This window comes from Mya arenaria, chromosome 3, assembly GCF_026914265.1.
Source record: "Mya arenaria isolate MELC-2E11 chromosome 3, ASM2691426v1".
Taxonomy (NCBI): Eukaryota; Metazoa; Mollusca; class Bivalvia; order Myida; family Myidae; genus Mya; species Mya arenaria.
The window spans coordinates 40,476,104-40,579,996 of NC_069124.1; the positions used below are offsets into that span (position 1 = coordinate 40,476,104).

The 103,893-nt window shown below is 35.8% G+C and overlaps 9 protein-coding genes and 1 long non-coding RNA gene across 23 annotated transcripts; 4 read left to right on the forward strand and 6 right to left on the reverse strand.

Annotated features, from left to right (window-relative positions):
- Window positions 1-977: 977 nt before the first annotated feature.
- On the reverse strand, window positions 978-17,403 carry LOC128228273 (ubinuclein-2-like). 2 transcript variants are annotated; one of them, XM_052939473.1, is made up of 16 exons: window positions 17,150-17,403; window positions 15,351-15,467; window positions 13,967-14,077; window positions 12,455-12,598; window positions 11,876-11,920; window positions 11,360-11,484; window positions 10,703-10,994; window positions 10,167-10,228; window positions 9,723-9,892; window positions 9,315-9,384; window positions 8,713-8,859; window positions 7,696-7,887; window positions 5,279-6,828; window positions 4,616-4,657; window positions 3,426-3,503; window positions 978-2,002 (listed from the first exon to the last, which is right to left on the reverse strand). In XM_052939473.1, exons 1-16 carry the CDS (start codon window positions 17,312-17,314, stop codon window positions 1,989-1,991), a joined length of 3,324 nt encoding a protein of 1,107 aa, XP_052795433.1. In that variant the 5' UTR covers window positions 17,315-17,403; the 3' UTR covers window positions 978-1,988. The 2 variants fall into 2 exon arrangements, with proteins under 2 accessions (XP_052795433.1, XP_052795434.1); XM_052939474.1 differs by lacking the exon at window positions 3,426-3,503.
- A 2,483-nt stretch (window positions 17,404-19,886) lies between these two features.
- Window positions 19,887-39,359, reverse strand: LOC128228467 (coiled-coil domain-containing protein 22 homolog). The gene is made up of 16 exons (XM_052939787.1): window positions 39,306-39,359; window positions 37,067-37,238; window positions 36,582-36,714; window positions 35,662-35,792; window positions 35,207-35,291; window positions 34,260-34,429; window positions 32,038-32,244; window positions 31,637-31,696; window positions 28,794-29,033; window positions 28,198-28,314; window positions 26,296-26,397; window positions 25,850-25,957; window positions 25,333-25,428; window positions 25,003-25,062; window positions 24,579-24,653; window positions 19,887-21,199 (listed from the first exon to the last, which is right to left on the reverse strand). Exons 1-16 carry the CDS (start codon window positions 39,353-39,355, stop codon window positions 21,083-21,085), a joined length of 1,923 nt encoding a protein of 640 aa, XP_052795747.1. The 5' UTR covers window positions 39,356-39,359; the 3' UTR covers window positions 19,887-21,082.
- A 1,296-nt stretch (window positions 39,360-40,655) lies between these two features.
- On the forward strand, window positions 40,656-44,734 carry LOC128228717 (serine/threonine-protein phosphatase 6 regulatory ankyrin repeat subunit A-like). 2 transcript variants are annotated; one of them, XM_052940189.1, is made up of 3 exons: window positions 40,656-40,712; window positions 41,120-41,193; window positions 41,505-44,734. In XM_052940189.1, exon 3 carries the CDS (start codon window positions 41,517-41,519, stop codon window positions 42,795-42,797), a length of 1,281 nt encoding a protein of 426 aa, XP_052796149.1. In that variant the 5' UTR covers window positions 40,656-40,712; window positions 41,120-41,193; window positions 41,505-41,516; the 3' UTR covers window positions 42,798-44,734. The 2 variants fall into 2 exon arrangements, with proteins under 2 accessions (XP_052796149.1, XP_052796148.1); XM_052940188.1 differs by lacking the exon at window positions 40,656-40,712 and adding an exon at window positions 40,825-40,942.
- Window positions 44,735-44,858: 124 nt separating this feature from the next.
- On the forward strand, window positions 44,859-48,067 carry LOC128228719 (uncharacterized). Its single transcript, XM_052940190.1, has 5 exons — window positions 44,859-45,261; window positions 45,716-45,801; window positions 46,708-46,915; window positions 47,192-47,392; window positions 47,666-48,067. Exons 1-5 carry the CDS (start codon window positions 44,908-44,910, stop codon window positions 48,026-48,028), a joined length of 1,212 nt encoding a protein of 403 aa, XP_052796150.1. The 5' UTR covers window positions 44,859-44,907; the 3' UTR covers window positions 48,029-48,067.
- A 40-nt stretch (window positions 48,068-48,107) lies between these two features.
- On the reverse strand, window positions 48,108-66,279 carry LOC128226637 (uncharacterized). 3 transcript variants are annotated; one of them, XM_052936598.1, is made up of 10 exons: window positions 65,950-66,279; window positions 61,502-61,627; window positions 58,629-58,830; window positions 58,432-58,520; window positions 57,151-57,279; window positions 52,326-52,470; window positions 50,329-50,488; window positions 49,957-50,110; window positions 49,403-49,543; window positions 48,108-48,810 (listed from the first exon to the last, which is right to left on the reverse strand). In XM_052936598.1, exons 1-10 carry the CDS (start codon window positions 66,026-66,028, stop codon window positions 48,587-48,589), a joined length of 1,449 nt encoding a protein of 482 aa, XP_052792558.1. In that variant the 5' UTR covers window positions 66,029-66,279; the 3' UTR covers window positions 48,108-48,586. The 3 variants fall into 3 exon arrangements, with proteins under 3 accessions (XP_052792558.1, XP_052792560.1, XP_052792559.1); XM_052936600.1 differs by having other exon boundaries at window positions 65,937-66,279; XM_052936599.1 differs by lacking the exon at window positions 65,950-66,279 and having other exon boundaries at window positions 61,502-61,643.
- Window positions 63,467-65,739, reverse strand: LOC128226638 (uncharacterized). Its single transcript, XR_008259710.1, has 4 exons — window positions 65,491-65,739; window positions 65,044-65,103; window positions 64,627-64,694; window positions 63,467-64,299 (listed from the first exon to the last, which is right to left on the reverse strand). It is a non-coding gene; the product is annotated as an uncharacterized LOC128226638 (long non-coding RNA).
- A 497-nt stretch (window positions 66,280-66,776) lies between the features above and the next one.
- On the reverse strand, window positions 66,777-87,563 carry LOC128227415 (uncharacterized). 6 transcript variants are annotated; one of them, XM_052937926.1, is made up of 7 exons: window positions 87,506-87,563; window positions 71,989-72,176; window positions 71,053-71,117; window positions 70,136-70,307; window positions 68,339-68,476; window positions 67,766-67,837; window positions 66,777-67,635 (listed from the first exon to the last, which is right to left on the reverse strand). In XM_052937926.1, exons 2-7 carry the CDS (start codon window positions 72,142-72,144, stop codon window positions 67,018-67,020), a joined length of 1,221 nt encoding a protein of 406 aa, XP_052793886.1. In that variant the 5' UTR covers window positions 72,145-72,176; window positions 87,506-87,563; the 3' UTR covers window positions 66,777-67,017. The 6 variants fall into 6 exon arrangements, with proteins under 6 accessions (XP_052793886.1, XP_052793884.1, XP_052793885.1 ...); XM_052937924.1 differs by lacking the exon at window positions 87,506-87,563 and adding an exon at window positions 76,354-76,568; XM_052937925.1 differs by lacking the exon at window positions 87,506-87,563 and adding an exon at window positions 76,175-76,307.
- Window positions 76,610-82,175, forward strand: LOC128227413 (heat shock 70 kDa protein 12A-like). The gene is made up of 7 exons (XM_052937919.1): window positions 76,610-76,726; window positions 77,269-77,483; window positions 77,860-78,027; window positions 78,178-78,396; window positions 78,763-78,922; window positions 80,664-80,836; window positions 81,087-82,175. The coding sequence occupies exons 2-7, from the start codon at window positions 77,304-77,306 to the stop codon at window positions 81,969-81,971; spliced, it is 1,785 nt and encodes a 594-aa protein (XP_052793879.1). The 5' UTR covers window positions 76,610-76,726; window positions 77,269-77,303; the 3' UTR covers window positions 81,972-82,175.
- LOC128227414 (uncharacterized) lies at window positions 82,242-99,044 on the reverse strand. Of its 4 annotated transcripts, none has more exons than XM_052937922.1 (7): window positions 98,415-99,044; window positions 84,658-84,742; window positions 83,961-84,493; window positions 83,745-83,824; window positions 83,340-83,541; window positions 82,934-83,116; window positions 82,242-82,656 (listed from the first exon to the last, which is right to left on the reverse strand). In XM_052937922.1, exons 2-7 carry the CDS (start codon window positions 84,695-84,697, stop codon window positions 82,318-82,320), a joined length of 1,377 nt encoding a protein of 458 aa, XP_052793882.1. In that variant the 5' UTR covers window positions 84,698-84,742; window positions 98,415-99,044; the 3' UTR covers window positions 82,242-82,317. The 4 variants fall into 4 exon arrangements, with proteins under 4 accessions (XP_052793882.1, XP_052793881.1, XP_052793880.1 ...); XM_052937921.1 differs by lacking the exon at window positions 98,415-99,044 and adding an exon at window positions 86,941-87,036 and having other exon boundaries at window positions 84,658-84,764; XM_052937920.1 differs by lacking the exon at window positions 98,415-99,044 and adding an exon at window positions 85,353-85,488 and having other exon boundaries at window positions 84,658-84,764.
- Window positions 90,457-98,031, forward strand: LOC128227416 (integrase/recombinase xerD homolog). 2 transcript variants are annotated; one of them, XM_052937930.1, is made up of 2 exons: window positions 90,457-93,065; window positions 95,223-98,031. In XM_052937930.1, the coding sequence occupies exons 1-2, from the start codon at window positions 92,945-92,947 to the stop codon at window positions 96,218-96,220; spliced, it is 1,119 nt and encodes a 372-aa protein (XP_052793890.1). In that variant the 5' UTR covers window positions 90,457-92,944; the 3' UTR covers window positions 96,221-98,031. The 2 variants fall into 2 exon arrangements, with proteins under 2 accessions (XP_052793890.1, XP_052793891.1); XM_052937931.1 differs by having other exon boundaries at window positions 90,457-98,031.
- Window positions 99,045-103,893: the final 4,849 nt, after the last annotated feature.

Below are 103,893 nucleotides of genomic sequence, written 5' to 3' on the forward strand. Positions count from 1 at the left end.
CTGACCACTCAGCAAGACCCACTTAACCAGAGTCTGATATGCTGACCACTCAGCAGGACCCTCTGAACCAGTCCAACGTGCTGCAATGGAAGTCGCCAATTGTTTTACATGTTAACAGACATCACAATTTTGTTCCCCGTGTGCAGAAAACTGTCGGAACAATATTGTTTAAAAAATTAATAGCTTAGAAGAGCTTGCTCGCTTCTTTAGCCCCACATTTTATGTGTTGTAATCGAAAGAAAAATCGTAAGTTACATCTCGTAAATGACTGCAGGCATCTCACTTGAAGGTAAAGTTCAATGTCACCCAAGAGGCCATACTCCTCCCCAAGTTTGAATGTCAATACTCAATACAAAATATATGTACATAAAATTTAGCCATTCCCAGTACAAACCATCTCTATTTCAAGGAATTTGACCCACAAACAAGCTAATTCTCTGATAGTTCCATTTTATATGACGTTAAACTTTAATGCCGATAACCCTATATATACTTTCTCGTCAATTATAAGTATTTCAAGCAATTGATCAAAAAATACATGATACATAAAGGAATGACATTCCTAGCTTCCATTGTAATTGTAATACAGCCATTACACGTTTTCCAGTATTACGCTAGTGTAATAGGATTTGAACTGATGTCACTTTTCCCTGCTAATTTAGTGTCAAACTATAAATAAAATCATGTTAGCAGCGAATGTGATATAAATAATTTTACATTTGTTGCCATTTGATACTTAAATCATTTGTTATGGAAAACTAATAAAGCTAGTTTGATGAATGTTTGTATTAAATTGCAACTCATGCAAGATACTATACATGGGTAAAATAAATGATATATTGCTTTTATAATTTTGATGTATTCCTGTTCTGCGAATAAAACCCTTTTTAATGCTGTTCAAATAACAAAGGGTCACCAGTCATGAAAATGTACATATTTGTGTATCCAATACCTTATATCGACAAACACAAACAACATTAAACTTTTAGTGTTTATTCAACTAGATATGTACATGATTTGATTAACATCCAAATTATAAAATGGAATACTTCAAAACATGAACATGCATAACTCTGTAATTATGAAATAACTTAGCACAGTAAAAATATTTAGATTTATAATTTGCAAAAAGCACATTCTGCATTCATAACTTACAGCATCTCTTACAAATGTGGCATTCACTTCAGTGAAATTATTTCACAAATTTGCATTGTAATATATTGCTACTTGTATATTACGGAAACAAGCCTTGTTCTGTGATCTAACAACAATGGAATTGGAAATGACAAACTGAGTATCAAAAACTTATAGTCGAAACTTCTTTAACAGATAGCCACTGGAGATAATTCAATTATGATCAATCCCGTCTTAAATGTAGAATCGTGCAAAAATATGTTTTACTAATAGATTTACATTTACAAATTTAAACCTTGCATTATAAAACGACAGCTCCACAGAGAGAACGCAAATACTCCTCTCGTTACTTTCATTTCAAACAAGGGGCATTATTCCAAAATTATTAAGCTACTATTATTATTGTTGTGTGTATTGACATAAGCAACATGTGTACCAAGTTTCATATGAATATCTTGGAACAGTTTTCGAGTTATGACCAAGGTTCAAGTTTTAGCATGCCTGTGCTGAAGACACAAAGACTATCACGATAGCCCAAATCAGTCGAGCTTAAAATGCATAGTAAGGACCTTGCAAAATATTAACAGTCTACAGATATGAAAGCAAATCCTCAAACTGACAACTATAGCAATATACATGTAGAGTAATAATCAACTGTATATACCCGATGAGATTTAAACATGGAGTTTTCCTTTAACCTGTTATGAAACGTGCTATTATTATAGTTTGTGCCTAGACATTTGACAACGATATAGTGGTTAATGTAATCTAGATGTTCTTGATGGACTATGTGGCTAGGTGTTTCTGGCAATCTGCAGTTCACTGCTAATGATGCCATCCTTGTTTTTATCTAGTCATTTCGGTCCTTCTGAAAAACAAAGGTTTTTTTTTCATGAATATCATTGATAATAAACTAGTATTTTAATAAACTAGTATGTTTATCATGTGTATGGCTGTTAAAAATACAAGAACCGCAACAAAAGAAATAGGTCTTATAGTAAATTTGATGTTTTCGAGAAGTGACATCATTGTTTTCTGTTTCTTTAATACAATTGCGGTGCCGATGATGTGACATGTTTTTAAGGTATATTACTGTAGTTTACCCTTCTTTTTACCATTTAACATATATAAGGTGATTCCAGAACATAATTTTAACATATATAATTTGAGACCCATTTCTTCTTGCTGCATTTCATATACTGAAAAGCTAATGTAAATTCTCTGCGTCGAAAGGTTCATTGCATAACTTTGCCTATCCCCACAAGCACTAGCAAAGCATACCTGCAAATATCAACAAGATAATTAATATACATGTACTCCCTAAAATAAATGAAGTCAATATTCCTAACATTTACACAGAGTTCTCATTAAGAACTGGCTGCCGGCCAAAATTGACGATTTAAATGGCAATTGGGCCGGTTCAAATTCGGAAAAATAAGGAAAATTTTAAGCAGAATAAGTAGTAGCTATTCAGTTCCTTTAAGATGGTTCAACCAAAACTTATTGAGAACTCTTTACACCATGATCATGTTTTAATTTTAGCAAAGATCAATATACCATGTATTCATAGATCATATGTTCATATATCATGTGAGTGCAACACAAAAGTCATAAAAGTGTATATAACTATGTTAGTTGACACTTTAAAAATATATTGGAAGAAAACTAAACCAGTCATCGAAATCAGACTTTTGGATAAACAAGCCTGAATTCTTATACTATTGCTTGGCATCAAATTTTTTAACAAGCCCTGCTATATAAAGTTCAGAATTTGAGCAAGCCCATGAGACATTTTAACAGTGCAGGGCTTGTGGGCTTGTGTTAATTTTGACCACTGCTATACCAAACACAACATGCACTAAAATGCTACCAATAAATCAAACCATGAGGGGGTAGAATTTGCATGCAAAGTACTCAGTCTTTCTAAAATACATATTTCTTTAAAATAGTATTTATAATATCACATGATTAACTGATAAGGCTGTGACCAAAAAAATCATCAGTAGACATAATTTCCCATTTGTAACAAAGATTTACCAAGACAAAATGTGTTGAACACAAGACGTCACTACATGAAGTAGAATTTCTGGTTTTATTGTATTTTTTGCAACAAATGGCTTGTATCGATAAATTGTACTGTTTAGATTGTATTCTGAAGTTAAATTTCTTAAAACCCCATTCTACATCTACAAAACATCACCCCAAACAGATGAAAACATACAGAATGGGGAGACAAACCACATGCTCGGAAAAAAGAGTGAAAACTGATACCACGACAACATGCTGATTACCTTGGTAGCCATGGTAACCAAAGTGGGTCAAGTTTTTGTACTGTTGTTGCGTTTCAGGAGATAACTGAGAGTGTATCCCTGCAAGTGGCATTGACAACATGGACTACGATGTACATGTACATATATATACATACAAACAAGGACAAGCAGAAATGGGTCTTATCTTTATGTTTCAAAATCATAGTTGACAGTTTAGGTCAGAAATGGTGAGCTTTTTGGTTGTAATTATTATATATATATAATATTCAAAATTGTATAAAAAAAAATATATCGTCATCTCTGATTGTAATCAACAATGTTCGAAATATGGTGTTTTGGACATCCTGTGAAATATATTTTGCAGGTTTATTTTTTTCAATTTATCTTGAAAGTACTGATGACTTTTGAAACACATCACACCATTGATGACATCATTCTATTTTAAGTCACATGAAACTATGACATCATATTTGCTGCTTACCGGTATGTCATATTTACAGTAAGATCCAATTCTGCTTGTCACAGGTCATACATGTATGTACAATGAGCATTATTTTGAGATTAAAATAAAGCAAAACTCTGAAGAAATCTTTTGGGCATTTTAAACTTATATACCTTTTGATGCCTCAATTAATAGTTTGTTTGGCGTTTCCTGAAATACGGTACCCATAACAAAATTATCCTGTTTTGTTTTGTTTTATGGAAAAATACTAACCTACCAACCGACACCTTAAACTGTTGGTATGAAAGCTCAAATAACAAACTGTTCATTAATTTTTGCCTGAGCAAAAATATTTTTGGACAGAAATGGTGATCAAGCTGGACTTTGACTGTGGAAAAGATAATTGTCCCCAAAACTTCTTTTTTAAGATTTTGAATTGAACATCTTCTCAAGCCTTGTGTCAAACTTGATCATGTCACTGGGAAAGCATTTTTTTCATAGAAGTATACATCTAGAAGGAAAATCAGCATTTCAAGCTACAGTTTGTACTCCAGTTTCAACAAAATAATTAAGAGCATGAAAATACATCAAGTCGCTACTGAAGTGATGCAATATTGGAGGCTTGAACAACATCTGAACAAGATTAACCAACAGCAGAAAAGAAGGCACAAGTCATTCTTGAAGAATCATTACGATGCTCTGATAATTAAAGAAACAGAATGAGGTCTGATTTAAGTGTAACCATTTTAAGTTGAAAACATTTATATACCTGTTGGACTTTTTCCAAACATTGTTAATCTGTGCTGCTGTGCTGAAAAAGAAATGGAAGTTCAAGGTTAGAGATTAGGAAAAAAAATAGTGTTTCATTGAGCATTAAATTAGTGTAGCAGATTAATTCGAGTAGCATATTTAGTTAAAATTCACTAGTTCATATTAAGTCAAATGTTTCCCTACCCCCATCTTTAAGTGTGGGTAGTTGTTGTAGGTAGGCTTTTTTTAAACTTTAAAATTCTTTTATTTCGTAAAAAGAAAAGGACCCACACAGCGGCAAAAGTAAAATTGTGGTGGCAGAGTTCTGAAACACCAAACTATTTATTAATTGTGGAGCTTTATATACAATTTAAACAAGAGCAACGCAAGCAGATGCAAAGCCCATCTGTCGTTGAATTTTCAATTCAAGAGGAATACTCTGACCATTATTAAAGCTTATGAGACTTGTTACACATACAAGAGCATTCAATGCTTAAATCTATAGTGTCTTATATGAATATCTTACTTTTGTTTTTGAGTTATGGCCAGGTTAAAGCTTTTGTATGCATTTTTTTTCAGACAAGAGGCACAACTTGACAATTGTTATAGTCCACGTTAAGTTCCTTGCTATGCAGGTGTTTATTGTTTTGCCCCATCTTCTGTAAGTCATGGTAATAATTACCTTGATATGCAGCCTGCTGTTGTTCACTGGAGAGTTTCATGGCAGGATAGGCTTGCATCCCTGAGACTGCCTGGATATATGCTTGCTTTGCCTGATGGCCCATTGAGTTGGCAAAGGTAGCTTGCGCCATTTGCCCTGACGATGAACCTGAATTCCATTGCTTCGGAGAAATCTGGCTCTGTGGACTGACCACCGGTTTTGGCAGTGTGGATCCTTGCAGTCGCTGAGGGGAAGTTAAGTGGGTACTGGGGAAAGACTGAGGTTTCGATTGGTTGGATGTCATTTGGCCAAAAAGGCTCTTGAGCAAGCTGGTTGCTGAACTATTTGCTCCACCGTCGGTAACGACCGGTTTGGCATGTGCGGCTCCCTGAATATGTCCATGGCTTTGAAGATGGGGCATCTGCTGTGGTTTTGCTGAGTGGTTAACCTGAGAAATTGGCTGAACCGTCCTCACTTGCTGAGCCTGTGGGGACGTTTTCCTGAGAGGATCAGTCGGGGATAACATTTTACCCTGTCGTTCATTCATCGACATGTTACCACTGTCAGAAAGCTGCTGACGAATTAATTGCTCGGAGTATTTTGAAAATTGACTGGCAAGTTGCTTGGGAGTAGTTTTTGAAGCCCCTTGGCTTGAAGGAATGTTTTTAGACATTGCCAGGCTCATTGGACTTTGAGAAGGCGATTTATTGTTTTGCAAGCTGCTATGGCTGACATTTCCTGATGGCCGACTAACAGTTATAACATTTTTAGCTGCCTGTTGCTGCTTTTGCTGCTGCTGCTGCAACTGTTTAGTTTTCTCAATCATTTGCCGCTGTTCCGCTGTTAGCTTCAGAATCTGTTTTTGTCGCTCAATTTCTAACTGTGTCTGGTAATACTGGTGGTCAGTTTTTGTGGACAAGTTTATCACATCACTATTTGAATTACTTCCAGAGTTATTTGAGGATTTTAACAATGCTATCGGAGCATTGGCAAAGTTTGCAAATTGAGCAAGGTAGCTATTAGCAGCTTGAGAAGTTGAGATCGAGTTTGAGTTCTGTCTCTGAACAATTGGTTTCTGTGGGGAAGTTTTATTCACTTCACTAGCCATGGAGGACCTAAGTATATCTGAAGCTTTATGGTCCCACGTTTTATTATCACTGGATTTCTGTGAACTACCAGTAAGCTTTGGGTTTATAATTTTAATCATTTCAACATGAGGTCCTTGACCGATCGATTTGGAATTTGACTTATCTGTCATGGACATGCTATTTGAAGCACCACCACTATTCGACGTTCCTTGTGCATAATCCAATAAGGTAGGAACAGCCTTTTTCGGAGGTAACATTGGAGTGTTCGGTGTATGAACCACCTGCTTTACATTGGCAGCCCCTACTGCAGACTTCAGACTGCCTGACCCAGGGGTGATCTTAGTAACAGTAACACTGGGAGCTTTGATTGACCCCCCGTCACTCGACATGGACATGTTACAGCCGGGGCTGGGAGTATTCCCGCCCATGGACGGGGATGTGAATGTCTTCTTGCCTAGCACTGTCAACTTCTTTGTCTTTTGTCTGAAAGCAGTATATATACACATGTGAAGTGACTGTTACTATATTAAAATTGATTTAAAACAATCTTAGTGAATTGTTTTTAAAAAATTTCCACCTCCTTTGCCTTCTAAATTGGGACATCTAGTAAATGGTGTAATAGTGCATATAATTATATAGTACTAATATATTAATGTTTTGCCTCTCCTCATACATAAAGCAAACTTTTACACCGTGTAAAAGCTAGTTCTGTGAACATATCAATCATGTTTTTTATCAAAAGGGTATCTTGCATACTGGAAAAAGATTATTCTTTTAAAAATTGGCCTCTTTTTGCCTTGATAAACAGACTTTGAATAATCACTGTCTGTATTTACTACACATTTAAAGCAGTCCCTGATAAATCCAATATACCTATTTTACAATATCCTGATCCACATTGTCCCAATATTTACCATGTAATCATTTAAGTGATCAATGTTTACAAAGCTGTTCATGATATTTTAATACTAACATTTACCTTTAACAATCCCGCTATGAACTCAGACAAGAACTTATACAAAATCTTAGATTCAAAGATTTTTCCAAGGCAGTCGTTTTGCTATACTAAATAGGGTAATGGGACCAAAGAAAAATGTTCCAAAAAAAATCAGATATTTTTTCTTCCGTAAAAGAAAATGTTGACACAAAATTTGGATTTTATTTTACACTATTAAGGATATGAAGTGTGGCAAAAGAACTAGTAGATATACAGCCTTATTTTCACATCCAAAAATAAAATGGAGACAAAGTCATATGAAAGATTTTCTCCTTTTTTTTCAATTTTACCATCCCACTTATATCAGTTTTTGTAGAAAAACCATTTCCAGTAGACTATTAAAGAATACACACGGATTTGTCCAGATACTGTGTGCGGACTTGCTCTCCTTGAAGAGAACCCTAGTCTGCATCCATCCCTTCAACCAGATGGGTCGAACTTCTGTTTCCAGGAAAGCCTTGCAAAACTCCTCTGCCGACTGGGACTTGGGCTTGCATATGGAGTATGCATTCATCTTCACACGGACCACATCACAGAGGGCAGACCTGAACGTAACAGAACATTTTATGCCTATGACTGTGGGATAAAGCAGTGTTCAACATGGAGTTAAATACCAAACATTAAACATTTATTACCTACCAGTAGACAAAATCTTTTTGTCATTCTAAAAGAACAAAATTTTGCAGTGTGATTTCTGGAGATCTAGAGTACAGATCTAACTTTTCATCCAAGACATCTAGATTTTGGACCCAAATACTAAAGTAACTCTTTATTCAAAAGCTCATCAACCTATTGTGTGTTCTTTTTAGTGTAAAACCAAGGTTTTGGAAAAAATAAATTATGTTTATCAGTCAAATGTTTTCAAAATTGGCAGAAATGTGTTCAACCTGACCTCGCTTCATATGGTAAACAGTTTTAGATTAAACGCCAAAGTTTTAAAACTTAAAACAAAAGTCTACTTGTAATTCCAATGTTGTGGAGCAAACGCCAAATATTTTTTCTACAAAAAGACCAAATATTAAATCTTACCATAAGTTTTAACACTTCTATTTAAAATAAATTCTTAAATATTGAGCTAGCATGGAAATAATCCCATCAAAATCAACTCAAACAATTGAATTTCAAATTTTATATGAAAATTTCGTAAAGTGGCAGTTGCCAGAGCCCAAAATACATATTGTTTCTGAATTTTAGAAACATCATGTTTCAACAGTATGTAAAACACAATTGACTCGTACAAAATAAAACTTCAAAATTTCCATTTTCATCACATGACACACGTTTGTTTACAAGTTACATTGTATTTGTTAGGGTAAAAATTAAACAAAAAGCAAAATACAGTTGATCCAGACATAATTTTCAAGGTATACCTGGTTTCACTGTCCCAGGTGAAGTGTTTGCGAGGCCCAGGCACGCGTTTCTTGCTGCTCTCTGATTGGCTGGTTTTCTCTTCATCGTCCTCTGTCCCCCCCTCCTCCGTCTCCTCTTTACCGGACTCTCTCATACTCTCCTCTTGCCTGTGATACAGGGAGATAAGTTTACATTGAGAGCAATTACAACATGTAAGGAATCGTATTTGTTGGCACAATGTTGTGCAAGAGTGTGGTCTGGTATTGTGGTTGTTGCCGTAGTAACCCACTTGTCCGGCTTTGTGACATCCAACAAGACACTCACATGCCCAGACCGAGAATTGAACTAAGGTCATGTGAGAAGCGAGTGCGCTTGTAAACCACTACACTTACAGGAAAGAGAATAAGTGTGAATATCTTGCATATGAACATATAATCTCCAAAGGGATAGGAATATATTTTGCAATTCTAGTATAAAATGCAAATTGTTGATGTTTTTTCCTGATAGAAAAAACTATAACTGATGAGTAAAAATACAATATGTTAATAAGACAATCTTAGAAATGACAAGAGAATTGTAAAAATGTATGATTGAAACTCTCATTCAATTTAACCTAAACTACCTTTCAATGGCCACTTTCTTGCATTCTTCCTCATATTTTTCGAGCAATCCTGGCATAATTCTGTTCACGGCTGAAAATAAAGTCATATATTTTTGCAATCAAACATGTTATTTTTTTATTTCACTTTCAAATGAAGATGCTAGCATAATAACAATTTCATATTCCTCAACAAGTATTAAAAAAACATGACGACAATTGCCATTATTTGACTAAAAACAGGATCATATTTCTTCAGTAAATGGTCAACTTATTTTAGCACCTGGTTGTATAATACAATAGCTTACTTTAAACACCCATAAGAATCAACTTTCTACTTGTGACAAGGACAATGAAATCATGTTACCATTGGCCTCATGTTATTACAAAGCAGTTTTAAGATTTCATATTTTTTACGGTCTCTTCCCTCACCTTGTTTGAGTCTCTCCATGGGTGCTTTAATCTTGTCCTCTAACTCCTTAGCCCGAAGTGAGCGGGCACGTTTCAGCAGGGTATCCTTGCTACATGGCAGGTATGCCGCCAGGTGACCAAACATGGCTGACCGTTGACTCGTTGACATCTGCTTCGACATTATTTCCACTCTGAAATAGTGATTTGGTGTCTTTAAGTGCATACATATTTAGCCTTATATTCAGCCAGTGGGATTAACAGACAGTTTAGACTTTTGGACTGAAACTTTTCTTGATATGTGTGATAAAGAAGTTTTATATTATTATATTTATTCAATTCACAGAACTGTATTGCAGAGTACACATTGACAAAATGAGACATGCAAGAAACAAGTGAAAAACATAAAGGACTTATTTATGGAAAATAATAATTTCATGGAATAAATTAATAAAAAGATTTACATACTCGAGCAACAGTTTGTTGACACCAGCTGTAAAGAACTTCACTTTTCCAGCATCTTTGGAGAGCTGAAAATATTGTTTTAATGTCTTAAAGTCTGAACATTATTGCAAAGGTTACATTTTGTTTGAAAGAAGCATGATAATTGCTGAAATAAGGGAGTGATGTGGGGGAAAAACCCCAGGGCCATGAAAACATAGCGAGGTGGATGGACACTAATTGCCATGTTATTCCCTCCAGGATACAAGATCATTTTGAAACCCCTGATGAAATGGTACCGGTACTTCTCTCTCAAAATTTAAATTTTACACTCCAAGCAGCTTAAATTGTTTGGCCACATAAAACATTAATAACAATCAAGCCAAAACTGTAAATGGTAAGAGGATGTAAACTTGTAGACAGTTGCTATATTTCACTTTCTGGCGGTATTAAAATTATTTAAGAATAACATGTATGTCCAATACCATTAAAATTTGCACTAATTTGCTTTAAACCCATTAATTCATATTCTTTGAATGATTATCATGAGAGTATCCACTCACAATCTTCAATTCATTGAGTTTGGCCTCCATGCCACTGGGCAGGTTATCTGGAAGGTTTGGAATGCTCTCCGGATCAACAACTTTCTTCGGCTCCTCTACATCCTGGCTATTTGAGTCGTCCTGTGTTGCCATGGCAACCACAGATTCTATCACCATGGAGATGTTAGACTTCAGGTGACTTTGACCTTCACCGTTCTCAGATGGGTTTGAGAAGCCATTCTCTACTGGCCTTTCGCCATTCATGTTAGGAGACGTTGATTTTATCAGGGCACTGACTGCAGACTGCTTCCCACTAGACAAAGGTATAATAGTTTGTAATTCAAGTTTCTGTTTTCTTTTAATTTTAAGCACTCAAAAATAATTATCTCATTCCTTATTTTTTCTCATTTTTCTCTTCTGTAGATAATTGTACTGATGTTTGTTCCAATTACAATAATGAGAACATGTCTTTATCTTTTTTATTTCTTTTGCCAAACCTACTGGGACAGAGCAAAAAAAGAATGGTTTTTGGACCATAACATCACATTCAGGAGCTAAGGGGAAATAGGCTTTTTAGCGTCACAAAAGACATGCTCTCTACCTTTTCTATCTAGTCTTAACCATCAAAATCAACCATTAAAATCAGATTAACTATAAACAGCAAAAATTATATCTTACTTTTTGTTTTCTTTGAGGAGTTTTGGTTTCTTGAAGGGTTTCTCCCCAGGTGGCACAATCAGCTTCTTTTTCTTCTTCTTCTTCACATCCCCATCCACTGTCAGCGTGTCCTTTATCTTCTTCTTCTGTATGTACAGTTTGTGTTTAAGATATCAACTATTTTACATGTACATATACTTAAAAAACCCAAACAGCTTAAGTCTGTGTGAAATGCCAAAGGCCCAAAACAGAAGGTGTTAATGTATCTTTAGGACCATGAATTGCCAGTGCTTTGAGCCTCAGTTACTTGTACTATTTTGGCACTATACAAAATGAAATTGATTCAGATTAGACTTTCCTTTGGACCAACAAATTTGATTATCCCATACGGTCCTCAGCTTTAAGTTTTATTTTGTGCAGACAGCAGACAATCAGCAAATATCGATAATTCACAGTGCCAGGTTAAAACATATAAATGGCTTTAAAACATATAAATGGCTTTATTTGTCCTTATGCTATTATTTTTTCAACATGTACCTTAATTTTCTGTTCCCCATCAGAGTCCTCATCAGACGATATCCTCTGAAATAATATGCATACATATTGAGAATTATACAATTTATATACATACACATGTACACATGTACATGTATTTGTAAATAAACAGCCATAGTTTTCGCACGCACACACCCACACATTCAGTCAATAAGAGCTTCCTAGGAAAGTCAAACTTAGGTATGGGGATTTTTACATTTAAGGAAGTCCTTGTTGCATTGTTGTTTACCCCTTGTAATACAATCAGTATGAAATGATATTCTTGTTGTCTGTTAAAGACAATTAATAAATAAACAAGACAAGAGCACTGCTCGACAGTTGTATTTTCCCAGACACACAAAGGGCATAACTTGACAATATTTAAATCTAAAGATATGAGCCTTACCAAGTTTTATTTGAAAATGTTGGAACCAAATTTAGTATGGCGAAGACTCAAGAGTTAACATACCATAGACGCCCACAACAATACATCAGCTTAACATCTTTAAACAAAATACCAGTTTATAAAACCTGATTTAAGTTTTAAAACTCTTATCCAAAGAAAAAGTACAAACAACCAACCCTTTTCTTGTTTTTCTTGACTGGTTGTGGAGACAGGAATTCATCCTCAGAATTGTCAGACATCTCTTTGAGGTCTAGTTTGCCCGAGTTTATGTAGAACCCACCAAGTTTCGTGGTCATAGTCTCTGGCAGCAACTCATCATACTGAAAATATAATAATGTATAATTTCTAATCTTAATCACAAGTATGAATTTAAAAAGAATTTTCAGATGTTCCATCTTCGTTTACCTTCATCAAGATTTTATTTATCATTTATTGGTGTACAATGTTAGTCAATTAGCAATATGGCTCTGTAACTCATTCAAGTATGTATGAACCCTGAAGCAGAGGCTATATTTGTGATAACCACACATGTATGTTGATGTACTGGGTCATTAATTTATAGTTCATATCACATCAAACAGGCAAATCAGGGACAACTATTTTGTATACTTTTAAAAAAATTATATTGGTGTATCTTACAGGGTCAATTCACCTATTGGACTGTGACATCATACTAGATGATCTTATCCAAGGTTCAGTGTTAAACAGTAAGTCGGTTATACTTCATGTACAGGAAATAAAATAGATTCCTTCCATCACTATGCTCCCTTGAAAAACATGATCTATTTGTAATAAATGAACATCTTAAACATATAGGTTCATTTAATATTCAATATTGATTTGCAGCTATATTGCTATAAGTGATCACCATCATACATGTGCAACATAAATCCATCGCTTAGATTCATCATTTCAAGTTACCTTTAAATAAAACCTGTATTTCTATCCATAAAGAACATTCATCAACAACTGGCCTCAAAACCAAATAGAAAGGACTCGAGTCAAATCGCAATCTCAGTCTCAACTCATTTTATAACATTACAGCATTAATTGATTCAAAATTATGTCGATAAAAACATTTGGTAAATAGTTCACAAAAAATTAACTTAGGCCTAAAAAAAAAATTGTTTGGTTAGGGTTACATCCTTTTCAAAAATAGGTAGGGTAGGTAGGCTTTTTATTAATTTTTTTTATTAGTCTTTATATAAGAATGTCATTTTCATCATTGGAGAATGGTGTTAAAGTTATCTTCTATATAAGCAATTAAGGTTTTAAACTACATATTGAAAAGCAAAAAAATAAGTAAAATTTTTTTTTTTTTTTTTTCATTTTTTTTTTCAAACTGACTATAAAAATGTTAGGGTCGGCGCCTATTCCGTAGGTAGGGTCGGGTTACCCAAACCAAATGTATTTTTTTTTAGGCCTTAAAGCAAAATCTATATTTGGGTCCAATTGATTATTTTTGAGTTTCACAGTACATTTTTTGTGACGTAGAAATATTTCTTTTTAGAATATTGAGAATTGATGTTAATGAACAAGAGAATGTGCTTTTAAAGATAGTAAAGCATTAGTAATTTTGAATAATGTTACACTGTGGAAAATTAGTTATACCAGAGTATTTTGTTGATAATGGGGCCAGGTGAAAATAATTGTTCCAGACCATGTACAGTTTCTCTGTTCAAACTTACAGCCTCTGAATTGTCAATGAAAGTGTCTGACTCATCATATCCGTCCCCCAGGTAGGCAAGGTAGTCATGGTCTCGCCATTTCTTCTTCTTTTTCTTTTTACCGTCTTGTTTCTGAAAATAAAATAATCCTTGAAGGTCATTGAGAACTAATTCAAATATTCATTTTTCAAATTTTATGTGTTGTAATACATGTACATACAGTTGAAAGTAATGCGCAAGTGGTTTTAACATTAACCATAAGAAAATTATCAACATTATTTAAGTGTTGTTAACTTTAACAATTTGTGGTGTCAACATTAACCATTGGAAAAAACTATAAACATCATATATTTAAAGTGGTGTTAACTTAACATTAACCATTAGTGGTGTCAACATTAACCATTCAAGAACTTATTTTACTCTTTATTGACGCTTCAGCCTTAAGGATTATAAAATCAATAAAGAGTTAAATAACAGTCTTCGTCGTAACTGGGTTGCCCAAAGCCCCGGACAAGTAAATACTGTTTCAGGCAAGTCAAAATTCCAAGGTGGTTGCCCGAACAGGCAAATGCATTTTTCCGAAATTTAGATCCCTCTGTTTTCATAACTTCTTCATCAACAATTCACAAATCCTGACTGAACGTTATTATTATATTGAAATATTGGCTCTTGTATATTTACGCATGAATTGGTTATTTTGGGCAAGTGAGATTGTGTTTGGGCAAGTGGTTTTAATTAATCACTTGCCCGAATGGACAAGTGCTGAAAAAAATTAAGGCACAGACTGAAATAAAGGATTTGAACAGTTATAATCAGTGCAGGGTAATTACAGTGACATTGGAGAACATTCAACATTATATCAATAACAATGGAATTGAGATTGTAATCATATTCCATCATTATGATCTAAAAACAAAGTTTCATTTCATTGCCACTCAAAAGTCTTTGTATTTAAATATGACTTCCAATTTCTGTATAAACATCACTTAAGCTACAGAAACTATTATTTTTTAAACGTCATAACATCACAAACATTCAACATCGTAATTTATAATTTTATTCATTGAAAGAGCAGCAAATGGTTTAACTGTAAGTTTTTTTTCTTCTAAATATGAAATAAATTTTAAACCATTATAAATATATGACACCTAAGCAGAGCAAATGTATCACCGTTGGACGGGGCTGGGGGACACTGACATAAGAGTTAAAGACTTCCACTGGTACCAGTGCCTATTGGTTAACTCACCACCTCAGCCAAAATGCTCATGGTGAGATACAATTGACCACATTAACAAATTTGCTTAACAAAAAGTCAATGGTATTTTGATTTTTAGCAGAAACTCGTGCAACAGACCACAAAATAGACTGCTAAATGTGAATATGACAAATGCTAACAAGAATTTACATTGTACTTATCCTCAAAAGATTTTGCAATTGCTTGCATCTTTTCTTCATCATCATCTCCAAATGGGTCATCTGGATTGTTGTTGATGCTTTTATTGACAATGCTTTTATTGGCATCCTGTAAAATAAATGTTTCTGTTGAAAAGATTGCTTAAATAATCAAAGTAAGTTTATAACCCTAAAAACATTTTATTTACCAATTTCAGATCCACTCACTTGTTAAAGAGGCAATATTTGTTTCGGTTATCAATATATTGCCTTTTTACACAATGGGCATCACATTAAACTGAATATTTATAAATCAACCCTTAGTTTAACATTCTTGTATCGAGTAAAAAATCATGTAATATAGAACCCAAATTTACGAACATTAAAACTTGTTAAATTGTCATGGTTGCTGATTAAAACAAATGACATGCTATCATTGAAATAAATAAACGTTTTATTGTTTTAACAGTAGATAATTTAAACCAAGGAGTAAGAAAACAGCAGACATGAAAGACGCCGTTAACTCCCCCGCTGCTGTCAGTCACACATAGCGCGAGCGATACACAACGATCCAATACACAATACAAGCAGATACTCCGCGCTCTAGTTTAAGCCAGCCTAGCTAAATATAGCCGCGACCTAGTAAACCGTAATACACTACAAAACCTCAATTCCCAATTAATAATCGATAGTAATCAATTACTGCACTTCCAATCAACCGCGACGACGTGAGTAGGGGACTTCAAAGACCCACCGCCAATCAGCGCACCGTCATCAATAGCACGCTTCCAAAAATAGCACTTTACTTACTATCAACTTCACCAATACACTCGCGCGTGCGCATTGACCGTAACAATTGCAGACGACAAACTTCTGTTTCCAATAAAGTACTTATTAACAAATAAAATCAGTTTCTAAGACAAAACCAGCTAACATCTACTATACTTTTAATATGAAATAATCAGTGTTCCAAAAACAGCCTAATCGACAAGTAAAATTTTCAGTGAATATCCCTTCATTCTGTTACCCTTCATTGTAACATTCTGAATGTTATATCGCGCCGGTTTGATAATATTAAGTCTACCAAGCAATACTCTAGACCGGCCAAACTAAATAGTTCCCTGTGTAATATCTTGAGCAATCAAACCAGATCATCCTCAAAATGTCAATCACACAAAAACATAGGGGCCTAAAAAGGTTTCAACTAGAACCAACTTAACATTTTCAGTTTTCACATTGTTTGCAAGACGCGTGGAAATAGCTTAAGCACTGACAGTCTAAACTATTCGCAACCCTACTTCGGTACCCCAACACCGATATGCATATCTGTTCTACATATACATGACTGTGTAGTTACTTGAGTTATGTCGACAATCATATGAAATGTGCAAATATCCAAGTATAACCTTCTATTTTGGCCGAAATAGCAACGATCCCGAATGACTATCCATGCATGCGCACAGCATCAGTCCCGGTTGCTTTGGAAACGGTGACTGCACACGGGATCAAGGGGAGGGTTGATGGTAATGCCTGGGTCAAGTTTCTTGGACAATCGAGCCAAATACTCACAAATAATCAAAATGGCGGTAGTCCTTTTCTTCTCTTGTTAGTTCAGGGGACGGAGAGCCGAAAATGGCGAAACTTGAACATGAATGTTTACTGTGAAAACTACGAAGTTTTGAAACGTCATTATAGGAATTCCCCATTGAACTTGGTGTTTACGAAATTGTTTTAAATGAAAGTTGATGCCGTTTGAAAGTAATATGAAAGAACAATGACATGTCAATCTGCACGATCAAAATGGTGACTTACCGACGACGGTTTCACTAACTCCGAATAGAAAAACTCCGGACAAGTAGTATCCGTGGAATCACTCAAGTCCAGTACTAAACGGAATGTTTTCGGGGTCGGGGCCTTCTTTTGTTCGGTCCCCACGGGTCCAACAGTTGTAAAGTCGAGTCGTTTAGGTCCCTCCATATTCCTTGGTGTGGCAATTCCATTTATTCAGAAGATAATCACTAATCTGAATGTTTTTCATATGAATCGTGTTGTAAAACTACCGCCATACTGAGGCTGTGACGTCATATGCCGATCGACCTTTAACATCGCCGAGTCCATTATTTGGAGGTATTGTTGACATTTATATAAAAGATACAATTCGAAAATTATGCTTATTTATTATCAATTAACAAAATATCACACATAAATATATGTAAACGTATCTTTTTTTTAATCATTTTGAATGCAGTGGTCTGCAATGAGCTTAAATTAAAAACTGTTATTGATTACTGTCCACGAAATCAAAATGAACCCGACGAAATTCCCACACTTTGGGAAAACCCATGATCGTGACTGGAGTACATGCAGCGATAGATGGATTGCGCGAATATTTGAAATACTGTGATGTGTTTTCTATAATATTTTAGTTGTTAAAATATTTTTTGAGACTTTTGTTATTTACTGATGCACATGGTAATATCTGTTTTTAACTTTTAACAGTGAATTTGTTTTAATGTGTACCATGGAACAAAATAGTGACCGTGCAAATACTACTCGAAAAAAACCCGTATCATATCTTTTAAGATGTTAATTTCGAGCTTATTTTGGACATAATTATTCTGGTAAATAAATACAGAATACCGATTTATTTATGCTAATGCATGACCATCAGGTTCTTAGCTGATGATCGGTAAACGCAGTTCTGGATTATACTATTGGTACGGAACGCCAAATATGCAAAAACTCAAACGTATGAAGAGTTTTTATAATTATAAACCTCTTCAATTCAATTCAATTCAATAAAAGAGAGCTTCGATCGAATAAATGATAGCATCAATAAAATTAGAGATCTCACCAAATCATTAGGAGAGCTCTGCAATTCAATTGAAATAAAGAGCTAGATTCAATTGAGTAATCTTGAGCTAGATTTATCTCCTAATAGAATCAAGACGTCCCTTATTAAATGTGAGCCATTTCCAAATCATAATTATGTAGTGTGCTTAGATTTCAACTTAATGCTCTTAACAATATAATTAAAGAGCTAATTAATATAATAAGAGCTATCTGAAAAGCAATCATGGTTGTGTACAGATTTGTTAGAAATGGAGCTAGCTACAAATTATTTGTTGCCTTACTGTACAGCTTTCTTCATATTATTTGAAGAGCTCTCTAATTGAATAAGTGAGAGCAACAATTTAAAGCTGCGCCCTCACAGATATACCGTTTCTACAACTTTTTTTTATTTTTTGTCATGGAATGGCTATTTATACTTTGCGGAACGAGACAAAAGATCAGATCGCAGGTTTTCATATTTCCGTTCGAAAATTAGGCTTAAACCGTTACTAACGGTTTAAGAAAAATGCATAAAACATCAATTGTTTAACTTAAATACAAAAATCTGCGATCTATTTTTTTGTCAGCAGTCTTATATTACTAGTTTCCATGCATTTTCGCAAAAATTGGCTGGTTCCAAGACAAAAAATAAAGAAGTTGTCAAAACGTTCAATTTGTGAGAGTGCAGCTTTTAGCGGTACTAACATTAATTATATAATGATAGCAACAAATATTTAGAGACCTATTGAAATAAATCAATGAGGTCTTTAAAGAATTGTAGAGTTGGCGTTCCATATGTTTGACCATTTGTTTTTTTGCCAACTGGGATTGGTTTGTGTGTGTGGGTTTTTGGGGTAGGACACTCAATTGTTAACACCGGAGACGCATGTTCAATACCCCTTGCTGTGACAATAAAAATACTTACTGTAAAATAAACTTACACAAGCACTGATAGCAGCTTGTTTGTTCCCCGGTGTTTGCACGATGACGAAAGGGCACAAAGCTCTCTTGGAAGTGTTTCGACTGTATTATGATCAAGAGTCAGAAGCTGATGGAGCCAGACAACTGAGACTGTCAGGGTGGTTCTACATGGTGCTTCTTTACCACAATTTATAAAGGGCACTGTATAACCAGTGTGGTCTTCACTGCAATATAAAAAAATTTGCGACAAAAGTCATAGAAAGAGGCAGGTGGGTGGAAGCTTGATCCTGCAGTGGAAAAAGAACACTGACGCAATATATACATCCATCTACGCTAGCTTTTGTGATGTGCAACTGACTCCTTATATGATAAAGGTACTTGGCAGTTAAACAGAATGATCCTGGTTTGAGAATTCATTTATATGATCTCTAAAATGTGTGCTGTAAACTCTATACTAGAATTACCGACATCCAACATTTTCTTTTAACTCATACATCCCAAAAAAGAGCTAAATGGGGTTGTATACTAATTGATAACACAATAAACATTATAGGCATCAGTGTAACTGTACAATGTTCGATATAAGCACAAGCCTGCACGACTTGCACTGGTAAAATGATTTACAGGCTTGCTCAAATTTGAAATTTTATATATCAGGGCTTGTTGATTTTTGTATGCCAAACACTAGTGTAAGAATTCAGGCTTATTAATTTAAGTCTAATTTCAATGACTGACAGACAATGTCTGTGTGGTGAAGGGAATATCTTTGAGGTTAAAATACAGAGCAAACTGCAAAAATATTTTAAAATTTATTAGATATCTAATGAATACATGAGTATGAAAATAATTTATCTTTACTATTGCATTAGTAAATACTAAACAGTATTTCAACAAACATACATTAAGCCATGCAAATTGACAGACAACCTAACACAAGTATACATGCATGTATAAATATAAAGTAAAGTGAAAGTACCTCAGTCTCCTTGAAATCTTTTTGAACAATATGGGCTGGATAATTTAATCAAAGCAAGACATAAGGGAACATTTAATTTCAACTTGTGTATAAAATCAAACATAACAATTGTGTCTATTAGTAACATTCACCCACAAACAAAGTACTCAAATATACTAATTAGTATGTCTTGAAACTTTGGAACACAATGGGCAAATTGCTGGAAATTTGTAAAAGTTAACAACATGATTAACATGATCGTTGTTAACGTTTAAACGTGAAATATATGTTGAAGGGCTCATATATTTAAATAAAGCAAGTACAGTTGATACAGTTGTCTTAAATCTTGTGATAAAACCTGCCGTTTATTTGGCCCAATTATGTATTTGTATAAATTTATCTGTTTTATTCTCGGTGCTTCAAAATTCATAATAGGACCAAAATAATTAAACCTCATCATTATTTCACCATTTATCACCACAGATTGATAATAACGTTATCATTGTTATCATAAGTATGTCTCTTAATACAGAATTATACAAAAAGTATATATAATTATTAATGTTGTATCAATCATAGGATATTCGCTTCGAGCTACTGGATTAGCATCATTCCTGTGCAGCCATGATCACTGCAAGCACATACGCCATAGGAATATTTAAAAAATAATTTCCTGAATTATCTTTATTCAACCCAGGGAGGCAGTGGGCCGTTGAAGATCGTAACAATTTGTTCACAGTAAAAATAGCATGAGTATGTTTTAACTGTCTTTAACAATGTAATAAGAAAAGATTACAACCTTTTTGTTTAAAAACAACAAAACAATATACAAGTAGAAAAGAGGGTTTGTGAAATGGCACATTTTAGTTTTAATATATCTCCCATTCTTTTAACAGTCTTCATTATATCAAACTCCTGTGGAACTACCCATGTTACTTCTTTGATTATGTATAGTAATTGATTCATAAAATAATTGAATTTGAAATTTCTTTTGTGACATTCATTTCATTGACAAAGAATCTAAATCAGAGCTAATGTTAAGACTTGGCTTTCTTCTTTTTCAACAGTGTGTCGTTTTCTTTCTTCATCTGCTGGTAGTCGGCCGTGATCTTCTCCAGATTTGCCAGCACCTTCTTACTCCCCTCGGTCTCAATCTGGAAAGCATGAGGGAACATCTGATAACATGACTGTATACATTTGGATTATCAGTGATTTGTATTAGAATTTTTCCATTGCCTGTGCTTTCTAAATTGGGATGTTTTTTCCAATTATGATCAAATGACAAATCATGCCAAAAAAATAAAATAATAGCCACTAAACATGTATTGACTAGTCTTGTGACAATCTTGTATGCTTTTTAAAAATAAAGTATGTTGTTTAAATAAAGTACGTCATTTTTAATTGCTTAACGAAAATAGTGCCTAACATATTGGGGAAAATTTATGATTTTTGGTGATTTTTAAAACAGGGGAAAGGCAATTTTATCAAGAAAATCAGTGGTAATACTGATTCCAGGACAAAAAAGAGATAATAAGTTTGAGCCCTTCAAGGAAAATATTCTCAAGTCATATCAAAATGGACTTCAGTTTTGAAGATTTTCCTCACCTTCAAGCTAACACACATTACTTCTAAATATGTTAAATTGATACCATTTGAATAATTAAGATCATGTGAGCATCTTAGGAGTATTGTGGCAAGACATGACCCTAAACCATTCTGATATACCGGTAACTAGAAATATACTAGTCACCTGATTACCTCTGACAAACATTTATGCACATGGCCTTTGATTCAATACATGCTATTGTTACTACAGGTAATTATCTAAAGCGTCGTATCAATTTCTAGTTGCCAGAGGTACTTAAGTTGTTGCCATTTTCAAAGACTTTAATTTAACCATTGTTGAAACAAACCATTGTGTTATCTAAAACACTGAATTAATGCTAGAGGGAAAATATACAATTTGGCCACTATATATATCTTCAAAAGAATAAAAACATTTGTATTTCTATGAAGTTTTTGACAATGCCTGCAGAAAAATATAAAAAACACACACTTTGTTTACTTGACTGTATTACAATCATGAGTTGGCAGCTGATGGAATTATGACACAACTTCTGCACTGAACAACTCGGAGCATGTTGTTTACCACTGAATCTCTGCTTCAAAACAAACACCACATAAAAGATTTGACATTTTCTTGTTATGCACTTGATTTGTCCTCCATTTTATCACTAAATCTGTTAAATATTTGTCATTAGTACCAAACTGAACTATTTTACATGCATTTTTTAAAGTTCGATACATCCATGCTACAGTCCTTCTGATCATGAAATTGATCATAATCATTTAATGTTTAACATGTCTTATGCTGATATTTATCTATTGTTATAAACAATGTGAGGCAAATTCCTCCAAGCACCTACTTGTATAATCTATTTATCTGGCTTAAAGTAATACAATACTTTCAAATTTAAAAAAATAATAAATGGGTACATATAGATGTAAACATCACTTTTGGTTGCCCTTTTCAGTATTTTCCAATTTCATTTTTGTATCTGTTCTTTATACCACCAAAGAAAAGGTCAACATCCAGATTGAAGTGCTATCCCAACATTGCAAAGATCAACATCCAGATTGATGTGCTATCCCAACATTGCAAAGATCAACATCCAGATTGATGTGCTATCCCATCATTGCAAAGATCAACATCCAGATTGATGTGCTATCCCAACATTGCAAAGATCAACATTCAGATTGATGTGCTATCCCATCATTTCAAAGGTCAACATCCAGACTGATGTGCTATCCCAGCATTGCAAAGATCAACATCCAGATTGATGTGCTATCCCAGCATTTCAAAGGTCAACATCCAAACTGATGTGCTATCCCAGCATTTCAAAGGTCAACATCCAGACTGATGTGCTATCCCAGCATTTCAAAGGTCAACATCCAGATTGATGTGCTATCCCATCATTTCAAAGGTCAACATCCAGATTGATGTGCTATCCCATCATTTCAAAGGTCAACATCCAGACTGATGTGCTATCCCATCATTGCAAAGATCAACATCCAGATTGATGTGCTATCCCATCATTTCAAAGGTCAACATCCAAACTGATGTGCTATCCCATCATTTCAAAGGTCAACATCCAGACTGATGTGCTATCCCAGCATTTCAAAGGTCAACATCCAGACTGATGTGCTATCCCAGCATTTCAAAGGTCAACATCCAAACTGATGTGCTATCCCATCATTTCAAAGGTCAACATCCAAACTGATGTGCTATCCCATCATTTCAAAGGTCAACATCCAAACTGATGTGCTATCCCATCATTTCAAAGGTCAACATCCAGACTAATGTGCTATCCCATCATTTCAAAGGTCAACATCCAGATTGATGTGCTATCCCATCATTTCAAAGGTCAACATCCAAACTGATGTGCTATCCCAGCATTTCAAAGGTCAACATCCAGACTGATGTGCTATCCAACCATTGCAAAGGTCAACATAAAAAAATGATGTGCTTTCCCAGCATTTCAAAGGTCAACATCCAACATCCAGACTGATGTGCTATCCAACCATTGCAAAGGTCAACATAAAAAAATGATGTGCTTTCCCAACATTTCAAAGGTCAACATCCAGATTGATGTGCTATCCCATCATTGCAAAGATCAACATCCAAACTGATGTGCTATCCCAGCATTTCAAAGGTCAACATCCAAACTGATGTGCTATCCCAGCATTTCAAAGGTCAACATCCAAACTGATGTGCTATCCCAGCATTTCAAAGGTCAACATCCAACATCCAGACTGATGTGCTATCCAACCATTGCAAAGGTCAACATAAAAAAATGATGTGCTTTCCCAACATTTCAAAGGTCAACATCCAGACTGATGTGCTATCCAACCATTGCAAAGGTCAACATAAAAAAATGATGTGCTTTCCCAACATTTCAAAGGTCAACATCCAGACTGATGTGCTATCCCATCATTTCAAAGGTCAACATAAAAAAATGATGTGCTTTCCCAACATTTCAAAGGTCAACATCCAGACTGATGTGCTATCCAACCATTGCAAAGGTCAACATAAAAAAATGATGTGCTTTCCCAACATTTCAAAGGTCAACATCCAGATTGATTTGCTTGTCAGAAAGGTATACTTTTCCCAGAGTTCTAGGGTATCATTTTTTATAAAAGGATGAAACTTGGGCAGAATGAAGGATATGTTACAGCTGACCATGAGAATGGACTCCATATATTTCAAGGTCATACATGTTTTTCTTAAATGCTATGTCTCATGACTCTGACTTGCACAACTCAGAGCGATTGCTAGTTATAAGGGCCTCTTAATTCCACAGGCTCTTTAAAGTATGCAGCTAGTCTAAAGATCGAATCTGAGACCCCCTGCTGGTAACTCATGTGATTTACCAACTCGGCTTACCGGCTCAGATAACTATCTCACCTGTGAAAGTCACAACTATGACCTGACCATTACAACTTCCGATGCTCAAGCATTCATTAGTCACCCACCTGGTCCTCGAGCTCCCTGATTTCCCGCATGATGACCCCAGTCTCTTCCACCGTCTTGATCAGCAGCTCACAGTTCTGGTGCATATCAAAATATGATTATAATTGAATTTCTTCACCCTATGTATATGGGAAAATAGAGCCTGATTATTACCAGTCAATAGTTTCCTAATGACTACCTCAAACTCTCCTTGTGCCTACCTCAAACTCCCCTCATGACTACCTCAAACTCTATGTTACACATATACATTTAACTGTTTACAATGTTGCAGCTGCAATAATTCATTATATTTGTGAATACAGAATATTAATCAACAGTAAAAAAATAATTTGCCACTGAAATCATGATTACCTATCCAATGCCTCCACCATCCTCCCCCAATATCGTGTTCATACTCAAACTTTCCTTTTAAAACATAGACATTACCTCATGCAAAGCAGCCAAGCACCTGTAGGACTTTTTGACCGACTCATCCTTCTTGGCATCCTGAAAAAGTTATCAGCTACAGAACAGTTCCAAACAAGCATGTATTCTTCATGTATTCAAGCTACAATGGGTAAATGAAAAACAACAGATTTAATGTACATGTACAAAAAATATCCAAGCCAAAAAAAAATTGCTGAAAGTATCATAAGAAGTGCTAAATAAATAGATTATGTTTGTTAAGTAAAAACATATATCCATCCTTTCACAAGGTTAAAATTACACAGAAAATCCTCTATAGCAGAAAATAAGGTGGTCGGAAAAAAATGCTACCCTGAAAATCAGCTCATCAGTGACAGTGAACTGGCGGTCCAGTTTCCCAGATAGCTGGTTGATCTCCTTCTGTACTGACCGGGTGTCCACTAGCACCTGAAAGAATCAATGTACACATACAAATAAATATGAAATTAACTACTTAAAATTAAGACATACCTTCAAGATGAGCCAACACTCCTCTGATCTGCTTAACTTGATTGGGTTTTACAAATGCAGAGAGAAAATATTTCAAGTTCATTTTATCATAAATGACTTCACCATCAAGAAATATTGTCATTTTGAATTTTTGATATACAACGGTGTATTAACTTTTGAGGTGATCATAAGCTGTTAATCATCAAATTAGTAAGTATGATTAAACTCGAATTTCAGATTCATGGTCATTCAATTTATTACCACTCCTGTATTAAGTTAACATATATTATTTTCATACATGAATTATCTTGTGAATTTTAGCAAGATTAAGTTTTTCAGCAAACTTTATAAACAAACATTAAGTAATAAGATTGCCCACCTTATCAATCTCCATCTTTTGTTTTTTGATATTGGCCACAATTTCCATGATCCGCTTGGTGTACGCTGATCTATTCACATCTTTGGTCATTCTCTCAAACTCAGAACCCTTAAATAAAAGTACAAAATCATAGAAAGAATTCTCAATTTTTACGTCTTGCAGGAATGTAACAACTCTACAAATACAGCCTTTATTAACAGCTACATTGTATTCCAAGTACAACCGGTCTCCAAAAGTTGTTAAAAGATTAAATGAAATGCCTTTCAAGGTGTTTTTTTTTCCATTTTTATTCATAAACTATTTTATTTAATGTAATAATAAGTTTTATTATAATTTATGGTTATTTGAGATTCAAATTAAATTCAAGTACACCTTTCTACACAATAGTTCAGACAAGTTGGTATTCAGGGTCATTTGTTATGAGCCCATTTTTGCAGGCTGTTTACCAGTTGTTTAGTGAGCTCATCCTTTCCTCGAGCCTCCTCCTGCACAAGCTTTAGTTTCCGCCTGAACTCCTTAATTTCTTCTAATTTACGCTGGGCTTCAGACTGAAAATAGACAAGAGATGTTTGTCAAACATTATGTCCCCCTGAGTGCCATGTTGTCAGGATTATATGGACAATTGAATGAAATATGCATGGACCGAAATGACAGCTGATTTGTCACTGACATTGGATGCCGTTGAGGCAGTTTTAAGATTAGGACCATTCAAAGTGTGAGGATAGAGTGTGTTATGACCTTGACTTTTGACTCTATGACCTCAAAATCCATAGGAATCATCAGCTGGTCACCAAAAACCTAAATGTCTAGTTTGAGGGCCATGGGTGCAGGCATTGACAAGTTATCACACAGACAAGCTTTTTTCATTCAAGGTCATTGCGACTATGACCTTTGACCCCTAAAATTATAATGGGTCATCTACAGGTCAGATGCAACTCCAAGTCAAGTTTGAGGGCCATGGGAACAGGCATTGTCAAGTTATCATCAATCAAAACATTTTTGCATTCAAGGTCACTGTAAACTTGACCTTTGACCCAATGACTCCTTAAGTCAATACGGGTCACCTACTGGTCAGGCCCAATTTCCATGTCAAGTTTGATGATCATAGGTTCAGGCTTTGTTGAGATATCACTGGGAGAAGATTTGTTGACTTATTTGCGTTAAATGTTACTGTGACCTTGACCCAATGACCCCTAGGTCAAGAGGAGTCATCTTCTGCTCAGGCCCAACCTTCATGTCATGTTTGATGACCATAGGTCCAGGAATTGTCGAGATTGCTTTGACGGTCACTGTGACCTTAACCTTTGACCCCTAAAATCAATAGGGGTCATCTACTGGTCAGGCCCAACCTTCATGTCCAGTTTGAGGGCCATGGGTGCAGGCATATTTGAGTTATCACAAGGACAACCTTTTATCATTCAAGGTCACTGTGACCTTGACCTTTGGCCCAATGACCCCTAAAATCAATAGGGGCCATCTACTGGTCAGGCCCAACCTCCAAGTCAAGTTTGAGGGCCATGGGTGCAGGCATTGTCAAATTATCACACAGACAACCTTTTACCAAGCTTTATAATTCTTTTACCATTCAAGGTCACTGTGACCTTGACCTTTGACCCGATGAGCCCTAAAATCAATAGGGGTCATCTACTGGTCATCTACCGATGGACGGACGGACGGACGGACCGACCGACCTACTGACTGACATGTGCAAAGCAATATACCCCTCTTCTTTGAAGGGGGGCATAAAAATAAAAACATCTTTGAAACATTACTGTGCTGATATATATTAAACAACAGTACAAGGCATACATCTAATGAGCATTCGAGATGGACAAATACCACAAATTAAAAGATATAAACAATTTTGTCTGCCTTGCAATATTTGGAAGGAGGATTTCATCTGAAGGGATTTTGACCTATCCTCAATAAGTTAAGTCAATGAGATGTTAATGTACAATCTTGGTGAAGGCAAAAATAATACCAGACAACCCTGCTTTGAAATTCATTATCTATGGTAAAACTTTATTCAAGAATTCAATTCAATCAACATAATTATACACATGTTGGATGTTTCAATTTCTACAGTGCAAACAATGCATGTTCATGTCATTTACCTACCTATGTATAATATTCAGTCAATCAATATTACACTAAATTAGATGACGAGCACCCTTGACAATAACGTTCCTTGTTAAACAGAACAATAGATTGAATCCACTTTCATATATGCAATTATTTGTCAAGGGTAATTATGCAACTAGTAATTTTCCCCAATTAATTCAATATTAGGGTTATGAACATTGATATAAGGGAGCTTAGGTGTCATGTCAGTCCTCAACACATATTACCTCTGTTTTGGAGGCCATATCTTTGAGGTTTCTGTAATCCTCTATCAGCGGACCTCTGTGTTTCTCCCACTGGCTGGCAAGAGTTACTAACCGCTGAGCACTGGAATCTACTACAGTCTGAAAGGAAGTAATTAAAAGGTAACAATCCATAAACTGATATTATTACACTGACAATTTGTCTTTCATTATGATATTGAATTGAAATGAGCTTACAATGCATGTGTGATATTAAATGAAAATCTGAACATCAAATAATGTTCATAAATCTCTCCCATACTTCAATTCCATAATGATGTTCAGATTTTTGTGTGATTTCAGAATTTAAGATTTAGAACGACTACCGAAACTTTTATTCTTTAGTAAAATTTAATTTGAATTGCCGAAACGCTTGTAAAGTTGTTTTGTATGTCTGTTGTAACAAATGTTACCATGACAATCAAATGTGATTGCGTGTTAAGTAAAACTTAATATGTTTCTGATACTTGTTAAGTTTGTTGACTACAAACAGTCAATATTACAGTAAAACAAATTCATAGTATCGTCTAAAATAAGTATCGTAGACAAACAATAATTCCAAACTATCTTGCCACACTAACCTGTAATTTAGCTATATTGTTCTCTGCATCTGGCAGCAGGTCCAGGGTGCGTTTCTTCACTTTGTAACCCTCCTCCTTATCCGTGTTGGAGCGTGCCTGGTTCGCAATCTCCTCATCCATCTGTTGCTTGCTTGCGGCAAATTTACGCACCTCAAGCTCGAGTTTCTCAAGCCCTGCAGACAGGGAGTTCAATTCTTCTCGTAGTCTTCCCACTTCATCTTCACGTTCTTGTTGTTTCTCCTAAGAGATATACAAACAGACTCATATACATGTATGTGTATTTGTTAAATTTGCTTTATACAAGTATAAATTACTTAAAATTTGTGTGATATAATGTGAACACAGTTTACTTGAGTGAATGAAAAAGCAATTCTTGGAAAACAAACAAGACCTTTACAAGACCAGCTCTAATAAGGTATAGTGTACGCATACAAAAGACAAAACATGTATAGTTGCTATTGTAACATCTTTTTGGCATGATTCTGTATTTTCAAGTGAGAAATGTTTCACAATTAAAAACCCACAGGCAGTAAGGAATCCAAAATAATCACTGTCTACAGATAATTCTGAAAGTAAAATTAGCCAAAAGAAGACAAACATGCCTACCAATTAGTTAAAGCATATATTTTTTATTGAGTTCAGTGAAGAATATAGATAAATGCACAGTTTACAAGACAAATATATAGAATTTTCAGAACTGTTCTGAACAGAAGCATTTGAAATGCCTATATTAATTCCTTTCCATGTTGGAGTTTACTTATTTTGGATTGTAAAAATTATCCAGTTGTAATGCGTATATAGGGTGACCAGAATCAATTCCAAACTAGAACTGTAAGCCAAAGGCTAACGAATACCCCCCAACCCTTCCCTGTCTAGGTTGTTTGCCCTGGCCTTAGTTATGGTATCATTAGAAAGCACAAGGCAATACATTTATTTAGATAAAAAGGCTTACCACAGCAAGATTTGTCCACTATTTGTTGAATAGGGACAAGAAAAACAATGCAGTATTCAGATTATATCTAAGGGAGATAACAAACCTGTTTCTCTCATTTTCACCATAAAGGGGTCATGACTCCTGGCAGGATATTCCAAAATGAAGGTGGACAGGTGAATTTGGCAGTCTGCCAACCCAATTTCTGTTTACCCACCCCCACCCCCCCCACACATGAGTACCAAGGAAATAATACAGGTGTAAAAAATCACATATACAAAGGTTCACATAATGGTCATGGATATCCATGGATATCTGAAAGATTGTTGTTTCTCTCATTTTCACCATAAAGGGGTCATGACTCCTGGCAGGATATTCCAAAATGAAGGTGGACGGGTGAATTTGGCAGTCTGCCAACCCAATTTCTGTTTACCCACCCCCACCCCCCCACACATGAGTACCAAGGAAATAATACAGGTGTAAAAAATCACATATACAAAGGTTCACATAATGGTCATGGATATCTGAAAGTTTGAGAAAAATATATTGAAAAATGACAAAGGAGTAGGCCACCAAAGCGAATATTACCCCACTCCCACCCACCTCAGGGGAGATAACAAACCTGTTTCTCTCATTTTCACAATAAAGGGGTCATGATGAAAAATGACAAAGGAGTAGGCCACCAAAGCGAATATTACCCCACTCCAACCCACCTCAGGGGAGATAACAAACCTGTTTCTCTCATTTTCACCATAAAGGGGTCATGACTCCTGACAGGATATTCCAAAATGAAGGTGGACGGGTGAATTTGACAGTCTGCCAACCCAATTTCTGTTTACCCACCCCCACCACCTCCCCCCTACACATGAGTACCAAGGAAATAATACAGGTGCACAAAATCACATATACAAAGGTTCACATCATGGTCATGGATAGCTGAAAGTTTGAGAAAAATATATTGAAAAATGACAAAGGAGTAGGCCACCAAAGCGAATATTGTAACAAATTTAAGGCCTGTATGCACCTAACTTCAGGACTTTTGATGGTCTTTTTAAGGACAAAATCAATTAAAGGTCTTTTTAAGGCCATGCAAACATTCTGATTAATACAGGTGCACCAAATCACATATTCAACAGTTCATATCATGGTCATTGACATCTGAAAGTTTGAAAAAGATTTATAGAAAAAATGAGAAAAAATGACCAAGGATTAGGCTAGACAAAGCTGTATAATTTTTGCCTATTTTAACTTATTCAGGGGCCATAATTGGAGACATGATCATGTGATTCCAACCACAATCACAGGGGCAAATGTTCTCACCATGGCTAAAAGTTTGAAAAAGATTCATTCAAAAATGACGAAGGAGTAGGACGAACAATAATTTTACCCAATTTAACTCATTAAGGGGCCACAACTCCACTCAGGATCATGTGACTCCCACCAAATTCATGGAGGCAAAGGTTTACATCATGGCCATTAATATTTGAAAGTTTGAAAAAGATTTGCTCAATAGCTTCAAAGAAGAATCCTGGACAAAGCTAATTTTGCCCAATTTAACTCATTAAGGGGCCACAACTCCACTCAGGATCATGCGACTCTGACCAAATCCACGGAGGCACAGGTTTACATCATGGTCATTAATATTTGAAAGTTTGAAAAAGATTTGTTCAATAACGACAAAGATGAATCCCGGACAAAAAAAAACGGACGGACAGACGGACAACCCGATTCCAGTATACCCCCCCCAAACTTTGTTTTGGGGGGTATAATTACAAAGGCATTCTATCTGATATTTCTCAAATATATGTTTTTATCCTCCATAAACTTACTCATAATTGTTCCATTGGTCAGAAACCACATTTTCATGTCTTATCAATGGTAGAGAGCTATTGATAGTCCAGAGATTACTAACCTCCTCAGTTTTGCCAGCTGGAGCCTGGACCTGCACTTCCGACATGGCCTTGTCATCATCCTGTTAGGGGAAAACCCAAACTAATTGTTCAAATTTTCATGCATGATGATATGCATTGTACATGGTTTTGACAAGGCAAGACTCTAAATATTTCAAGCCCTGATTATTTTTCTTAATTCAGTTTTACAATTTAAACACTTGGCAGTTCAATGAAGATTAGTAAAACCATGACAATCATAAAAGAGGTAAAACACCAATTATCATTTTAAAATGGTGAAATTGTTGATTGAAATACTAAATGGTGAATAAATGTATGTATAATTGCCTCTTGTCCATTCTATCAATAAATAATCCACAAGGAAAAGTTTTACTTAATGAATATTAACAATATTAGTTCTCACCTTTGCAAACAAAAGTTTTTCAGTGTGTGTAAACCGCGAGCCCTTTGTTTTTGCCTGTGACGATCCCCGGCCGCTGATGGAGGCTATGACCTGCTGAAGATCGTTGGACAATCCACTCTCTGCCCCAGCACCACTCCGCTGTCGGTCCTGTCGTAACTGGTCCGTGATCTTCTTGTGTATCCTCTGGCGCTTTCTTTCTCTGTATTCCTGTAATACAGCATTGCCATGTTTAGAGAAATTGAATATTATAAATATTAACAAGAGTCGTCGTAAGACAGCGCGCTCGACTATGCCGCTTTGACTTTGAATACAATAACGATGTAATAATACCAAGTTTGGTCTCTTTATGTCAAACCTAACTAAAATTATTCGATATATAAGGTGACTTTGATGCTGCCCTCCCACCAGCCTGCCCAAACAATGACACAAGTCATTCAAATAACTTTATTTCCCATTATGAAAATGTGGTTTTTTATTAAACAAATATGCCTTTCAAAGGAAATTAAAAAAATAACTAAAATAATAATAATAATTCAAGGGCCATAATTTGTATTTAGGCTTAAAACGGAGTTATGTTTCTCGTTGTAAGATGGTCAATAATTTTGAATTTTATTAAGTGTATTTAATGAAAGATATAGAAGTTTTTTTTATTAAAATCCCAACTTGCCCTTAACTTTACTTGCCTAAAACTTTAACCTAAGTCAATCAGGGGCCATAACTTGTATTAAGGATATGGAGTTATGTAACCTCATTGGGTGATGGTCCTGAACAATTGTGTTAAGTATTAAGTCAATTAAATGAAGGGTATAGAAGTTATTAAACAATATCTCAACCTGCCCTAATACTTAAACCTAAGTTCCATAGTCAATCAGGGGCCATAATTTGTATAAAATATAATATGGAGTTATCTAACCTCATTATGTGATGGCTCTGAACATCTGTGTGAAGTATCAAGTCAATTGAACAAAGGAAATAGAAGTTATTAATAAATATTCCAACTTGCCCTAAAACTTTAGCCTAAGTTTCATAGTCAATCAGGGGCCATAATCTGTGTAAAGAATAATATGGAGTTATCTAACCTCATCATGTGATGGCCCTGAACAACTGTGTGCAGTATTAAGTCAATTAAATGTAGGGTATTGGACTTATAAGTGAAAATCCCAACTTGCCCTAAAACTTTAACCGGACGCCGACGCTGACGCCGACGCTGACGCCGACGCTGGGGCGAGTAGTATAGCCCAACTATTCTTCGAATAGTCGAGCTAAAAACTAGACTTATGTGAATAGGATATGTCACATGTAAGGTGAGCACACATTTTTCTAGTAAAGGTCACAATGTGCATACATGTACCACGTTTGAGGACTTTACACCAAGTTGTTCAATAGTTATTGACTGGAAATGGAAGCGCCAATAATTTTCTTGTAAAGATCATTATGACTTTGGCCATTGACCTATTGGCCTTAAAATCAGAAGGGGCCGTTTGACCATAACAAATGTGTACACATATACCCAAAACCAATCGAAAAGTTACTAATCAGAAATGAAATTGTGGTGTAGATGATATTGTGGATCCCGTCACCTGACAAAAGAAATTGTGTTGGCTATGCTTTGCAGGCAAGGCAAAAAGCTATAATAAAAAACATGTATTAAACAAAAATAAGAAATTTATACATTATATAAGGCTCTAGATTATTGTTTTAAAGATGCATTCTTACTCCCAAATAAGATTTACCACAATTAATGATATCGTTATAATTCCAAAAAGGATGAATAAATGTCGAAAACAATGGTTCATATGAAGGATACCGAGAAATTAGCATAAAACACGGTATTTCTACCTTGTGAGACTAAAGTAGATCACAGTTAATCTTATAGCATTCACCAATCATTTAATATTTTTTGCACTTTCTGCTATTAAATACATGTTTACAATCTTGTTATCAGTATTAAATTAGTATTTTCAATAAATGCATTATTTAGCAATTAGTTAAAGGTTTATAAGTCAAAATTGATGTCCGTTATTGATGTGTTTATGTACTGATTTTGAATAAGAGTGTCACTTCAAACAATGTTCAAACTAACAGCAATTACTTTTTACGCATGTTTTTAAAAGAAATGTAAATGCAATACTGATTTAAAACAAAACTTATGTCAAGAAAATGTTGAAAAATAAGTATTATGTATTGTATTGAGTCATTGTTGACTGTCACATCATACAAACCTGTTGTGTAAGACGCGAAGCGAGGCCAGCGCTGTTCCACTCTGCCTCCCACTCATGCTGGGCAGTGACATCCATTGTGTTAGCTTCCAGCACAGATGGCACGGTATCACCATGGTGCAGAGGTTGGCACGTAATAAATGGAAGACTGTTTTGTTGGTAAGACTTAATGGCTGAAACAAAATAACTTTATAAATTGATACTTTTATGGTGATTTTGTAAAATTTAACTTAGGCCTAAAGAAAATTGTTTGTTTAGGGTAACATCCCCAAGATCATTAGGTAGGGTAGGTAGGGATTTTTTAAAATTTTACTTTGTCAAGATTATTTTTTTGCAAATAGCACCATTTCTTGCAAATGTCACTTATATCTTGCTGTTGTTATGGAAGTTTATGTTTAAATAAAATTGTGATTATGGCGGGAGTATGTTTTTTTTTTTTATAAATATCATCCCAATACTAACATATGAAGCAAACACAAATATTCATCTTGTTTTTAAGTGGAACATAGGGCACAACTCAACTATGATGACCAGAGTTACTGGCCTTGCAAGGATTGTGTGTATTGACCCCTGCGACATACATACGAAGATTCATCTCCAACAGTTTTTGAGTTATGGCCAAAGGCAAAAGTTTTTACACACTAGCAAAGCCATCCACAAGGACACCAAGGCTTTGAAAGACGAACAATCTAACAAAAGCATCACAATTATGTCGACACTTGTCAAATGTCATAAATCAACATCAATTTCAAGTGATGAAACTTGCGACATGCACACACATTGTTATTGTGGACATTTTGAATGTCTTTCAAGTTATCCCAATCATTTTTGATAGTTACCATACTTTTTTGATCTTCAAAAAAACAAATGAGCTTAAACTATTCTATGACTCCTAAATTCCTGATGCATATTTTCCCACATACTACACATTTATTAATAATACCACTAACCTTTTGGTATTTTCTTGGTCAGGTCTGCTGATCCTTCTGGGACATCTATATAAACTGCATGATAATGATGCATGCAACATGTGCCCTGCAAAATTTAAAATATTTCATTTAAAGGATAAAAACTGCCTATTGAAATGTCAAAGGTACTGCCAGTTGTTTTTACCATACAACAAACCTTGAATGAAACTACAGTTTTAATCATCACCTTTTGTAAGCATGACTTGTTAACTAATTGAATAACACTCAAGGACTTTTTCAATATATATATTTTCCAATCTGGATTCATGTTCATGCACATCACATGTTTTACATTAAAGACAAAGTAAAATGAAACCCCTCCCCGTCCAATACAGAGACTCTTGAAATGAACATTTGATTTTATCTAAATCGTAAACTTAGATAGAAGTACATTTTAAATGCATGGGAACAAGTTTTTTCAAACTGGTTGCACCAACCTCTCGCTGCCACATGGGAGGTTTTCCCCGCCAGGTGACGCCGCGCTGCTTTAAGTATGGAGGCACCCATGGGGAAGACAGCTGTCGAGCCAACATCCCTGATATACTTCTTTGGAGTAACACACCAGACCCTGTAATAAAGTCATTCTGCCTGATCATGTTACACTTGTGACTGAATGCTGATGTTGAACAAACATGCAACATTGCAGAAATGTATATTTCTGTTGTTATTGTTTCTAACAATTATATGGCATTCTGAGAACTATTTGGTAAAATATGTAAACGACTAAAAGATAGTCTGAGGCCATTAAAAAACTGCAAAAAAGTATTGAAACATATTTATAAATTATTTTTTTTGTATACTTTCATGCCCTTGAATAAATCAGATTGGTTTAAAGTGAGGTCTACAAAAGGCATGTACGGCACACTCAGGAAAATAATCTTTATTTACATACGCAATAAATCATCAAAAAGGTATTGTTTCACAACACTAACATTTTATAAATATTTTGTTCATATTGCTTCATCTGTACTGTGTGAAACAGTATCTCTTTACCTTATGGGCACATATGCATTGTAATTTTTGACTAAATTTCACAAACATTTATATAATTAAAAAATTATAGACTGGTGTTGAGGTACGATATATAATACTATTGTTTTGCTGACCTCTGAATTTAATATTGACCAAGAACAATGTATCTGGTCAATATCCCATTCAAAACTATATACACTTCAATACCAGTTTATAATTGTATATTGTTAAATTAACAGAAGTAAATACATGTGTGTTTTTGCAAACTAAAAGATAGTACACTTACAATTAGCATGAAACAATAAGGCTGTTTCAAGTTGCAAAAAAGTTGTTAAAAACATGTCTAGATCATATATATATATATATATAGGTTACAATTCAATACCTAACGTCTCTTCAGTTGCTTCCACTGCTTCTTTGGGCAGTTTGTCCACAAGAAACATGAAGATTTTCCGAATGTCTGCTTCGTTGGAGTACAAAAATGTCTGGTAACCAAGGTCCCCTCGATAACCAAGATCCTCAAAGAATACAATATTCATATTGGAATAAAAAATCTTATAAAAAGTATCTTGTTCCCAACTTAACACATAAGAAACATACAACGATACAATTTCTGGTGTCTCAATACATCAGATTAGATAATAACTTTAACAATTGTCATCTATGTAAATCTTATTTAATGAGATCATTAGAAAGCCTATGCCTTATAAAGGTAGTAAGTTTTTACCACAAAACAAACATAAATATTGCAATTATATGCATAGCCTTGTGATAAAATACTTCAGTTGGAATATGACTGGATATAAATGTGTAAGTATAAGGTAATTTTATTTGACTTTCAGAATCTACATGTATCAATAGAATCATTACCTGGAGATGCGAGGCAAGAGTAGTGCCCATTCTGAACTTGGCAGACATGGCTTGTGGAAGGTAGTTTGGAAGATCCACATCTTGGAGAATAGTTTTCAGACATCGCACAGCACATGCCACAATCACTTCTGTTGAAAATTGTTTTAAGCTTTGAACATCATCTTCAATCTCACTGAAATGTTGCAAAAATAAATATTAATAAGCATAACTTTTACTGCAATAGAGCTGTTACTTTATTTTTCAATGAAAGAATGTTCTTACTTGACCTACATTCAAATGGATGTCATCTTTACTTGAAAAAGTATTTGTTAGTTATAAATTTTGAATGCACTCCAGCTCAGAAGGTACAAAATAGTACAGCAGGGTTTCCGCCAGGCCTTTATGGCTTGTCGGCCCCGACGTGCCTTCCGCTGGCAAGGCTAATTACCGACACGCGTTAATATGCTGACATGCTTTAATCCGGGCAGCGACAATCCTTGTCAAAACAATCATCAGTTTTGACAATACACAGTTTTTTCTGCGATTGCAATGGTTGCAACGGTTGACTGACAGCCAGAAGGCGTGTCGGGACTATTACGGCATTTGTATCAGCCATTCAGGATCGACGACAGCACGAAGGCGTGTCGGTGAGGATCGACGGTTCAATTAACCAAACTCCTCCTATTCTTTATCAAAATGAGAATGTGTGAAAAACACCACTGTCGTAATTGCGACCTTGATCCCTATAATCACCTATGAATGCAAAGTAAACAATAAGTGTTAATTGATTTAGGTAACATAAATTATGTGTCGTTTTATTTTGTTTATTGATCCGGAGTCCGTTCGTTAATTGTCCTTTTGTTTACCAATTAATAAATTGTAATTGAGAACCGTGTTAAGATATCTGTGTTAACAAGGGTTATATATATGCTATGTCATCGTATGTAATTGAGTCGCGTTCCCGTCTTTAGTTTTGTGTAAAGTTCTATTTTGTGTTGCTTATTATTAAACTTTGATTATTTTATCGTTCTTTTTATTTATTTGAAAAAAGATAAATAAATCTGAAAATACTCATTACATTCCCTTTTAGCTATTATTAAGCCGACCCGGCTTGAAAATTATTAGCTGTTGCAGCTTTAAATACACCCACGAGCAGTCGCTTTTTTCCGGGCTCTTTTGTGTTCCAGCATGCAGACAGCGTCATTTACACATTTTGCTGTGACGTCAACGGTGTCAATATAAATAATACCCGCACTAAATAAAACATGAGTCGATCATATACGGTTTGCGATCAATACCGCCGATATTGTATTGTCGGAATACTTGAGAGATACCAATAATAAATGAAGAGAACCAATTAAACCTTTTCGCAAATATTTTTAATGTAAATTGGACTTGAGTTGGTAGTTCTAAATCATAGGAACATAACTGTAAACATGTTTATAATGCAGGAAATTGCACCATTTTGATTACGAAAAAAAAAAAAAATCGACGGCGGGAGGGGACACCCCTCCAAAACCCTCCCTTCCTGACATGCCTTATGAATTTCCTGGTGGAAACACTGTATAGATTTTATAATGCTCTATCAAGGGCGATTGGGATTAGCACATTGGTAACATATCTCAACTGATTTCTAACCATCTAAAGTTTGATTTGTATTTAGTGAACGACAACACTAAATGGAGTCAATTGATTTGACAGTATTGTTAAACTAATCCAAATTGTGCAAACTGGCAAATGACCTTGTGGTAGCCAATCTAAACATCCTCATATTATAGTAAAGGAAACTTGTTTAGAATTGTCCTTATGTAATTAATAATTTGAACAATTGTTGTATTGATAATAGGTAATATTAAATGAAAAAAGATCTCTGTGGTAGCCCCCCCCCCCCCTCGCCCCACAGGAAAACTTTCCTTTATTTCAATAGGTACAATTAGCATAATAATTATGTCACACAAAATTCTGATTCAAACATGAGACATCATTGGTATGCGCAAATTAAGTAAAATAGACCTGGGACATTTTGACTATAAATGGAACTTAAATCTAGGCAGGTGAACTGGCACCGGTTCTGTGTTTACTCGTGATGAGTACCAATAATCAGTAATTGTATTTCCTTACTGATAGTGACACACCCTCTTTGAATTTAGCAGATTTTCAGATTAATATCTAAATGCACTTTGCACAAAAACTCATAATCATTATTTATCAAATATTTAACATGTAAATACATATCAAATGATGAATGTCAACGCATTACCAGCCAATTGAGCGGAGAGAATGCAAAATGATATTGTCTACCTCCTCCATTTTGATATCATGTGACTGGATCAATCTGAAAATCACTGCCTAACTAATGAAGGTTACACTTAACTAATTTTAGTAGACAAAGCTCATATCATGTATCCCGCGTTTGTTCAATAACTCATGATTTTAGAAGTGGAGAGAGAAAAGGAAATTATTATTATTTGTTTGCTCGATTCGGGCAGAAAGAAAAGGACTGAAGGATACAAAAGGGTTGAGGAAGTTGCAGAAAATACTTTTTTTAATCTGTAAACATCAAAAGCTTGATTCGCATGACGCGTGATTATTTTTAATACTTGATTGTCCGCTGACCAATTTGTCCCAGACGACCGTGAGGTACAAAATTTAGAATCCTGCTTTATTTTTCCAGTGAAACTATTCATATTACTGTATACTGTGTGACTCATCAATTAATTTATGTCATTAGCTTTTTTGAGGACAAACATGTCTTACTCTCTTTTTAAAAATGCATTACTTGATTCGAAACATATTTGGGTTTTAAAGTCACTGTTTTTTTTTTTTATAAATATTCATCGGAACTAGCATGTCCTTGTCTATTTAGAGTATAAAGTAGATCTGGTATGATGGATTAAGGCACATATATAGATGCAAACCTAAACAGAAACTTGATAACCTCTAAACGCTGGAATGTCTTTTACATCACAAAGAAACTGGCATGATCATAATGTGTTGAGATTGGAAATAGCCTTATCCCATCGTACCATGGGCAGCTATCATTCAGGTGTGCTCTGATGTACTCGTGCATTTCATTCGGTCCTTCAAAACTTAAGAAAATGCAAAAACATATTTCCTTTGAGGCACATGCAATTTATATATATGACTGAACTGAACATTATGAACAAGTAATTTAATAGATCTGGATGAACATTTAGAATATGAGTAAAATTATTCGGAATTATTCGTGAAGTCGCATGAGCTCTGTAGTCTACTTCTTACATACTGACGACTGATCATTACGTGCAATCCCCCTCAAAATGTTTATTTCGCTGAGGTATTGAAATGACGCGTATAAAATCATTGATGCAGCATTCATATTATTCATTATTCGGCAATGGTCATTCTCGTTAACCAGAGCTATATGATGCTATGCGTTAGATTTTTAATTATTATCAAACCCCTGATGAATGAGAATGGCAATGGAAGAAATAAACAAATTGTATTTACACACTAATTTATGACACATTGTATTAATTTAACGTATTTTGGCTTTTTTGCTCATGAAATGAAAACAAGATTACGCCATTTGCCTTGCCTCATTTCTATTGGCTGTTTCTAGTAATTGGGGCACGTGCTTTGTGCATGTAAACAGAGTGATGAGCTGACAGAATTTTGGAGAATGCGGGTATGTATGTTTCAGTAATATCGATTGCATTAGCGTATTTGGTGTACTATATCACTATTGTATAGGTTATAAACATATTCCAGTTCGCATTAAGTTTATAAACGGTTATAAGTCATTTTAAATTTATTCTAAAACTAGGTCAAAAATGCGTGAGGTAAACATTGTATGCTGTTCGAGTGCTGTACATAATGCTATGTGTATAAAATCTGGTTTATCTGCTGTGTGCACAGGTAATAAGGTCATTGTCGCAGGTTTTAATTCAGTCAATAGCATGTTAATGAAGGTATTATTAGCATTTTACGGCTTGTTTATAAACTCTGTGCAAAACAGCTGATTTCGGTCATGTTTGCCAACATGATCCATGTTTAATGCACAATCATTTAAATGATTGCTTATTTTACTTTCAGGAGGAAATAGAAGACACCAAGGATCGACTAGATCCTGACATGTGGAGTTTAATAGAAATTATTTGAAATAGCAGGTATTTTATAATTTTTAAATATGTTTTTTTTTTACATTAAAGTAATTACTCAATTTTAACAATGTAATTATTCTTAAGCTAATGACAAAATGTAATGTTTTTGAGGCTTCTTTGTTAACAAGAGTAAGCAACAAATTTATTTTTAGAATGGTCATTATACTCATAGTCTAGAGCAAATGTTAATTAACAATTTTGCATGTTTATTTGTTAATTAATTATAAATAAGTAGCTGCATGTCCATATAAATGTAAACTGTGATCCACTTTTTATGAACTATGTAGCATGATATTAATAATTGTATTTTTTTTTAGAAGCTGTCCGGAATGGCAAGTCCATTGATTGATTCGCTGGTAGTGGCTGATGCTATTGCTGCGAATTCTGTCGAGGACACGCGTATGCTACTTGAGTCACAATTCGACTTCAACAAACCTATTCCACAGCCATATTCAGTCGAAGGGCAGACCATTTACCCAATCAGTCTTGCTTGTGCCAACGGCTGCGTAGATGTACTAAAATTTCTGCTAGACAACAATGTTGACGCAAACATCCCGGGCAATGATGGAAAACTGCCTATTCACTACACATGTGATGCAGAAGGTAGAGCTGACGAGAAAAAGGTGGAATGTGTTGTAGCATTAAATGCTTTGATACAAGCCAACTGTGACATAAATGTCGTAGACAACATGGGACGAACGCCATTATTCTTAGCCTGTGAGGCAGACAATGTGGAAGCTGTGAAATTGCTGATTGACAATCACTGCGATGTCAACAAGCAAACAGTGTGCGGGGATTCAGCTTTAAAAGTGTCATGTAGAAATGCCAAGTATTGGTCTTATTGGCATGGAAGGGATTCTACATGTAGTTCTACAGGCAGAAAAAAGAACCCATATAACTTTCCACCCATTCAGATAACAATGATGTTGCTCGAGGCAAATGCAAATACTGAAGCTACTTTATTACCGACGGCTGTTCAGCTTGGTAATTCTAAAATTGTGGAGGAACTTCTAGACCTTGGAATGGACATAAACATGTTGGATGATAATATGTGCACGCCTATTGGTATTGCCTGTTCTTCTACGCATGTCAGCCCAAATCTTGTAAAGCTATTACTCGATAGAGGTGCTGATGTTAACAAGGGTGGTGGCTGGAAAAAGCAAAAGCCCCTGATATTCGCATATGTTCATAACTCTGTTGAGAAAATCAAACTCCTTATTTCGTACGGGGCAAAACTTTCTTCTGGAGAGATGACAGAGATGGTTTCATTAACGCTTTCAAAGTCGATCCTAGAGAATCCTGAAGTTATCGGGCCAAACAGCAAAGAACTACTTTCTTGGAGGTTGTTAATGGCCCAGGGCTTCACGCCAGTCGTTAATGGTACCGATCTAAGTAACAAGTTTAGTCAGCTTAGCATTTGTAGCAGTCACGATAAGATATCACCATGGTTAAAAAACCTTCTGTATCCTGTTCGATCTTTGAAGGAACTGTGTAGGATCAGTATTCGTAACAGCACACAGATCCCTGTGGATTTGAACCTAGATTACCTCCCGTTGCCAGAGAGTGTCAAAGACTTTTTGAAGGTCAATGAAATTGGCCTTACTGATTGATATATATATATTGATATATATATATTTAATATGAGAAACAAACCCGCCTTTGGAATATACATGGAAATGATTTTGCTATGTATATCAGTCTGTGTGAAATGGTTTATAAAGCACACCTAATCTAATAATGAAATTAATAGGCCTGAAGGAAAACTAAAGACCCGATACAGTATTGTATTTTACTAAGCAAAAAAGTTCAAGGACATCTGTATTTCATGCAAACTGATGTTATTTTATTTCCACAGGTCGTTTGTTTTCCATTTTGTATATATATTGTTTTTGACATTGGACTTGTGCATTTAAAATGCATTGAAAGAAGTAGTATTTGCGGACAAGTCAAATTGAAAAACAGCATTGCAATTGTTTATGTTTAATTTTTATATCTTGTATGATTGTTGTAACTTTTATACTTTTAAAGTGTATAACTGCTGTGAAACCAAAATAGCATAATCCATGCTCATTAACTGTCCTGAGAAAGAAAACAACATATTTCTGAGGTATTTTTTGAAAATATGTTTAAACATTGATACCTTTAAAATCGATAAAAAATATTCCAATATAACAGTAATTTGTGAATTATTCTGAACAGAGTGCACATAAAACACTTGCATGAAATTTAAAAAATCTGTTCTTCTATTTTGCAAAATTTCTCTTTAGTCATGATTGATGGAAGTTGGTACTAGCTTGCTATTGGCTGTGATGCTAATTTTACTAGTCATGATATATGTAGATGTAAATATTATTTGCAGTATGTGCACTATTCGAGTCATTTATTTTGCATTTCAAATTATGTAATTTTGTTGAGAATGGTATTGATTTGATCAACCAAAAATGCATTATATTTGTTTCATGCCAAAGCCACCATACAATATTTCTATTTACTCCTGTATGGTTAGTATATCTATGGATTATTCGGTTAGATATTAAGCAGTTTATATGCAAATACTTTTCTATGAACATATGATATATTTGACTTTAGCTGTGGTCAAAACTAGCACGGGCCCACAAACACTGTGTATTACATAGCAGGATTAATTAAGAATTCCAGCTTGTGACTCCAAATGTCTAATTTTGATGACTGCTTTAGGCCTTTTCTTTAGTAGGACAAGCCGACCAGATTTGTTGCTAGTTTTGGAAGAAAGAAGTTTCCAACTTAAAATAATCTGTTCATTTTTAAACAGCTGCAAAGCAGTCTGATGCAGGCAGTATTTTTCATTTTATTGTCTGCATTGGCTATGTGCTATCAGGCCTTTTTTCAATAAGCTTAAATATATATAAAAAAATGACTTGATCAAATCAAAAGTGTGCTGGTACAAATTTTAAGGTTTTGATCCCCTTTGTAGAAAAAAACAACAAAAACACAGATTAATTGGTGCAGATACCGGTGAAGTCAAATCCTTGTATTTTATTCGAATACACAAGTGCCATATTACATGCATTGGAATATTTTTCTTGATGATCAAGTTTGTAGTGTGCCAAAAACTGCATGATGCAGATCAAATGAACCGCTACCGTTATGTACTGAAATTCAACAAACTGATTGAATAAGCATCGCATGCTAACTTTGCAAAAACAAATGTTTTCATAGAAATCAATACTTTACAAGTAATTTAAGTTGAAAGTAGTGCCTAAACAGCTGTATAAATCCCTTTATTATCCAATATAAGTCTGGAAATCAAGCTTTGAAGAAATTTTGTTGATTTAAAAAAAAAAATAAGGTTAACTTAAAAGTATACGTGGAAGAAGTTAAATACCTAACCCTATGTTGATACTGTAGATATAATTTGTATTGTGTGCATGCTAAATACAGATAGGGCTAAAACAGGTATTAATTTGCAATTTGATACATAATTGTCCTTGTTTTAAATCATTGAAAATGATTTCCTTTTTGTTAATTGAAATTATTGACGCTTATGTCTATAAACCATAGAATTCTTCTTTTGTTTTATTGTTCTTTATTTGTTCAATTCTATTCATTTCTGTTTATTTTTTTGAAATTTACAATTATTTCTCTTTGAATAAAATAACTTATGGAGGATACTGTTATAATGCGAATTAAGGATTTAACCAGTTGACTATATTTTTGTTATAATATACATACTTGTTAGAAATGTCATTCTTATCAGAAACGATTGATTTAAGTAGTCTGACAACCGAGTCGGACAAAGAATTTGATGAAGATTACATTGGTGGAATAGCAGACGAAAATTGGACAAAAACTCAGTTAAAAGTCATTGACAGACACAAAAGTAAAGGGGCCTTGGCTGAAGCCCATCTTGGACCAGTGAGCGAAAGAAGTGTTGACAAATTTAAGAGAAACATTGGGAAGCTGAAAGCCCTGAAAAATTATGCTCCTGTTTTTGGAAATTTTATGCAGAAGTATGCTGCAGTTAACATTGGTTCTGAGACAATAGCAAAGGCCTGGATGAGAGTTACGGAAACGGAAGGGAAAAATGGTTTTTATGTAAGTACCGATAGGCGGTAGGTCTGATGAAACATGACAAAAAAGATATGATTTTATTGTGTCTCCTGCCAAACATGGTTGACCTGGATCACATTGGAAGGCATAGTTGTATGGTCCATTATAATTACACTTTAATTTCCAATCATGAACTTTTTAATGAATTGTTGTAGATCTTCTAACTTTGTATTCATATACGTCATGATCTGTAGATGACCCTTATTGATTTTGGGGTCAGTAGGTTAAATGTCAAGGTCATGGTGACCTTAACTAAAAGAAGTCTTAATTAGAAAAATGGTATGTGAATAATAACTTGTGCGATACTCGTGGAAGAGTTGTCAAACTTTGTATGCAAGCTCGTCATGCCAACTATATGACAATTATTGATATCAGGGTCAGTATTAAAGTAAAAGGGTACTTTCATAAATTATTTACAAATGTACCACAATATTTACAGCTATCTTCATCGATTGTCACTTGGGAGAAGAGACTGAGGGCCAAGCTAAAAAAGTCCCAGCTTATACGGGAGGAGTATAAACAGAGGTGATTTTTTGTGCAAGTATTATTAAGCTCATCAAATATCATATATTATGCATTGCAGAAACCATACACCATTGTTATAAAGCGTAGATCTTATTTTTAGAGTTCACCATGACTTGTTTTTAAAGCTGCACTCTCAGCTTTACCATTTTTACATTTTTATTTTTTGTCTTGGAAAGAGCAAATTTTTGCAGAAATATCTGCAAACCAATAATATAAAACTGGTGAGAAAAAAATCAGATCAAAGATTTTCATATGTCCATTCGAAAATTAATGTTTTATGGCTTATACCATTACTAACGGTTTAAGAGAATTGCATTAAACATCAATTTTTGAACTTAAATATGAAAATCTGCGATCTATTTTTTGTCAGCAGTTTTATATAAGTGGTTTCCATTTATTTTTGTAAAAATTAACTCGTTTGAAGACAAAAAAAAAGAAAAGTTTTCATAATGTTTAATCTTTGAGAGTGTAGCTTTAAGCCCCCGAAGGTTGTATATTAGGTGGTCCGTCAGTCCATCCATCCAGCTCAATTTCTTGTGTCTGGACTGTGACTTTCTCTTGTACGGACAGATTTATGAGTAACTTGCCACAGTCATGTGTTCAACACACCAAGATGACACGTTATCTGTAAGACCCGTGTCCCTAACTCTAAGGTCGAGGTCACACTTAGTGTATGTTTACTATAGAATGCTGCATATAAGGACAAAGAGTATAGGTGGTTTTGTGTGGACTGCAACTTTCTTGGACAGATTTTAAAACAACTTTCCATAAGTGTTCACTGACAATACTGACATTTTACAAAAATCACACTTGAGTACCACTTCGGGGGCATTTGTCACCTACAGTGACAGCTCTTGTTCTGTCTCAAAATTTGACAATATTCTTCAATAACCCCCAACCCTGCAGGGAGTATGCTGTGCTCGCCCAGGGCTTGTGTCTTCTAGACGACCACATGTCATCCATCACTGGACAGAGTCGGTCTTTCCAACTTGCCGAACGTGTGGACAGAATTTTCCAGAGGGAATGGCAACAGTTTTTCGCTGCGGCACGTCAAAAACTGCCCAGTCAGATCTCAAACAGGGAGATTGTGATATGTCTTAGAGATATCTTGAAGGTAACTTTCTTGTCTTTCATGTATAACAAAACACAAGAGTTTTTTTCTTTAGATCACTGGACATATTCTTCAGTCCAAAATATGATAAATAAACCTCAACATTAATAAGATGCCATGCTAGTATCAGGCATAATTTTAACTACCTTAGATTTTCTACTACCAGTAAATTGAACACTGAACCACTTTACATTGAGATTTCTATTCTTTAATATTGTTTTCATGGTCTCGGTATTCTACAAAAATATGTACTCGTTGCTTGGTGGTGCTCTTTTTCAGTTCTGTTACAAGTTCTGCATAGATATTTCAAAGATACAAAGAGAGGCTATCCAGTACATAGTTCTCCTAGTCCCAGCCCCTGGTGGAGCAGGTACTGATTCAAGGGAAGTAACTCCTGTTAGAATAAATCAGGGTATGGAGCTCACTGTTAAGGAGCTACTAGTGTCTGCCACATCCAAGATATTTCCGGTAGTGTTTCAGGTAGGTAGGAAAACAGAAGCATTTCTCATCACTTAGCAAAAAGTGAAGTCTGTTTTACAGGACCATTTACTTCATAAGCTCAACATAAACGTTATCCTATTTGGGTCGAATAAATTTCTGTTATAATTACAACAGTTTGATGCAAAACCAAGCTTGTTCAAACATTTTTGTGCACTAATTAAAATATCAATTTACCCTGTTAGCCTGTTGGTTGTTTTGTCATAGTGACTGCTCTTTCTATTATCATTACCCTGTCTGTATGATAATATTCAGGAAATGAAACAGCGTATCAATACAGAGAAAGACCTGGACCTTCTCATTCATTTGTGGCAAAACTGGAAACCCCCCATTGTAGCCTACCTGAAAAAATGTACTGAAATATGCTGGTATCTACAGACACAACAGCCTGCAATAGCCCTCGACTTTAGTGGGAAAACTCCGCGGCACTTCACAAATTACACAGAGGAGTCGGAGGATCTGGATTTTGTTATCTGGCCAGCAGTGTTACTCAGTGAGGATGGACTTATGATATCTAAGGGCACAGCACAGTATTTGAGCTTTCCTGCAGATGCTAGAGACACTGCTAAGAAACATACTTGGGAAGATGACCACATCTATTACTATACAACTGACTAATATTTTAGATCATAGACATGTGTATGGCTAAGATGTGAAATAAATACAACAAAATCATTCTTCTCATTTTTATTATCTTTAAAAGTTAAGACATTTTAAAAACGTATAAAGTCACACAGTCAAGTGTAATAACAAAGTTAAGGTAACAAACAAGGATATAAAGTGAGAATGTAGAGAAATTGAACACATCTGGCAATATGTAGACACTTATTTATAAATGACCATTACTTGGCTCCATCTATCTACCACTTCATCCATAACAAAACAAATCAACAGATCTTATGTAAAATGACTAGATGTACATGTAAGGTAAAGACCTAATCTCTTGAAGATTTAAACCAGACAACCATTCACAAACCAATTGACAATAGCCACTATAGTGAACTTGAATCACAGACTGACAGAGTAGACTTGAGACTTTCCCTTATCTGTCAATACAATTACATTGAAGTGCAATGACATGAAGCAAGAAGAATAAAGACAGGAAAGGTAATATTTGAAACTCCATCCAGAACAAAACATGAATGTTCCCAATTACTATTTTTCTTTTTGCAATATTCAGTCTACCTTAGCATTTTCACTGTTTTTCCGCCTTCGTTTAAACTGCACAATGTTTATACAGTAATCTTCAGTAGCTACCACAATATATGGGCAACTCCCGTCATCTCCGATAGCGATGGAGTGAATGTGGTCCTTACTGAACTGTAGAATGTGGGCAGGTTTTTCTAATAGCAGGTTATCCCAGTCAGATGGTTTTGGAATGTGGTATAAATATACAAAACCTGAAACAGATGTATGATGCTTTCCTAATACAAGAAAAAAATTGTTTCTTACGAGAGTAAATGCAAAAGGCAATGCTCCTTTGTTATTTTTCAGTCTAAATGGCAGCATAACTAAAAAATATTGAAAACAGAGTTATGGGCCTTGCTGTACAGATATTGTCCCTGGCAACATATGTACCAAGTCATATTTGAAAAAATCTTGCAAGGATTTTCATCATGACCAAGGCTCAAGATTGGCATGCCAACAACCACAACGTCGTCAAGGCTTTGACAGTACCTTAACTGTTTTCTTTGAAAAACAGATGTCCGTGCTAAAATGCATGTATTTTTATCAATTTAATTTGTGAAAAAATGTACTACTGAGAAATAAAACGGCATGTGTATATATTAAACTGGTTTTTTTTATAACAGTTATTTGTTTACAGGTTGTCACAGAGTAGATGCCATTTTAATATCTGGACAGAAGAAAATAACAATATACATGTATACAGTTATATACATGATAGAATGAAGTGCTAGTATATATGGAATCACATAAAGGCAAACTAGTGGATCCAAAGAATTGGTTTGGAAAAACATTTATTCCACTTACCAGATTTACATCCTATGGCCAGAATTGGTCCTCTAACAGTGATAAATTCTGCAGTCTTCATCAAGGCAGTGTGTATGTTCAGTTTGTCAAACTCTATCTTACTGTCTGACTTGTATTGGCTGATATGCAGACAGTTATCACCTGAAATAGGCAGGAACACCTTTCATTTTTATTTATTTACTTATTTTTATAACTCTGCAAAGCCTCATTATGATGGCTTACATTTGATACGGATTCAGTACATGTACCTCTTTGAAATGGCTTGTGTTCAAATGCACAATCTCAATTTATATAGATCAACGTAATATAGCATAAGATGAAATTACATTAATTCCATTGTGGATCTACAACATATCATATCCACCTTCACTTATCATTAACACAATATAATGACCTTTGACCCCCCTCTATGAAGATGACCTTGACTCTGGCATGAAGGTTGGTAACAGAAGTCATGGCTTGGTTTCCCTCCTGTCTTCATTTCAGGCAACCACTCTTTGTTACCAGACATTGCACATATATCTTAAATATTTACATTAACCTATGCCACTTACTAGTAAAACAGATGATCTTTGACCCCTGTATGAATATGGCCTTGACCCTTGCCTGTAGGTTGGCCACTGGAGTCATGTCTTGGTTTCCCTCCTGTCTACACTGTAGGCAACCGGACCATTGGAACAGATTCCCCATCTCATCTCCAGACAGAACCTGAACAATCGAAGATTTTTTGTAACTTGTACTAAAACTAAGGTTGCTAAAGGACTAAGGTAGAGAGTTACACATGTAAGGTCTCATTTGGGGCTAGAAGTAACTACGGGCATAAGTCTAGCCTGTAGTAATTGTATCCGATTAGTATAAATGTATACTAAACATCTGTTTTCATTAAAAAAAACACATCAAATCTTGCAAAGTACAAAATATCATACTGTTTCTTCCCAAAATGCAACAGCTGTGATGTCAGATGCTGACTGGCTGAACAGTGTACATGTGACCCCAACAGAGAGATCTGATTTGTCCACTTTCCAAAGGGGCTGTCCCTGAATGAAGCACCTGTCAGCTGCTGCAACCAAATGTCTACCCCATGTACTGTAAAGTAACATGACAAGATGTCTTTAAATTGCAAACAATTAAACAAAAGGAAATGCTTTCCTTTGAAGATAATCGTAACATATTTTTTCAGGATATCAATTATATCAAATAAGATGAACCAGCTTTTTTCAACACAATGAGTTTAACCAGGTCCATGTGCTTGATATCATTCATCTATGTAGACATAACATATCTACTATCAAAAACTTCTAAAAAAACACGTTTTTGAGGTATTTAAATAAGTCCAACATAGTATTGCATATCCCCAATTTTCCCTTAAAACAGGATCAAGCTTATTAAACCATTTATTATATGGTATAGTTTTTGAATATTCTAATTTGAAAGAATTTTAAATGAAATTATTTTTTAAACAGTCATTATGAAAGATATTTTATTTCCAATAATCATGTTCTAGTAAGTAATTTGGCTTCACAAAATAAAATACTTAAGCATGTAACTCTCATACCGGACACAGTTGATTTGTTCGGTGTAGTGGTTTATGGTGGAGCTGGCCTCTGTCTCCATGTTGTACATACCTGACATAGTTGATTTGTATGGTGTAGTGGTTTATGGTGGAGCTTGCATCTGTTAAAGTTTCAATTTTGAACATTCCTGACACAGTTGATTTGTTCGGTGTAGTGGTTGATGGTGGAGCTGGCCTCTGTCTCCATGTTGTACATACATGACACAGTTGATTTGTTTGGTGTAGTGGTTGATGGTGGAGCTGGCCTCTGTCTCCATGTTGTACATACCTGACACAGTTGATCTGTTTGGTGTAGTGGTTGATGGTGGAGCTGGCCTCTGTCTCCATGTTGTACATACCTGACACAGTTGATCTGTTGGGTGTAGTGGTTGATGGTGGAGCTGGCCTCTGTCTACATGTTGTACATATTTGGCAAAGTTGATCTATTGGGTGTAGTGGTTGATGGTGGAGTTGGCCTCTGTCTCCATGTTGTACATACCTGACACAGTTGATCTGTTTGGTGTAGTGGTTGATGGTGGAGCTGGCCTCTGTCTCCATGTTGTACATACCTGACACAGTTGATCTGTTGGGTGTAGTGGTTTATGGTGGAGCTTGCATCTGTTAAAGTTTCAATGTTGTACATACCGGACACAGTTGATCTCCTGACACAGTTGATCTGTTTGGTGTTGTGGTTGATGGTGGAGCTGGCCTCTGTCTCCATATTGTATGTTTGGTGTAGTGTTGATGGTGGAGCTGGCCTCTGTCTCCATGTTGTACATACCTGACACAGTTGATTTGTTTGGTGTTGTGGTTGATGGTGGAGCTGGCCTCTGTCTCCATATTGTATGTTTGGTGTAGTGGTTGATGGTGGAGCTGGCCTCTGTCTCCATGTTTTATATACCTGACAAAGTTGATCTGTTGGGTGTAGTGGTTGATGGTGGAGCTGGCCTCTGTCTCCATGTTGTACATACCTGACAAAGTTGATCTGTTGGGTGTAGTGGTTGATGGTGGAGCTGGCCTCTGTCTCCATGTTGTACATACCTGACACAGTTGATCTGTTTGGTGTAGTGGTTGATGGTGGAGCTGGCCTCTGTCTCCATGTTGTACATACCTGACACAGTTGATCTGTTTGGTGTAGTGGTTGATGGTCGAGCTGGTCTCTGTTTCTATGTTGTACATACCCAACACAGTTGATCTGTTTGGTGTAGTGGTTGATGGTGGAGCTGGCCTCTGTCTCCATATTGTATGTTTGGTGTAGTGGTTGATGGTGGAGCTGGCCTCCATCTCCATGTTGTACATACCTGACACAGTTGATCTGTTTGGTGTTGTGGTTGATGGTGGAGCTGGCCTCTGTCTCCATGTTGTACATACCTGACACAGTTGATCTGTTTGGTGTAGTGGTTGATGGTGGAGCTGGTCTCTGTTTCTAGGTTGTACAACATCAGGTTAGCATCCTTTGATGAACTCACAATGATGTTGGATGTCTCGCCATTAAGAATATCATTTGTTGTCGTAACTGAAGTGATGGATTGATAAACTTAATAAACAAAAATTTTAAAAATTTCTGAAATGTTATACATTTTTCGTTCAGTGTGTTTTAATTTCTGGAGAGTACTTCCAGAACATGTCACCTTTGATTAAATGCAGTCATTTTCCTGCCTTACAATTCAGTGGATAAAATATACATGATAACTGTGTGTTCTTAATTTTAAGACTTTTATGATTTTATGCAAATGGCAGATTTCACGTTTTGGTGACCAAAAAGTTCCCGGCGAATATTGATTTTTAAAATTTATTGCAGATTTGTGATTTCAACAAAATCTTTTACAGCAATTTCTTATCTATCATATTTTAGAACTTTTGCAATGATTTATTCATGCATTTTTATAAAAAAAAGAATTTTGAATCACCATACCATTTGTGCTAGTGTTACAATATTGCCGGTAAAAACTTGTTTTTTTTTAATATTTTGATCCAAAGAAGTATTTTGTCTTGCACTAAATGGTTCATTTATCTATAAAACAGATTGTACAGACAAAAAATAAAGATTGTTTCGTTTTTCTCAAATAAATTTATTGAAACAAACCCAAATTGGACAACAAGACAGAAAATGTTTTCTGCAAACATAGGTTTTCTTTTTATATCTGATCAGATAAGCTATAAACATAAATGTTTTGTTGTGGTGATATAAATGTCTCTAGTATGGTGCAATTATCATTACCTTTGATATTAAACATATATATTATAAATTGCTAATTGCGAGTATGTGCTAGTGTTATCACAAGACAGAATGAGTAACATTAGCAGTATGTCACATTAGCAGTTGGACTGAATGTTTCACGACAAAATAAAATACAGACCTACCACAGACTGTTTGAGCTTGATACAGTATAAAACAAACTATATAAATGATTGATAAACACAGTCAATTGATAATCACAAAAAAATCATAATAATCATACAAGATTTGACGAAGTTGCAGTGTGACAGACGTACACATTTTATGAGCTTCTACAGTTGAAAATAGTTCTTTGACTCTTTATTTAGTTTAAATGTTGTTATAATGTTTTACTCATTTGAGATTTTAATAACCTGTTGTTACAATATAATTCTATTGCTTCTCATATAGTTCCTACTAGTTTTGTTCATGTTGATTTATAAATACACTGTTGACCTAAGTTTATATGGTGTCAGACTGAATGACGAATCCTGGAAACACTGTTCCCGCAGCAGTTTGATTAAACAATCTCGTAAAAAAATATACCAATCTGGATAGAATAACTTCCAATACGAAAAACCAACAATAGAACTAAAGATCAGACTGTTGTGTGTCGTAAAGGCCTAGCTTAAGCCTTTTAAAAGTGACCCTCCCCCTTTTAAGGCCTAATTTAAGGAATATTTGGCATGATAATCCCCTGCTGTGCATCTCCTTCTAATCACCCTGGTTTGACAGTAGGGGCCAATTTCCTGTGTTTACCGGTAGGTTTATCGGCTCATAGCCATTAAGGGTCCATTTCTATCTTAAAATATCCCATACTGCACAGCAGGATACTCAGATCGAGATCTGATAAGACAATTAGGCAATTATGCACCAATCAATTGTAACCACGGCCCCCCAGGTCCGAGGGTATACTGGGGATAGCCGTGGAAAAGGGCCGTGTTTTTACTTTCCAGGTGGCCCCGCATGGCCGTGTGAGTGCGGTGGTTTTGTCTTAGTGCCAAATTTAGCGGAGATATTGACTTATATAGAGTCTCTGGGGTGCGGGGGGCATTTGGCCGGGGTTTTACCATCAGTTCATCCCCGCAGGGCGGGGAGTTTACCCGGGGTTTACTGGACCGAAAGTCAAAGTCCCTGCTATTCCCCGGACCTGGGGGGCGGGGGGCGTGGTTACAATTGACTGGTGCATTAGATTAAGATCCATTTACAGAGGTTGTGTACAAATACACAGTGTCATAAGAGATTGATCAGAAATCTTTACCCCGAACTGTATATGCCTACACAGTGACATAAACACTGATCAAAAGATCTTATCATAAAAAAGGCAAACAAACATCCAGAACTTTAAAACCTGTAACAAGAACCACCCAACCTCCAGTAACCTTGCATATAATCCAACCCGACACAGCAAAAGACAATTCTTATAAAATAATGTTTAATGTAAGTAAATTGCATCAGTCAAACAATTCAGACGATTTACACATCATCTTCTTGTCTTTAAGGGTATGGTTCTGAAAAAGAAATTAAATTATTACATACTTTCTGTTGAGATATGAGAGTGTTCTAAGTTATATATGTCTGCCTCTAACACAAGAAGTCGTGGGTTTGGTTTGATCCCCACCAGGGGTACTTTCTCATTGCCTCACAAAACTAACACAATACGTAATGTTTTCTATCAAGGGAGCAGATTTGAGAGATTAAATTCACAGAGCTGTCTTCACAATCTTACAAACTAAAACAAAACACTCGAACGTAAATGCCATAAATTCAAACATTTTAAATTTTTAGCAACAGATCATTTTAGATACTAACTTTTACTAACACTTCTTATTGTTTCGCTACATTCAAAAAACAGTTTTGTTTGAAATACTACAAGAATACAACGTCAATTTATTATCTGTAAATCTATTCATCAGACTCCTTCCACATGGAACAACATTTAGATCGTCAACTTGCGCCACAATACCACTGGTCATAATGCACCAGTCAATTGTAACCACACACCCTAGGTCCAGGGGTGGGGTTCAGGGAAAATAGAAAAAGTCTTATCAGATCTCCAATCTGATAAGACCTGCTGTGCAGTTTTCAATGTTTTATTATGAAAATGGACCTAAACTAGGCCTTTAACAAATTTATCGTATTTTTTATTGTATATATATATATATAACACTGGCATTCAGTTAATTTAATCTGGGACAGTTTGAAATTGAATAAAAAACAGTCACTAGATTGAACAGTTTTAGAAGCACAGAAACAATGTTCTTAAACTTTTATATACTCTGGGGGGGGGGGGTTCAAACAGGAATCCAAAAGTAACACCAGGGGATATGTCCTATTGTCCAATAGCACACATTGTTCTGTCCAAAATGTAACACTAGCATTCAGGTGACTAAAATAAGGTAAAGATACAATATATAACTCAAGTTTGTGTCAAAAATACGATTTGTCAAATAAGAAACACAATGAATCACAAAATGAGCATACAAATATTGACTTTCATCTCAAGCATTCTCTCTTGGTGATGTCAAACTCTGCTTCTGTCCTATGTAACATTAGGGGAAAAGTCCTTTTGTCACATTAGCAAACATATTTCTGTCCCAATCATAACATAAGATTTCAGTTTACTTAATCAAATTCAGATTAAGTATTAAACAGTTAAGCTTGTATCAAAAGCATACAATGGATCACAAAAAACAAAACATAAATATGTGTTTTATATAAAAAAGAAGGTTTCTGTCCAATGTAACATTTGCAGTTATGTCCATTTGTCACGTTATCATCTATATTTCTGTCCATTTTATAACGTTTGCATTCTTAATTCTGTCCAATAAATAACGATATCAAACACAAAAGTGGTATGAATTCAATATAAACTACGTACCTAATGAATGAATACTTACAAACGATAGTTTACAGACGACATTGTTATGTTCGAATAATTGACTCTGGGAAAGTCATCAAATTTCAACGATTTTCTTGCTTTATTAAGCGCTTGTCTTAAGCGTGACATATTGTTAACGTTACATCGAAGGACAGAATGAGCCAAACTTGGATTAAGTTTTTATCAACGGTATTCACCACTATTTTTATCATTTCAATGTCAACTGTGAACCAGTCCAATATAAAAGTAATCGCTACCCGGATGTTAACCCTCAGTCGGTGTAAATTATTCACGAATAGAAAAGGTGCTATCGTCATGCTAAAATGGGACAGAATCGATTTTGCGTAACATTAACACATTTTTAGACCTAAAAAACTTTATGATCGGGAATGACCAATTTCTTGTTACATGCAATACTGTTTTTATCTGACACGTAGTCTTTGTTTTCAGTGATTTAATAAAGGTGTGTTTAGGCTTAAAACAGTTAGCAGTGGATCATGTCTGCTAATGTTACACAACAATTGGAATACAGATTACCGTAACGTTATCACCATGCGCAATTACCGAAAATTTAAGTATATTACGATCGAAATGCAATCATTTTAGATATATTATTGTTTTAATTAACATTTCTTGCAAACATGATTCAACAGACAAGAATAAAATACTTACCAGATGTTTCTGAAAAGCATCCTCAAAAAAGTGGTATATTGGTACCGGGAAGATTTTCTGTCTTTTTTGTCCTAAATATCGGCATATTTTTACATTTTTATACCTTATTTAACACAATATTTTCATTATTTTAATACAAATCACTTCTATTAGGTGTTCTTATTGGGTTGGGAAAGGCAATTGCTGTATATATGACGTTGACATGCAATAGCAATAAATGAAAGCATATGGGCCAAATAATTGCCTTTTTTGTGAAATCTGCCAAATATGATGCATTTTAAATTTTGAAATGATTTGTACAGTTAAATGCAACTCTGGTCCATTCCAAAGTGTCTGTACATTGATGGATTCATTCTTTTTTTTGACAAAATTATATCAAATAGGAAATTGACAAGAAACACAATAATCCTATGCCCATATCATACCCATGTCAAGCCCTGTGAGGTAGGTAACACGTCGATGGTGACGGTACAGGGTCTCACAGTGAAGGTCTGCCTCAACATTCTCCCAGCTCATAACCAACCCGCTGTCATGGCCAGAGTACACGACATTGTCTGAAATACATTGGGACCCTCTTATTATCAAGCACAAGACAAAATATCCTTTTGATCAAGAGTTTCAGTTAAATATAGTGTGTCAGAAAGTCACATAATAAATAAAAAAATATTAATTGCAAAAACAATAAACTATGCAAAAACAGACAATGACGCTCTTAGTTTCGAAATTGATATAACTGCTTTGAACATCAATGGAAAAGGTGATTGTATGATATGTATGTTGATCAGATGTCACAATTGTGCATCGGGGACTTATCACACAGCTTCCCTGTAGCCTGTAGCTAGACTAGTGATGTCATAAGCTTTCAGTCTTGTATATGAATATGGGTGATTTTTTTATATTAAATATTGGGTAATTCAATACTTCAAAAAATAATTCAATAGATTATACCTGGCGTAGGACAAATATTCTGAATTCAGTTTTAAAATTAACTAGAACTCCGGAGTCGGTTGTGTCGCCTGACGAATTATTTACTGTCGACATTATAGCTGTTAGATTGGCATTTTATTAATTTATAGACAATAATGTTGCCATTTAACTTTCAAGTGTAGGTGGCATTTGAACTGAAGGTAACAATGTTAAGCCGGACAAAAATTAATAACGAAAATTAACAAAGGGCAATAACTCTAAAAATATGGAAGCAAGAGTAACAGTTCTTGTGCACTGTACTTGCCCTCAATGAGATCTATCTACATATGATATTTCAAGTTGATACCACTTATAGTTTATGAGATATGCCCCAGACAAGCCAAAATGGGACGCAACCGCCACCGCCGCTGCTGAAAAAAGTAACCCCTATGTGTCGCCCGACTTTCACCCATAAACAGAAAATGTCTATCATAGGTTGATATCTTATTTAAACTTAATGTGTAATAATTTCATATATATTTTACCAGTAAATCAAAGATTTAACATTTTTGTATTACAGGTCATCAAGAGACTGTTCCATAGTGTTTGCCTATTTGAATATAATTCCTTGCCATTTATGGTATACATTTGATATTTGTATTGATTAAGATACCTTGAACATTTTAAACCAAATAAATTTGGGTTCTGAGGGACAGACACAAGTCAAAATGTTACACCCCTAATTTCAGCCCCCACTAACATCAAATCCTGGATCTGACCCTGTGTATTGATTAAGATACCTTGAACATGCAAGCAGGACACTTCTCCATGTAGTGGGTAGAAGTGCAGTTCTGTTTTCTTTTCCTCTCTTGTCATAATGTAAGTGGTTCTGTAATAAACAAAAAGCTTGTTTGGATTGAGTGTTGTTTTTCTTTATAAAATTATTCTATATAAATATTGATATGTTTTTCAAGTAAAACTGATTAAATGGACAAACCTATAAAATTCAGCATACACCTCTCTCCAGAACATCCATGGGAGCTTACTCCCAAGACTGGACATCCAGTCAAGCGCCAATTCTGTAAGAGTTGCTTCCCTTCCACCACTCAGCTGCATCAGTCGGGTATACTCAACCAGTGTATACATTGGTATCTCCTTCAGGCAGCATCTCAGCCAAAAATGCATACAGCTTTCCAATCCTAAATAAGTAAAATGTTCTATATTCACAGGAAAACAGACCTGTCTTTTAGGCTATGATGCACACTTCTTAAAATTCGGAATTTAAGAAATTACTGTAAATTCAAAGTTTTAATCACTTATTAATCGTTTATTAACCAATGCGTATCTATATTTTATTGAATGCCTGTGAGAGAACAACAGAAGCCAAATGGCGACATGTCGAGCCCCTGACACAGCTCTTCTACACAATTGCAACACAAAACAACATGTGCACCTGAAAACGCCATTGTGACAACTATGTCTTGCTCACCTTGAGTGGGCTTGATAAAAAGTCTAATCATCAGCAATTTTACTGATCTATCGCTCAGTATTTTTACTGGTTAGTACTTAAGTTTTCCTATAAATTACCAGTTTAAAATAATTTCAGCACTTTTTCCATAATACTATTATTTACATTGATTTATTTGTGAACAGTTGTGATTCAATTTTTTTTCTTAAATGATGACTAACTGTCTTTGGAAATTCTCAAAATGGCCATATTTCAATCTTTAAAATAACACCAAATACATGCATTTATGATAACAGATATGATATTCACCAGTTACATTTTTTTCATTTTTAAAAAAGTTCAAACAATTTAATAATAATCAGTACAATTAATTTTTTTCATGAAATAGTTAAAACATTCTAATATTAAATAATGATCAGTACATTTACAGTAAATTAAACTAACTCTTAATGCACCCCACACCAGTTACATTTAAAAGCAATTGTCATTTAAACCAAAATTTTATACATCTGACTGAATCTGTTATAACACTTTTTGGTCGCAGGTATTTTTGGGTGTTGGTCTGTAAGGCAAAACATTTATGCCCAAATTGTAAGACTGTGAGTGAATGAATAAAACAATCTGTTGACATAATCCAAGAAGTATAGTAATAGGTATGATGCCTTTGCCATTGCATTACACATCCATTGATGAACACATTAAGCCTGAATTTAATCACTGTGTGGGAACGGACACCGGATATAGCTCAAAAAGTGATAAGTAAACAGACAATTATGCAGTTGTTTTTCTTACCAGAGGTAAGATCTTGCTGTGTAAATGCATACCTACCGTATCCAAAAATGAAGCAAGTGTTTGAATTAATAGCTGAATGCTAAATTTGCCCTATGGTATACTTTAAAGTGCTTACGATTTAGCAGACTTCGTAAAATGTTTCTTCAAATCTGAGCTGATCACCTCAAAACTTACAGAATTTCGACAAGTATTCTTATTTTTAGGAAATATATCGAATAAATCAAAAATCTGAATCGAAGGATTTCACTAGCATAAGCTCAACTATTTTTATTGTGAGATATGGCAATGTAACTTTTAAACTGTTAAAGATATGCCCTTAGAAATGTTCACAGTACTGTACTGGGGATAGCCGTATTATGTTCTGGGGATAGTTTCAAAGTTGAGAAATTTGTGTCCTGGTGATAACATATAAAATGGGACAAATATTGATAGTAACACTGTTAATATACAATATACATGTATATGTATTTTTTGAACTTTCAAATAATCTGCAAAAAGTTACAGTACAATTTGATAAGAAATTATTGAGCAAACTTTAGTTAACATCCATGCTTTCCTAAATGAACTTATATGCACGCTGCGTAAATATCAGGGTTGGTCACAATACATTCTTTCTCACTGAAATGAACGAACGTAGACCATTATTCTGTTCTAAGTAATACCAAAATCGACTCAAGCTAAGAAAAAAGCTTTACGTGTTCCAAATTTGATCACAATATCTCATTCCCTACTGGTGACTTTCTGTGTGCAAAAACGTACCTACTTGATTTACAAAGCAATACTATATATATGAATAGCAAACACCACAAAAATTCTACGGCCATATGTTTTGTGTTACTCCAATCAGATAACCGGTGTATTTCAAATATTTAGATATTGATGCTTGTGAAAAACACATCATGGTTAACTAATATGTATGAATGAAACAGTTTTAAGTGCCTACAGATACAAAAACAACAACAACATGTTTTTGCCCTCATCCCTCGATATGGACAACATCAAACACTTTCCCTCGAGCTCGCTTTTAGATAAATAGCTGTAATCATTATCACAGTCTCGTTATTCTAAATACATCATTACTATCCTCAGTCAACTTAATAGCTATCCCCTGTGCAGTTATTTATTTGCTTCATCTATCCCCAGTACACTGCCAGGGCATCAAAAGGTATGAATATCTCCGTAACAACAAAATATATCATATTGATATTTTACACATTACTAGATTATGTAATTACAATGAAATCGCTCGATTCAGTTTTTATTCTTATTTTCAATTTGTTGATTTATGTTTGAAATAGTACCACATAAATTAACATTTGTGAGCGATCAAGCAACTTTCGGAGTGAATTGGGCTACTATACAAAAGATGAGACTTATCTCCATCATAGCCGTATATTGCAAAGTATCTAATTCAACACTCTTCGATTTTGTTAAAGATATCAACATTAAATACCAAAAATGATAGAAAACTGACCATGTGTCAAAATCAAACGCTTATCGATTGATCATTTTTTTCGTTATATCCTGTGTCCATTCCCACATAGTGTTAATGGTGGAAAAATATATCAACTTATAGTTATATAATATAGTATATAACATAATAATTATACCTTCAATCAATTCATGCCACAGTTTGCACACCTTCTTGCATACAGCTGCTGACCGTCCATTAAGTTTGCTAAGAATGAAAGCCTGTATTTCTTCTGGTAATTGGCCTATACTCTCCTTCATTTTGGCTACACGACAAGTGTTAAAATTGGTCGACGTTATATTCTATACACGCTCACGGACTGACCACTGGAATCTATACACCCCCATTGAAATGTCGTAAAATATATGAAAATTTCTTTATCCACATTTTTTGAGATTTCAGATAATAATTAAGACAAAAGATGACAATTTTAAATAAAATAAATACTTTTCAAGGAAATAAACAATTATAGCTCACTGTTCCCAAGTTCGATCGACATTGGAATCTATACAGCTACACCGTAGGACAGGCAATGGAGTCTTTTCAACTCCAACGTAGCACTAACATTGGACTGTATACAGCTTTATATTAAGACAGTTATTGGAATCTAAACAGCTTCAAAGTTGAGAGATCCTGGATTCAATACAGCCTAAAATTTGGACAAACATTGAACGTTATACAGCCTCAACTGAAGACAAACATTAGAATCTATACAGCCTCAGCTTAACAGCCTCACCGAAGACAAACATTAGGATCTATACAGCCTCAGCTTAAGACAAACATAAGAATCTATACAGCCTCAACTTAAGATAAACATTAGAATCTATACAGCCTTAACTGAAAGCAAACATTAGAATCTATACAGACTTAAATGAAAGCAAACATTAGAATCTATACAGCCTCAACTTAAGATAAGCATTGGAATCTATACAGCCTTAACTGAAAGCAAACATTGGAATCTATACAGCCTCAACTGGAGACAAACATTAGAATCTATACAGCCTCAGCTTAAGACAAACATTGGAATCTATACAGCCTCAACTGAAGACATACATTGGAATCTATACAGCCTCAGCTTAAGATAAACATTGGAATCTATACAGCCTCAACTGAAGACAAACATTCGAATCTATACAGCCTTAACTGAAAGCAAACATTAGAATCTATACAGCCACACCTTAAGATAAACATTGGAATCTATACAGCCTCAACTGAAGACAAATATTGGAATCTATACAGCCACACCTTAAGATAAACATTGGAATCTATACAGCCTCAACTGAAGACAAACATTCGAATCTATACAGCCTCAACTGAAGACATACATTAGAATCTATACAGCCACACCTTAAGATAAACATTGGAATCTATACAGCCTCAACTGAAGACAAACATTCGAATCTATACAGCCTTAACTGAAAGCAAACATTCGAATCTATACAGCCTCAACTGAAGACATACATTGGAATCTATACAGCCTCAACTGAAGACAAACATTGGAATCTATACAGCCTCACCTTAAGATAAACATTGGAATCTATACAGCCTCAACTTTAGACAAACATTAGAATCTATACAGCCTCAGCTTAAGACAAACATTGGAATCTATACAGCCTCACCTTTAGATAAACATTGGAATCTATACAGCCTCAACTGAAGACAAACATTAGAATCTATACAGCCTCAACTGAAGACAAACATTAGAATCTATACAGCCTCAACTTTAGACAAACATTAGAATCTATACAGCCTCAACTGAAGACATACATTGGAATCTATACGGCCTCAACTGAAGACAAACATTAGAATCTATACAGCCTCAGCTTAAGACAAACATTGGAATCTATACAGCCTCACCTTAAGATAAACATTGGAATCTATACAGCCTCAACTTTAGACAAACATTAGAATCTATACAGCCTCAACTGAAGACATAAATTGGAATCTATACAGCCTCAACTGAAGACAAACATTATAATCTATACAGCCTCAGCTTAAGACAAACATTGGAATCTATACAGCCTCAACTAAGGCAATCATTGGAATCTATACATCTTCAAGCTAGGACAAACATTGGTGTCTATACAGTCTCAGTATTGTCTTGTACATATACAGCTTTTAAAAAGTATTTAGCAACAGCTTTGGTTCTTAATCTGTTTTATTGATCATATACAATGTATTATATAACATGAGGTACACTAAATGTAGCAATCACATGCAGGGAAACCCTTAGATATTTTGTAAGAAAAATGTTGAGTTCTCTGTAGCCACTCTATATGTATATGCATAAAGAACACATTTTACAACAAAAAATATATCTGTTTTATCTTGAAGGCTAGGAATGGACATGTACATGTACCCTATGACACCAACACAATATAATCAAAATAACAACACATTTAAATTTGTTAAAATGTTTGATAATATACGAATGGGTATTCAATGAAGAGTATAATAAATACAGTTTAAAATGGTAAAACTAAAATGACACATTCGGTCTTGTTTTGTACAGAAAAATGAAGAGAATGAAGGTACACATAGTGTCAACATAAATACATACTATCCCCAAATAAGAAAATGTTATGATAAAGGTTGATTACTCACCACTTAACCTCATAAAAATACAGGTAGTTACAAGACAAATTTCAAGTATGTGGATGAAACAAATGGAACACATCCAAGTTAACTGAAGACTCTGACTATGTCTGGATTTATCTTATCTTGCACTGTCAAAGAATATTTTTTCCATATCCATGTTTAATGGAATATCATTACTATTAATATAGATATTCATTATTGTAGTGCATACTTGTTATGTAAGTTAAAATAAATCATGTTCAAATAACAAAGGAAACACATCCAGATTGTCAACTGTAGTGTGAACTTCATTATTTCTTTACTTTCTATGTTAAGAGAACCTTTCTTTGTATTCTTTGCCTGAAAAAATAAATAATAAAGATATAGATTAAAAGCATCCCCATTTATCAAAGATCAGCAGTTAGCAATTTTTTTGGCAATCTTGGGCATATTTATCAGTCCATATGCAATACAGGAATAAATGCTGTTAGCAGGAAATTACAAGAATTTCAAATGTATAAAAAACATTTTTACATAAAGTTTAGTTGTAGAGGATCTTTTAGGATTATGATATAGTAATACTGGCAAATTGAAATTGGAATACATGATACTTATTTCATGGCAAGATTTAAAGTTTAACACAGTATTCACATATTTAGAAGAAAACAAATACAACATGCATATTACCGTTCTTCAATGCTGCATGCAAATCCTTATTCGCCACCTCTCGGACATCATTTTTCCATGAGTACATACTGCAATTAAATCATAATATAAAAGAAAATTCTATGAAAAATCTTTCTTTTGTTGATCACCTTCAAAAATCAAAGTCTTAAAACCTATTGTGCAAATATTAAGAAGTTTTTTTACAACAAAAGTATGCTATATGGATTGCCTGTACGGTAGTATTAGGCAAAATATATTAAAACATACTTTGTGGTTTGCTTTCCTGTCATGATATTATTTCAAAGTCTGAAGCAGTTAAATATTCCTAAAAATCCAATAAAGAAAAAAGTCCAATTCTAGGATCACAATACACATGATATCATATTGGAAATCATGATTAAAAAAGAAGGTGTTTTAAACATTTCTTGTTAACATTACCTGACAATAAGACTCTTTCCTGCCTTCCCTCATCATATTGCTCTCAACAATCTGCATAACCTGAAATTATATTTGAATAATGCAATACTTGATAACTTTGTCATTATCAACTATGACTGTAAGTCTTGGTATAAAACCTTCAGTTCCCACAGTCTTTGATATTCTTCAAAATATATTACAAAAAGAAAAGGAAAATCTTTACTGTGCATGATATCTGATCTGCTTTCATTGCCACAATTGATGAAAATAAATTTGGGACAAATGGGAGCAATTCTCTCAACTAGAATCTGACATTGCATTAAGAATGTTATGCATCAGTCAATTATAACCACAAACACTTGACAAAGTACCATTATGAACCAAACATACATAAAATAACATTCAAATATTCGTCTTTGATATTTCAAACGTCAAAATAAAATCATATATCTTTTACTGTTAGCATACTTGATCCCAATCCTTTCGTACCACAGCGACACATCATGGTGACGGAGAAATTACAAAGTTGACTTGAGGCTGTATATCCATGTCGACATATTGGAAGTCCAAGTTATAATCCTTAAAATAGCTATTATACAAAAACGGGAGCTTAAAGGGCTATCCGGAAATGAAACTAGTTGAAATGGTCGCAGTCAACAGTTTCATGGTTTACTTTACGGAAAAATTTAAGGGTGTATAGATTCCAATGGTCAGACTGTGAGCGTGTATAGAATATAACGTCGACCGTTAAAATTAAGTGACACAAAAAATTAGTTGAACATAACCTGTTCAAAAATATATTGCTTAAATCTCTTGTAAAATAAATGGATTGATTGGAGCAAATAAAATGTACAAATGCGTTTCAATGCAAACAAAATTTAGGGTTAAATTCAAACATTAAAAGAAAAAAGTACTTTTATTTTATACCGGAAGTAATTTTTATCCGGTGCATACACACGCGTGCTCGGTTGGCACTGAATATTTTTTTTATCAAAAGGGTTAACATCCACTATGATTGGATGGAGTATGGCGCTGTAGATTCTGCGTGGGATCGGCAACTGTTTTACCATTGTGTTTAAAATATTAAAACACAAACGGTCATGGATTGTCTTTGAAAATAAGAATAATCTTAATTGCAGTAGGATAAAAAAAATGCAATGGTTAATAACTTTGTGTGTACTGAAAGCGCAAAATTCATTTTAAAAATAACGGCATCTCGCGGCCTCATTCTCATTTGTAAACATGATGTTGTTTTTAAAAAGTAATACCAATTCCCTGAAGTATGGAAATATAACATGCACAATTAAATAATGAAAAATTTAATTCATGTGTCTTATCGTTTTCCCTACAGGTAGTCATAATATGTAAAGTCCATCAGCATGCCATTGTCATTTTCACAAGAGAAATCGAAGTGATCAGTAATCTCATAGTATTTTTTTTTTTATCTTATTGGTCATTTTGTTAACCGTATCTAACTTATTACGTTAAAATACCAACTGATGTTTGCTTAAAAACATCTTCAGGCGTATACTCTTGAATATTTGTATACTTTGTGTTTTGCATCTCTATAGCCGGTAGAAACTTTTTATTCCCCCATAAATAAAGCGATTACTCAATCCAACGGTGTAAACAGTTGGTACATGTATATTATTTATATCAACACAAATACAGATGGGTTTTTTACGGCTACAGATTGATCAAAATCGTTAAAGACAAGGGGGAGGGCCAATGCAAATAAAGAGGATATAGCCAAAAAAAATTTATATTGTATTGTTGATAAACCATAATAAAAACACAAACTTAGAATTAAATGAAACTCAAGTTTTCACAACTGCCATATAAACAGCTAGCAGGACATTCAATTACAAACATAACATTCTCACAGTTCTTGCTTAAAGACCAAGTTCGTATGCCTTTTCAGACAAATGTGCACAAAAGGTGAAACCAACAGACTGTGTAACAACGATCTTTAAGTTTACATTGTTTATAAAACGCTTAAAAGTCGGTGCCTTTTGATTGCTTTCCCCTTTGTCCTGGTGCAGCCTTTTCAGGTCTGTAAGTTGTATCGCCTTTATTTGCACCCGATGCTGCCTCTGTCCTCTGTTGTGGAGCTAGTGGTTTTGATGTTGGCTTATGTTTTCTAGTTGGCTGGATTTGATCTTCATTAAATGTTCTGTTGCCATCAGTTGTTTTCGCTTTCTTTGACGGTTTATGTGGTGGTGCTTGGACAAAATCATTTTCATCTTCGTCTATCAAGTCACCGGAGACTGCAAAGCTTGGATCGTTAGCTGTAAGTGAGACATTCGTGGTTGTATCGAACAAACCCCATGCAGAAATAACTTTATCACCTTGAACAATTGCAGGCCATTCAACAAGGAAAAGGCGTCCAACATCGTCCACATACATGAAGTTCTCAACAAGTTTTTTGTTTTTTCCTTTGAGTTCTTTCTTCGGATCAGTGACAAGAAAAAGTTTAGGGTCTTCAAATGAAGCTACCCAAGAAAATTCAATGCATCGCATAACATATTCTTCAAATGCATCTCTCAAGGGAACGCTATATCCTGAAGTCCGGAAAAGCATTGGCTGTGCTTCCTCCACTTCTCTCCTTATGGTCTAAAATTTAAAAAAAATATTGGAAACAAAATTAAATGCCACATAAGACTGAAACGGAGTACGACTATACACAGCTGACATTTCTATTAAAAATACAGAACACTTTTTAAGTGTTAATTTTCGACAGTACCTTTTGCACTGATGATATGCAATATGGTGTCGATTTCACCTGACAGCTTTTGCTTAATTCCGCAATCTCATTCTGAAACATATACATCCACTGTATTATATGATTAATCAGGTTGTTTTTTTAAAAACTATTATTGACATTAGAGGCATTTATTACAATGGTTGCGATACATAATACTTTCAAAGCGTAAGCCCTGTATATGATAGTTATTTCGATGTTTATAAGAAAAGTATGAAATACGTCGAAGAAAGTAGTAGGCAATGCTAGGTACATGTGTATGATCACTTCTGAATCAGCCATCTATCCGCATATTACTCTAGCCAAGATTCCATACATTACATGTATATGCAATCTCTTATATTTAACGGCATGAACCCGACTAACATATTTTGCGGTTAAGTTCTTAAATACACGTAGGCAAAGCGAAGAGACGTTCTCTGTGCTTTAGCTATTCACTTGCTCCCTCTGTGGACACAGCACAACTTGTTCAACTTTTCTTTTTCCATCCATCCAATCAATGCCACTCATTTTATTCATTTTAGCGAAAGTTTAAATACATGATACACCACTAACTAGCTCCTCTCTTTGTAGACCACGCAACTTCTTCTGTCTTTCTGCCTGGTTGCCTGGGTCATCTCCGGGTCGTATAACCTGACAGACAATCTGCTCCCGAGCCTCATGCGCCTTAAGTATGGTTTTGTCATAGGTCTCCTGAAATGTATTTAATTGTACATTTACTCGTCCATTACATATAATGTGACTGAAATCTATGGTGCATTAATTGAGATAGAGGGTTAAAAATACTTCATAGATATGAACCTTTAAAATCGAGAAATTGTATGTACGTGTAAGTGCGTATATTTACACCTCAACTTCCATTCCTTAAATGAACTGCCTTTCGGCATCTTCGGATATGTTCGGATCGCAATTCACCGCATAACAATATACATGAAAAGTTTTCATTGAAAACTATTGATCTTGTTATTGTTTGTATTGTGTCAGCAGGTCCCGTAAAATATAAATCAACATTTTAGAAAGTGCTTAGTTATTATGTTTTAAACGTTTTGTTGCCATAAGTGTTTCAAATTAACGTTTAAAAGTGATTTCAAGCGGTTGATCTTTTCCCGCGTTATTGTGACGTTATTTGAAAAAAAAATGTTTCCGGTAACAGTTGAGTCGTCCTATTTACAGAATGGGTAAGAGAGGATTACTGAAAGGTAATCCGAAATGAAATGAAGTATTTTTTTAACGTTCCTTGAATAAAATAATGAACTATTGGTGTAAATATAAGGAATGAATTGCGGGGTTGATGTCATTATCGGGGATATGAACGCAATTGGGCTGGTCAAAGTACGCGTGGAGTCCTTCAGATTCCACACATTTAGACCAACCCAATTGCGCTCATACCCCGATAATGACATCAACCCCGCAATTCATTCTTTAAATAGTCATGCTTTGGATAAATGGAGTGCTTGGAAAAGATGCCTGATGACTCATACGATAACTCATTTAAATGAGAAGCTCCAATGCATATTCAACAACCTCAAACAACAACATAAAAGTGTATATATATATATACATATATATACAATATAAAATATATACATTTCTCATTCGGAACTCCTCGGCCATTTTTTTTCAAAAACAACATCGGATGTATGCAGGTACATCAGTTGAAGTAGTTCGTAAAATTTTGAATTATATCATAAACTAAATGTAGTGTTTCAGAGTTGTATTTATTGATCTAAGTTTAAATTGATTGCCATTGAATTGAATTATTGCAAACATAATTAAGAATTCTAAGAGTTAAGTCACAAAGTTTAACTGCTAAATAAAATTACTACGCGATCTACTTGCAGCGGACTTAAACGTACCACTTTTTGAGTATGTAAACCGTCCAAATACATCCGAGGTTGTTTATACATCCGAGGTTGTTTTCGATAAAATGGCCGAGGAGATCCGAATGATACATTTCTAGCACACCGGATAGGCATTTCCGGTGACGTCAGCCGTGCTGGAAAATTCCATCTGCCCCCCCCCCCATGCCAGATGAGTCACGCGCTGTGACGTAATACTTTTTATCTCTTTTATTATATACTTTATACTTTTATTTATATTACCCTCGGGCACGCTGCGTAGCCGGTAACTCGGCAAGCCTCGTTACCAGGCAACGCAGGTGCCCTCGGGTCGGATTTTTCTATCCGGAACGGGAACACATGACAGATATTATTAATATACATATGCGACAAAGATAATACCAATCGAAACAACTCGGCCATCAGTGGAAAGCTCGGGATAACAGCCGATTGCGACGACAACAAAACAACATAGGACAAACGGTAAAGCGATACGCGTTATCAACATCCATACCCGCAAAATTGCTATGAGATTGTGAAATATAGTCCCTTGTGCTTCGTTCTTTTCTTTTCGAAGTAATTTGTACAGGTTCTCCCATTCTCTGCCTTTCAGATCTCTAAACATCTTCAGGTAGTTTTCATAGCTTGTACCCTCCAAGACTTCCCCCGCGGAAAGACGTGCAATCCTGAAATATGTCATACATTGTAAACATCTACATGTAGTTTTCGTAAGTTGTACCCTTTTAGTCTTCCCATGCAAAAAGTCGTAGCTTACATCTTCCAAGCATCCCCCTTTCGCGGTAATGTATTTCTTCGCGGGAATACGGGCTACCCTGAAATATGCAATGCATTATGAACTTATGGAGGCAGTTCTCGTGTCTTGTACCATCCAAGTCTTCGTCCTCCGCGGAAAGTCGTGCAAACCTACAATATTGTATTATTTTTGAACATCTTCACGTAGTTCTCATAGAATGTTCCCTCCAAGTCTGCCCGCGGAGAAAACCGGTTGTACTGAAATTTGGAATACATATAAATTGTGAATATCTTCCGACGATGCAAATGAATCGTAAAATACACATGTCCATGTCATTGTAATCTATGACGATATTATGGAACATTTAAGAACTTTTAAGAAAGATTATGATCTCATACGTGTACGAATACAAGAAATGCATTCGATTACGATTCTTTTCTAACTTGCTAAATAAATGTAACACATTTTACCATAACTATTGAATACAATGTTTTGTTAATTTGGTTTTGAAAAGTAATATAATTTTATTTTATTACGATTCTTTTCTGACTCTATACTAACTTGCTAGAATAAACGTAACATCTTTTTACCACAGCAATTGAATACAATGTTTTGTAAATGTGGCTTTGAAAAGTAATATTGTAATTTTGTAAGTGCTTAAAAAGACCCTTGAATACCTATCCCGAAGATCTTCAATCTGTGCCTCTTCTTCTATTATGTCTTCTTCGATTTTCCTTTCAGCCTAAAAATAGATAAAACTCAATTACAGCATATTTTCGACGAATCCAACAAACGACCCTGTCATTACATGTTAAGTAAGGCAGTCGAAACATCATGTTGTTATGCCCCGAAGGTGGGCAAATTAATATCGCGCCGTCCGTCCATGTGTCCTTCCATTCTTTTTTTAGTGTCCGGGCTGTTCGATCAACGCTCTTACATCAAAGGTTAAGGTTAAGGTTAGGACAGTTTTCCTGTGGTCGGTCAATAACTCTGTCATGCACGCAGGGATTGTTGCTTTAGATCTTGTGTTCAATTTCGTGATGTTATTCGAAGTTCCTGTTTCAAGCCTATATTTATCTGTTTAGAAAGGTCAATCAAAACTAATAGCTTTCTGGTCCGAGTACACTGCTAAAAATATAGGGTAGGTAGGTCGAGATCTGTTTTAGTTAGGTTGTGGACTTATATTACTTGCACGCTCACCATTTTGCCTGAATACAATAACGTGCCTTTCCCGTGCATAAAACTACCGAAAATGTATCCAAAGAGTAGTATAAATATAATGGACATGAACTATTATGTCTGCCAGCAAAAAAGCAAATTAGGGTCGGGTGCAAATAAATAGGGTAGGTCGGGGAACTGGAAACAAACTGTTTTTGTTACGCCAAAGCTGAAAGGTGTAAACATTTCTTTTTCACGATTCATAGAATACATCATTTGAAGGAAGATCATTAAGAAGCTTAAACTCATTTCATTGTAGGCACATTGCGGTATCGTTTTGATAATGATGTTCATTGACATTAAGGGTATGTACAACACTGTCAACGACCGGCTTAAGGAACAAAAGTTAGTGAGCTTAAACCAAACATATGTAATTTTGTTTGCATACAAATTACCTGTTCTTGTTTCATCTGTAGGAACTTCTGGAGTTGAGAAAGCTGGAGAGCCACGAATTGTTTGGTTTCCACGTCCTCTTCCCGCGACAGCTGCTCAGCAAGTTCCAGGCAGCTCTCCAAATCCTCCAGAAACTGCGTTTGAACTGATGTGGTCATCTTTAAGAGCAGCTAAACGGGACACCGGGATGCTGTAAAAGAGAATTGCATATTGTCAGTTATGTTTATCTAAATAATGATAGTTATGAATTTGTTCGTGAAGCTCAGTTACTTATGCTGCCAATACTGATGTCCTTTGAGAATCAAGAAAATCAGGCCAGTTGTCAATCAATAGTTAGTGTTTGATATCGAACGCGGGACTTAACGAGTGAGATACGATCACTTGAGCTCCAACCACACCAATACTGCGACCTCTTCGTGAATTTTGCCCAAAGTTGGAATTAGGATATGATGTATGAAATGGTATTTATGATATGTGACTTTTCTTTTGTTTGTTCAATGCTTTTACGCACCATGACGTTAAGTGAAAATACCTGTGATGTGAACTCTGTGAATACTTGTGACAAAAGGAAACTGCATTCGCAAAGCCTTTTTTATAGACAGTGACATATTGCAAACTCAACAGTGAATGCATGACGAATGCGTAGAAACCACTTTGCAACCGACCGGCATCCAGTGGCCACTGAAGTGCCGGTCGGTCACCACACCAACCACAGATAAGTCGTCACAAGGTTAAAAAAGGGTCAACACTCTTGCCTACACGCAACGTATCTTCTCATACTAATAACCAATCTGCAATTAAAATTACACCACTTGGAGACCTCTAAGGAGGCCAATGAAACCTTTTAGCGATCAAATCAATCTCAAAAAACTGGTTACGATCGATCTCGTTTTGCGACCACTCTGGTCTGAAATGTATTGCGGTGTCATTGTTGGTGTGACTAGGGCTTTAGTTATACATGTACCACTAGATCACTATGCCATTATTGTCTCTTTTAAGCCTAAAGAAGGAAAACAACACTCTTCAACATTTAATAAATAATCATCCAAAAAAGGGTTGAAAATACATTTATGCAACAATAACAGGTAAAGACCTTTGTATATCAGATATCAGAACACAGTGAATTAAATATCCATACAGTTGAGCATATGCTACATGTAGCTGATGTTCGAATTTCACCACACTGAATCAGTTGCTGATGATTCTGTATCATTAACTTTTTCTTTAGACACATTTTGATCTGGTGCCTTAGTATTTTCAATGCGCTTGTATTGTGCTACTCCCTTTGACACAATGCTACCACCATCGTTAAGAAGCATCACTGGCCATATTACATAATCAAGGTCTTTTCCAAGAATTGTATAAGATCTAAAGAATAATAAAGCATCGTTCTCTTTCGGTTCGAAAAGAAGTGCCATTGGTGGATCTTGAATTTGCGAGAACCACGCTATTTCTACAGCAGTATTACAATATGCAATAACATGCTTGTCGTTTTTTAATTTAGAAATCAATTTTGCGTTGAATACTTTTGTTGTTGGTATCTCATTAACAATAACCTGAAAATAGAAAATAGGAAATAATTTTCCCTTTGGCAAATGAGAATAAAGCAAACATTTTTTCATTCCATTACTCATAAAAATAACATCAGAAGGAGGCGCAAAAGTTTCATTGTTTTAATTCATGTTGTGTGTTTTTCACTATATGTGAAACTTACTGTACCTGCTGAGCCCTAGCAACTCCCCAGGAATGTATTGCCTTCTGAAATTCCTTTAATCTTAGTCTCATGTCCGGAGAAATTCTCTGGATTTCGTTTTCGGGCACATTAGATCGCAGCTCCAGGTGGCTCAAGACATGACTCCTCTGTCTTGAAGCTATGTCCAAGCATCTATCGTAGCAAAACTGAAATGAAATAATCGAGCAATTGGCTTTAGACTCAAATCATTGTCGAGGCAAAAGGCATAGATGGCACGCATTGAACAGATTGAAAATCAAGGCAATACTTGTGTGTGCAATATGGCAAACTCTTAGGATACATTTTAGCACCAGCAAAAATCTGCAGTAGCCAATTGTATACAACTTGTAAGTTGTCAACAGTTTAGCTTAAGTTTAGTTTGCACAATTACGTCTGTATTGACCAATCAATAAACAGTTTGGCTGGATTTGATCAAAACCGAAAATACTCAGTTTTATACAAATTGGCATTTGAAGTATACTGTTCACATTTTTTAATTTCAATTGTTGAATTTACTTATCAGTTCAGCCAACCTACCTTTAAAACATTCTTGAGCAATATTATAATGTCTTTTTCTGTTGTTGATTTGTCGGCTTTCGCTTTAATCCGTTCAAATGTGTCTGTCCATTCATTGTCGTACAATTCTGAGAGTTTTTCGGCTAGTTTTGTAGCTCTATTTGGATCACTTAAATCTGCAATATCGGGATTATTTGTACGCAGACGCGAAGAGGCCATCTCCGAGAGCCTGTGAAGAAATACACAAAAGCAAATATATTATTTACTTACATTAAAAAACACAAATTATTGATCGACATAGATCTATATAGAACACAACGCAAAAAATACTGTAGTTATTATTATTGCTTTTGTTGCGCAATATACGTCCATTTTTAGTTAATAAATGTCTGTATTTACCGAATAATAAGTCGGGATTTTTCATTCTTTTTCTCTGTAAATTTTCTTTTTAAGGTATCGTTAACTTTCAGTTTCGTGTCCTGCAATATAAATCAGTTAAACAGGCAATTAATGTTCAATAAGACTGACACAGCTACAAAGTTTACATTCAAAGCGTGTCGTGTATTTTAATGTAAATAATCCATTGTATCACACGTTCACATATTATAATTTTATTTCGAAACCTTTCACTTTTGAAATACCATATTCATGCAATCTGAGACGATTGGTCTTTTACACTGACCCTTCACAGGTGGTAACCCGATATTTACTAAAGACGATATTTTTCCAGTGTAATGTGTTGTAGCATTGTGTGTCTTGGTAATGGTTGGATTGACATTGATCTTTGTGCTTTAAAACATGACTTTGGTTATTAAAGTTAAATCAGCTGGCGTGACTTTGTATTTCCCATTGTTTTATTATGAATATATTGGACAAAAATATGCGTGTTAATGAAATGCCGTATTACTGACCGTGAATCCTAACGTGCTTATTCGTTGAAACGCATCAGAAACAGTGCCCTCCGGGACAAAGACATTCTTGAATTCCTCCTGGATAGCCTGTATCTTCTTTTCCAACCCTTGATTTCTGCTTATGCTTTTTGCATCTAAAATCTTGTTTGCGGATAACGATTTGTTTGCATTTGGATCAGCCGCGTCAATATCATCTGATGTTTCTTTGCCATTACCAGATAATGCAACTTCATGATCTTGAGAGCTATCATTTATTTGTTTTTTCTCAGCAACTAAAAACATGGGAAAGTGTGCATGAGATGTAGGCATACTTCGATATAGTACACACGTGTACCCGAAATATAACATTGAGCAACGAAAACCGTGCTATCTTGAACTATCTAATACAATTTTTATCGTCGTCATTTGTTAAGGCACAAACGATAAGCCTACCTTTGTTCTTAGTTGCTTTCCCTTTGCTAGCCGATGATCCCATATCTGTCCGTTGCCTTCGAAAGAAAACAAGAGAAATGGATTTGGTAATGACTTTGAAGTGGATGTTTACTAGCAACAGTAATGTAGTTTCAATGTTCTGAGGTTTAATGATTAAGAAGTACTTAAATCGATGGAGAGGAGAGGGAATGGGGCACTTGTTTCTATGTATTTTACAACACGAACTAAGTTCGTAGACAAGCAGAAACACTCCATTTCTCGTGTTTTTTTTCGAGCGAAAACGCCAAATCCGTTTCATTTTATTTAACGCGGCTTTAAATAGTTTAAAAACAAAAATAGCGACTCGCCCTAATACGTAGTAAAATGCACCATCTTCAGTTAATAGGAAAAAAATCATCATCATCATCATCACATCATCACCATCATCATCATCATCGCCGCCACCACCACCACCACCGCCACCATCACCATCATCATCATGACCATCATCATTATCATCATTATTTACAACAATAGTTATACTAGTATAACGATTCCTACCTATGTACATACAAGCGCATTTAACAATGCCAATATCCAATATCATGAACAACTTACCTGTAAAATATGTTATTTACATATACAATTTAAACGTGTCGATCATTTACATTAATGTACAGTACGCTTTACATTGGTATTCTACAAATACTTAAATCATATATGAACAAAATTAAAAGGCGTCTACTTTCGGTTTAAAACATTTTATTTACAAATCGCTAAGCAACTGCAAAACTTACAGGTTCAAGTTTCTTCGCTGGATATAAACTTCCTCCTAATGTCATTCCATGAACTACGAAAGTTTTTTTCAACACCAAAATCGTTAGGAACTTCAGGGGCACATTAATTCGCACATAGTCTTTGATATATTTTCCAAAACATTTTTGTCTGTAAAAATGTCGACAATATAGCCTTAAATATATTTTCATTACTTCGATCAATGCTTTTACACCGAGGTAGGTAGCTCTATTTATAAGATAATTACCATATGAAAGCTATCAATTTAATTCCCCCAATGTTCCTCAAAAAGGCAACCAGGAACTAAATTATTATATGAAAAAACATCGCGTCTTTGACAAATTCGAATACGAACTGGCAATACGGAAAAGATATGTATGTATATTTTTACACTAATATATATCGTAATTGATCAGACAAGTTGTTTGCTAGCTTTAGCCATTAAGAAAAAGGTAACTGTTCGAGTTCACTGATTCATTGCATATTTGATTACAGAAGTGTTAAACTTTAAATTTGATGAATGAAAAAAAACAAACGGCAAAATGTTTTTTTTTAATTTAAAAAGTGTTTTTAATTTATCCCATATATACTATTAATTTAACTTGCCGGTATTCTCCAGAAATCATATTTATCAACATGTCTCAGACTTTTATAAACAAGTAGGACGCAGTGGCGGATCCACAAGTTGACGTTATAAGGGGCATATGTAGTACAGTACCTGTGGTCGTGCGCCCCCCCCCACTGGTTCCCCTTGAAACAATTTCGTGTAAATGGATGTTTGGGAGAGGGTTGGATTTCATCCGCCACGAATATTTTAATTAAACATAGAGCATTTGAGTGTTATTTATGAATTTTTGGGGCGGACGTCAGAATTACCATTACATCACTGAAATATTATCTGGCATTTCTTCTTATAGACAGACTCCAGGATTTTTAACGAATTTGTCCTAAAATGGACGTGGACCCTGCGGCCGCGGGCGAACAAAAACTAGCGAGCGCATCTGATCAGCTACTCGTTGCCGCCATAGATTTTGGGACGACATATTCTGGATATGCGTTTTCGTTCCGCCACGATTATGAGAGAGATGCCCTCAAGATCAGTAACAACACGTCCTGGACCGCAAGTGGACAGGTAAAGTGCCGGCTTTTGTAAAAATAAATTATGTTCAATTTAAAGTTATTTAGTTTAGATATCAAATTTTAACAGTTAAGAACTATGAATTCCTTTTAACCGAAGTGATCGCTGAATGCATCTAACAAGAGGCAAGGTTAAATTAGCTCATGTTTGAACGAATGAAAGAAAAATCATCATTGAGTCTTACTGTTTTAATATATTGATATGTGCACAACAATTGATAGGCAACTATGTATTAGGTTTAGTTTTTATGAAAAACACTTATTGAAATGAAAGGTCAATTATCAGTGAACAGTGAACGCAACTAATCCGTACCGAAGTTCGCTGTCACTCGCTCATTGTTATTAATTTAATTGTTTGTATCAACCTATAGGGTTTGACATCATGGAAGACACCGACCACAGTCTTGTTGGAACCAGATAAAAGTTTTCACTCTTTTGGGTACGAAGCGGAAGAGAAATACATTGAGCTTGCAGAGGACGAAAAACATCAAGATTGGTTCTATTTCCAACGGTTCAAGATGCTCCTGCATGACAAATTGGTAATGCCTTTATAGAATAAACGAAAAGAACTGGTCATGTGACGAAAATTATGTCATTGTTTTGGCTATATTTTATCAGAATTCATTTATTCGCGAGAATCGTGTTCCAATAATTACTAAGTTGTAGCAACAAATAAGTCTATTTTACAGGGTCTGAAAAGAGATGTATTGATTCCTGACGCAAGCGGAAAAGAAATGGAAGCGAAAAAAATATTTGCAATTGCAATCAGATATTTGAAAGACCACCTCCTCAAAATGATATTGAACAAAGGCATCGAGTTTTATGAGGAAGACATTCTTTGGGTGTTGACTATTCCGGCAATTTGGAGCGAGCCTGCCAAACAGTTTATGCGTGAAGCGGCAGTGGAGGTCACCTTTACGATGCCACATTTAAACCTCATTTAACTATACATGCATTAAGCGTATGCGCTCATTCTGTAGGGTAATGCGATTAGAGTATTATCCAAATTTTCGTAAGTTTATTAAAAACAACAACACAAAAACGCCCTTCGATTACTGATAGGTAAATTTTGAAGGTTATCAATTCATTGATCTTCTAATCGTTATCCAAGCTTTACAAAGAGATTTAGAACAAAGATACGAATACGTAAACGATAATTGAAGATTACACAATAAGGCTGATTGCACTTTGAAACAAAAAACAACAACATATTTCTGATTGCTGAGCACATCACTGTAAGTTTTATCTGTTAATAATTATTGCAACCATTTCAGGCGGGGATACCCGGGGTGCGACTAAAGCTTGCCCTGGAGCCAGAGGCGGCGAGCGTTTATTGCAAGACGGTGCCCCTGGAAAGGCGTCAAGATGATGAACAGCGTTTAACCCTCGGTCCTTTCTGTATCGCCACGCGATATCTCGTCCTTGATATTGGAGGTAGTCCTTTAAAGCTGCATTTTTACAGATTGAACGTTTTGACAACTTTTTTTATTTTTTGTTTTGGAACTTGCCATTTTTTTGCGAAAATCCATGGAAACCAGTTATATAAGACTGCTGACAAAAAATTAGATTGCAGATTTCAATATTTAAGTTCAAAAATAGATATTTATGCATATTTCCTAACCCGTTAGTAACGGTTTAAGACGTAAAACATTAATTTTCGAACAGAAATATGAAACTCTGAGATCTGATTTTTTGTCAGCAGTCTTTTATCATTGGTTTACAGATATTTACGCAAAAAAATGCTCTTTCCAAGACAAAAAATAAAAAAAGTTGTAAAATTGGCATATCTGTGCTTTAACACGATGAGAAAACGTTTGAATGTTCAAAGCAAATGCTAAAATCTTGCCCAGTCAAAATATGTTTTTTTCCATGAGTTAACTAGTGCTCGTGAATACTGTTTTTATGTTTCTCGTCTTTTTTTCTTATCCTTAATATTGAGGACAGTCGATCACATGAAGAAGTTTTTAAAGTAATGTTTTATTAATTCATTCAAATTCAGTCATTTAAACAGCATCCCGTGTACCTTTTATTGTACATTTATGTTTAAAAGTAATACAATGAAAACAACAGGGAAAGGCCCAGTAGTTAATTATTTAAATGTAAACCCTTTTGAGAGGCACAAGGTATGGGTCCAAACGACACCGTGCACGAGGGATACAAGACGTGCACACATCACAAACAGACCATACACGAGGGATACAAGACGTGCACACATCACAAACATACCATACACGAGGGATACAAGACGTGCACACATCACAAACAGACCATACACGAGGGATGCAAGACGTGCACACATCACAAACAGACCATACACGAGGGATACAAGACGTGCACACATCACAAACAGACCATACACGAGGGATACAAGACGTGCACACATCACAAAAAGACCATACACGAGGGATACAAGACGTGCACACATCATTAACAGGCCATACACGCATCGATATAGCTTTATCGAATAAACAAGACGAATGTTGATGTTAGGCATCAAAGACGCGGCTGAATGGGGATTGACCCAAATGGACGTCATAATCACCGTTTACGTTACCATAGTAAACATCAAGCATATATTGCGGACAAAATAAATCATTCCTAAACCTAACGGATGAAGGGAAAGTCGAGACTCAATAACCGAGTCTCGCGTTACAAGGCGCCAATTTAAGCTACATATTTCAATCTATAATGTTAATTATGTTACTCAATTGATGGCGTTTTTAAAGCAGATTTAAATAAAAAAAAATAAAAGAGATAAAATTACAAAATTAAACATACTCTGTCGAAAAAAAATGCCGCTGTTTTAAGCCAGTTGTAATTTGAAATTTCTGCGCGTCGTGATATGCACAAAAAAACTTTGTTTCTAATGACAAAATCCATACATAATATTTGAAAGTTAAAGGTTTGCAAAAAGAAGTCTCAATCAAGTGTTTCCGGTGCGGATTTGATCATCTGACTCTCGGGCATGCTACGTAGCCAATAACCCGGCAAGCGTCGTATTTCGGGGTTCGGCACTAGCCCTCGGGTTGGATTTTCCATCCGTACCGGTATACATGAACTATACTTATAATGCACTTCACAAATGACATTAATAAATGCAACGTTCAAAACATTCTTCCTACAATTATTTACTAGGAAAAATACTACATGAATATAATTATATTCTTCTCTCCAGGCGGCACAGTGGACGTAACAGTTCATGAAGTGAAGCCAGACGGGACTCTCAAGGAGCTGCATAAGGCCAGTGGGGGCGCCTGGGGAGGTACCAAGGTGGATCAGGCTTATATGGAGCTGTATGAGAACCTGCTGGGGAAAGATGTCATGGAAGAATTCAAGCATAAGAGCAAGGTTACAGAAATATTTCCCTGTATTCCTTATATAAGATTAATACTGTTAAATGCAATGTTCAGTTATAATGGTGTACATCATAATACATACCTGGGATATTTTCTCAGCATTGAGCGTCTAATAAACCTATGCCAAGTTTAAAAAAGCGATGTTTATTAACTTTGTATTTGAACATTACTGTTGTTGCTTAGAGTTTGATCATACATTGTTTTCATAATTTGACTAATGCCATGCGTATGTTCCATTGTAGTTTGATTTTTTGGACATGCACCGTGATTTTGAGATAAAGAAAAGAAACTTGAACATCGAATCCGAAAACATCAACATACGACTTTCGGCCGCCCTTGCCGACCATACAAAAGAAATGACCAACAAGACTGTCGCGAAAAACGTAGAGATAAAAGGATTCAGTGACAGAATAAATGTCAGAAGAGATAGAATGACTTTAAAAGTCAGCGTGATAAAGAAGATGTTTCAACCATCTATCGATAGTATCATCAGCCACGTAAAGGAGGTCCTGCGAAGTCCAAAGGTTAACAATCGTATTGATAAAATCTTAATGGTCGGTGGGTTTTCAGAATCGTCGGTTGTTCGGAAGGCAATCAGAGAGGCGTTTCCTGATGTCGCTGTCGTTGCTCCAGATGAACCAGGTTTGGCTGTACTAAAGGGCGCTGTCATCTTTGGCCATTCTCCGAGCTCAATTTCCACAAGAGTTGTGAGGTACACATACGGTGTCGCCGTTACAGTGGATTTTGATCCGGGCTATCACCCTGAAGACAAAATGTTCATAGACAACCAGGATAGGAAACTCATTAGTGACTGCTTTAGTAAGTTTGTTACAATCGATGAAAATGTTGATGAGGATGATATGAAATCAAGAGAATATGAAATTCGCGACAAACAAGCACCTTTTGAAATAACTGTCTACGCATCAACGGATGAAAATCCAGTGATGGTGACCGACGCAGATTGTGTGAAACTTGGTCGTATTGAAGTAAAACCTCCAATAGGTGGATGGAGACAAAAAGCTAAGGTCACGGTAGAGTTTGGTTTTGGTGGCACAGAGGTTCGAGTTACCGCCACAGAGAATCTAACACAAATCCAGCATGAGGTAACATTCGATTTCCTGAGTTAAATTCCAAAAGACGTGCAGTGACATTCATGTACACAAATGACCTAGACATTTGAAACAGAAAAAGGAAGATTGCATAATGTATTTTTATTACTATAATCCAGTAATCAAGATTTACTCAAATAGTATATATATATATATATAATCAATGTGTTTGAAAATCGATATACTCGAATGTACAGTGATTTTGTTTTAATAAAGAGTAAACATTAATAAATTTTGTTATCCCTGAAATATTTTTATTGTTCTTGCAATATACGTTCATGATTGCTGATCTTCTTTCTTCCAATATCGCTCGAGAAAAATGAACAAAATCAGCTTTATAAATAATTGAATTTCCAATATCCATTCAGTGTTGCTTATTTCCTTCAATCTCGTCGCTAGAGATCTTGGAGAACTGAGCAACACCTTTTTTCAGCAACGCCCCATTTTGATTGAGCAACATTGCGGGCCACACAACAAATTCCAGCCGTACTCCCGTCGCGGTATACTGTCTAAACAATGTCTGTGCCTCGGCGTCATTTGCGGGCTCGAAAACAAGAACCACCGGTGGATCTTGAACTTGAGTGTACCATGAAACCTCGATGCATTTATCGAAGTATGACTGAAATGATTCACGCTGGAATACCTTTTTGCTTCCAATGCGTTGTAACAAGATGTTGGAACTTGCTATCTTGGACTTTGTCGACTAAAACGAAAACACCAGCATTGGATGAAACTGAGTTTATTGTAGTTTTATTAATGAAATATCTCCCGTTTTTAATCAGTACTGAAAGAGCATTTAATTTTAAAATGATGCCATCTCTAAATTATATTAACAACGAAATGATTCTTAAAAAAAATATCTTAACGCGATGTACATAAATATCCAACTCATGGCATCATTTTAAACGAAATAAAAATCCCATTTCAAGACAAACGAAAAATAAATCAGAGTTTCTAACAAAAACATTACACGTATATACCTTTTGAATGTGTGGCAGACATGTTGCTGCAACTTTCTTCTGGAATTCACATAAGCATATTCTTAAGTCTGGTCCTATGTCCTTATACCTTTCTTCAGTGGCATTCGTTTCCGCCAGCGTCAAATAAGTAAGAAATCTATGCCTTTGGTTCTGAGCAAATTCCGTACACACATCGTATGTGATCTGAATTAAAGAGTGATATATGATATATACAACTGAATTAATAGTTATAGGAAGACGAAAGTTTAAAAAGAAATCAAACACAAATATAAGAATCAGCATTTAAATTCAATACTTATGTGAAAAACTACAGAAAAAAAGCTCAGTAGCCAAAAGTTTAAACATAAACCGAACAAAGTATTGACGCATACAGTTGAAATAGTTTTATGTTGTTTCATTGTTTTACCTGCATTACATCGACGAGAATTTGAATGGTGTCCTCTTCGTTGGTCTTGGTTTTATGTCTAATATCTTCATAAGTGTCAGTCCAGTGATTGTCATACAACTCTGAAAGTTGTTCCGATAGCTTGGTAGCCCTGTTTTTATCACTGAGGTCTGCGATATCAGGGTTGTCAGCACGAAGTCTATTAGATGCCAACTCTGAAAGCCTGAAACAAGAGATAACATACAAGTTTTCAAAACGGTAGATTAAGTAAGTGTTATCAGTAAACTTATAAATAATGCAGCGGAAACTACATGGATAAGCTCGGTAGTCAAAATATGAAGCCGAACGCCAAACAGAAAATATACAAAAGGCACACAAGACGATGCATACAGTTAATAAAGACGCCCTTGGTTTGTTTCAGTTTACCTTGTTGCAAGTTTTGATTTGTTATGCCGAACCTCTTCATACCGGCGTTGTTTATCGTTTCCAAAATGGACTGATATGGGCTGAAATGTAGGTTCAAGTAACAGTTGAGTTTGATGGGAATAAACAAAGAAATTATAACTCAATTAATTATTTAAATCATTTTAAACGGGACGATTACCGTTGACATTATGCTATAGTTAACACGTATTAACTTACCTGTTTACCGCATTTGGTCATTGTTATGTCTAAAGCCTGCTTACATCGTTTCAAATAATCTAAGCCAATACCACATGTTTTGCTGTCATAACTATGATGCAAATGTTTGACTTTTATTTCTAAACTTCGTCGAATAATTTCTCTTTTGCTTTCCTGGTGTTTAATCGCGTTCTCGTTCTTATTTCTGCTAGTTTTGGTATTGATATATTCGGTCTGGTTTATCTCTTGTTCCGTGGTTTCACTTTGTGAATTTTCCACTTGGCCTGGTGGTAAAACGTCCACAGGCTCTTCTTTTATATTTCTATGTATATCGGACTCATCTTCAGCTTTTGCACTTCTCCTAATTACTCGATGCCCACCCCCTTCGAGCTTATTCGAGATCTTGCTGGCTGTTCTTCTTCTGTCAAAGGTTTGTGCTAACAGAGCCTTGGAATCGTAAGCCTTTAACTGATCATTGTCGTTGGTAAATGCTTCTCTTGGGGTTGCCAAACTGCTATTGAAGGATGCGTTGTGAACATCTAGCCATGCGTTATCTAAAATGCATTGTTATTAAGCTTACGGTCTTAATTAGCAATCGCAATTATTTCTTGCTTTAATATTTATTTCATAATCTTATTTTATCAGAAACGAAAAAGGAGTTAAGCTTTATGGTGTTGTGTTTCTCGTTTCAATGATACCGAACAAATAATGTGCCTACCTCTGTGACCAACTTTTCCTTTGCTTTTGATACACCCCATACTTCCCCTGAAAACGAACAAAGGTTCAGCTGTTTGGGCGTGTCCCTGTAGTTCAATATGAATTTACCTGTTAGAGATAATGAAAAAAGACGATTTAGCTTTAATATAATGAAAATATTGCGATCGGCCAAATCAAATATTTATTGATAATTAATATCAAGTAAACATATTGCATATGGAGCATAATTTAAGCATCATATATTTCTAATTCTTAAGGTTTACACCGGAAGATTGACAATATTATTTATTGTGAAACTCCGGTAAAAGAATGATCCCAGTCATCAGTAAATTTTACATCTGGTGGAAGGCAAAATTGTTTGGAAATGTTCAAGGCATTCAAGTATGAACCAAATTTCCTTTCAAATAAGAATCGAGTCAAAATTTATGTGAAAAACTACAGAAACAAGCTGAGTAAGCAAAAATTGTAAACACTTCGAATCAGTGACTTCACTTGCCATGGTTTGATGTTATATATATAATACCATAAACATGTTTAGTTATTTATCATATGCATGCATGCATTGCTGTATGCATGATGACATTACTGTCAAATAAAGTTTAAATTATATACGTTCTTCTGCTCAATTTGGATAACTTCACACTTTTTGAACAGTTAATAAAGCGAAATTGAGAAATGCATACAATCGGCGCGTACCTTTAGTATCCCAAGAATCCCAAACAATACTTTTAAAGCACAAAACACACGTTTAATGTTCCACGGTTATAAGAGAAACCAAAACAGAATAATTATCAGTTGCATTTTAATATCGTTAATACAATCCAGGAACCAATTTAAGATAAACCAGAAATAGGACATAGCTCATATTGTGTTATTCTATTGATTAAGCAAGTATGGGAAAAACGTTGCAGATATGGATATCTGAACGTAGGCCAATTGTTTAACAGACATACACAACATAATTTATTTCGTTTTAAACAATCCACACAATACTGTATATACAATGAAATAGTACAAAACGGCCCTTGGTTGTTTAATAATTGTATCTGATGGATTTATAAACATAGTGATCGGCCATAGAGTCTGGCTTAAACATAGGATAACAGAATGAATGCAAATGAAAATAAAATGAAATATAATTTGAGCAATTTATGGCAAATATATGGGTGAACTACACGTATATTCGAATGAAATGTTTTAAGAATTCATTTGTATGTAATGATGTTAAACAATTGTTAATCCACATCTTATTTGATATAGTTATTCATAAACTGATAAAATGAGTATATTTTGATACGCAAATCGGTCAAACAAATTTAATCTTAAATGAAGCTATAAAAGCGGTGAAAAACATTTTAAGAATGAATTGCGTGATTGTCACTATCGGGGTTTGAATGCAGTTGAGCTTGTTGAAGTGTGTAAATTACGGTGGACAAATATATTTACAGGTTTTTTTTCACTAAAAAGCCGCAAGCAGGCAAGACAATGTCATTGAAAGTACATAGACTCTGAAATGTGCTGAGTTGCGAATTTAAAATGAAGATATACGTAATACTTGATCCTAAAATAATATGAAATGTAAATGTATGGTTGTGTCATATAAAAATTTACATCCACAAAGTGGGATTAAGAACAATGCAAAACAATGTACATATGTAGAGTTATATCGTTGTTGTTTTTACTTTAATTTACCATAAGGCATAAATCTATTTAAGGGTGTCTCACCAAAGAAGTTCATTTTAAATGGTCTTTGTAGCGGCGATTCTGATTTTAAAAACACAACTTAAGATAAATTCCACTGTTGGAAAAATACAATGATTTTACATTAAAGGGTCACTGGTGGCCTGGCCCTAGTGTCACGAAACAATTCATGTAGTGGTTTCTAATATCCTACAAAAATGACACTAGACATTATACGACTCAAGATAATCAGTGAACATGCTGGTCTGTAATACTAAGATACTGATTTGACTGTGTACAAGTGCATTTACAGTAGGAATGCTTGTAGTATTTATTAAGGGATATATTGTGCAATCAGCTCAGCTATCGTTTCTTTAAGTCTTAAGTGCATATCTAATTATGAATTACGGCAATCATTTGAAAAAAAATATAAAAGTTTTCATAACATTATTAAAAATGAAAAACAAAATTGGGTTGACTTTGACATATCTTTGAGAAGTTGATGTATTGTTTCTAAATAAATTAGATGTTCAGGGCTCTCCAACTTTATCGGCAGAAAGAATTTAAAAAACTTGTAAGTTTAATTAAATTAAGTTTTCTTTACCTTTATTATGGCCATTCTTCAAAACTTTGTCATCATTTAATAGCTTATGTTAACATACGGCCGCTGCATCTCGGGAAAAATCTCGCGAGAAATGACATTTTCAATGTATTCCACGTAACTATGAAACCGTCGAAAACACAAGACGCAAGGGTAATTACTCAAATTACCTAAACTTATTTTGCCATAGTCATTTTTTACTTTATAGAAAATAGTCTCTCATATTATTATGTTTAACGTGTTTCAATGCAAATGCTATGACTATATTTTTATTATATACTGGACATTTGGCTACAACTATAAATAAATCAAAATTTAAAATAACCATAATTTATTTTCCTAGCCTTTCACATTATACAGATTACAGAATTCAAATAATGAACTTAATACTCAACTTAGTAAAACCTTTCGATGAATGAATATTGCTTTACTAAAAATGAATTACCTTTGAGAAAACAGTACACTGTCGTTAGTTCCTTTAAATTTCGGGGACCCTGTCAGTAGAGGTGTTACCCCATAAATATGGCTTAATATAAATAAGCTCAAAACTATGGCAAATACTACTTACTATCCATGCACATATATCCTTTGTTTGATCCACCCTGCGTACTGGTAATCCATATTCCGGTAACGATAGTGTAAGGGGAAGGAACTCCAGGGTAATATGTCATGGTTGGCTAAATTTAAGGCTTATAAACAAAACCAATGGACAGAGGTAAGCTCCGACAGCAACCGGACAAAATTCAAGACATCAAATGCATTGATTGGCCACCCCGCTAATTTGAGGACACATAAACGGACCTTGGAAATTTTGAGCACATGCGGTCAACCGCCTATACTACACATCAAAACGGACTTAAAGGACCTAGGCAGTTGTGAGCACAAGCGGTCAACCGCCGATACTGCACATCAAAACGAACATCTAGGACCTTGGCAGTTGTGAGGCCAAGCGGTCAACCGGCTATATTCAGCACATTAGAACGGGCATCAATGACTTAGGCAGTTGCAAACATATGCGGTCAACCGCCTATATGGCACATCGCAACGGACACCAAGGACCTTGGCAGTTGTAAACCAAGCGGCCAACCGGCTTTATTCAGCAAATCAGAACGGAATCAAGGACCTCGGCAGCTGTGAGAACAAGCGGTAAACCGATAATATTCAGCACATCAGAACGGAAATCAAGGGCCTTGGCAGTTGTTAGACCAAGCAGTCAACCGGTTACATTTAGCACATCAGAACGGAAATCAAAGGCCTTGGCAGTTGTGAGACCAAGCAGTCAACAGGCTACATTCAGCACATCAGAACGGAAATCAAGGACCTTGGCAGTTGTGAGACCAAGCAGTCAACAAGCTATATTCAGCATATCAGAACGGATATCAAGGACCTTGGCAATTGTGAGCCCAAGCGGTCAAAAAGCTATATTCAGCATATCAGAACGGAAATCAAGGACCTTGGCAGTTTGTGAGAACAAGCGGTCAATCGGCTTTATTCAGCACATAAGAACGAATATCATGGACCTTGGCAGTTGTGAGCCCAAGCGAACAACCGGCTATATTAAGCCCATCAGTACGGAAATCAAGGACCCAGGCAGTTGTAAGAACAAGTGGTCAACAAGCTATATTCAGCACATCAAAACGGACTTGATGTCCGTTTTGATGTGCTGAATATAGCTTGTTGACCGCTTGTTCTCACAAGCACAAGTTGTGAGTCCTTGATGGACCTTGGCAGTTGTGAGCCAAAGCGAACAACCGGCTATATTCAGTACATCAGAACGGAAATCAAGGACCTTGGCAGTTGTGAGCACAAGCGGTCAACTGGCTTTATTCAGCACATCAGAACAGAAATCAAGGGCCTAGGCAGTTGTGAGCACAAGCGGTCAACAAGGAATTTTCAGCATATCAAAGCGGATATCAAGGACCTTGGCAGTTGTGAGCACAAGCGGTAAACCGGCTATATTCAGCATCAAAACGGAACTGAAGGACCTTGGCAGCTGTGAGAACAAGCGACTAACCGGCTATATTTAACACATCAGAACGGAAATCAATGACCTTGGCAGTTATAAACCGAAGCGGCCAACCGGCTTTATTCATCACGTCATAACGGACATCATGGACATTGGCAGTTGTGAGCCAAATGGGTCAACAGGCCAAATTCAGCACATCACTACGGAAATCAAGGACCTAGGCAGTTGTGACACCAAGTGGTCAACCGGCTACAATTTGCACATTAGAACGAACATAAAGGACCTTGGCAGTTTTGAGACCAATCGGTCTACAGGCAAAATTCAGAACGGACATCAAGGATATTCAGCACATCAGAAAGGTCATCAAGGACCTTGGGAGTTGTGAGCCCAAGCAGTCAACCGGCTATATTCAGCACATCAAAACGGAATCATGGACCTTGGCCGCTGTGAGAACAAGCGGTCAACCGATAATATTCAGCACATCAGAACGGAATCATGGACCTTGGCAGTTGTGAGCCCAAGCAGTCAACCGGCTATATTCAGCACATCAAAACGGAATCATGGACCTTGGCAGCTGTAAGAACAAGCGAACAACCGGCTATATTCAACACATCAGAACGGAAATCACGGACCTTGGCAGTTGTGAGCACAAGCGGTCAACCGGCTGCATTTAGCACATTAGAACGGACATCAAGGACCTTGGCAGTTGTGAGCCCAAGTTGCCAACCGTCTACATTCAGTTGCCAACCTGCTATATATAGCACATAAGAACAGACATTAAGGACCTTGCCAGTTGTGAGAACAAGTGGTCACCGGCTATATATAGCACATTTAAACGGACATCAAGGACCTTGCCAGTTGTGAGTGCTAAAGTGGTCAACCGGTAGCATTCAGCGCACCAGAACGGACATCAAGGTCCGTGGAAGTTGTGAAACCATTGCACACTATTTTCAGCACATCTGGACGGACATCAAGCAGCTTACGTATATGGTTTGTAAACAGTGAGACTGACGGATGACGTTCATCGTATATATACACATGAAAATATACTCGTCATGCCCTCCATTTAATGAAGAACAGAATCACATATGACATATTTGGTATTGTATACATGGAGCGACTACAGAGCACATTAAAAAAAATACGTACAAATTAAAACCAATATAAACATGTATGGAGAACAGATCGAGCATAAAGAATAAGGAAAAGGGAAGCAAATATGGACTTTTTTTAGAAAGCTAGACCGAAAGCTTTCTAGATTTGTATCTGCATCATATTAAAGGTACATGAGACAGAGGGATATTTTGCTTCACATATATTAGGAATCTGCATAACATTTCAAAGAACATTTTTCTCCTTAAAATGGTATGTAGACATCAAATATGTCAACTAAAATTCATTCTGTTATTTTTAAAGATGCACTCTTACTCCAAAATAAGATGTACCACAATTAATACAACTGTCTTATTTACCGAAAATGATGAATAAACATCGAAAACAATGGTTCTTATGAAGGATACCGTGTTTAATTTATATAATTTTATGCCGACATAAAATGTTTTATGGATCTGCGGGTTGAACTGAATCACCCCTTGCTAAATGTGCGGGTTTAACCGTTTACATCCAAAGCGTGGCTTAACAGCGCTCCACGCCGTGACCAGTGGCCACGTGGTGTGTGCTTGGCTTATCAGCGTTCCAAGTCGTGACCAGTGGTCACGTGGTGGGGGTCAGCCTATCGCTAGCCTCCCGCGTCAGCCATTCTAGAAAAATCTTCTGAGATGCGTGCTTGCATATTTTGAGCAAAAATATTTTGCATAATTTTTCTGATATATTGTGTGCGAAGGTATATACTTTACGCATTATTAATAGGAATTGCTTCGTCCTATTTCTGGATTAAAAATATAGTGGTGGCAACCTTCCGATGCCTTTTAACTTTGTGAAACATTGTACGGTTTGCGCTATTTAGAAAACGGATTACTCAGGCTGTGGATGTAAGCGTCTTTGACCTACATGTGTTTAGTAAGGACATAAGCGAGTTAAAATGGCCGCGCCTATGAAAGTGCAATGTTTTGGACATTCTTTTGTATCTCGACTTCGAACTTTCATTCGAGAGGAGGATTCACTTAATTTTCAATTCGGTTTACACGGACGGCCCATGATACAGTACTCCGGCTTTCCTGGGGCTTCAGCAGCGGTTCTCAAAACAAAAATTGGAACAGTGGCCGACTTTTCTCCGGATGTTCTCATATTAATGATTGGCACTAATGACGTTTATAACTCTAAATTAACCGTGCAAGACATTACAAATCAAATTTGTGATATAGTTGACAGTGCACTTCATATTTTGAACATTACACAGGTCATAGTTTGCCAAGTGTTACATCGATGTCCAGCATCTGTGCAAATCCGTTACCCAGTTTACATTGAGTGGTTCAATGATCGAGTGGATGCTTTGAACATACAACTTCACATCAATCTGCATTCCCGTTTTCCTGGTCGTGCATATCTATGGCGATTCAAGGGATTTTGGTCGGCAGAGGCGAAGGCAAAACACTTCAGTTCGGATGGTTGCCACCTTTCCAGAGATGGGCAGTTCAAACTTTTGTCAAATCTTCGGGCAGCCATAGTTGCAGCCATCCGTACCACAGTCAAGTGATACACAAGTTACGTTTTTATGTTTCAATAACTAGCTTGGTACATTACGCAAAAGTTTGGAATAGATTTGCTTTTCTTTAATTTATGAAGCATATTCAACTTCGTCAATGATATTCCATTACGATAAGCTTTATGCTTGATATTTCAGTTTGATTAGTTGAAAATACATTTATAGTTTTATTAATGGTATAATATTGTTTGTTACCACAGTGCGGCATGATTTCACTGTTTTCAGTGGGGTATGCACATTTTCTTGTCTGTGTGGTGCACAAGGTGTCTTTGGAATATGACCACGGTGTGGTCATTGTTAATTTTTGCAGTCTTCCCATTTTAGACCTTGTGCGGTGCACAATGCGACCACGGTGTGGCGTGGGTCAACCTTATTTAGTGCGGTGCACATTTTTGACCTTGTGCGGTGCACATTGCGACCACGGTGTGGCGTGGGTCAACTTCTTATTTTATTTTGGGGTGTTGCACAGTTTTGACCTTGTGCGGTGCACATTGCGACCACGGTGTGGCGCGGGTCAACTTTATTTAGTGCGGTGCACATATTTGACCTTGTGCGGTGCACATTGCGACCACGGTGTGGCGCGGGTCATTTTTTATTTTTTTATTTTTTTTTATTTAGTGCATTGTGCACATTTTTTGGCCTTGTGCGGTGCACATTGCGACCACGGTGTGGCGCGGGTCAACCTTTTTATTTTTGTACGGTGCACATTTTTTGACCTTGTGCGGTGCACATTGCGACCACGGTGTGGCGCGGGTCAACTTTTTATTTAGTGCATTTGCACATCTTTTGACTTTGTGCGGTGCACATTGCGACCACGTTGTGGCGCGGGTCAACCTTGTTTGGTGCAGCATGACATTTTTTCTGTTGCTTTGTGCGGTGCATAATGCAACCGCATTTTCGTTTCTTTAGGTTTTGATATTTTTCAGATGCGCCGTCAAAAACATAAGGCTGCCACAGTATCTAGTTGTCCTTGCTGCCCTGACACAGACAATAACAAAGATGCACCAATTCCACTACATGGAACAAGTCGAGACAACTCTCGTCATGCCCTGACTGCAGGTCGAAATAAGAAGGTGGCAACTGAGAGGCAGACTGGACGGCCTAGAAGTAAGAAAACGTCCAGCGCCACAGCCTTTCCGGATACCTCTCCAAACGTGTCTAAACGTACTAGGCTTTTGCTGTCACGTGACAATTCGGATTGTGAAGCTGAGGCGGAAGCCCCGGTTCTGGCAAATCCGCCTCTATCTACTACATCGATGAACAATCATCACTTCATATCTTTATCTCATGAAGATTCTGAATTGTGAAGCTGAGATAGTCATCCCAGCCATCCGTATCCCAACAGTTCACGTCTGAGAAGGTCAACCATCAACACAATGTCTATCCCTCCTGGAGGTGTTCAGACTGTTCAGATCCCTGGAAGCGACACTTCAGACTCAGATGAGTCTGTGGAAGACACAGACTACCCTTCTCGCCAACACTCGGAGTTAATAACAGGTAATGGCACACCAATTCAATATTCTGAGCCTATTAGCTCCCCTATCTTATCGCAAATAAAGAAGTCGGTCCAAAAAGCTATCTGGGCACATAAATATATCGACATAGCTTCGCTTCTGCCGGCATCAACCAATCAACACCAATCTCCAACATTTTCTTTACATGTGGACAATCAATCCAATATATCACCATCACACAAAGCTAAGAAAATTACTACCATTGAGTCATGGACATCGGCTTTTATTCGGTTTATCGCCGTCTACTCACACAAATATCCACTTGAAACTTCCCAGCTCATGAAGTATATGGAGATAGTTCGGGATATCGCTTCACGGCGCCCAGGTCTTTCATTTGCTTTCTACGACACCCAGTTTCGTATGGCCCGAGCATCTGCACCCTTGCCATGGGACAGGTTACACACAGAATTTTGGTTAATGGCGTGTACCTCTTTTAACCCAGTATCTGCACAAACACAGCCATTTCGTCCCTTTCGTCCTGGAAAGTCAACTTCATTCAAAGTCAGACAATTCCTCGAGAACACATGTTGGAATCACAACAAGCGCACTGGATGCCATAATCCCAAATGTTCCCAACCCCACGTGTGTGGGTTTTGCAGAGGACAACATACAGCATTCCATTGCACATACTCAAATAAACAATTCAATGCCCAGGCCGCTCAAAACTCATCCACGCCCAAATCATCCCAAGCCAAATCTTTCAAACCGAGTGGTCACTCCAGTTAATATTGCCAATATGACCCCTTTTTTATTCGGGTACCCTTTAGCCCAGTATATCATCCATGGGTTTACAAATGGTTTCAAATTGGGTTATTTAGGTCCTCGAAATAACACTTCATGCTCAAATCTAAAATCTTGTATCCAAGACCCTTATATGGTTGCTCGTAAGCTTCAGAAAGAGTTAGATGCTGGTCGCATTAAAGGTCCTTTTTCAATTAAACCCTTTCCCCAATTGCATATTAGTCCTATAGGCTTAGTTCCTAAGAAAGAACCAAACCAGTTTAGGTTGATTCATCACTTAAGTTATCCCGAAGGTAACTCAGTAAATTCATTTATTGACAAAAATCTGGCTTCCGTCTCTTATGCAACTTTCGATGATGCTGTACAAAAAGTAGTCATGTTAGGGCGGGGTTCTTTGCTCAGTAAAACAGACATTGACTCTGCTTTTCGCATCATTCCAGTACACCCCGAAGACCATGATTTGCTCGGTTTCAAGTTTCGAGACAAATTCTATTTTGATACTTGCTTGCCCATGGGCTGCTCTTCAGCTCCCGCCATATTTGAGCGATTTAGCACTGCCCTTCAGTTCATTTATGAAAAACACCTGGGCATCGATTGTATGGTTCATATTCTTGATGATTTTCTCATTCTAGGTCCACCTAATTCCGCTCACTGTCAAACTAACTTGGATAAATTTTTACGTTTTTGTGCATACGTCGGGGTGCCTACCAAACCCGAAAAAACTGAAACTGCTCGGACAGTTATCACATTCATGGGACTTGAATTAGATACTATGAACATGGAAGCTAGACTTCCGCAGGACAAGCTAGTTAAACTTCGAAACCTTCTGTTCTCGGTAAAACGTACCATAACTCTGAAACAGCTTCAGTCTTTACTTGGTTACCTCAACTTTTGTTGCCAGGTGGTTCGTCCTGGCCGATGTTTTTTAAGGCGTCTCATAGACCTCACAAAGAAAGCCAGTTACCCTCGACATTACATTACTCTCACCAAAGAACATAGGAGAGACATAGCTGCATGGAAGCTTTTTACAGATCATTTTAACGGTACTTCTTTACTGCTTCAGCTCCGCTGGGTCGAGGCTGATTCACTTCACTTGCATACTGATGCATCTGGTTCATTAGGTTTTGGGGCGACATTTAAAAGTCATTGGTTTTTTGGAACATGGTCAGACCGAATTCAACCTGAGGGCATAACGTTAAAAGAACTTTTTCCTATTGTTTTGGCTTTGGAGCTATGGGGTCATCAGTTACAAAATCGTTGCATTGTGTTACACACTGACAACATTTCTGTCACCCATATAATTAATAGACAAACGTCTAAAGTTTCGAATATTTTGGTGAAGTCGGAGCACATTCCAGGCAAACAAAATGTTTTACCTGATCTACTTTCTCGCCTTCAGGTCGACAAGTTCCGTCAGTTAGCGCCCCACATGGACATAGACTCAACTCCGGTGCCAGAACACCTGACCACAATTTTCTGAACTACAGTGTGTGTACCCTTCTAAATACGTCTCTGGCACCCTCCACGATGAATAGCTATAGAAATGCTTGGAAGCATTACATGGCCTTTCACCAACTGTATTACCCACAATGCGCTCCTTTGCCCGTACCAGTAGTACATCTTACACAGTTTATTGCCACTTGCCAACATCGTCAGCTCAAACCTTCTACAATCACATCATACGTATCTGCTATTGCTTATGTTCATAAAATTCAAAACTTTCCGAATCCGGCAGAAGCATTCATAGTACAAAAATTGTTACGCGGTCTTCGGCGTGATGGCGCGAAAGACAAACGGCTCGCGTTCTGCCTCACCGACCTAGAAAACATAATTTCTTATTTACCATCCGTCTGCGTGAACGGCTATTATGCGGTGTTATATAAAGCTATGATACTGGTTGCTTTCTTCGGTCTATTCCGCATCGGCGAATTGGCATTATCAAAGTTAGGGCAAAACAATTTGATTCAAAAGGCAGGCATTCAGTTTGAATACGCAAACGGTAAAGTATCCGGTGTTCAGGTTGAGTTACAAGCTTATAAACACTCCGCTGGTCGGGGCGCCAGGATTCCCTTGTCCCGACAGCCTTTAAAATCACTCTGTCCGGTTCGCGCTTTAACTCGTTATCTACGCCGCTCATGCGCTTATCAGGGTCCCCTATTTCATCACCCCCATGGCATTCCGATAACTACTTCTGCGTTTTGTCAGGTTTTAAGGCAATGCGTTATAAAATGTAATCTTGACCCAAAACGCTATACGAGTCATTCTCTGCGGATCGGAGGCACTACTCACGCCCATCTATTGCATATGCCTGCAACACAGATTCAACAACTTGGCCGCTGGCGTTCTAATGCATATCTAAAGTACATCCGTCCGAAACCAGTGCCTATTACCAGTTAGGGTCACGGGGTCGCCATTTTGCTCCCATACTTGCTATATGACTTTCAGTGTGCCATTACCTGTTCCTATTGTTTCTACAATGACCCAGTGGGGGTCAAACTAGTTGTATTACTCACTGTGATAAAGCAGGGGTAAACATTTCAACGTTTTACCTACCGTGACAAAGCGGAGGTCATATTTTAATATTTGTATTAACAGTGTTTCCTACCGTTACGAAGCGGAGGTCCTATTTCAATGTGTTTATTAACAGTGGTACCTACCGTTACAAAGCGGAGGTCCTAGTTCAATATGTTTATTAACAGTGTTACCTACCGTGACAAAGCGGAGGTCCTAGTTCAATATGTTTATTAACAGTGGTACCTACCGTTACAAAGCGGAGGTCCTATTTCAATGTGTTTATTAACTGTGTTACCTACCGTGACAAAGCGGAGGTCCTAGTTCAATACTTTATTAACTGTGTTACCTACCGTTACAAAGCGGAGGTCCTATTTCAATGTGTTTATTAACTGTGTTACCTACCGTGACAAAGCGGAGGTCCTAGTTCAATACTTTATTAACTGTGTTACCTACCGTAACGAAGCGGAGGTCATAATTCAATATTTTTATTAACAGTGTTACCTACCGTGACAAAGCGGAGGTCCTAGTTCAATACTTTCTTAACTGTGTTACCTACCGTAACGAAGCGGAGGTTCAATTTCAATATGCTTATTAACAGTGTTACTACTTGTTTTTGCTTGTAACTTATACGTACATATGTGTGTAGTGTTGCTATGTTATCTAACGTGTCAAAGTGTTGTTCTTTTGATAGATTTTTATTTCATTTTCTTTTTTCACGTTATATAGGAAAACATAAATTAAATTGTTTTCGTATATTTAAAATTGAATTCGCGCAGATTGGGTTCCCAGTTTCATAAGCTAATCATCCTTAACAGCATCTATGGCGCAGTGCCATGCCAACGTTCCTCTTTTTGGGCGTCGTGTGGTTACACATATGGCGGTTATTTGGACGCCCAATGTGCTAGTCGTGAATAATATGTTACGAGGATGTCAAACTCGTATTTATTATTAGTTTTGACATTGAATAAATGTCCTTTTCACTGACTGTGGTTTATTATTCACGTCTCCCACTTGGTTGAACTTGTCATGGCCAGCCCCTCCTTATTCAGTAGCAATACATAAATATAATTTTATGCCGACATAAAATGTTTTATGGATCTGCGGGTTGAACTGAATCACCCCTTGCTAAATGTGCGGGTTTAACCGTTTACATCCAAAGCGTGGCTTAACAGCGCTCCACGCCGTGACCAGTGGCCACGTGGTGTGTGCTTGGCTTATCAGCGTTCCAAGTCGTGACCAGTGGTCACGTGGTGGGGGTCAGCCTATCGCTAGCCTCCCGCGTCAGCCATTCTAGAAAAATCTTCTGAGATGCGTGCTTGCATATTTTGAGCAAAAATATTTTGCATAATTTTTCCTCCACCTCCCAATCCACCTCCATACATATTCAAATAATCTATGTGTATATTATTTAAATTTTTTGTTTTTTTTGTTTTTGCATTTCTTTATGTTGTTTATTTGTATTGCAATCAACTCATTTCTAAGTTGTTTGTGTACTGTTTTATACTGTCATTTCTTTGAACATATACATGTTTAGGCAGTTGTTCTAGTATATTTTGGTTTTATTGTTACACGGTTATTCATTATTGGGCGGTTATTTGGACGCCCAATGTGCTAGTCGTGAATAATATGTTACGAGGATGTCAAACTCGTATTTATTATTAGTTTTGACATTGAATAAATGTCCTTTTCACTGACTGTGGTTTATTATTCACGTCTCCCACTTGGTTGAACTTGTCATGGCCAGCCCCTCCTTATTCAGTAGCAATACATAAAAAAGAAATGTGCAGAAATTAAGGTTTTCTAAGTAAATTTGAGACGATAGTTGAGCATTGTAACTCTTTTAGGACCCACCAGTCATTTAATATTTGTGTACTTTCAGTTATTAAATGCACGGTTATAATATTGTAATCAGTAATTAATGTTTTCCATAAATGCATTACTTAGTAAGTTGATTAATGTTACATTCAAAATTTATGTTTATGTTGATTTTAAATACAAGTATCACTTAAAAAAATATTGCAGATAATGTATGTGATTCACACTTTTCTTTAAACTTGCAAATCATACATGCTCTGACTTTCAATGATAATCAACTCTGTTTTTTTTTTCAGATACAACAAGTTTCACCTTGTGTCCGACTAATCATCTTGACCCCAACCCTTCGAACGCAATTCCGAGCTAGCTCTTCACATATGTTACATCCACACCAAGTTTATTCACTATCAATCAATCTTTACTAAAGTTTTTGGGCGGAAATCAATGTTTGACGCCTGCATCCGCCCGAGATATGACATCCTCATTCTAATAATCCGCTTTTCGTTTAAAACCAAACTAAAAATAAAGAGATTAGTTTAATTGCAATGTCTTTCATAAGGGTGCGTAAAAGCATTTTGAAAGAAATCCACCACATTTGAACTAGTCCAATGGTTTGTTAACGAAAGTGAAAGTGAAAGTGAGGATAGATGGTCAACATGGATTGTTTTGTATTTATATTCTTCTTCTCTTATTTATCAGAGGATTAATTTAATGCACCAGTCAATTGTAACCACGGCCCCCAGGTCCGGGAGTATACCGGGGATAGCCGGGGAAATGGGCCGTGTTTTTACTTTCCAGTTGGCCCCGCAGTGCCGGGTGACTGCGGTGGTTTTGTCTTCACGCCAAATATAGCGGGAAATTGGCCTTATCTAGGGTCCCTTGGGTGCGGGCGCATTTTGCGGATGTTTTACCAGCAGATCGTCCCCGCAGGGCGGAGACTTTGCCCGGACTTGGCTGAACCGAAAGTCAAAGTACCCGTTATTCCCTGGACCTGGGAGGGGGGGGGGGGGGCGTGGTTACAAATGACTGGTGCATAATTGTTTTGATCAGGACTGTATTAATGAATTTACGGAGCTAGATTTATAGACGGATTTCAGATAGCCTAAAATGAGATTCTGCATATCGACCATGTTTACAATCCGTGGGGGCAAAACATTGCTGATAAGCCCCTACAGGTTAATACATTATATAGTACAATATAGTTCAATGGTCTAGTTTACATGATAGAACGTAATGGCAGACATCAATGATTTCGAATTATTTAAACAAGTTGATATATCAGATTATGCAAGAAAATTATCCTACAGTGAAGTAGCAGTATATTTTGATAATTTATCTGTTGGGGCAGGAACTTTACCTGATCCTTACAAAATGACTGCAAGTATTAGGGAGTAAATCAAACAGTTTAGCAGTTCGTGTTCAGAGAGACAATGACTTTATTGAAAGATTAACAACAGAACTACTGAAAGTGTTTGTGTCAGATATTATCCCAGGAATAATTAAGAAAATTGAGTCAAACTAACACAATTTTCAATATTGGTATTTTCATACAGTATATAAACAAAAAAGAGTGAAAATAAAACAAAAAATCGTAATTTTGGCAATTTATAGCAATAAACATAATACAAACAATTAAGATCACAAATTGCTTTGCGTTTCTTGTTATATGTAAATACCTAGTTCTATGTAATGATTGAAGGCATCAAATTGCCATTCAATAAAGTTGATTGACAGGAATACTCGAGTCCTGTGTAAGGGACTTCCCCATTCTTCCTATGACACGCTCAACACGTGTCATTGCCAGAAAGTTGTTTTTTGCCCGGTGAATGAAGGAATCCTAATTACAGTGCCGGAGGCTGCCATTTCCTCGGCAACAAGGAACCCCCTATCTGCCAACACTTCATCACCGGGCAAAAGGCTGGACATATATCCTGATTCAAAAGTTATTTGCTTGTCCGACGTACGTCCACCCCATCCATCAGAGATCAAATTTACTGCTCCCGTCGGCGATAAAGATATCAAATATTTAATACGATTGTTATGTTTGTAGTTGCTTCATGTTTGTGCTCTTGTTGTAAGATTATGCGGGCGTTCAATAAAAAATTCAAAACAATCGATTATTCTCTGGCAAAACAATTAATTGTTTCAAACATTTAGTTAAAATTGGTACCCATGTGTTCCAAATTCGAGGAACTGTTGCCCCCCGAAAGTGTTAATCTATATGATACGTCTTTGTTTGAAAGACCTAATCTAATTTTCATTAGCACAATCAAGAGTTGGTCTTTGAGTAAACGTCTTAGGAGTCTTTTTTAAAGTGACACTCTGATTCAAAATCAATACATACACATGTATAACAAACATAAATTTTTAGTGATAAACCTTTAACTACTTACTAAATGATGCATTCATGGAAAATATTTATAACTGATAACAAGATTGTAACCGTGTATTTAATATCTGAAAACGCAAAAATATTAAATGATTGGTGAGTGCTAAAAGATTCACTGCGATCTACTTTTGTCTAATAAAAGAGAAATCCCGTGTTTTCTGCACCTTCCTTTCAAATTCAACTCGGTATCCTTCATAAGAACCATTGTTTTTGATATGTATTTATCTTATCGCTCGATTCGGAAAGGAATATCGCTGTAAGTCTGTTATTTTCACATCATTTTTTTATAAAACATAGCGGAGGCGAAGCGGAAAAAATATACACTATACTCGGTTACTGAGCGATATGTTAACAATTCATAGTTTTTTTATCAAAAATCGTGGGCAAATGTTTGCCCTAAAACGGAAGTGTCGAAATGCACACTCTATCCTCAGGATATATTCATACCTACCAATCAGGCACACGCTATATAGAAATATCAAATATTTGTATTTTGTTATGACGAAAAGCAAAAACTATTTGGTTATAACGAAAAGCAGTTTTTGGAGGAACAATTGCTGACCTTTCTCCTTCTTGCCATGAGCCCAATTAAACCATGTTTTTGCAATATTTGTTTGCATAGACAGTAGGTATGAGCATCGGGTATGTTTTACAGCAATTAAAAGACATTTATATGACAACTAAATGTCACCATCATACTGCTTAGTATGTCACTCAATTTATGTATCAGGAAACTTCATGATACCAACAACACGTTGCATGTTCTTCATCAGCTGGTCTGGGTTTTTTTGGACAAAATTGGGTTTATGCGTCTTTGGTAGGTTTGAAGTGCAAACTAGTTCACCTCTGTCGTGTATCAATTAAATCCCTAAAATCAATTGGATGTAACTTAAACATACGTTCATTGAAGTAAAAGTTGTTATTCTGTCTTTTTTTCGTAATCAAACTTGATTAAATGAATATTGCTACACATATATATGTTAAAGTGAATACGTCAGGAATAAACCTTGATGTCAAACAAATGAAGCAAAACTATTTTTACTGGCACAATAAAGAGGTGCAATGATTTAATCAAACAAAATGTTTTCTTTTTTAGAATGATGCGACCTTCCCTTGACTCGGTGAAGCGCAGCAGGCGAACACAAGATTTGCCTGATACATGGACCAAAACAGAAGATGAAATATTTAATAGAGTGGTATACTCCGTGCCGCATAAACTATCACGCTCACCTCGATAGCCGTCTGTTAAACAAGTCAATAATAAACACAAAAAACAACCACGCCAAAACATATGAACTTGTTAAAAAGGGTTACAATCCCAGCACAAGCGGGCAGTTCCAGTACAAAAAACGGTGTTTTTTTCACTCCATTGTGTAGAAGATATAGAGGATATTTGTTTATTTCAGTGTAAGATCGTATTTTATTTCACGAGTGTCATAGAAAAACATATTTGCCACGAGTGAAAATGTAGTCTTTTTATGATCACGCGTGAAATAAAATACGATCTTACACTGAAATAAACAAATTTTCTGTTTCTTTTATGCTTATTTTCGGAGTTTTATTTGTTTTTTTATTCATTTCTGAATTACCCCTTTTTTTGAAAAGGGTGGGTTTTATGCCGCTACCCGTTGGGCGCCCCTCATGCATAATTATAGCTGTCAACTTTTCTAGATCAAGGCAAGTACATGTAACAACAAAGGAATTTAAAAGTAGTTCTGAAAGTTGATATTTTTACTCCTTATTTTGCATTGAAAATATCAAATTTATATTTTCACTGTTGTTATTTCACTGTTAAAACCCCATATTTCATCGTAAAGCATGAAAGAAACTGATGTCTCTTTTTGAGAGGCAATCAGAATATACATTCTAAATGCATAGTACGCCACTCAACATATGGTTATGATAAATTGGAAATTGCGAACATTTTCCGATGAAAGCAACATCTTCGAATATGTTCGGGCGCGAGTCATGGCAAACTAATATACATGGAAATTGTTTATCTTGTAATTGTTTGTATTTTGTCAGTAGTTCCCGGAAAAGTCATTCGAAGTGATTGATTTTATCCCGCGTTGTTATGACGTCATTTGATAAAATATTTCCAGTTACGGTCGGGTCTTTCTATTAACAGAATGAGTCGGAATTAATTACTGTATTTTTTTTTTAAGAAATAAAGTAATATTTTACAATTCTTTAATGAAATAATGAACTATTGTCGTATACAAAGTAATGAATTACGTGATTAATGTCATTATCATGGATATGAACGCATTTCATAAACTTTAACCAGCCCAACTGCTTCCATACCCTGATAATGACATTACTCCCGCAATTCATTCCTGAAATGAAGTGACAAGACATGAATTCTTAAATTGAAATGTTAGACCATGTCTAGACGCACAATGCTGGGACCCAAGAGGTACTGAAAAATAGACGGCAAAAACAGACACTACTAACAATACATGCATCACAATTTGTTTTGAAGAAATTCTTCATGAAACTTCATGATTCGAAATAAACAAATCTTACTAAATAAATTATAAGATAAGGTTAATTTTACGACCGGGCATCTTAAAGATGCACTCTTATTCATAAATGAGCAGTACCACGTTTAACAGGGTCGTTTTAATTTACAGTAGTGAATATATAGATATCTTTATTTCCTCCTTTGAAAGAAAATTTAGAACAAACATGGTCTTAACAATGAATCAGTACACAATATACATAAGAAGGTGCATAGAATATTTATGTATATGTACACATCATGGGATACGTTCGGACGCGAATCATGGCATATTAATATAAATGAAAATTGTTTAACTTGTTATTGTTTGTATTTGGTCCCAAAACATATATCACAAATATATCAAAAAAGCAAATTCTAATACTTTTAAGCACTGTCAAAGATAACATGTTGCCGATTGCGGACATTATCGTCTTTAACAGGGGAGTTAGTTGTGGACTTCTTATGAGGAATACCGCATTTAGTATCACAGAAAGGTGAGGAAAACACGATATTGTCACCTGCAAATGATATACTTTCAAATGGACCACCATCTTCCGACCTTGTTCGGAAAATGCTGCTAATTTGCATAATGCATGGACCATCAGTACTAAACATGATTTTTGTTTAAATAATGACATATTGTTTTCAGGCAGTTTATATAAGTAAGTTAAAAAAAACAGCATTGCTATTTCCAAAGATTAAGTTGAGTCAAGTGAATCGAATTCGAACGTGCCCGAAAAGTTCCATTTCACCCCTCTCTGTCTTGTTTTTTGCCAGTTAAACAACTTGTTTACATGCTGATATTGTGGCATCCGATTTGATATTACCGCTCTGTCATTAGTATGTAAG

What these genes read in the sequence shown, in the direction of transcription:
- LOC128228273 (XM_052939473.1), bottom strand. Translation starts at nt 17,314, where the DNA reads ATGGAGGGACCTAAACGACTCGACTTTACAACTGTTGGACCCGTGGGG. An exon ending in CTTTTGAGGATAAGTACAAT is followed by an intron (nt 14,078 to 15,350) that starts GTAAATTCTTGT and finishes TTTTATTTTCAG; the next exon opens with AAACAAGACGGTAAAAAGAA. An exon ending in TCATTGACAATTCAGAGGCT is followed by an intron (nt 12,599 to 13,966) that starts GTAAGTTTGAAC and finishes TTATATTTTCAG; the next exon opens with TATGATGAGTTGCTGCCAGA.
- LOC128228467 (XM_052939787.1), bottom strand. Translation starts at nt 39,355, where the DNA reads ATGGAGGAGGTAGACAATATCATTTTGCATTCTCTCCGCTCAATTGGC. An exon ending in AGCAACTGAAGAGACGTTAG is followed by an intron (nt 35,793 to 36,581) that starts GTATTGAATTGT and finishes ACTTTATTACAG; the next exon opens with GGTCTGGTGTGTTACTCCAA. An exon ending in TCAGGGAGCTCGAGGACCAG is followed by an intron (nt 21,200 to 24,578) that starts GTGGGTGACTAA and finishes CATGCTTTCCAG; the next exon opens with ATTGAGACCGAGGGGAGTAA.
- LOC128228717 (XM_052940189.1), top strand. Translation starts at nt 41,517, where the DNA reads ATGGCAAGTCCATTGATTGATTCGCTGGTAGTGGCTGATGCTATTGCT.
- LOC128228719 (XM_052940190.1), top strand. Translation starts at nt 44,908, where the DNA reads ATGTCATTCTTATCAGAAACGATTGATTTAAGTAGTCTGACAACCGAG. An exon ending in AAGGGAAAAATGGTTTTTAT is followed by an intron (nt 45,262 to 45,715) that starts GTAAGTACCGAT and finishes CAATATTTACAG; the next exon opens with CTATCTTCATCGATTGTCAC. An exon ending in TATTTCCGGTAGTGTTTCAG is followed by an intron (nt 47,393 to 47,665) that starts GTAGGTAGGAAA and finishes GATAATATTCAG; the next exon opens with GAAATGAAACAGCGTATCAA.
- LOC128226637 (XM_052936598.1), bottom strand. Translation starts at nt 66,028, where the DNA reads ATGTTAACCCTTTTGATAAAAAAAATATTCAGTGCCAACCGAGCACGC. An exon ending in CCTCACAGGGCTTGACATGG is followed by an intron (nt 52,471 to 57,150) that starts GTATGATATGGG and finishes CCATCACTTCAG; the next exon opens with TTACGACAACAAATGATATT. An exon ending in GGCCATAGGATGTAAATCTG is followed by an intron (nt 48,811 to 49,402) that starts GTAAGTGGAATA and finishes CATCTGTTTCAG; the next exon opens with GTTTTGTATATTTATACCAC.
- LOC128227415 (XM_052937926.1), bottom strand. Translation starts at nt 72,144, where the DNA reads ATGACCACATCAGTTCAAACGCAGTTTCTGGAGGATTTGGAGAGCTGC. An exon ending in ATTGAAGATCTTCGGGATAG is followed by an intron (nt 70,308 to 71,052) that starts GTATTCAAGGGT and finishes GACATATTTCAG; the next exon opens with GATTGCACGTCTTTCCGCGG. An exon ending in ATCTCATAGCAATTTTGCGG is followed by an intron (nt 68,477 to 70,135) that starts GTATGGATGTTG and finishes AATACATTTCAG; the next exon opens with GAGACCTATGACAAAACCAT.
- LOC128227413 (XM_052937919.1), top strand. Translation starts at nt 77,304, where the DNA reads ATGGACGTGGACCCTGCGGCCGCGGGCGAACAAAAACTAGCGAGCGCA. An exon ending in CCTGGACCGCAAGTGGACAG is followed by an intron (nt 77,484 to 77,859) that starts GTAAAGTGCCGG and finishes ATCAACCTATAG; the next exon opens with GGTTTGACATCATGGAAGAC. An exon ending in AATTCAAGCATAAGAGCAAG is followed by an intron (nt 80,837 to 81,086) that starts GTTACAGAAATA and finishes GTTCCATTGTAG; the next exon opens with TTTGATTTTTTGGACATGCA.
- LOC128227414 (XM_052937922.1), bottom strand. Translation starts at nt 84,697, where the DNA reads ATGGGGTGTATCAAAAGCAAAGGAAAAGTTGGTCACAGAG. An exon ending in TTCTCGTCGATGTAATGCAG is followed by an intron (nt 83,117 to 83,339) that starts GTAAAACAATGA and finishes TCTTTAATTCAG; the next exon opens with ATCACATACGATGTGTGTAC. An exon ending in GTCTGCCACACATTCAAAAG is followed by an intron (nt 82,657 to 82,933) that starts GTATATACGTGT and finishes TTTTCGTTTTAG; the next exon opens with TCGACAAAGTCCAAGATAGC.
- LOC128227416 (XM_052937930.1), top strand. Translation starts at nt 92,945, where the DNA reads ATGTCTATCCCTCCTGGAGGTGTTCAGACTGTTCAGATCCCTGGAAGC. An exon ending in ACACTCGGAGTTAATAACAG is followed by an intron (nt 93,066 to 95,222) that starts GTAATGGCACAC and finishes TCTCGCCTTCAG; the next exon opens with GTCGACAAGTTCCGTCAGTT.